The 144179-nt window shown below is 38.2% G+C and overlaps 1 protein-coding gene across 2 annotated transcripts; it reads left to right on the forward strand.

The window, feature by feature from the left end:
• The first annotated feature begins 37677 nt into the window (after positions 1-37677).
• On the forward strand, positions 37678-109977 carry ENPP1 (ectonucleotide pyrophosphatase/phosphodiesterase 1). 2 transcript variants are annotated; one of them, XM_029223577.1, is made up of 25 exons: positions 37678-37928; positions 70635-70707; positions 72905-73021; positions 73753-73878; positions 74784-74844; positions 76988-77085; positions 78963-79042; positions 79944-80063; positions 81355-81464; positions 82849-82914; positions 83222-83294; positions 84452-84560; positions 85542-85673; positions 87813-87844; positions 88602-88729; positions 89976-90045; positions 90910-90997; positions 92466-92635; positions 93472-93523; positions 94956-95110; positions 96655-96784; positions 97854-97934; positions 98764-98896; positions 100498-100660; positions 102252-106199. In XM_029223577.1, the coding sequence occupies exons 1-25, from the start codon at positions 37689-37691 to the stop codon at positions 102420-102422; spliced, it is 2778 nt and encodes a 925-aa protein (XP_029079410.1). In that variant the 5' UTR covers positions 37678-37688; the 3' UTR covers positions 102423-106199. The 2 variants fall into 2 exon arrangements, with proteins under 2 accessions (XP_029079410.1, XP_029079411.1); XM_029223578.1 differs by lacking the exon at positions 102252-106199 and adding an exon at positions 108186-109977 and having other exon boundaries at positions 37690-37928.
• Positions 109978-144179: the final 34202 nt, after the last annotated feature.

Consider the following 144179-nt stretch of genomic DNA (forward strand, 5'->3'; position numbering starts at 1 on the left):
ATCCATCAGTGTTTGATCATTTTAGAATAAGTACATGAAATTTCTCTCAGTCTATATTTATGCTTATAGATTTGACTGATCTTGATGCTATAAATCCCATCTGGTTTTGGCACTTGAATTTATTTCCAAATTACATTTGGGTTCTTTGAAAATCTTCTTGCCCTAGGGACATCTCTTTCCTTCCTCCACCTCCATCCCCACCCCTGCATCACCACTACCCTACCACTACTGCTTGTCATCTGTTTACTTTGAGAGGGCTGGGCCTGGGAATGGAGACAGGACATAAACTGAAACAGTTTTCAAAAACACAAACAAGGCTGTTGGAAGAAATAACTTCTTTTTTACACAGCACCCTTGGAAGACCACAATCACTCCCTCAATCACTGGACTCAACGTTTGAACAAACTTCAAGAAAGGAACAAACCTCAGCCTTCCAACGACAGAGGATTCATGCAATTCTGACTTGTCCCAAATCCATGTTGTAAACGTAGCTGAATAACAACTAGTAAATCATGACACCAGACTTAGACCTAGGCTGGTTCTGTTATTCTATGATATTATGTTTCTCAGTGTGTAAACTAAAGATGTATAGGTGTAGAAGAAATCTGGAGCGGCTAGCTAGTCCATCTCATATGGCTCACTCCACTAAAGTATAATGTTTTATATGTCTAAGGGATAAACAAAGACCTTAAACAATTTTTCCTATTTCTTGAAATTAAGGAATTTTGCCTAATGATTTGCATAGTGTCTTCTCTATTTAATGTGTTAGCTGTAAAGTTTGTTTATAATAGTCTCCCAAGGAATCATCTCTTCTCGGTTGTGTTATGAGGTGGTAGTGAATTGATAAGACCATGAATCCCTAAGTTACAGACACCGGGGTTTAAATCCTGGCTTCCTAGCTGTGTGACCTGGAGCAAGTTTCTTAAACCTACAACTTAGTTTTCTCATCTGTAAAAGGGGAATCATTTAGTACCTACCTCATAGAGTTGTTATGAGGATTCAATAAGTTACCAGATCTAGAATATGTGCAACAGAGGCTCTGCCATGGTAGCATTGCCCTCTCTCAATCACATAGAAAGCACTCTTTTTGAATGAACAAGGCAATTGTTTCTGCTTCACTTGGGTTTGGGCACAATTTCAGTGACTCAAATTTGTGGATTGTGTCAGGTTGATCTTTGCCCTGTGATTTGGAGGTTTGACTCCTATATTTCCTGCCAGGATGAGTTAGTCACATTAATAGCATCCTCCATTATGGTTTGTGGTTGCCCTGATCTTTCAATTTGGTCTGCCTCTATTACAGTCCTTATTCATTGGTTAGGTCCAAGAATATTTTTATCAGTTATGCACACATTAGCAATTTAAGGGGGAAGAAAAAGCAACCGTGGCATGCTTAATCTTGTTACTCTGGGATACTGAAAAAACCAGAAACAGATTGTCCACAGTGTCTCTGATCAACTGGCTTTGGCAGTAGATTCATATGTTTCCTCCCGATCTGTCTGGATGTCATCTCAGAAAATGGACTTATTCTGATGATTTTATCATCAGTTATCACCTCAGATTGTGACTTCAGTCTCTTACAGCATTTAAGCAGAGTGTTCCACAAATTAAAAACAGAAATTTAGAATCAAATATGTAATCAATTATTTTGATACAAAATATCGTCCTCTCTTGCTGTCCCTTTGAGACTGGAACCAACTACCTTTTCCTAGTCATTCAACAACATGTCTTTCCTGTTCAAGATCTTCTCATTAAATTTATTTATTCAACTAATGTTTACTGAGTTCCTACTATGTTCCAGACACTGTTCTAGGGGCTTTGGATAAACAGTGAACAAAATCAACAAAGATCCCTGCCCTTGAGAAGCTTATATGCTAGTGAGGAAGATAAACAATAAATAATAGGTACAACAAATAAGAAAATTAAATTATATATGTTAGAAAGAGATAAATGCCGTGGATAAAAAGGAAAAATAAGGCAGAATAAAAAAGGACCAGGACAATGGGTAGTGGAAATGTGGAGGACAGTTTGCTAAAAATAATATATAAGGTGGTCAGGGTAGGTCTCCTTGAGAAGGTGAGATCTGATAAAGAACTGGGGGACACGAGGTGTTAGCCAGGCAGATGCATGGGGGAAGCTATGAAGTAATGTCCCTGGTATGTTCAAGGAGCAGTAGGAAGCCAGAATGGCTATTAAGAAAAGTTTCTTGTCCCCTCAGACCTCTCATAACCATTTCCTGTGATACACAGTAAGAATAAAAAACTAGGGCTTCCCTGGTGGCGCAGTGGTTGAGAGTCCGCCTGCCGATGCAGGGGACACGGGTTTGTGCCCCGGTCCGGGAAAATCCCACATGGCGCGGAGCGGCTGGGCCTGTGAGCCATGGCCGCTGAGCCTGCACGTCCGGAGCCTGTGCTCCGCAACGGGAGAGGCCACAACAGTGAGAGGCCCGTGTACCGCCAAACAAAACAAAACAAAAAAAAAACAAACAAAAAAACTAGATAAAGGAGATTTTTTTAAAGTTGCCACCAAATCAAAAAAGTGATCAAATTTTTTTCTTTCAGCTCTTTTTGACACTCTGAGTCATTCTGTCCCAGAATAAGATCTTCTTGTAGGCAGAGACAATAATGAATAGGGCCTACCAAGTCCTAATTAGCAATAACAAGTCTGTTAGCTATAATAACCTCAAGTATAGCCCTGCATTTTACAACCTATTCGTATTAGGATAAACCAGATGAAATTGCCATTCTTGTAACTCAAAACCTGCTAAACATTGACAATTTCATATGGTTTGACCTATACCCCACTTTGGTAACATTAAAATGACATGTGTTTCATTTTTGGCTAAAAACCAAAATGAATAAATATTGATAACAGAAAAAAACAACATGAAGTGTATTGATTTTCAGAGATATACTTTGACATTGTCATGGAATTTTAATTGTTTGTTTTATGAAACATTTTAAAATTCGTAAGTGTGTGTACCAAACACTTTCACATATCTTCTCATTTAATTTGATATACTTATGATTACTCCCAGTCCACATGTAACAAACCTGATAAGAATAGAGATTGAATTATTTCCTTGAGACCACAAAGTTACTAGAATGTTAAGCCAGGATTGGACTCCATGTTTTTTGATTCTAAGTCCAGTGCTCATTCCATTTTATCATAATTACAGTCTTTTACTATCAATTAATCAAGATATTGAAGGATACAAGAACTTAAAAACCCAGGTCTTGCCTTTAAGGAGCTGATAATCCAGCCAGGGCAGTGTTTTCTAAGGTGATTTCTGTGGAATCCTAACGTACTGGTGTGACGGTTAATTTTACGCATTAGTTTGTCTGGGTCTATTCCGGGTATTTCTGTGAAGGTATTTTTGCCCCATTTAAATCTGTAGACTTTGAGAAAAGCAGATTGTTTTTCATAATGTGGTGGGCCTCATCCAATCAGTTGACCGACGGAATAGAGCAAAAGTCTGCCATCCTCAAGCAAGAGGGAATTCTCCAGAAGACTTCCTTAAGACTTCCTTTACAACATCAGCTCTTTGGACTTGAACTGTATATTGTCTCCTCCCTGGGTCCCTAGAGTGTTGGCCCACCCTGCAGACTTTGGACTCGCCAGCCTCCAAATTGTGTGAGCCAATCCTTAAAATCAATAGATCAATAAATATTATATATATTTAATATATATGTAATATATTATATATGTTATTTATATCTTATTAGTTCTGTTTCTCTAGAGAAACCTAATAGACCTGGAAAACTCCATTACAAAATAGTCTATATGTTTAGAAAGTACTAAGCACTATTATGTCCTTTGGAAATATACACAGTACACATTAATATATCAGAAGCTTCAAGGATTAGTTTTACTTAAAAAAAACTTTAATCAAAACAGAAAGTACCAGCAACCTATGCATGTAGTTCTAGTGTTCTAAAGAATACACTTTGGTAAATGTGGAGCAACAAAGCCAATTTGTATAAACTAGTACTACATGGAAAGACCTGCCAAGTACTTTAGGAAAAGCACAGGGAAGAGGAAGTGTGCACAGTGGTCAGAGGCGGACTCTTGCATCACGTTGCGTGAACTCCGTATGGTTCATTTTCATTGATAACATGGGATAATTTAATGCCCGTTGTAAGGATTAAGTGAAATAACACATGAAATATGCTTAGAAAAGTGAAAAGTGCTTCAATTATAGGTTGATACTTGCTCTGAAAATGTACAGCAAGCCTATAGGTCCCAATGTGATAGAATTTAGACTAGGCTTAAAAATTAGATTGCAGAAAAAAATGTATTTTAATGACCATGTAAAACAACCCATGAATTTTAAAATATAATTTTTAAACCACAGTAGAGGTACTATTAGACACATTATTGAGATTCAGTTACATTGTCAACTAGAGTCTTAGTGAAAGACTGGCTGATAGATCTTTGTTCTGTTCTGATGGACCTTAACTTCAGAACTTACGATGACATCACTGTCTCTTAAAGTAATTTTAGTGCATATATTGTATCACAATGATTTACTTAGATGCTTGTGAGCAATTTGAGAGTAAGAACCTTGTCTTACTCATCTTTGTACCAGTAACTACCAACGTGTCTGATTGAGAAGGGCTCAATAAACGCTAAGTTAAACTTATCTGGACCCGTTTAAGCTTATGTTAGAAAAACGCTAAGAGCGTCGGCTACACTAAACTATGCTTAGAGAGACTTTAGATGTAAGGATGTAATAACATGATTTGTCCTGCCATATGTTTAAACCTGAGTGAGAACAAATTCTGCTCAATTCTGATCTTTCTTCTTTTCTCTAGCCACCCAGGTACCCTGTAGATTGCCTGTAGTTTACAAGACACATGGACAGCAGACTAAAAAATTTATCTCATAATTAATTGCGTTATATTCAGGTATGCAGAGGAGTCACCATATGCTGGTTGACAGGGAAAAAATTTAACAAAATCCAGTCCTGTTTAAAGCCTAGTGTGACCTTATAATGTAAGTGATATTTTTGGGTAGTGTTCAGACACTCTAGGATGAAAATATTTAGTTCTCATATAGTGTCTCCCCTCTTCTTCTCTCTTGGTTGGAGTCCAGGTTTAAAAGAAGTGGAGTTTCTGACCTTGTGGGGCTGGGGGGAGAGATCCCTGGCCTCCTGTTGTCCATGAGCATGCGCTGGCTGGCATCTTCTGGCCTCAGAAGTAAGTTCCTTTCTGCCTTTCATGGAATTGCCCTATTCGTCTCCAGGCTTGAAATCTACAAGTGGTGATCTCAAGGTCCATCCATTTGGCCTGGCCACCTCAGTCTCTGAGTCTCTCACGACATCCTCCGTCTATCTGGCTGGCCCTGAAATCCAGTCTTATCCCCTATTGTGGGATTTCCTTTCTCACACTGCTGGCCCTGAGCTCAGGATCCAGGCCACAGGGAAACTGAGTAGCTCAGGAAAGCTAACTTCAGGGGCTCCATCTGTCTACCACTCTGCTCTGTGTCTATGACTGCACCTTACATTGGATCAGGATAGCTTCCTCCCCAAGTTCACAATGCAAGACCACCTCCCCTGTACCCCCATAAGTTATTGCCTCATGAACCTAACATGTTTTGGGCTGCCAGAGATATAAAAACTGCTACAAATATCTGATTGCTTCTTCTACTCGTTCTTTATTCTCCTCCTTTCTGCAGTTCACTGAGGCCCAAAAGGAGCAGTCTTTTCTCCTTCTGGAGCTTCCTCAATGGAAACTCTATGTTTTGGCAATCAAGTCAGTCCCTGAATATGTTAAAGGGGAGATGGAGGAATTTAGACAATTGTTTCCCCAAATAATAATCTGCCGTAAAGGTCTAGTTGTCTTTACGCAAAGTCCTATTTTTGAATATTAGAACATCAGCTTTTCTTTTGGTATTTGATAAAAGAATGCAAAACATTAATTTCTCCACTTCACCCGTATCCACATTTGGGCAAGTCAGGATGACGGCTTGTGCTCAAAATAGGCAAAAGAGAAAAATCACCTTAATGCTTTTCAAAATGAATTTTTTTGGAGAATTAAAGATGCTTCTTGCTTAATGAGTTTATGGGGGGTAGTTATTATTAGTTACTTAAAAATGTTGCACACAGTACTTAGGGACATAAAAGATACTCGAAATGAGGCAGGTAAAACTTTAGTATTTCTTTAATGCACTGTACCTTTCTAGGAAGACTTTAAAATCCTTTCTCACTTTTTTTCCACGCACACGCAAAAATTATTTTTGAAATCATTATAGACTCACAGGAAGTTCAGAAAATAGTACAAGAGTCCAGTATACTCTTCACCCAGCTTTCCCCAGCGGTAACATCTTACATGACTATAGTAAAATACCCAAACCAGGAAATGTCATTGTACGATATTGTTAACTAGCCCAGTGGCCTTATTCAGATTTCACATGCACTCATAAAATATTACTTGTTTATATTTACACAGTACCATTTTTCTACACAACCCTGAGAGTAGGTACAGATGCAGCAAGTGAGGTTCAGAGAATGTAGAGTGTTGTCCCTCGTCCAATATGATACCCCCCTCTGAAGAGTATATGGTGGCCAACAGGGTGAAACCAACTGGTATCAAGGGCCCTGCCCTGAGACAATTTCCTTCTGGAGTCTTAACTATGCCCATCAGAGATTTGCTAAATTCACCTGAAACCTTTGCGCCTTTTTTGAACTGCATATATTCCTAAGAGATTGACTCACTCAGTTCTTTATTTTTTTCTGGGATCTCAAGAAATGACAGATGCCTGAGATGTAGGTAACGTTTGGAGGATAAGATGCTGCTGATAATGGGGAAGGACTAGCAAAGGGGAGTCAGAGGCTACGCAGGGCTAACATGCTCTCCTCCTTCACAGATTTGCTGTGGGAAAGCTGTATTCATTAGGTACTTCTGGGACAACTGTGGAATGTGGCCGCCTCAGACAGAGTGGGTAACTTGGGTTTTCAGACGCAATGGCATATGAAGAAGTCTGCTATTAAGACCTAAAATTGTGATTGTCTTTATTTTAAAATAAGAATAACGTAGATAATATGTGAGCATAAAGTTGGAAACCCCCAAAACAGCAAGGATGAAAGTGGAAGAGTTACACTCATGTTTCAAAAAGCAATTAGGGAAAAACAGCACAACGCACCATAAGGCTGGAAACCAGTGGTCTGGAGGTTTGAGCAGTGCCAATGAGGAGGAAAAATTTCCATAGAATTTCAATAACCAAGCGGAGTCAGAGTGACTCAAGACACGTCTGGAGTTTAGACTTATTTGATGGAAACTTTGTAGGCTGGGTTTTCCTCTTTCCCACTCTGACTTTACAAGCCAGAGCCCACATACTTGGAAACAGTAACTGGGCAATTACTAAATGGTTGCTGAGTGATGGCGTAAATAGTTGGAAAAAAGCTTGAATTTGGATTCATGACAGCTATCAAGGTAAGTCTTCCTACCCTCACGTTATAGTTTATATACTAATAGGACACATGATTATCGAAGCAGAGTCAAATTTTGCTATGTATTTCCAGTTAAAATTCATCTTGATTTGTCAAGTGTTATACAAAAGTATAGAGGAAATTTTTTTTTAGATTTCTAGAAAAGTTTTCTTAAAAAAATACTTTGCATTGGGAGGCTCCACGTGTTCTCGGAAGCCACCTCAATGTGTTTTCTGAGAGGGCATACAGAAGGCTCCCACGTAGAGAGAACTTAAGTTAAGGAGTTAAGTTCTGTCACCAAGGGCTCCAGGAATGGCCAGCTCTTTCTTCTCAGGAGCCAAAGCTTGGGACAAGGACAGGCTGAGAGCAGAATTGAAAGAGTCCTTGTCACTTTCATATTGTATATTTATTCATATATGTTTATGGGTATACAATGACTTGGTGTATTTATCCATCTGGTGGAAATAATATTCTCTTAGCTACGAAATTTCACTTCCATCACCACCCCCACACACACATACCTGTTTTATTGGGTGAATATTTTGATAAACTGCCTGAGAAGGAACATAAAACACCCACGGGCCAGACTTAACCCGTGTTAAGTAGTTATTGGTCTGTGTTTTATTCCAATGGTGAGGGCTGTTGTTTGTGGAGGGTATTGCTGGCAACCAGCCCGAGGCTGGATTTCGGACAGTACCGAGGATTTTCTGATTGACACAGGAGAAGGGGGCAAACAGTGAAGATTAACTTTATTAAGTTTTGTTGGGCGATATGTGATGTAATTTCCTTTCTTCATCTCCCCTAGAAATCTTCAGTAAAATTGGCATTACTTATGAATGAATTTTAGTGTTGGATTTCTTTTTGGGATGTGGCAAAGAGCTGAGTTTAGTTTCAGAGTAGACACAGGGTGAGAACAGAAGCCTCCACAGAATTTCAGGCACACCTGGGTTACTTAGACTTTCAGGCAGTGATCCATCTCTCAATTGAAAATGTTGTTATGATTATCAGGTTATCTGCTATTAATACTTGTCTTCCAACCTAGAATGTTGAAGCAAAAAATGACTTCTTTCTGATGAGAAAGTATTTTCTTTCATGTATGCTTTATGGTTCTCTCTGTGCGTCACTAACAAAAATTTAAACACATGTTAAACTCGTAATGCTAATAGGACCCTTTTTGCAAATGGGTATTTTGGACTATCCACTTAACAGGGAAACTTCAGGTGTAAAGAGAGATGAATTAATAAACACTAGCACGGAATTTAAAATATTACCTTAAAAGCTAAAAATAACTTTTTAATTTTACTTGTTATAAACCTATAAATGTTTACTGTAAACAGAGAAATATAGAGAGGCAAAAGAAATAACACTCAAAATACTACCAAGCAGAGCAAATCACTGATAATATCTGAATGCATATCCTTCAAGTGCTGCTTGTATAAGGCCATATTCTGTGTATTATTCTTTGTCTCCTATATCCAAGTACTGAGCTAAGTGCTCTACATACAATATTTTATTAAACCTCTTTCTATACTATGAAATAAATGCAATCTTACATAAATGGAAGCACTTGGTTCTTCCAAGAGGTAGAAATTAACCCCTTTGGAAGTTTTCCAAAGAGCATTCTTATTTATTTATGGCCTATGGCACACGAAATAGGTAAGCTTTGTCGTCACTTATGTTGCAGTGCTCACCATAATTCTAGCTGTCCAGACACTGGTCTAAGTTGAAGAATTCCACAAGAAGATTTCAGGAATATAAAGAAATTCAGACCAAATCCAAATCTCCTAATCTACTGAGGAAAGAATTTGGGAATATCCAACATACAAAGAGTTCTCTCTTTGTTAACTGGAATTGGAATATAATATCCTTATACTTGACTCACTTTCAAATATGAAAGTGTTAGGATTGCCAAAGGAGGAGCTTAGCCATCCCAAATAATCAAGACAGTGTGTTTGAATCTTATATATTTTGGGATATTTGTTAAAACAGTTAGCATTCCCATAATTAATGCAATTACAATAATAGTTGTGGTTAAGAAATGAATATAGAGACAACATGGTGATGTGAAAATATCTTATGCTACAAAAAGTATATAACATAACACCTTTTAGTTTTAACAAGCTATGCATTCTTCTACCATGTTTCAATTTCTTAACAGACACACTGTACATTTGGGAAACATGAAAACTTCTTTCCAAATGAAATTGTTAAAGGCAAAATCTATGAAATATGAGTCACCTGCCAGACTTCCAGGAAACCAATACTGGGTTTACGTACACATGGTGATTCACTCTTCCAGGATGTTTAAGTGGATGTCCTAGAAGGTGGGTGGCAAAGAAGTGAAGCTAAGAGCAAGAACAAGAATTAAAGAGTATAATGTGTCTTATTTCACACATATGGGTTCTCACCTGAATGTATGTTCCTGGTATTTTCACCCATTTTAGGGAACTACTTGATCTTTTGCTTTTTCTCGTTTCTACTCTATGATCGGTGGTAATTTACTTTAAGATGGAAGTTATCAGGAAACAATGGGACCACTGAGGGGCTGAGCCTTTTTAAGTAGCTAAATTTTTCACGTGCCTGGAGGTTTACATTTAAGAAGCAATATTTAAAACCATGTAACCATACTTGAAGGATTGCTTTATAAAATGTACTACAGCCTTTCCTGCTCCATTGAATAAGCTACTCTACACATAACCAAATATTTTCCTAAAGACCCTGTGTGTTTTGACGAACAGCAGTGCATGCTGCCCTTTGGTCGGTATCCTTTTATTAATGTCTTGTGTTTGTTCTTCCTCCATCCCTTATGGTCCCCACATCCGCCATGTTCTCTCCCTTGGCTCCAGGTGGTTCGACATCACTTCTCTTTCTGCTGTTGTGTGACTGCTTAGACCAGACTTGCCTGCCATTTTTCTCATTAGCATAACAGAGATTGTTTTATAGGCTGAATTGTGTTTCCCCCAAATCCATATGTTGAAGCCCAAATCCCTGTTACTTCAGAATGTCATTTCATTTGGAAATAGGATCTTGGCGGGTATAATTAAGTCAAGATGAGGTCATTACGATGGGCCCCACTCCAATACGACTGGTGTCCTTATAAGCAAAGAAAATTTGGACACAGATACTTACAGAGGGAAGATGATGTGAAGTTAGAGAAAGAAGATGGCCATGTACAAGCCAAGGAGAGAGTTCTGGAACAGATCCTTCCCCCAGAGCCCTTAGAAGGAACCAACCCTGCTGACATCCTATCTAGGACTTCTGGTCTCCAGAACTGTGGGAAAGTACATTTCTGTTGTTTAAGCTACAGAGTCTGTGGTACTTTGTTACAGCAGCCCTAGCAAACTAATACAGGTTGACTTGGAAATCATTAATACCATGAAAACTAGCTATAAATAGACTATGAGGGAATGAAAGAATATATCTTCTGTGAGTAGCTCTTATGAGCTTTATGATATGAATATTGGCTACCCTGAGGCCTAGTCACATTATGTTGCCTTCTTAGAGGCTAATATTCATTCATCCAATTATGTATTTAATCAGTGAATGTTTATTGAACTCTTTCTGTGTACCAGACATGTCTGGCACAGTGAAGTGTTTGTACAACCTTCAGGGAGCTTATAAGTCTCAGAAAGGAAGATGGTCATGTATGAAACTAGTTACAGCAAAGCACTACAGGTGCATAGGACGTTGGCGAGATTCAAAGGAAGAAGTGATTTATTTTACTTGAAATCTGTCTATGGAAATGGTGATTCTTGAGCACACAGAAGAGAAAAGAGGCAATCACACTTGGGGCATGATTTGGACTGAATTGTGTCTCCCCAAAATGCATAAGTTGAAGCCCTCATCCCTAATGTGATGATATTTAGAGGTGGGGACTTTGGGAGATATTAGATTTGGATGAGTTCATAAAGGTGGGGCCATTATGTTGGGATTAGTGCCCTTATAAGAAGAGACACCAGAGAACTTGCTCACTCTCTCTCTCTCCGCCATGTGAGGATTCAGTGAGAAGGGTAACCATCTATAACCCAAGAAAAGAGCTCTTACCAAAACCTGACCATGCTGGTACATTGATGTTGGACTTCTAGCCTCTGTAATGTGATAAAATGAATTTCTATTGTTTAAACCTCCCAGTCTAAGGTATTTTGTTTTGGCAGCCTGAATTGACTAAGACAGGGCATGAAGCACAGGGCATAAGCAAAGAGTCAAAAGAAACTCATGGCTAGAGGGCTTAACTGTTCATTAATTTGTTCATTCATGCATGCATTTATTCATTTGTTCTATAAATATTTATTGAACACCAACTATGTGTCAGGAGCTGTATTAAGCCTTGGGAGTTCAGTGGTGAACTAGCAAAGTCTTTGCTCTTACAGAATTTGTATTCTAATGAATATATAATAAACTAGTAAGCAAATAAACAAGATACTTTGAGATTGTGAAATGCTATCAAAAAAAGAAACAAGAATGAGGTGAAGAGTAACCAGGGGCTACTATAGATAGAATGCCCAGAGAAAGTTTCTATGAATGAGTGACATTTAGCTAAGTTCTGAAAAATAAGGGTCAGGCAGCCATTCAAAGATCTGAGGGAGAGTGGTCCAGGTAGATGGACCTGCAAATTCCAAGGCAGAAAAGAGCTGCATGCATTCTAGGACCCAGAAGGAGGCCAGTGAGGCTGCAACACAGTGAATAAAGGGAGAGATAGGTGAGAAAAATTGGAGAGGTATAGAGTGGCGAGGTTATGGACAGTTTTGTGTGCCATGCCAAAGACAATCTTGTGGACAATGGGGAATGTTTGAGGATATTAAGCCAGGAATACCATAGTAAATTTTCTGCTCACTTTGATGACAATATCGAAGATGTGTTTGTAGGATTGCTGGATAAATAATAGTCTTCCCATCAATATTTGGAAAATATTTTCACTAAAAATATTGACTGTTTATCTGGAATTCAAACTTAATTGGGCATCTTGTATATTTATTTACTAGAATTGTCAGTCCTGGTTGGAAAGCATAGAGCAGAGGTGAGGCTGCTATTGTGTTTTCCCAGAGAGAGATGACAAAGGCCTGAAAAGGTAGACAAGTGGAGGATTGAATAAAAGAGAAGGGAAGGGCTTCTCTGGTGGCGCAGTGGTTGGGAGTCCACCTGCGGATGCATGCGACACGGGTTCGTGCTCCGGTCCGGGAGGATCCCACATGCCGCGGAGCGGCTGGGCCCGTGAGGCGTGGCCGCTGAGCCTGCGCGTCCGGAGCCTGTGCTCCGCAACGGGAGAGGCCGCGGCAGTGAGAGGCCCGCATACTGCAAAAAAGAGAAGGGAAATAGACCTAATTGGATATGGTAGTTGTTTATTCTGGTGGGAAACAGAAGTGGAAACTGAGGGAAAGGGAGGAGTGAAGAGTGACTTTAAGTTTTTTTGACTTGAGTAGATGACATTGCCTGTCTCTTAGAGATACAAGAAAAAGAAATTTGGGGGAAGGAGTGAGTTAGGTTTTAGAAATGCTGAATTTAAAGTTCCAGTGGCCTATTCATATGCAGGAGGTCATTGGATATAAAGGTCTGGAGGTCAAGAAGAGAATTCTGTGTTCCTGATTTGTGAGCCATCAGCACACTGTTTTCAGTTTTATCTATGAAAATGATCACACACGAAGTCCACATTAGAGTGATAAAGGGGCCAGGACAGATTTTATGATAATTCTGATATTTAAGGGGCAAGAAATGGGAAGAGAAACAAAGAAGAAGAGAAGCAATAAAATGTCGACACATCAAAGAAAAGGGAAGTTTAGAGAGAAAAACAATAACTTCCCTTTTCAGCCAGTAAGAAGGACCAGCTAACCAGAAACATCTTTGCTAAGTAACACCTAGGTATGTTGGATAAGATATGACAAATATGCTTTAAATGTGTAGCTAAATTTGCAAAAATTAGCTGCAACTAATAGGTGCGTGCGTGCACCTGTGGGCGTGTGTGTGTGTGTGTGTGTGTGCGCGTGTGTGTGCGTGTTTATGTCGAAAGAGACTGAGAATGTTTTGCTAAGTTGTGTAGAAGACACCAGGGCAGGTTTATAGAAGTGAACATATGAATAAATGAATGAAAAGTGGCCTTAACTTCCTCTGTCAACTGCAGAGAGAAAAGAATCCAGAAGACTTGCGATGTGTGAAATTTAAGAATAGTTCTGTGGGGCTTGGAAAAGAAAGATTATTGGTGAGCAGATTGATAGATAGATAGATAAATAGATAGATAGATGATGGATAGATAGACCAACCAGGTGGTTTTGAGTTCTGGAAGGTGAGTTCCCCAGATGGTTGAATTCAAAATACATGAACTATTACGATGTGTGTGTCTAGATATTTATCTATCTATATAACTACCTATATCTTTTAACCCAGTAGCACGCTGCCTCACATCTTTCCTTAGTTTCAACATCTACTGCAGGCTTATGGATGCCAGGACAGAGTGGGGAAGTAGTTAGAAGCCATGCATTATGTCCTGCCTCTGTTATTTATCTAGCTGAGTGACCACGAGCAAGTCACTTAGCCTTTCTAAGCCTCAATACCTTCCAAAGTGGTTGTTCTGGGGATTAAATGAGATGAAATATGTCACAGGGCTTTGCAAAGTATAAGACCTTACATAGTCCAGTTATGATTTATTAAAGAAAAACGAATCTTTCCAGACAAATAAATAGTTAAAATTAATAAGTGACAAATGAAACCAGGGCTAAATCAGGTACAGGGAACATGTTGCTATCTAAAATTATCTTAGTTATTTTAGGTATTAAGTGGTTTTTTGTGTACAAAGTTCGGTTGTTTTTACTGTGTTGTTGTTTTTACTGTGGCAATACCAGTTAAACGGTGCTTCCTGCTTGATTGGAAAATTGAATGCTTACCACCCCTGTATATGTGGAAGCAGTTGGAGATGCTCTTAGTGGGACTGGGGACATTCCCTGACGGGCAACATTACTTTGTAGTTAAGACTCACGGACTCGAAAACTACCCCCAACAATTTACTTAACCTCCTTGTAAAAATGAGGCTAAAAGTGGTATCTGCCTTATTATGGGATTGTTAGGGAATTACATGATGTGAGATTTATAAAGCACTTAGAGTGGCTGGCACATAATAAGTGCTGTATGGGTGTTTGATTAATAAATACTTTCTGCACCTCCAAACGGTCAGCTTTTATCAGCTGCTGTCCCCGAGCTTTTCACCGAATGCTGGCTTTTCCTCTGTTTTCTTAACAACGCTGCGCACTGAAGCAATGCCTTCTCAGAAGGCCCCCGGGACTCTCCATTGTTCTGGATAATAATCTAACTCTGCTGCTTTCTCATTTTACAAGCTTGGGATGGGGGCAACAGAGCGACAATCATTTATATTATCTCAGTGCATTGTCAGAGCCCCAGTGGAAGGGCTTCCTGGCAAAGCAGTGGATCTGCCTCTTCCCTCTCCTAGGATTGTTTTTGGGATCATTGGTTTGCTCTGCCCTTTGAAAAGGCTTTATGGCACTTTTCAAACATTGCTTGTGAACTGTTGGAGATCATCTTTCTGGAGGACAATGTCTCAGAAACCTCAGTAAATGTGCTGGTTTGAGTCTGGCAATGTATTTTGAATAATGGGCAAGTGCTCGAAAATGTATGAATGATGCTGTTGTGTTGTCGCTTAAAGTAATAGTGAAAAATGAGGAACTACCTAAATGTTCAACAATATTGAACAAATTAATAAATGATGGTATGCTCATCTGTATAGATAGCAGTAAAAAAAGAGAAATTTTAATTTGTATATGAAAAGATCTATTGCTAAGTAAAAAGCAAGTTACAAAACCATGTATAGAATTTGACACTTCTTAAAAGAGTTAACTTTTATATGTTTATATTTGAACAGAAAAGGCTTGGAAGAATTGGCACAAAATTATTAATGATAATTACCTCTGGGTAGTGGTATTTTGAGTGGTTTTAGTTTACTTATTTTCTTTTTGTTGATCTATATTTTCTAAACTTTCTTCAATGATCATGAATAGAATACACAAGGGCAAAAAAAGGAGAAAAATAGTTTAAAGAGGCATTTTATAACTTTGGCTAGTTTATGTCATCAAATTATTTGGGAAAAAAATTTCCATGCATCCCAAGAGGGCTATAGGGGACGAAAAACTTGCTTTTACCCGCCTAGGTTCTGTGGACTGAAATTGACAGAAGACAGAGTCGCAAGAGAAAAGCATACATATTTTTATGTGTATACGGGTGTCTTCTAAAGGAAAATTACAACCAGAAGAAGCCATTGGACCCCAAAGCTTATATGTCTTTTTAAGCAAAGAATGATAAATTGTAGGAATACAATAAGACAAAGGGGTTTGGGCTAGGGGGAGTAAATTGTCAGATAGCGATAGAAAATGTATGCAGGAACTAATGGAAGATAAGGGTTAATCTAGTAGGTTTGTTTGTACACCAGTCTCTGGTGATGAAGATGTTCTTCTCTTCCTGGTGGAGGTTGGGCACCTCCCTCATGGGAAATTTTATCATGTGCTTTTAGGTAGAAAAAGGGGGTCACAGAGCCCTTCCTGTACCTGCTATTTCCTGAGTGCTTTCAACTCAAAATAATCAGTATGTCAAAGCAGCATATTTTTGGGTGACATGTTCCGAACCCCTTCAGGGCCATCACTGGCCTTAGGATTGCCATGTTTTTCCCCTGACACTACTGGTGAGGGCCACATACCTGCGGGTTTAGTGAAGGCTGATGGGGTAAATGCAAGTGCCGAGAAGCAGTACAATGGACACGTACTTTTTCCTGCCTCCCTCCCCTTCCTCCCCACATTATTCTCAATGGGAAAGAAGATCTCTATTGCACAAGGTCAAAAGTGCTTTACTATCTAAGGTCTCAAGAGGGAAAAAAGGAGAGAACAATCTTTATCTCGACCTAGTAATCAATGGTGAGCTCTCCAAACCACAATGGCTCCCTTTTGCTAAACTAATTATCTTGGTTGAAAGAGTATCTTTGAGCTACTCCCAATGGACAAGTCTCGGTGACGAGGAGAGGATCTGGAAGCTTTTGGCTAACAACTCCTAGGGGTGCTGCCAACAGGTCTCCTAAGGCTGTTTGCAGGATTTGTGGGCAGATTCCCAAAGCCCAGAAGCCTAAAAAAAATAAAAATGAACAGAAAAAGACTAGATTCTTGGGCTTCCCTGGTGGCGCAGTGGTTGGGAGTCCGCCTGCCGATGCAGGGGACACGGGTTCGTGCCCCGGTCCGGGAAGATCCCACATGCCGCGGCGCGGCTGGGCCCGTGAGCCATGGCTGCTGGGCCTGCGCGTCCGGAGCCTGTGCTCCGAAGACTAGATTCTTTTCTCAGGGCTTAGGCAGCCAGCCTTGCGCTCTTCTCTCAAGCCAAGGCTGGGGGGGTGAACCTGCCAGAATAACTGATGTCACACGTGGTTTTCTCTGATACTCCTGCCAGGGGGTTCTTTTTGTTTCTAGTGGCCAGAGATTTCAGGTTCCACTAACTCATTGCCTAGCTGGGATTTTCCTTTTCATTAAAACACTTCTGATTAAATTCAGGCATCCGTGGACCCAGTGTATGCAGAAGGAACAAGGCGGAGAGACGCATTTTAGGGTAACAGTGAAGGACTAGAGCTCTGAGCCTGAGTCACTACTTACCAGCAATTTTTTAAGCAGAGTTTCTAAGCCTCAGTCTCTGTCTTTGTGAAATGGGGATAAAAACAGTACTCATTTCAAGAGGTCACTGTGAGGACTAAATTCAATTGTGTCCTTAAATGCCTGGCATATAATAAGTATTTAATAAAAGTCGACATTAGCAAAGAACAGCTGTGAGGGAGTTCAGGATTGGCCTGATTCTGTTTTGAGAGGTGGTGGAAGGACAGACTGGACTGAGTTGATGACCAGACTCCATCTCACTGGGGAATGTGACTGCCCTACTCCCCTCCAGTGGAGTCATCTAGGTACTTATGTCTTCAGTAACTGTACTTCTTTCTATTCCAAAACCCCAAACCATAGTATGTCAAACAGCACTACTGTTTCATGGAGGTTATGTTTGGATGTCTGTTTTCTTGAGTAATTCATAAAATTTATGCCTATAAATCTATGTTCTTTAATCACAGAGCTTCAGATGTGCAGAAATCTGCTGGGAACGTTACCAGGGAAAAAAGAATGCTTCTTCTCATGCTGTCAGTTTCCTGGTAAAGCGAATACCAGAAAGCTCAGAATATTTAGGTTATTTGAGAATAGTAGGAAAAAGTGAACTATGAAACACTAAAAATAAAGAAAAGCCGTTGAATCTACTTAAACTGATCACCGCAGCTGGCAGCAGCTCTTTGAAAGTCAGTTGCAAAATGTTATAGCTTTCAAAGAACCTTTTCATATATTTTCTGAGGTTTCCCTGAAAGGATTCCTCTTTTTGTGAACATTGCTATTTAGAAGGATTTCTATAAACCAAAATGAATTTGAAGGTAAGCATGGTTCTTAAAGGAACAGAAGCCTGATTCAGAAATGTTTATCGAACTGAAGAACTCCAACTGACTTTCCCATCCTAACACACCAATTTTTCTCATTTTCAAAGCAGACTCCATGTTTTAAAGTCCCATTTAGGAAATCTGCCAACAGCTCCTTGTACACAGGTTAGTGCTACGTGTCTACAGTTTTCTGTGAGATTGGGCTTCTACCTGTGACGTTTCAGGTGGCACACACAACCCGTGTCCTTTCAGATTCTGAAATCACTTTTGATGGCTGGAGTGGCTTCTCTACCTCTGCTTCTCAGTTAAATATTTGCCTCTCAGGCTAAAATACTTTTTTTCTTCCTCTTTGGAATCCTCACTGACTTTAACTGCGTGGAAATTGTACAAACAATGAGATTCTGTTAATACAGAAGCAGTAATTCAAAGCCTTGGAAGATGAGCCTGGATGTACAGAAGTGGTGACTTGCAGTGTTCCCGATGTACTTGGGGAGAGATGTCAGGTGCGTGTGTGCATCAGGGATCAGGCACTTTAATGCTAAATATGCGGATTAAATGAGATAATGTACCTGAGGAGTGCCTGACTCAGAGATGGGCCCCAAATGTTCTGCCTGGTCCTCAAATTCCAGCCCACCCTGGCAGCACTCTTTCTACAATAGAGGCAGCTATTATGTGTCCCCTGATCCTTCTTTTCTCTCAGGGCAAACACCTGGGGCTTTCTTCTTTTCAGTCACTCGCGATATGAGTCTCTGTACTTCCTCGGCATCTTTGTATTGTCCTCAGATTAACAATATTTCTTTCCATTTCAATTTTGGCACCTGGAACTGAACTCAGTACCCAAGGTGAGGTGACTTCCGCAGAAGGTGGCCTTTCTATCCTTTCTGAACAGGATTTCTCTAACAAAGCAGATCGAAATCACTCTCTTGGTTCACTCAGTGTGCTACTGATCTACACCAAGTCGCAGAGTCTACGTACACATTTCACCATTCATTGGTCAGGGACTCGTCCTTCAGTCTGCTGAGAAGATAACTACGTAATTAGTTTCCCATAAAAGGTGTTATCAAATGCTTTTTGGAGATCCAGCTCTGCTCTTATGGCATTGCCTTTATTTACCAGTCTCCAAAAAAAGAACAGGGTGTTATTTTCAATGAGGGTGGGAATTTTTTCTCATTCAAAAGACATTTATTGGGGCTTCCCTGGTGGCGCAGTGGTTGAGAGTCCGCCTGCCGATGCAGGGGACACGGGTTCGTGCCCTGGTCAGGGAAGATCCCACGTGCCGCGGAGCGGCTGGGCCCGTGAGCCATGGCGGCTGAGCCTGCGCATCCGGAGCCTGTGCTCCGCAACGGGAGAGACCATAACAGTGAGAGGCCTGCGTACCGCTAAAAAAAAAAAAAGAACTCAGGTTTGCTTTCTCAAGGCTTCTACTCATCCATTACATGACCCTGCCTACTGACTTCCGTTTATCTATTTGAAAAATATTTATTGAATGCACAGTAGGTGCCAGGCACTGTTTTTAGTGCTTAGGATATATCAGTGAATAAAGACAAAGTCTCCTCCCCTTATGAGTTTTAGATTCCAGTGGGAGGGACAGACAAAAGAAACAATATAATTTCATATGAAATTATATACACGTTAACAGGTGCTAAGTGCTGGGGCAAAAAGAAAAAGAAGAGCACGATCAGAGGAATCAGGAATGCTGGGCAGTGCGAGCCAGGGCCCGTTGCCATATTAGAGAGTGAGCCTCATTGGAAAGGTTGCATTTGAGCCAAGACTGGAAGGTGACAGAGTGAGAGAGCCAGGCAGATCTCTGAGGAAAGGATTTCCAGGCAGGGGGAACTGTGGGAGCAAACGCTCTGGAGAGGGATGTGCCTGTCCAGTCCGAGGACCAGCAAGGAGGTCAGGACGCTGAGTAGAGGGAGTGAAGGACAGAGGAGCCAGAGGCTAGGTCAGAGGGGAAATGAGGCTCCATGTTGGGCTGTGAATTTAATGGGTGGGTAGGAGGCACTGGAATGTTTCGAGCGGAAGCGTCATACACTCCACCTTAACTTTGAGCAGGGTCACTACATCATCCACATTGAGATCAGGCTGTTAACAGGGAGAATGTAGAAGGCAGGCCATTTAGGAGGTATTGCATAACCCAGGCAAGATTTAATATCACTTGTATTCTGATAACCCAGACGTCAGTGGGATCAGTGGAGGGAATAAGTGGTCAGATTCTGCATGTATTTTGAAAATAGAGCCACAGATCTGCTGAAAGATTAGATAAAAGGATTGAAGTAGAAAGAAAAGTCAAGATGACACCAAAGTATTTGTTCTACCTCAAAGGATAAAGTTGACATTAACTAAAACAGTAAAGGCTAGGGAGAAGACGAGGAGCTTAGTTTTGACACTTTGAGGTTCAGATATTGATCAGACATCAAAATGCAGTAGTTGAGTAAGCAGTTGGGTACATCTCAATCAATTTTATGCGTCCTAATACAGTTTATCAATAAGTCATTTACCATATATATGATTGGAATTGTTGGTAAGCCCTGAGTACCTTTCCCCCATAGTCCTTATTTGCTTATAATTATATTGTTGGTATGATTCATTTATTAGCACCTTCATTAGACTCTAAACTCCAGGAGGGCAGGGATCACCTTTGTTTGTGCTCATTTGGTCACTCAGTAGTGCCTGGCAGGTGGTAGGTTTCAAGGCACATATCAACCACCCAATAAGTATTTGTTGAATGAATTGATATTTGTTAAAAGAATGATTTTTTTTTTAATTTGGAAGAGGGATGTTGCTCTGTAAATATTTGGAGATAAGAACAAAATATTTTTTGAATTTTTCAAATCTCATTGCCACGCTATTTTACCAGAAGAATCCACCAACTTTAATTCAAGACTAAAAACACAATTTTATCAGAAATTATATTTGTCCTAGATGTGAGATTTCGACAAGTTTGAGGCATCAGGACATGTGACTATTAATATAGCTTGTAAATTAATATATGTATATTAAATATTTGCATATATAAATCAAAAAGATATATGTATACGTATAAATTGTCCTCTTCAAGTGAGATGGCATGTCTGAAATGACAGTGCATCCCAGGGAAAAACATTAATAAGATTTATAAAAATTGCAAATAAGCAAATCAGAACTTTTCTAGAATGCTACAAGCTTGTAAAGAAAGACTCACTTTACGTAAACGTTATGGATTTAAGTAGATGGTGCTGAAGTAAGTGAACAAGGAAATGGTGTGGGGTGAAGTGGGTGGAGGATCTTGATGCAGAAACCATGGGGAGATTGGATTCTGAGTTACTTGGCCTTTTGTGTGCTTCCTGAGGGACTCGACCACAAGGAAAGAAAACAGTGTGTCCTTGGATTCACCAGTGTCCCCACAGGGGAGTTTTCTGGAGTCTCAGAACCACTTCTCTGTCTGCTGAGGTTGAAGAAAGGAATGGCCAAGACCCAGGTGAAACAAGTACATCCTACTTGTTTCACTTCTTAGACATTTCTGAATTCCTCATCCTGAGATAAGGAAAGTGCAGCTAAATCCCAGAGGAGCAGTGTTGCGTGAGGCCCAGCAGGACAACAGTGTACCTCGACGTATCTCAGTTCATTTAGCTTATTTCCGTGATTTTTCCTGAAGCACACAATTCTGACCGTGGTTGAAACCGGACCCTGGTGTGGAAAAAGTGAGGTAATGTGTCTGTATCTATTTTTCCAAGGTTTTCAGGCCAATTCGTGGGCCTGTAAAACCTGAACAAGCCAAGATTTCCTACAGCTTTCCTGACCTACACCCAGCTCCTAAGGGAATGTCTCCCTCATCCATCAGAGAAATCCATCAGGGAATAAACTCTTGATAGATTAAATATCACAGACAGATCTAATGATATTGGTATCATTATCTAATGATAATGGTATTGCTTATTGAGATTTGAATATATTTTACCAGTTCTCCATGCCTCCCTCTGCAGAGTGAATGAAAATGTGTGCCTTTGGCAGTTACGCATAGCAACGCAGTGAAAATTTCTGTAACTTTCTAAGCATCGATTTTTTCATCTTTAAAATGGCATAATAGAATACATCAGACATTTTTATGGATTAATATATGTAAAAATATATGCTTATCAAAACATCTGGTACAGATTAAGTGTTCTAAATAGTTGCTTTTAATACAGAGAAGTTGTATGAAACATCTTTGTGACGCGATCTAGGCACCGGGGATCCCTAGCAACAGATGTAAGCCCATTGTGTTCCTTTTAGAACGCATCACCACATTTCCCATATTCTGTGGGTCACTATCTTACCTCAATATTCTTAGTGACGTGCCTGAAAAATGCATATATCTCTGGTTGTGAATCCTCCTGTATACTTCCTTTGACCTTGAATTAATTGACTGAAGAGTCAAGAACAAACAAATCTCCACAAATTTCTATCTTTGTGGCAACTGTGAGCAAAACAATTCCTGACAAAACCTATCAATGTAACTGCCATTGAAGGAACCAAGAAATGCATAAGTGTTTTGCCTTAAATTGGCAGAGGTTCCAAATGGAGGGCAGAATGTCTAGAAGTGAACAGCAAATCCTCTGGCTGCTCTCAGGTATAAAGGATATAAAGTCCCCGTGGAGGGCTCCCTAGAGGAATGCTCCACGTTTCTGGGATCTGGGGATGGTCAGAGTTGTTTCTCACCTCCAGGACCCATCATCTTTACCTCTTCCACCCCATCTGCTCTGATCTTCCCTCACTAACTCTGTTCCAGCCACACTGGCCTCCCCAGCATCCCTGGGACTGGCCAGGCAGGCTCCAGCCTCAGGGCTGTGCACTTCCTGCTTTCTGCAACACTCGTCCCCAGATGTCCCCCCTCTTCTCCTTCAGGTCTTTACTGAATTGTCAGTTTCTCTGTGAGGCCTTCCCTGGCCACCATGGTTAAAACTGCAGCCACCTCTCTCTCCCCACTTATTTATATCCACAGAATTGACCCCTTGCTAATATACCAGATGTCATATTTATTTATTTTCCTTGTTGTCTGCATTCCCTCCACTAAACTGTAAATGCCAGGAAGACAGGGATCTGTGTCTCTTTCAGTCGCTGCTACATTCCCAGTGCCAGCCATGTAGCAGGCTCCCAACATCTCTCTGTCTGATGCATGGATGATGCCCAATAAAAAATGGGTGTAAGGGCCTTGATGGTGGTGATGATGGTAATAGTAGAGATTCAAATAGGTAGCAAGGTGGGCAGATTGACCATGAGATGGGAAGACTGAGGGACTGAGAAGGTCTGATGGGCCTGCTGAGATTAAACATACTTCTGACCTAGTTCTACAATGGATGTAGATTAGACGTCTGGTGACAATTCCTGGGCCACCATGTCACTGATATTAAGTAAGAGCACAGTTTTCTGAAAACAGAACCCTGAGGAGGACAACCCAGGAATCCCAGGGTCATGGGGATGCAGGACATTATAAGCTGTCAGAGTGTAGATGTGACAGCCCTAGGAGGGTAGGAGAGCACTGAGGTGCAGTAGAAACTAGGGCAACCTGAATACTTTGGGAATATGGATCATCATTTCATGCCAAGGCTGTGCGTGTTCTTCGAGCGTTTCCACGTGTGCCCTCTGTAACACCTTCTCCAGGTGTGCCTGGCCACTTACCCTGGATTTTTTCATCCCTATTGACCAAGGGATGTTCCATTTTGTTCCACTTGCCTCATCAGATGGGGGATCCTGGTTCATCTAGCTCACTAGTTTCTGCTTTCTTTTATCCAGATAACGAATGTTATCGTGAAGGGGGAATGCTGTCAGGGATAGGTTCAATAAAATAAGGCTGCTGTATTTGTTTCCTAGGGCTGCTGTAACAAAAGTACCATAAACTGGGTGGCTTAAAGCAATAGGAATTTATTCTCTCACAGTTCTGGGAGGCTAGAAGTCTGGAATCAAAGTGCCAGTAGGTCCGTGCTCTCTCTGAAAGCTCTAGAGGAGGATGCTTCCTTGCCTCTTCTGAGCTTCTGGTGGCCCCCAGCAGTCACTAGTGTTCCTTGGCTTACGGTTGTGTAATCCCAACCTCCAGCTTTACATGATGGTCTCCCCTCTGTGTCTTCATATTGTCTTCTCTCTGTGTGTTCATGTAGGAAAAGCCTACACTCATCTTCCTAGGTTTCTCCTCTACACTCACACTACTACTGTCCTCACAACACTTCTGACACCAGATGTGTGTGGGGTTTTCCCACATCAAGCAATTCTGTGACACCCGCTGGGTCTCTTACGGTAAAACTCACTTCTGACACTGTCTCTTTGGAGACAGTATCAGGTCCCGCAGGTTACATGCTCAGTCCCAGAAGACTCAATCAACCCCACTTGAGATGGCAATTGCAAGTAATAGGTTCCCAGGTTACCCCAAAACTCTGTCCGACTTAGCTATGAATCGGAGGTTCCTGTGACCTCCTCCTCTGGTTAGATTAATTTGCTACATAGGCTCACAGAACTCAAGAAAACACTTACTTAGGTTTACCAGTTAATCAAAAATAGGATAAAGGATACAGATGACCAGCCAGATGAAGAGATACATAAAGTGAGGTCTGAGAGGGTCTTGAGCATAGAAGCTTCTGTCCTCGTGGAGGTGGGGTGCCATGTGATACATGGATGTGTTCACTAATCTGGAAGCTCCCTAAACCTTACACTCTTGGGATTTTTATGGCGGCTTCCTCACGTGGGCATGATCAATTATTAACTTCATTTCCAGCCCCTCTCCCCTCCTAGAGAAGTGAGGAGGGCAGGACTGAAAATTCTAAGCTTCTAGTCATGGCTTGGTCCTTCTGGTGACCAGCCCCCATCCAGGAGCCCAGCCAGAGTCAACTCATTAGAATAAGAGATACTCCTAGTGTTTCTACACTAGGAACTGGGGGCAGATATATATATATATATAATGTGGTTTTGACACCTCACTTCTAGAGGTGGATTCTGTGTTTCCTTTCCTTGAATCTGTTTTATTTTTCTTTTATTGTCCATTAGATTTTATTCTTCATTCTGCTTTTGAACACTAACACATTTTTACTATGTTCTGTTTTTGCCACTCCCTGTCTCATTTGGGGGTTATCTCCTCCAGGTATATTCCTTTTGTATTAGTCAAAGGGGTAAGTTTGTACTGACTTCTTAGGCAGTACATGGGGTGGGCTTCGTGCCTAATGTGGCAGTGACACTACATGACTTACCAGCTAGGTCATAAACTTCAGTAACTGCCCCCTGGCTCTCCTGGGAAGTTTGCTCTCAGAATTCAGCCACCATATTCTGAGGAAGCCCACGTAGACACATGAGAGAGCACAAAGAGGCATTTTGGCCAATAGCCCCAGCTGAGGTCCCAACCAAGAGCCAGTATCAACAGATGAGTGAGAGTACCTTCAGATGATTCCAGTCTCCAGCTGTCCAGTGACCCCAGCCCTCACTTCTTTACAACTGAGGCCCCAAACACTGTGGAGCAAAATAAGCTTTCTTCCTGTGACGTTTCTGAATTCCTGACCTAAAGAACCTGTGAGCACAATATAATGGTTTTTTATTTACACCACTAATTTTGGGGTGGTTTATCAAGCAGCAGTGGTGACTAGAACGGGTAGGGGAAAAGCAGAGTATTCATTAAATGGCTCTGGAAAAAAGATAGGTGACCATGTGAAAAATAAAACCCGTATCTCATACCAAAATAAATTTCAGATGGGTCAAAGAGTGAAATGCAAAAACGTAAACAAAAATGTTACTAGGATAACATTGGAGAATTAAAAAAAAAAAAAAAAGCTTAGAAGGAAGATTTTTCTAAGTGTGATATAAAACCCTGAAATTATAAAAGATCAATAAATATGACTACATACAAAAATCATATGTTGCTTGGGAAAAAATCATAAGCAAGAGTCATAAGTAAAGTCAAAAGATCTTGACTATATTATGGGTCAGTAAGAAAAAAACCGACAACCCAGCAGAAAAGGGGACTAACAAAAGGAGTAAACAGCCAACTCACAGAAAAAAGAACAGCAAATTCTTATATAAAGGATGTCAATCTTACTCATTATCTGAGAAATGCAAACACTACAGTGAGGTACCCCTTTTCAGCCGACAGACTGACAAAAATAAAACTTGAACCATAGAATGTGGGAATTCAAAGTATGGGCCCTGGAATCCAAAGCTGCCTGGCTGACCTTCGGCAAATTTGTTAATCTTTGCCTGCCTCAGTTTCCTCATCTGTAAAATGGCGATGATAACAATAGTATTTATCTCTTAGGGTTTTGTGAGGATTAAGTGACTTAATGTATGTAAGCCATTTAAAACAGCGTCCAGCATTATAATAGGCATCAATAAGGGACTGCAGTTATTACTGCTAAATTGAGAGGCTGGGGGTGGGGACTGGAACACATGCATTGCTTGTGGGAGAGTAAATTCATTTACTCCACGTAAGGGCCATGTGCCAGGATCTTTAGAAACGAAAAGAAGTGACAATCCAGCATTTCCATGTATTTAAGTATATTCTACAAATGTGGTCCACATTTGGGAAATAAGGTGTATGCAGAGGTATATTCATTGTAACATTGTTTGTAGTGGCGAGACTAGAAACAGCCTAATATCGCACTCCATCCACAGGGAATTGGTTTAAAAATGTGGTTCCTTGGTACAATAAAATCTTGTGAAACTACTGAAAACCTTTCAGTCTCCTCAGAGTAAACAGATAATGAGAACTGCCTCATGAGTAGGGAGGGAGGGCGAGGGCACAGCTCTCTAGCTGTCACTGTCTTGTAAACAGTGAAGGGAAGGGAGCAAAAGCAGTCTGCAAATTGCGCAGCTCAGTGCCTAGCGTATTGTAAAGGCCCCCAAAGTGGTAACTGGCATTGTTTTATTATTTGTCATCATTTATTTTCTCCATATAATAGAGCCACATTGCCACGGGCTCCACGGGCCACCTGGAGTTGTATCAATGTCTATTAGAGATATCATTGGCTTTAAGCCTTTGCTCAAAAAAAAAAAAAGCATCTCTCAGCTGCTTGCCAGACAGGTCTGTCACAAGCAGCTGTTTCCCAGCCAGTCCCAGTCATGGCTTACAGCCAGGGAGCTGGAGAGCATGCTTGAGTGAACCCTTAAAGTTCTTTTCATCTCTGCTTGGGATTGCTTCACTCTTGTTTACAGTACAGCAACTGCTAGAGAGCAGGGCTGCCCATTCTGCTCACGCGGCAACCTCTGCTCCCAGCTGGGAGGTCAATCGCTTCCCTGAGGACGAAGGCCTAACATTGTGACCTACAGAGTCCGCATCCCCCAACCCCGGTTGGAAAGACACATAATAATTTACGGAAATAAAATTTTGATACATTTTACAATCTGTGAGGAGGTTCAAATATTTCTAGTCTGAAGAAAGTGTAAAAATAACCAGGATGAATCTTTATGTTGTATTTTTTCATTTTGTCAAGCACGCGTTCCTCTGAAATGTTTTTGCAAGTTTAACTGTGTAAGATTGAGGAGAAAAGGCACAACTTTCAATTTCCTTATAACCTATTATAGATCACTTGTTACTTAGAGTGTCTTAGAACTCAAGTTAAAACAAGAAATATTTTTATTGATTTCCTTCCTCAACATCATTCGGTGATTTGCTTTCTTTTCAAATCTCCTTTCAGAGGTATAACACCTCATTTACTGGGATAAAACCTTATTTTCAAATAGATATTTGAATAGATTTTCTAATTTACTGTTTCCTATGTTCAAAATGTACATACCTGAATCACATTTCAAATGTATATTATTGTTATCATCCCTTTCAAGTTTTTTTTTTTTTTTTAACTTGTCAATTCCAGTGCTTCCCTGTTCTCTGAATTACCAAACTACTTCTGGCATTGTCGGGGTGGTGGGGGAGGATCTTGACTTATTCTCATTTAAAAAAGGGAACCCATAAAACTGGTGGATTAAGAATTGATGTCCAAATAGTTTCCAGTTTATGACTCATAGTCAATATATCTCATTTCTTCCTATACACAGATCTTACACAACTAGCAAAAGCCATATTTCAAAATCATCTAGGTCTGTGGTCTTATTTCTACTTTTTCCTTATTTTTCAAATCTCAGCGAAAGCATTCCATCCTCAAGGACCCCTTCACTGACCACACATCCTACTCCTACCACAGATTGGTTCAGACATTCCAGTTCTATATTCTGCCCTCTTATACTTTTTTACCATAGTGTTTATTACCATTTTTTATTATAGTTCTCAGCATTTATTTGATTATTATCAATCTCCCTTCACTAGACTCTTAAATTCCTTGAGGAGACTGATATTCTCTTACTCATGTATCCTGAGTCTAGAATAACGCTTGGCTCATAGTAGGGATTCAACAAATATTTAGTGAATAAATGAATAAATAGAGATGAAAAAAATGAATGAATGACTAAAGTCCCCAGAACTGTGACCAGTATATGGTGGCATTCAATAAAATGATAGCTGATATGATTATTGCTGGTCTCCATTCCAGATCAAATCAATTTGCTGAGTATTTTAGTTTGTTGAAGTCTTGACGGTGGCTTCAGAAACAAAGTTATGTGCTCTTTCAAATAACTTTCTTACAGTTGAATTCTTTTCTGTAGTTATGCAATAGACAAATATGTAGATAGAGATAGAAAGAGACACGTGTGTGTATGTGTACATGTGACTGTGTTAATAAGGAATAAATCAGGGTTTCCCTGGTGGCGCGGTGGTTGAGAGTCCGCCTGCTGATGCAGGGGACACGGGTTCGTGCCCCGGTCCGGGAAGATCCCACATGCCGCGGAGCGGTTGGGCCCGTGAGCCATGGCCGCCGAGCCTGCGCGTCCGGAGCCTGTGCTCCGCAACGGGAGAGGCCACAACAGTGAGAGGCCCGCGTACCACAAAAAAAAAAAAAAAAAAAAGGAATAAATCAATAATTTTTTAGATATAAAATTATGTGAAATAATTTTTCTATTTAGTAATCATGCATATTATAACATATATACACCTTGATTTAATTTCTTATTAAAACAGTTAAATTTTTAGTATAAGTTTTAGCAATTCTTATCAGGATTTCCAAAATCAAGAATATATGACCAGAAGTAAACAAGGTTAATTACTTATACATTTTTTTCATTTTTTGAAAAGTTTGATTTTATTCCTTTTAATTTGAACACTTTAATAAAATTTGCAAGTTCAAGACTTCATTTTTCTTTAGAATAAAATATGATAATCTCAATTATATGGGGATTTCTGGATAATTAGTTATTTTTCTGTTATAATAAAGTTAATTTTCATTTTGATTCTCAATTTAGTGATAGCAAGGACTCAGAATTACTTGGTATTAGATCCACATGGAAAGTTTGAGACTTGTGATTAATTACCATTCCACTATTACATTTGATTTCTTAAAATGAATTTACTTATAGCTCATAGACAGTGAAGATATTTTGAAAGCACTTTTTTCCCACTGAAATTATTTTCTAAACAGAACATTTACACACAGCAATACTTTTATTAATTTTTCTATTGGAACCAGAATGTCACAACTCATTCTGTCTTTTAATTGGCTTGTCAAACTTTCCAGTAAACTTATTTACCTTTTTTTCAGTTGTAGAAACAAATTTGTCATATATGGCTGGGCTCTTAGCTCACCCCATCATCTTTCTCATTCAGTGCCTAGATACCCGCTGTGCATCCCTGGTCTCTTTCCCGCTACGATGTGCTTCAGCTGTACTCAAGTGCTTTCATTGCAAGTACTCTTTCTTGTGCATGTGCGTTTTGTGTGGGCTGCTCCTTCATCCTCAAATACCATCCTTCTCATTCTTTGCCTGACTGTCACTGGTCCTTGGAAGTAACAGCCTAATAACAGGAAGTCTTCCATGACCCCTGTTCTATTCTTTTTGTATGAAAGGAAAGAAACCCTGGGCTTCCCTGGTGGCGCAGTGGTTGAGAGTCTGCCTGCCGATGCAGGGGACATGGGATCGTGCCCCGGTCCGGGAAGATCCCACATGCCGTGGAGCGGCTGGGCTCGTGAGCCATGGAGCTCCGTGCACGTCTGGAGTCTGTGCTCCGCAACGGGGGAGGCCACAACACTGAGAGGCCCGCGTACCGCCAAAAAAAAAAAGAAAAAAGAAAATAAACCCACTAAAATCAGATCATGGCCAAAAGGAGGGGCATTCTTTTGAGAATACAACAACAGGTAAGATCCAAAGACAGTAAGTAAGGTAGAGCTGAGCCACACCGGTAGTGGGTTAGGGTGTTGAAAATCAGGAGGTCACTTCACGTTTTCTCCTGACTCTGCTTCTCTCCAAGTGCCCACTCCATACTTCCCTTTCTGTATCTACCAGAATCCTCTGCTGACTCAGCTTGCACGGTGAGTTCAGCGTGGGCTCTGTCAGTTGCTCTTGCTACATTGTGACTTTCGGCTCTGTCTGATTGCAAAATTCTCAAGCCGCAGCAAACCTTAGAGCTCAAGCCAGAGAAAACCCCGGTCAGCAGAGTGAATGGATGGGCTGGATTTCTGTGAGGCATCTGATCAAATCATTCATGACCACAAGAGCAGGGCCATGTCCCAGGATAGGTAAGGCTGTCCTTTCTAGTGGCTCTCAGGAGAATAGGTTTTCTAAAGTAGACTACAGGAGGTATAAGCAATGATAGTCATAAGGACTATAGCCCTCCAGTTTGGGATTGGTACCTTTCTATGGGCTCCCAATACATTGTGCTACCCTTGCATAGTTCTCAACATACTGTATTACAATTAACTGTGACTATTTCTGGCTTCCACACTGGGCTAGGAGCTTCTCGTGAGGTTGGACCATTCTTGTTTTTCTTTCTTTATCCCATGTTTCTGGTACAGTCCTTGGTATACAGTAAGTAATCAATAAATGTGTGTTCCAGAGCGCAGGCGGATTAGCATTCAGTATGCATATTTGCAACCTATTTTTCACACTAAATATATATTTTGGGTAATTATATGGTAATTAGCCAAATACGTTGATATGGTAATTTCTCGCCTTTCAGTTCTAGAGCCCTAGAGTCCAAAGGCTCTGTTTTATTTTCTCCACAAAATAAACCTCCAGTTTTCTGCTGACAAGGGGGAAGAGATAGTCACCAGCTGCATGGAACTGGGGAGAAGATCTGGCCCTCTAACTGCTTCTTAAACAGACTTTGAACCAATTTGCCCGTTTTTTAGTCCTACCTTCACAGCCTGTAACAGAAGTACCTGGTGTAGCCCATTTTGCATATGTCTGGTTACATCTTGGTTTTCTTCACTTTTGGCTTAGGGTTAGGCTTTCTTTGGTCTGTTAAAGCATTTATCAAGTGTCCACCTGTTTTTCCATCCACTATTGTGTTATTCTCGTCATGTCTTGCCAATTCTCTTTGTCCCCGAGGATTTATGCCTTTAAAAAAGGCATTCTTTTGTCTTAGTATGGTCTGGGGAGAAAGTGAAAGCAAATGTACCCATTTGATCCATCATCTTTTTCCAGACGTCCCTGTTTGCATGATTTCCTTTTTTTAATTTTTTAAAAATCACTTTTATTGAGGTACATTTGATACATACTAAAATTCTTTGATTTTAGGTCTACGATTCAATGAGTTTTGACAGACATATGCAGTCGTATAACCACCAATATCATAATGTAGAGCATTTCTATCACTCCAAAAAGTCCCCTTGTGCCCATTTATAGTCAATTTCCTCCTCTCACCCTGATCCTAGCAAGCACAAGCCTGCTTTCTGTCACTACAGTTTTGTCCTTCTAGAATTTCACATAAAATTGTTTATAGTATTCCCTTATCCTCCTAATGTTTGTAGAATCTGTAGTGTTTGTGCCACCTGTTTCACAATATTAGGAATTTGTTTCTTTCCCAACAAATCTAATTAGAGGCTTATCAATTTTATTAAGCTTTGCAAATAAATATCTTTTGGTGTCATTGAGTTTCTCCATTTCTTTCTGGTTTTGATTTCATTAATTTCTATTCTTCACTATGTTTGTTTCTTTTATATAAAATATAACAGTCCTTAGCTGCCCATTATTAATATGATGAAAAGACATTTTTAATATGTTTTGTCTAATTTTATTTTATTGGTAATATAGTATTCCTTTGATTGGCAGTTCCCTATTATTAGTTAGGGCATTGCTTTGAATGTTTTCTTGGCCATATGCTTCTCTATTTCTGGTAAGTGCCTTTCTTTTTTAATAAAAAGAGTTGGGTTTTTGGTCATTTTTTTAAATACTTAAGTTTTTCAAAATATCATTAACTTTAAATGATTATAAAGTCCTTTGTATATTAAGAAAGATCATGCTTCATCTCTCTGATTTATTCATTCTTTTAAAAAATGTTTGTTTGAAAAACCAGGAGCTATGAGGTAATTTTTGATAATCACCTATATTTTTTTTCATATGCATTTGAGGGGTTTTTGTGCATGTGTTTATGTTCAAATTTTTATCTTTTAGAAGTTTATACTGGAATAAAATATGAGATATCTTTTTTTATACTGTTTTTCCAATATTTTGGCTTTAGGTGGCTTAAGGTATAAAGAAGTACAAAGCTTTTTCCCCCACTATTCTCCATATTATGAGAATGAACAAATCTGTCTTACACTGGGCCAGACTTAAGCTTCTGACGTTCTGGATGATGTCACCAGCGCAGTGAGGAAGAGGAAATTCTTACTCTTTGGGGTTCACAGCTGCAGTATTCCTCCTTGTCTCCCAAGATTTTAGACTATCCTGCAACTATGGCATCTTTGTAGCAAATGTTCTCTCAGATGAATGAGAAGGAAAGCCATGTGCTCGTCTCAGGCTTGGTCCTGTGTGTCCCATGATCATACCTAACCAGCTTTGATGACCACATCAACAGAAAAAATGGGATTCCCCATATTGATGAGTCAAAAAAATGTCAGGATCTTTCCTATATACGTGTTATATGTGATTATATACTTGTGGGGGTAAATATGGATAATAATTTTGAAGAGAATGGTGAGTTAAATTTTTTTTTTCTGTGTGAGGGATCTGATACCTGACCAACGAGAATTATCCACTTGCCTCAGAGCTGGGAGAGGAAGATAAGGTGGGCAGCCTTGGCTTTATTATGCCCAATATACAAAGATAAAGGAATTGCTACCAGTTTTCGACTGCAAAAATATAATTGTAATACCTACTTCAAGGATACGTAACACCTACTTCAAAGCCAGGTGTTGTTAAGAGACAAAACAATTTCTAAATTTTTTAAGCTCTCACAAACAAATTAAGTGTGAAGCCCGAAAGACTTGAATGTTCAGCGGACTATAAACCGTGGGAATACAGAACTCAGGAGATGATGCATGAAAAGTCCCTGCTACACTGCAATGAGAGAAAGTTGACTCTTGGTTTCTGTGGAGTGTGGAAAGGAGAAGGGTGAGAGGGAAGTGCTCAGTTAGACACCTTTCTGATGGCTTTACCTTTTGTGAGCTGAAATCCTGGATGGGAAGGTAAGTGTTAGGCAGGTTGAATAGAAAGCCTGAAGCAGAGATGCTTCTACCCTACTTCCTGATTGGGCCTCTGTGGGCAGAATGTTCCCCTCATCGATATGGAGGGCCTTCGTCCAAATGAAAAATGTTTACACCGTGTGGCTAGGCAGAATCTGATGTAGCGGATGAAAGTTGGCTCTACTGTAGGAAGGGAGCAATACTGAATTTCTCACATGCTTTTGGGGATGTGGAAGTTACCTGAGTTGAGAGCCAGTGGAGTTACCCAGTGGGCCTTATAGTCAAAGATAAGATGACCCTAACAATCATCTCAGGGTTCCGTAAACTGACCAAAGGCAGACAAGTTGAGAAAGCATTTGTTCTTGAAAAACTGCTAGGGTTGGATAAGAACAGTGGGAGTTTGTAGCCTTTAGCCATCAGAGGGGCAGACTTGATTTCGTGAGGTGATGGTGGAGTGTGAAAATGGCAAAATCTATAGAAAACAGCAGGAAGAATCTGAAGTTTTAAGTCCAGGAGAGTACTGAAAGAAAAAATTCTCAGAAAAATAATCAAAATCCAGAGTAGCTATAACATATTACCTACAAGTCCAGTTTTCAACCAAAAATTACAGTACTTGCAAGGAACCAAGAAAGTCTGACTCAGATTCATGAAAAAAAAAATCAGTATGTGTGTGTATGTGTGTGTGTGTGTGTGTGTGTGTCTGTATGCATACTCTGTTTTCTTAATTTCTTTAAAAAAACCTAAGGTTTAAAACAATGATTATAACACTGCATCATTGGCTTTATAACATATAGATTAATACATATGATAATAATGGCAGAAATGAGGAATCAGAACACGGAGATCTATTACAGAAAACAATGTTATATTTTACCAGAATGAAGTCAGTATTAATCTGAAGTAGATGGTAAATTAAAGATGCATATTATAACCTCTAGAGCAACTACTAAGAAAGTAACTCTTTAGAAAAGGTAAAATTCAACAGAGGAATTAACATGGTATAATAAAACATATTTGAAATACAATTTTAAAGAAGTGAAGGAGAAACAGAAGGACAAAAAAAAACACATGAGGCAAAGAGAAAACAAATAGCAAAATGGCAGGCATAAATTCAGATTACTTGGCAACCCCAGGTTTTGCTTGACCTGAGGTATAAAAGAGACAATGTGGGGTGGCAGAGGCCGTGGACAACCAAAAAGTGAAGACTGAACAGCAGTTCCCTTTAGATGGGGTCTGCATTTGCCATTTTTCCACAGTTTCTATGACTCAATTGCATTCACTTTCTGCGCTCACTTCACTGACTTTGTTACTTGACAACGAGGTGTGTTTTCTCCATCACAGAGGGGTCAATATCCCTTCCTGATCCCATGGGCTCTCCCTTTGCAGATGCATATATCCAATGGGAGCTCTTAAACCTTCCCAGAAGTTATATTTAAATCATTTATAGTTATATTTAAATCATGCATAATTTATGTAAAAATTAAATCATTTTATTCTCTTTCTTAGGGGTAGGGATTGAGTGATTTATCCCTACCGTTCCTATATGGAACGGATCTATTTAAATTTTTATGTAAAGTTGGGAAAATGTAAAACATTTTGTTGACATTTAGAGATACTAGTGTAATTTTATGTTATTATTTGTAACACCAGTTTATAAATGAGGCAACCAAGGCTCAGACAGTTCTTGAACTCTGTACATGGTCACATTGCAATCCAAGCTTCTTCCAGGGGAAGTATTTTTGCACTTACAAAAAAGAAAGAGAAATCAGGAAGTCAGGCAAAGTCTTAAAAATAAATTAATGCCATGGAAAAAAAATTTTTTTTCTAGATCTCATAAAAATGAAAGAAACTTGTTTTTTCATTTTAGACTGGGCTAGATGTCTTCCATGTGCCACTGGAGAATTGGAGGGATTTCAGCTGGAGAAGCTCTGGAGCCAGTGCTAAAATAATTACTCTATAGTATATTTCATTTTTTAAAAGCTGAGAAGAGAGTTGTTTCTCAATTTTGAGAAGTCATAGCTCAAACATAGATAACAAGTTGGTTGTGTTTGCTGTTTTGGCCTTACTCATATCCAAAGTTTCAGGCACCAAGGCGCAAGTGTTTACATATTTTGTACAGTACAACTTAAGGAATCATAAAATCTTACACCCTCATCTTTTCTGCTGTACTAGATTACAGTTCTCAATCACTGAATGACACATTCATTGTTCACCTTTACACTAACCGGAGAAGTTTTGTTGCAGTTTCTGTCTCTTGACCTTATTGTACTTTGGAGTGTGAAGCTGTCCCTCAGATCATTTTGAATATAAACAAGATGGAGACAAGACTTGTCTATAGCTCAGTGTATGGCTAAACAACATGAGTGGCCCACTTGATCCACTTTTATTCTAATTTTAGGGTTTCAACTGGATTTTTATAGTTACCCATAAAAGTCCCAGTTGGGCACTTCCCTGGTGGCGCAGCGGTTGAGAGTCCACCTGCCAATGCAGGGGACACGGGTTAGTGCCTCGGTCTGGGAAGATCCCACATGCAGCGGAGCGGCTGGGCCCGTGAGCCATGGCCGCTGAGCCTGCGCGTCCGGAGCCTGTGCTCGGCAACGGGAGAGGCCACAGCAGTGAGAGGCCCGCGTACCGAAAAAAAATGATTTTTTGACTTGGGATGCAGACAATACACTTATTTCATTTGTTTTCTCAAGTTCAAAGCCACTTTGGAATGACTCTGAGTTGCTTTTAGAAGTTTTTACACTCATTTGACCAGTCTCAGTAATTCTTTGTCCTTGACTCTGATTTTTGGAAACAGTCAAAGGAAAATTTAGAGCCACGTTTGGGGTAAAAAAATGTGTGACTATGTGGTAGTGAAAAGCTGTTTCTCTTGGGTGGTTTGGTTTGAAAGCTGACTCAAAGGTAATTTAAAAAAAAAAAAGAGCTCAATAGTGCTTTGAGGGAAGGCCTTTACTTCTTCCAGATGTCAGTTACCCTTTCCACTAAGTTCTCGTAATATCCTATGTGTGATTCTATTATGCATATATAATTTGGGTTTTTGTTTACTGCCTTCACCCTGTTTGATCAGACTGAGAGCCACTTGGGAATGATATACTTCTGTGCATCTTTGATATTGTTGGAGACCACTGACATTTTTGGAAGCCAAGAAATTGAACTGAAGGATTCATTATTAGAATGAATGAATCAATCAAGCAATATAAATGGAGAGCATCCCAAGTTAACTATTTTAAAGGGGACAACACACACCTTATATCTGTTAAGCATCCATTCTCATTTAAAAAAATCTGTATATATTCCTGAAATCAAAATGAATTGAAAATTAATTGATATTGGATGGTATAACTTTCGTTGGTCACTAAAGTCAGTTCCGGGTATGGAAAGTCATTGTTTTCCGCTTGACAACCAAGACTCAACGTCACTACACACTTGTGGTTTTTCTAATTGATGAGCAAGGAAATGTAAAAGTTGTAGAATCAAAGGTGAAGCAAAACCCACCAAGAATTATAGCCTACTGTTCGTGTCCTAGTTCAAAAACAAAGTATCAAAGTACTCCAGACTGTTGAAATTTTTGACGTTGCTAACAAGTATTGGCGGCAATCTCAGGAGAGCGCAGCGCCGACACTTTGAAGCTTTCGATGTATAAGGTCTAAAAGAACTAATAAACAAATAAAGCAAGAGCAGCCCTCGCCCCCAGCACAGAAACCACAGAAAATTATATCTCTTTTATGTGTGCATTTGTAAATTCAGGTATTTTAAGGTTGGATAGTCCTGAGTAGCGTAGGTAGTGGATAGCAGGGCTTTGAGCGAATTCTTGTCTGTTTCTACGTAGGAGACAAAGGTCGCTTCCCCCAACGCTTGACCCCATAGCGTCTCTGCTTGTCCATCCAGAAACACACAGGTCTGTCCTGACCGCACTCTCCCGCCTTTGAGAAGCTGCACTGGCCGGGAGGCCGGATCCTCCCTCTCCTACGCTCTATTTTGAGGCCCCATGATCTCATGCCCTCTGCAGACCACGCTCTGCAGTTCCAGTCCAGGCCGCGCCGCGAGACCACGCAGGGCGATTCCTGCAAGTGTTCGGCTGGTGGCCGGGGCGCGAGGCGGGTAAGGCTGGGGGGTGGGAGGTGGGGAGTTAAAGACGCGCCCACGTAAAGGACCCAAAATAACCCACACGCAGAGCGACCGCCATCAGACAGGAAGCCAAATAATCCGGGGCGTTGAGCTGCTTTCCCCTCATTCGCAGCGCCGGGCTGCGGGGGCCGAGCCAAGGGTCTGGCGGCGAGGGGCGGGCGCGGCGGTCGGGGCGGGGCGGGGTGAGGCGGGGCTCATGCGGAGCCTATTAAAGGCGCGGCGGGGCAGTGAGAGCCGAGTGCCCAGCGCCACGATGGAGCGCGACGGCTCCGTGGGGGTTGGGAACCGCGGCGGCGAGGGCGGGCGCGGCTCCCGGGAGGCCCCTGCGGGGAACGGCCGCCACCCGGGCCGTGGCTCTGCAGCCGAGGCGCCCGGGGAGCCGCAGGCGGCCTCGTCCCTGCTGGCCCCCATGGACCTGGGGGAGGAGCCGCTGGAGAAGGCGGCGCGCGCCCGCACGGCCAAGGACCCCAACACCTATAAAGTGCTCTCGCTGGTAGGTCCCGGCCGGCCCGGCGCGCGGGAGGGCGGGGAGGGCGGCACCCGCTCCTGCGCTCCGAGCGGGCGCGGTCAGCACCCGGGGCCCGGAGAGAGACAGCTTTTGTGCCGCTCCTCTTCGCCTTCTCGCTCTCCTCTACCGGCTTTATCGGTGCTCATCACCGCCGAGCCTTCTCTTCCCCCCGAGGGAATAGTTCACTCTCACTTGTATTACTGATGCTCAGAAGGGCCTGTTTATGAAACCAGGCTGTTAAAAATCGAGATCTTTAGAAATCCCACCTCTCCCCCGCCCCAAGAGAGCACAAGGTTTTTCGTGGGGAAAAATGACCAGCCCGAAAATTGTTGGTCTTAGGAAGGACCGACAAGGTGTTTTTGTTTCGTTTTGTTTTTTTAATTTTATTTTTTAATTTAATTTTTTACCTCTTTTGGGGGAATCTGGGTGCAGTATTGATGACTTTCCTTGCATTAACCGATTCCACTTGAAAAGATTTAACAGAGCTCTTTAAGTTGTATCAGGAACTCTAGAAAATACTCTTCCTCTTGGCTTTGTGTAGGAATTGCCATGCAGCTGTTCAGAAATTCCGTCAATATTCATGTTATGTGAATGTGAAGAAAAGTTAATGATTCTTCGTCTACTCTTTCAATCATAGGTTACACGGTTTTTGTTGCTAACAGAAGTACTCACTCTCCCTCTGCTATTTTGTCGTGACAGTTTCAGGATCCACAGTCAATTTGTGGGGTGGCTTTTCATTCTACATGTAGGGTAGGAAGTGCTGGGCTGAGAGTCGGAAGCCTGGGTTCTTGCTTTCATGGCCGTTATTAATTGCTGGGGCCTCCTATAACTCTCCCCAAACCTCAGTTTCTTCTATGTTAAAATGAGGACAACATCACTTCTATGTGCATCAGATAAGATTATTGTGAGGGTCACTGTGCAACATTGCATGTGGAGGAGTAAATTCGAAAACTACAAGGAGATATAATCATTTTACTGTATTATATGCAAGTGACAGTTCTATGTATAGTGTACCTTAAAGCATATAATCACTTACATATTATGATTAAACAGTGCAGTGTAGAGGATATCTTTTCTGATTTTTGAAATCTTTCCTTTCATAAGCATTTCCATTTTCACTATGTCTTGGGTATTGTGGAGATGATACAGTGCTCTGAGGAACCAATGTTCCTAGACTAAAGAGATGGTGTCATATAATTAGTACTTAAAAATAAGCCTAAGATTCAAAGGGTAAGTGTCCCAAAACACATACTGTTTGTATCTCAGGATACATTTCTGCATCATATATCACTGTTTAAGAACACCTGATATTGATGAGAACTTAGTTTTAGTCTTTTGAGTCACCTTTTTTGTTTTTGTCAATGGAAGACCTTAGCTTTTGCAACACTATCACTTAACTTAGTACTTTTCAGTGTTTGGCAGGCATTCAATAATCGTACGTCGAATCTGTAACTCCCGTGTGAAATCACTTCAACATGCCAATCTACAGTCTTGAAAGTTTGGTAAATTGCCAGTTGCTAAATTCCATTTTAAAATCTTTCCTATTCATTTACCCATAAATCCACAATAGGTATCAGCAGAGATCTGCCTTTGGAACATGCATTTCAGTCTTTGACACCTGCAGTCAGCTGGTCAAAAAGCATTTCTTTATGCTCTGATGATGCACCTCTGGGCTTTGACATGGAAGTGTCTTTAGTACTTTTACAAGTAGGACAATCATGAATATTTTTTATGCCATTAGGAGGGGTCTCTTGCTGTAACACACATTGAATTGGACAGAATTCTTACTTCATGACTTTTGATGAAATACAGTGGGCCATTAATGTACACCAAAACTCATTGCTGTATTTTTGAAACTCTTAATTAATGGTTTCAGGTGAAAGTGAAACCTCTTACCCATTCTTCTTTCCCTTCCCTACTTCAATACCCTTTTTCCCTCTAGACTTTCCCAAATGATGCACTTCTAAAGGGAAAAGTCTCCAAGAGGAGCTTGACAGTTGTCATCAAAGAGCTCTGGGACATGTCTTCTAGAGAGAAGCTGTAATTATGGGATTCCTTTTTCAGGTGAAACATCAGCACACTTTTCATAAACCTAAAGAAATGGGTTGACTAGTTGCATCTGGGATTGGGATTACAAGAGCCCAACCACTGAGGTGGTCCTCAGCCACACGGTTGTTATCTAGTAGGATAAACACAAGAGTTGCCTTCTGGAGAGATAGACAGTGGTGACATGACTGTTGCATTTTTCTGAAAGTGTTTCAGATAAACTTAAGTGCCGGAGGTATGTGAGAGTAGATGCAGAAGGGATGATCCCGCCCTACGCTGGCTTCTCCCCATTTGATCCCTAGGAAGACCACAGGCTCTGCTCTGGAGGCTTTGGCCCTGGGCTCTGGAAGTACTCATGCCTAGGCACTGAGCCAGACTGTGGAAAACCCCAGAAGGGCAAATAAGTACATGCTTTAGTAGATATGTTAGATCTGGATGCCTTCACTGGTTCCAAGTTAAGTTTTGAACTGAAATGTCAGCTTCCACTGAGGTTGGCCACGGACATTTATTTGAAATAACTTTCCTGTTCCCTGGCAGGTATTTTCAACCACGTTGCAGTACACTTCTCCACTGTACAGTAAGCTCTTCCACAGCACAATTTTGTGTTTGTGGCCTTCTGCTGTCCTTATGAATACATATACCTGTGTGTGTTCATAAGGGGCCTTGTGTGTGGGTGGCTGTGAGTGAAGACAACTTTCACCTTTTGATGAAAGAGTTCTTTGTAAGTGGCAGAAGTTGCCTTGTTTATTAGAAATTTGAGTGTGAAAGTTATTAATTCTGTTAGCTTTTCTCTCCCTTTTGCATCATATCATCTTATTTCTAGAATACAGCATGGAGAATATTCAAGACAGTCCTCTGCTCTTAATCTGACTCAGAATTGACATTGCTTTTTGGTTTGTAAAATGTTATATCTGTCCAGCTATAGTTGAGCATTTTATTTCAAAAATGACCAGAACATCTTAGGGGCCAGAGACATCTCCTGTTTTCCCCTTATGGTGTTTGTTGCACGTGTTCTAATAAAATGTACCCGAGGTTTCTAGGAACCCAGCAAGACTTGTGTTTACTTCTGGGCCTAAGATGGTACCTCGCACTCAGTGTCAGCTTTTGGTCGAATGAATGAAGTGCACTTTTACTTAGACTGAGCAACACTTTGACTTGGAAAAGGACAAGATGGGAAGACTAAATACACAACCACATACCCATATGGCCAGTTGAAAGTCAGGAATCCAAATATAGATGCATTAATAGAGATGACATTGGGTATCAATTCAGGGATAAGATCAAACTGGAATATCACTTGTTTAGCACATAGGGAGAAAGAAGAGGCAGTGAATGAATGATAAACAAAAGTTCCCAACTAAGGCCAGCATACCGAAGAGGCCAGCAGGGCCTCCATGACAACTTGGATTCAGAATCAAGATCTAGCTACTGGGCACACCCTCAGAAAGAAACAAGGCAAGTGCAGCCGTTTGGCAGGTACAAATAAGGCCATCCTTCAGGTACAAATGGGTCTCCCTTGCTTATACCAAGGCATCTTCTGTTTTGGTGACTTTGCTGTCACACCCCAAATGCAGTCCGTGTGGCTCTTGTAGGGAACTGTTTTCTTCAGCGTTGCGTTCTGTGACTCCCTTTCTTCTGCTTTGAGTCATATTCTGGTCTTTCTCTCTCTCACCATTTATATTTCCGCTGTTTCTACTTCATGCAGCCTCTTAGGAATACACAGGCACCCTTTCAACCCTTTTTTTTTTCCATTCTATTCCACTTTTTCAGTTACCTCTGGGCACTCAGTTTTGCCGTCTCCTGCCCCATCATATCCTAATCATGACTGTGAATCATGACTCTCGCTAGAGCCATGTTGAGAGACCTTATGCATTTTGTATAATAAAGATCTTGGGACCATTAGCCTTTTTAGAATATTTATAGGAATTTTTTTTATCAGCTTCTTATCTTCCTCCAGGCAACTCTTTTTCTCAGATATCAGTATTAAAGGCAAATGAAAATAGTTTTAAATTCAGTTTTGTTTTAGAGTTTGATCATTTCCATTGCAAAATATCTGTGTTACTCTTAAGACATAGCAAATGTATTTCATCTATATTATGGACATTTTAGACAAGCCAAAGAACTTAATCATGATTCATAACTTTTTGGGAGGGTAGGTAGGGGGAAAGCCACTTCAAGTTTCAAACAACATAGGAACAAAAACCTTTTGGAATACAACTTGTAATTAGAGATCTGCCTCTGGTTAAAATAAACATGCCTCCATCAACCATGAAATATCCCCCAAACAACAAAAATAAACAAGAAACCTTTTAGCAAATGAGCCCAAGGCAGAACATAGATTACTCTTCTAAGTTCTGTGCAACAAGAACTGATTGTCAGAGTGCTGACCCAATATGAAAACCCTTTGGCATCAAACGAGAGCTAAGTTATGTATTTACCAAGGAAAGAAAGTATAATAATATATTTCAAAGGGCTTCTCAAAAGAATGACCCGAATGTTCAGCTAAATATTAACTGGAACATTCTGTTTCCTGAGTGTTTTAATTGTATGAGGTTTGATTACAAGAATTAAGATATTATCGATATCATTATAGAAATCAAATAATGTGACATTTGTCTAAAATATGAAGTATACTAGAAGAAATAAATAACTTAATAGTTAGTGAAAGAATACCACTATTAAAATCTAACATTTCTCTTTTTTTAAATTTCATCTCATAAGGTGAGATACTAATTTTACCTTGATCTTGAGAAAATTCAGAGATGAGAAAAATATTATTATCAAGCTGAGCATCCATAGGTAGGGGAGCGTGGGAAGATGTAAACATCTCATTTTTAAGCAAGTATAAGGTCAGTGACGTAGAAATCAGTTCTGAAAATCCTTTCTAGTTCCATCTAAGTCAGTCTGTCTTGTGCTGGGCCCCCTCCCACCTCCCTGAGAGTCTTCATTAACAAACAAACAAAAATATATTATCGATAGTATTTTTCATTTTATCCTCCCACTTTTGGTTTTTAGAATAACGTTTGGTGGAAAAGTAGGCGGTAGAAGTTCAGATGATTATTACATAGCACTTTGCACTTTCAGAAGCATTTTCTCGTATAGTTTTAATTGATCTTTGGCATATCAGCAACTCTGAAATAGGAAAGTATGGTGACAGTCAATCCTAGTTTACAGATAAGGAAACTGAGGCTCGCAGAGGTGTTTCTTAAACGTCAGGGTGCATAGGAACCAGCTGGGAACTGTTAAAAGACCATAGATTCCAGGGCTCCAATCCCAGAGATTGTGATTTAGAAGACCTGAAATTGTTATGGACTGAAGGTTTGTGTCCCTCCCAAATTCATATGTTGAAGTCCCAACCCACCAATGTGATGATACATGGCAGTGGGGCCTTTCAGAGGTAATTAGATTTAGATGAGGTCATGAGGATGGAACTCTCATGATGGGATTTGTGGCCTTGTAAAAAGGGGAAGAGAGAGAGGAGATCTGAGCACACACACCCTCCCATAGAGGAAAGACCATGTGAAGACATAGTGAGAAGGCAGCCATCTGCCAGCCAGGGAAAGAGCCCTCACCAGGAAGCAAATTGGTCAATTCCTTCATCTTGGACTTCTGAGCCTCTAGAACTGTGAGAAATACATTTCTGTTATTTAAGCCACCCAGTCTATGGCGTTTTGTTATAGCAACTTGAGCAGACTAAGGTAGGAATGGATCTAAAGAATCTGTATTTTTTAAACAAGTACCTCAAGTTGTTCAGATGTAGTTGGTTCAGTTATTCCACTTCTAGGAACAGTGGGTTAAATTTATAGGCATATGTCACATCATTTGTAAGTAGTGAACTATGATAACTGAAAGGACTTTTAACTACAGATTTTTATTCTGGACTAATGGCTAACCCCCCCTCCCCCATTTATTTCCCTTTTATCAGTGTGAAGTCAATAATCATGTTATCGTGAGCTTCCAAAGTATACAGATTTGGGGAAAAGTGACTTCCTTCTTAATCTGAGTTTCCTTCTTAATATATCTTTAGATGTACTACAACAGGAAAACAGAGTCATGATAGTTGTTTTGGAGTGAGTGAATTTTCTCAAGCATATCTCATTTGTGGGTCAGTCATTTTCTCACCATACCTTAGGACTTTACACAGATTTAGGTGGCAAATATCCTATCACTGATGTGGTTTGAGACCCTTAAAGATCACTCTATCTTGGTTTTCAGGGAATAGTCCTGAGAAAGTATTGGGCTGGCCAAAAAGTTTGTTCGGTTAATGAATATGTTGTTCAATAAAGTTCTTGCTGAAAATGAAAAATGTCTTTTATGTTTACTTAAAACCGAAGGAACTTTTTGGCCAACTCAATAGTTTATTCCTAGAGCTGATTTCTTTCCCTTCATAAGTTTTTTGACATTAGCAAGCATCTGGAGCCTTTGGTCTCTCATGGAGAGAGAGAACTGAAAAACTCAGCAGTTTTTTTATGATGCTATTATACAATAAAATAAATTTAGCTATTATTATGTGATTTTTTTTTTCCAAATAGAGTTTCATATTACTCCAGAGTACCTGTAAGTGATTTTGGATAAATATGTTCAGAAGCAAAAGGCAAGACAGGTAGAACAAAGCTTCAGCCAGAGTATTTCAAGCAACAGTTCTCAAAGTGTGGTCTGTAAATCCCCGAGGGGTCCCCAAGGACCTAAGAGCCTTCCAAGGGGACTGTGAAGCCTAAACCATTTGAACATTGATAGACATTATTCACCCTTCTCACTGTGATGCCGTTTACACTGCCGGAAAACTGCTTCCTCAGCAGGAATCAGGGCAGTGGCACCAATTGTACAAGTCCTCATGCATCTGCAGTTAAAACCAAAAAAGCCAGTTTCACTTAATGAAGAAGTAAAAATGTCCTCAAGGAAGCAGATTTTATTAAATTTGAACCTAAATTACCTTCCTTTTTAATATTCTGTGCGACGACATTGGAAGTCTGCCTTTAGCACGTCTGCTGCAGCCTGAAGTACTGTTGTTTTCTGGAGGGAAAGCAGTCGAGCTGCTGTTTGAGTTGTGAGCTGAACTAGCTGCCTTTTTCATGGAACACCATTTTTATTGGAAAGAGCAACTGACAGACCAGTGATTCAGACTTGGGTATTCGACACATACTTTCGCAAAAATGAGAAGCATTAGCTTGTCACTTCCAGGAAAACAAAATGAGGTACCTGCTGCCTGTGATAAAATTCGATCTTTCAGGTAAAACTTGAAATTTTGGAGAACTTGTTTCTGCCACTGTAAGCTTGACAGCGTCCCAATCCTTAAAGATTTTTCGGACGAAATAGATGGAGATAGTAAGGAATGTGATTTTTTTTCATCTGGTACAATGACATGTGTCAACATTTGAAAGAAATACGTAGCTCAGTGAACCAATATTTTCCAAAGGACCAATGGATGATTTACAAAATTATGCATGGGTGTAAGTTCCAATCAAACTGCAAGATAGACTAATGAATTTTAATATAATGGTATGAAAAGTTCATTAATATTGTTTCAAGTTTCATGTTGCATTTCACCTTTAAGAAATTATAACTAAGAATTTTAGTCTAGTTTTAAATAAGAATGTACACAATTATCTGAAAAGGCTTCTTAGGGTCCTCAGTAATTTTTAAGAGTATAAAGCGATTTTGAAACCAACAGTTTTGAGAATATCTGCTGTAAGGAAAGGTGTGTTCATTCAATACTATTTTCAGTACTAGGGAGAGAGGGAAAGGAAATTAAGACATATAAAAAGAATCAGCTATTTACAACAGTTGCATCTTTATTTAGGTAAGGTCCTTTATGGATTTCAAAATACTTTTACATCTACCACCTGGTTTGGTCCAAACCACAGTTCTGCCATTATCTCCATGTTAGAGATGAAAAAATCATGCTCAGAGAAATTAAGGGGGCTTTCCAAGATTACAAGACTAGTATAATTATTCTCTTAATCTCATTGCCGTAGCTTATTGAGAAATGAAGTCAGACAGAATTGGATTTAAATCCTGGTACTGTTCTTTTTGAAGGTAGGCAAATAACTTAAATTTCCTGAATATCAGCTTCCACAACCATAAGATAGGCTTGATAAAACCCTGTTAGGTGTTGTTAGGAGAATTAAATTAGATGAAGTATACAAAGTGGCACATAGTGTGCCCCGAATAAGTGGTCATTTTTCTTGTTATTTTTGATAAGCTTCAGTGTTACTGAATTTTTACATTTTTCCTTATTCAGAAGACACTTTACATCTTTGCTACCCAAAGTGTGGTCTGTAGACTAGCATATCAGCATCATCTCCTTGGAACTTCTACAGAGTGCAGACTCTTGGGCCCCACCCCAGACCTACCGTACCAGAATCTATATTTTCACAATCCCCAGGGATGTGTCTGCACATTGAACTTTGAGGAACACTCCATAGGGCTATGAGGAGGCACAGAAGGCGCCCCAACCTGGATTTCTTTGGCTGGGGGTTCCAGTCAACCCTTATCCTGCCATTGACTTCATACATGTTGCTATGATTTAAAAAAAAAAAATTACTGAATGTTCCTTACTGACCTCAACTGTGTTAGCGTTGTGTGGAGGTGGTGCTGCGGCTGGTTGCATTTGCCCCTTTCCTACCTTGAACTTAAGAGGCACATTGATTAAGGTAGCCCCACCGCTTTTGTCATGTCTACAGGACATTTCATACACAGTCTGTTTGTTTCTTTAATTGCCTTTCCTTACCCTGCCTTGGCTTGTCCTTTAATTGCTCTTTATTGCTGTCCGCTGTGCCAGTCTTCTGCCTTTGCTGTGATCTGATAACACTCCAATGTTCTTTCCAATTCAACCATCCATCTATCAGAATATCAAGTAGATTTCACTTTACATTGCTCCATCAATAGAACTCTTCAATTCCAAGTTTCCACTTCAGTACATTCTCAACAATCTACAATATACTTGACATAATACCAAAACAAAGGAGTCTTAGACCAGGGCTTTTTCAAGTGGTGTTGAGGTATCGAGTCAGGTTTGATGTGTTTGGCACAGAGTTTACTCCATGATACTTCATCGTCCAAACACACTGGCTTCCTATAAAGTGCCACCCCGCACCATTTAGATTAGAAACTTCTGAGACCAGGAGAAATAGGTGAATGAAGTATATCAGGTGGGAAGGGTGTAGGTTAGGAGCGCTGTGAATAGACTGTTGATCTTATCTCCTTTTGGATTAACCAGAGAAACAGTACAAAACAGCTCTGCTTGTACACTATTTAAATACCTTACTGATCAGCTCACAGGAAGTAAATGTGAAGAATGTTGACATAGGTAAGTGTTTATGCCTTTGTCATTTCTTGGAAACTTTCAAAGGGAAAGAGAACATTGATTTTTCTGGGAAGCTTCAAAGATCTTGAGAGACGGGTCATGTGAAGGGTACTAAACCTGGAGTCACAAGAATTATTTGCTGTGTGACCTTTGAGCAGTTGTTTCACTTTCTGTGACCATAATATGAGAGTTTTGGATTAGGTGGATTTCTTCTAGGTTTTAAATCTTTGTATAGAGAGCTTATAATATTTCCCCCTTGTTATAAAGATACTACGTATTGCAGAAATTTCAGAAAGTATAAAAAAAGTATAAAGGAGAAAATAAAAGATTGTGTACTTGTTATTATCTGTTATTAATATTTTGGTTTTTTCTCTCGGGACTTTTCTCTGTGTATGTATCACTTTTTTTTTTTTTAACAAAAATGGGATCATGCTGCATATACTGTTCTATTTTCTTTTTTAACTTATATTTTCCATTATGAGATTTTCCCATTGCTAGATGGCTTTTTGTTTTTTTTAATTTTTGGCTGTGTCAGATCTTAGTTGTGGCACGCAGGATCTTCGTTGATGCACGTGGGATCTTTCATTGCAGCGTGCGTGCTCTTCCTTGCGGTGTGCAGGCTTCTCTAGTTGTGGCGTGCAGGTTTTCTCTTCTGTATTTGTGGCGCGTGGCTCCAGAGTGCCTGAGCTCTGTAGTTTGTGGCACGCAGTTTCTCTACTTGAGGTGCACAGGTTCAGTATTTGTGGCACTTGGGCTTAGTTGTCCTGTGGCATGGGGGATCTTAGTTCCCCGACCAGGGATTGAACCCGCGTCCCCTGCATTGGAAGGCGGATTCTTTACCACTGGACCACCAGGGAAGTCCTGCTAGACAGCTTTTTAATGCACCTTTCATGAATGGGATTTTGAGACTTTTATCAACGTTAGTTCATGGGGTAATCTTTGAAAGCATCTCTACTCATACCTCAGACATAATCATTCCCCAAGAATTTAAATATTTTTTAGGACACAGTTTTTGTTTTATTCATCCCTCAACTCCATCTCCATTGCCTATGTCTCTTCTTATGGTTCAATTATTAGTTTTCTGAAAATAATTACTTCCTTGCACTTTGTTTCCGCTCAGAATTTCTCAGAGACTGCCACAACACATGTGGGAAATTGTGTACTCCTAAATGCACTCTTCTTTTCAGCCTTATTTATCGTCACTCAGGTAACAGTGTTACCACTGAGGGCTTAACACTTACAGCTTCATCCATTCATAGCAACCCTGCAGGCCTGGGACATATATGTGTAGCCATTTATTAGTCCATATTTGTTAAGAACTCAGAGCAGACCCATCACATAGTAAGTGCTGTGTGTTTGTTGAATTCCCATATGCCTCTATTGAGTTTACTATATGTCAGACCCTGTGTTAAGCCCTTTATCTGCTTAATTGGCACAGTTGTGTGAGGCAGAAGGGAGCAAACGTGTTGGCTGGTGAGTGAGTCTGGTATGGAGCCCACACCTCAGGGGACTCTATGTCCCATATGTTATAGGGGACTCGCACATGTTATATGCATAACTTGGATTTAGAAGTTCAAAGGGTTCAGGTTATTTTTCAGCTTCTGGCCTGGTGGTACTTTCCAATTTAGAGGGTCAGAAAGGGTCTCAAGATGCCTATCTCACAAAAGTTCCAGCTGTGTTGAAACACACCTTCCATTACAGCTCAGATTTTTGCTGTTCGCCAGATACACTTTACAGGGACCATTTCTTTTCTCTACCCCAGAAGTGGTCTTTCACCTCCTTTTTTCTCACCCAACACCAGGTACCCGCTGGAATCCAACTGAATTTATCCTCCCAAAGGAAACGCTCCTTTACTGCTCTTTGGCTTGTATCCCCTGTCCCTGGATCACTTAACTGCAGTTGCCACTTAATCATATAAAGGCCGTAGAGCTTAGAGGTTAAGGGCCAGAGTGCTGGAGTTGAATCCTGTCTCTGCCCATAACTGTTGTGTGTCCTTGGGCAAGTCCCTTAACTTCTCTATGCCTCAGTCTCCTCACCTATAAAATGGAGATAATAATAGTAGCTACCTCACAGGTTTGTGGGTTTTTTTGTTTTTTTTTTGTGCGGTACGTGGGCCTCTCACTGTTGTGGCCTCTCCCGTTGCGGAGCACAGGCTCCGGACGTGCAGGCTCAGCGGCCATGGCTCACGGGCCCAGCCGCTCCGCGGCATGTGGGATCTTCCCGGACCGGGGCACGAACCTGGGTCCCCTGCATGAGCAGGCAGACTCTCAACCACTGCGCCACCAGGGAAGCCCTCACAGGTTTGTTTTGAGGGTTATATGAATTAATCTATGTAAACTAATTAGAAAAGTGCCTGAAAGATAGTAGAGGCTAGATTAGGGGTTATTGTTATTATTATGGTTATGGTTAGTAACTTTTTCAGCAAATATTTAGAGTTCCTATTGTGTGGGCAGTAATGGTTAAGAGGCTGGGGGCTAAATGGTGGTGAGGGGAGAGGAAAGACTTACTCCATGTTCTCATGGTCCATCCCCACAGGACTGGATGTTTATCAAAAAATCCTGCAAGAGTGTCTCTCACTGCAGCTGTGATTGGTGTTGCCTAGAAATTATACGCAGGGCTGTGAGAGAGGGTAGTGAGGGGGAGTTGGCTTAGTCAGAGAGGTCTACGAAGGTGTCCAGGAGGAAGTGACAGGCGAGCAGAAGAGGATTCTGAAGGGAGGCAGCAGCACATACAAAGGGCCTGGGGTAGCAGTTAGCATGGTGTGACCCAGAATTGGGAGATGACCAGGTAGCTGGTAGGCAGAGAGATGTGTGATGGGTGATGAGGCAGGAAAGGTAGTCAGGGGCCAGGTCCAGGCAGGGCCTTGCAGACCATCTTAGGGCTTTTGGGTTTTGTTTGAAGAGCAATCGAAAATCACTGACATATTTTTCTGTTTGCTTGGTTTTGTTTCCACTTTTGTTCATAGTGACAAAGTCTCATTTACATTTTGGAAAGGTCATTTTAGCTTTAGCGGCAAGAACAAATTAAAGAGAGCATGTGGGTGTAGAAAGAGCACCGTCTTATTTTTTTACTTGGCTATTTCATAACTACTTTCTCTTTTCTACTAGATTTTTAAGTTTCACATGTGACTATGTAAATTAAAATTTGCATGAATTAAAGTTCAAAAGCGTAAAAAGGAATTCAGTTCCTCATCATGCTGGCCACTTTTTAAGTGCTCAGCAGTGATGTGCTGGTACCACCCTGTAGGGCAGCACAGACAGAGGGAACATTTTATCATCTTAAAAACTTGAATTGAATCATGCCAAAGATGGTGATATCATAGGGTGTTTTATGTTTTTTTCCAGCAAGTAATAATGAAAATGTGCATAAAACAAATGTTGTTTGTTGAAGAAACATTTGTTAGAAGAAAAGAAGTTGCTTAAGAGAGCTAAGTTGTGAATGTTTTTACAAATATAATTTTAAGATTCCTTATCCAATTGGACGCATGTAATTTTGTTGACTTAAGCCTAAATATACACATTAAATGGTGACACATTTCTAAAATTATGGTTCCCTCCTAAATTATAAACCTCTGTATCCATTACCAGATTTTAAGTTCTGTCTTTAAGTTGCGACTGTAATTGTGATTGAGTGTAATTGTGATTGAGTACCTAACCACTGGATCTTTGAAGAAAGTAAATGGTCATTTTAATCTCCCTGTTAATCCCATTCTGTCCTCAGGGAGAATACCAAAAATCCTCTGGAAGTTTTTTGTTTTTTTTTTTTTAAAGTGAATCATGCTGTATGGACACAGCAGGGTTTTGTTTGTTTGTTTGTTTGTTTTTAAGAAGATGTTGGGGGTAGGAGTTTATTTATTTATTTATTTTTGCTGTGTTGGGTCTTCGATTCTGTGCGAGGGCTTTCTCTAGTTGTGGCAAATGGGGACCACTCTTCATCACGGTGCGTGGGCCTCTCACCATCGCGGCCTCTCTTGTTGCGGAGCACAGGCTCCAGACGCGCAGGCTCAGTAGTTGTGGCTCACGGACCCAGTTGCTCCGCGGCATGTGGGATCCTCCCAGACCAGGGCTCGAACCCGTGTCCCCTGCATCGGCAGGTGGACTCTCAACCACTGCGCCACCAGGGAAGCCCCTGGAAGTTATCTTTTTGTTGTCTATTTCCACTGAGCTCATTTCTCAAGAATAAATGCAAGGTGCTCTAGTCATTATGTTCCAAAAATTGTTTCAGAAAAAACTAGAAATCAATCACATAAACTTAACTGAATATGATGTTCTTTCTCTTTTTGTGTTTCTTCGTCTCTGACGTACCACCTGCATAGGCAGGAAACCTGCCTAGACAAGAAAAACAATGTCGTTTAGACAAAGCCCATGGCCCTTTACCTCTTAGTCCATCTGTTTCATCCTCCGCGTGAGGGTGGCAAGGGCTGTCCTGTACCATTAATAAACTGGTTTCCTCTCTTTCCTGTCTTATGAGCTAAAACAAAACTTAAAACATTTTTCCTAAAATGACTTAATACTCCTTTTATTTAGTGAGTCATGTCTTTCTTGATTGTAGCTTCTAATGAAACAAACTGTTTTCAGGATTATTTTGGCAGTGCTTTTGTTGTTTCCCCTTGAGATCCAACTGAAGTAAGATCTAATTAAAATATGTTTTGCATCTAGGAGACTGAGAATTAAAAACAAGTAAACTCTCAGAATGAAAAGTTCTTTGCCTATATTTAATTTAGCTTCGTTTATGCCTTGGGGTATGTGTATGTGTATATCTGATGTCTGATCATTTGCTGTACGGCCAATTAGAAAAAGAAAAGTCCATACCTGGTAATTTAATCAAGAGAATTTAATATAAGAAACCAGTTACAAAGGTGTTGGAAGAGCTGAAAGTCAAGTATTGGAAGAGCCGAAAGCCAAACGGGATGGTATGGCAATGTGGCAACCCAGGGAATAGTACCAGAAAGAAGCTTGTACTACCTTGAGGGCAGGAAAGGCAAAGGGAAAAGCTGATGAAACCCAGAGCTGGCAGCCAGGACTTCCCTGTAGGAGCTGGGACTCTGGAGAGATGCAGCCCCTGCCAGGGGTCCTGTCTGAGGCTAGAACAGGGAAGATGTATTCTGACTTCTCCTGTCCTCCCACCCTCTGATCTTCTGTCAGTGTTTCCCATTGGCTTATCCTGGTCTGATGCTGGAGCCAGGGAGCCTGGGCAATATACTGATATTTACTAAGAGGTCCTTTCTCTGAGATAGAAGCTCAGGAGAAAGACAGTGTCAGAGTTTGGGTTTCTCAGGAAACTGACTCTGAGATGGAGACTGGCATTCCAGGGGTTTTATCAGGTGTGCCCTTGAGATCAGCTCCTATGGAAGGAAAAGGACTGCGGGGAGGGTGAGGTGAGCTGTGAGGCAGTCTCTCAGTGGAGGCCTCCCTCGACTCCATGAACTCTTCCTCCTAGCATGACCATTTAGAGCTGTCCAGGAGGGAGCTGGCTTTCCTGGGAAGGGGTGTGGCATTGGGCAGGTGCTCTCTTCAGTTTGAGGCAGGCCCTGCCGGCTGGCACCCCCAGCAGCCAGGGGAGTAATTCCTTCCTTCCCGAAGGCAAATCCAGGCAGCTTATCACAGTCTCCATCACTGACGGCAGCAGATGTGAAAGCAGCGTCTGCACATTGTTTAGTTTTAAAAATCATATAGTACTGAAATATATAAAGCGGAGGTTCAGCTTTTTCACTTAACAATACCATGTATTGTTTAAATGGGTCCATATCCCAACCTATGGCTCTACCTAAATTTAATTATATATATATTTTAAAGAATTTATTGATAAAATAAGAAATGCTTATGAAATAGTATTACATGCAAAAAAGAAACAAAATTATGTATAGCATAATTTCTTGTTTAAAAAAATGTGTATAGAAAAACGTGTACATTTACGTGTGTGTGCATGCATTTTTTTAAAAATTAAAAGTAGCCAACGTTTTTAAACAGTGGAAATTTTGTGGTGGAATAATATGGATTCATGCCTATTTCTTTTTTTCCTTCCCTTTTTAAATAAACTTTTTATTTATAGAATGGTTTTATATTTACTGAAAAGTTGCAAAGCTAGTACAGTGTCGATATACCACACACCCAGTTTCCCTGTCACTAACATCTTATATTAGTATAGTACATTTGTCACAACTAATGAACCAGTGTTGGTACAGCCTTATTAACTAACGTCCAAACTTCATTCATATTTCCTTAATTTTTTCCTGAGGTCCTTTTTGTTTGTTGTTCTGGTATCCAACCCAGGAATACCATGTTACATTTCAATGTCACGTCTCGTTAGGTTCCTCTTGGCTGAGTTTCTCAGACATTCTCAGACTTTCCTTGTTTTTGGTGACCTGGACAGTTTTGAGGAGGCCTGGTCATGTATATTTGTGGAATGTCTGATGTTTTCCTCATGCTGAGACGAGTATCATATGCTTTTGGGAGACAGACTACAGAGGTAAAGTGTCGTTCTCAACATACCATATCAAGAGTCTATGCTATTAATGTGACTTAATCATCGATGATGTTAACTTTAATTACCTGGCTGAGGTAGTGTTTATCAGGATTCTCCACCTCAAAGATATTGTCTTTTGTGCCTTTCCATTCTGTACTCTTTGGCAGGAAGTCACTGTGTTCAGCCCACACTTAAAGAGGAGAGAGTTCTGTTTCACCTTGAGAGTGGGGTATCTACATAGATTGTTTGGAATTCTTCTGTACTGGAGATTTGTCTACTCTTATTAATTTATTCAATCATTTATTTATATCACTATTAACTCATTGATATTTATTTTACACTTTGGATTATAACCTAATAATATGTTGTTCATATTTTTGCTCAAAATTATTCCAGCTTTGGCCATTGGGAGTTGGCTCCTGTGTCCCTTTGACATACCCCCATCATTGTGTATATGTGTTTAGTACTCCCTTACTTTCTGGTGCTAGAAGATGAATCTGAAAGTCTAAAACGTCATCACACATGGTTACAGTTTTTTGTCTTGTGATGAGAAATTTTAAGTTGTACTCTCTTAGCAACTTTCAAATATACACTACAGTATTAGTAATTATAGTCACGATACTGTATATTACACCTCCAGCACTTTATCACTTATTTATTATATAACTGGGAGTTTATACCTTTTGACATACCCCATCATTGTGTGGGCGTGTGTGTGTGTCTGTATGTGAGTGTATGTGTGCCTCCCCTTATTTTCTGGGATAGGATTTTTAGGCTCCTCTTGTCCTATTTTTTTCCCCCTAAATGTTTACTAACATTCTTGGTGCTATAAAACTAGTGAGTGTAACCAAAAGTCCACTTTTCCACCTGAAAATTAGAAGTGGACTTATGTAAACATATATGCCTAAACTCTCTGTGCATTTACCAAAGGGAGAAAAGTACACATCACACCACTCACATCCCTTTATCGCTCTGTGGAATAGTTTCCAGACATTTCCCTTCTCTGTGAAGTGATGAAGAACCAGGTGGTTACCTCTGAATGAAGCTGGCCAGCTGTGCACTTTCAGTAGAATCAGCTATTAGATTCCTTCATTTACCATTTTGCTGTGGAAATGGTTTAGGCATAAAGTCTGGGAGAAAGAAAAGCAAGCATGTTCTCTCATGTGGTCAGGAAGCCATGTTGGTTAGTACTACCAGCTTGATAAATTCATCTCTGTTCAGCATCTGGTCATCAGCTCTGTAGACTCAAAAGCCCCTAGTGGTTTTTGATGGGTCAGGGATTCAGGAAAGGCTTGGCTGGGCAGGTGTGGCTCAGGGTCTGTCATGCAGTTGCAGTCAGATGGTGGCTGGAGTTGCAACAGGGAATGGAGCATCTAGATGCTGGCCAGGCATCTCTCTCCCACTTCATGTAGTTTCAGGACTTCCCCACTGGTCTCTGTGCCTGGGATAGTCTGGGCTTACTCACAACATGATGGCCTCAGAGTAGACTGCCAGCAAGGGGGCTGAAGGCTTTAAGAGTAAGTATTTCAGTGATGGATTTACATAATTTTAAAGTAATTGGATAGTATTTTATATTGTTTGGGTTTACCATAATGCATTATATCAACTCAGTTGTTTATTAACAGAAATTTAGGTTATTTGCATGCCTTTGGTATTACAAATAATGCTGCAATAAATAAATATCTCTGTGCATATCCTCATCTGCTTATGTGAACCTTTCTATCAGGTAAGTTAAGAGATTTGGAATTGCAAGAGTGGAGGATATGTACATTTTGAATTTAGATAGATTCATCTAAATGACCTTTGAGAAAGACACTTATGCTTCTATGAAGACAGTGTGAAAGTGCCTGTCTCTCCTTATATCCTTGCCAGCACTTGTAATTATCAACCTTTTTAACATTTGTCGATTTCATTGGGTAAAAAAAGGGACTCTTTGATTTATACTTCTTTGATTTTTAGTGAAGGCGTATGACATATTTTTATTAGCTGTTTTATTTCCTGAAATATCTGGTTTATTACTTTTGGTATTTTAAAATTGTGAGTTATCTTTTTCTACTTAACTTTTATACACTCATAACCTATCATGGAAATTAACTTTTTGTCGTATGTCGGAAAGTTTTACCTTAGTTTCTCCCACCCTGATTTTTCTTGTGGTAGGGATTCTTTTTCTTTCTTTTGGAATTTTTACAGAAATTCCTAATTTTTATGAAATCAAATATATCAGCTTTTCCATTATAATTTTTGGATTTTGTGCCATGCTTGTAAAGGTATTTATCACCCTAAAAATATAAAAATATTTGCCTATATTTTCTTCTAGTGATTTCATGTTAAACCTTTAAATATTTATTTCAGATGTTATTTTGTTGTAAGGCAAGAGATAGAAATCCAGTTTACTACATACTTCCCTCAAGATCTCTTTTCTCAATAGATTGCTTTTCTTAAAAAGCTAAGGTAATTCTGAAGATTAAAGAGAGGCCACAAAAATGTATTTTTCAATACTAACAGTCCTGTTGAAGACAGAAGACGGTCAAATAAGCCATCAGACTAAGAACAGTGTTGATATTTAATAATTCTGTGATCCCTTGTGGGCATTACCCATTGGTGGATGTAAATAGAAATTCTAGGGGCAGGAGGCTATATCTCAGGAGTTACCCACCAGCTTTTTAACAGGATCCTGCTTTGTGTTGAGGTGTTTGCTGTTACTGATCTTGTTGATTAGTTGCTTGCATCTCAAGATTCAGTGAGGGTGTGGGAATCATGGAAGGAAGCTCGCCATCAAAGCTGAATCTCTGCTGAGACCATTACGTTAAACTACCAAATGGACTTTTATCCTTTGACCTTTAACTTCAGAGGGAAACAGAGGGAAAAGTCTGTGAAGGAAAGTCTTCAGAGGGAAATGTCTGTGAAAGCAGTCACTGCGATCTGGGAGAAGTGATTTGCTCACTCAAGCAGAAGTTATAAGTACTGGATGTTTTTTCCTTTGAAAATGTTTGGTACTTTTGGAAACAAAAATAAATGATCATGTTTTTCTTTTTATTGTATCTGTATGAGATGATGAATGTTAGCTGAGCCTGTTGTGGTAATCATTTCACTATATATTTAAATCAAACCATCATACTGTGCGCCTGAAACTTATACAGTGATATATGTTAATTATTTCTTAATAAAACTGGGGGGAAAAATGAACACTATAGGAAAGGAGAATTACTGGCCTAGATAAAGCAGTTCTCTGGAGGCCTTGCAGGGTCCCAGGAAAAGTTCTGATACGGAGGATATGGCTCAGGTGAGTTTCTGACCCCCTTTCTGCTTCACCTGGGAAAGTAAGGCTTGCAGGCTAGTGTTTCAGGTACTTCTCATGACAGGCCTAATAGTTTATTCCAATGGCCTGTGTTCAACAAGAAATCTTAATACATGTATATATTTGGGGTAATATTCCTTAAGAGAGGAGGGTACAGGATGTGGGGTTAGGGGTGATCCAAATAAAGGTAAGATCAAATGTCAGGGGAAAGTAGATTCATAGATGTTTTAGATTTATTAGGGAGAAGAGAAAATACCCAGTCCAACCCAATAAAGAGGCCCCAATAAAGGGGCTATAGATAACGTGCTTTTCTCAATATCACAAGGCTCCAGAAGTAACTCACATCTTAATTTGGATATAAAGGCATGAGAGTTATTGGTCTCTTTGAGATTAGGGCTACAATTTTGCCAGACTTATATTTTTAACCAAAAATGGATAGAATTTAAATAATTTCCTTACAGTTTATGGTAAAGTTCTAACATTGTTTCTGTTTTCTTAAGCTAGAGTTCTAATTTGATATTCCATTTTAACCTGTTCTCCTAAAAAAATATTTTCCAATTATCATTACTAGCTCCCATGGGCCACTAATTTGAGCTTTCTTTGAGACTTTTCTTCAAATGCTTATTTTACCAGGATAATTCATTGAAAATTAGGGAAATGATGAAATGACTATTTGCTTGAATATTAAAAGTGCCAAAACCCTTCTCTGGGCTATTAGAGTTTAGACAAGACCCTCATAGTTTTATCTGCCCGGGAGACTGGTTCAACCAAGTGTGTACAGCACTGTGCTTATTCAAGATAATTGTTTTGAACTGCACTTTCTATTATCAGCGACTCCTAACAGATTTATATTTGATTGAGGGCATTATCTTCTCTATATTTCATGTACGTAGTGTCATATCTGAATGGTAAAAAAATATGTCTGCCATTATCTTTCTTTCTCACTTAGGAAAGGGTTAAAAGCTCAGAGCCACTGAGTGACAGATGGGGGGAGTCTTTAAGAGCCAGTATTAAAAAAATAATAATATAAATATTACATTAAATATTTAAATACTAATTTAATGATATTTTGTACCTCATAAAACTGCTCTACTGCCTTCTAAGTTTATTTCTCCTCTGTTCTTTTTTAAAAGGATATGAGAAAAAAGAATACCAAGGAAGGGTGTGTAGTTTCTCAATGTGAATATATTTCTTTTTACTCATGACTAGAATTCACTTTGGTAAAGTCTATTAAACTCAGCCTGCTACTGATTTCCCCCATTCACTAAATATGAGAAGTAGTTTGTATCTTAAGAAATGTGCCAGATTTCATGGCAATATTTCTGACCTAAATTGGAAGAAGTACTGTTGGAAATGATGGTATACATCCAGCAATTCTGTTGATCATTATTTTAAAAAATTGTGTCGATGATGAATTCTTAGAAAGTCAACCAAAATTTCTGTGATACGTCTTTGAAGCTTGTTTTTGTGGACATCTGTCTTAGCATCTCTCATTTTAAAGGTAATATTTTCCCTTTTATGTTTGTGGAAAATATAGTATCCTCAGAGCAGAGGTTCCTTCTATCCGTAGAAGTAAGAGTCTCTCTGAGGGGGAGTGCTATGGCTTGTGAGCTTAGCTTGCTTATAACTCATAGAGAGGTCCTAGAAGTGCTTTAGCAGCTGGGCTTGCGCAGGTAGTGATACGTTCTACCCCACATGTATGGATCTGTCCAGAGTCAAAGGAACCCACTGTGGTGTTCCTCTCTGTTATGTTGTCATTAGCCTCGTGACTGGTCCTTCTAGTTACTCTTATAAGCAGTGGTTTGATCAATGGCCTTGATCACCAAGACCCTGGATATTTTTGGGGTTTTGTTGTCATTCTTTGTGTGTGTGTGTGTGTGTGTGTGTGTGTGTGTATTATAGTTTAAGAAATTGCTAGTTATTGCTTGAAACTTCATAAAATGACTCCCCCATTACACTTTTATTTTAGCACCTCTTCTTCCCTCTGTCATTGTAATCTTCACCATGCTAGTCATAAGTTGGTATTGTGATAATGATTTCTGTGACTCCTAATTGAGACCTGTCAATAAGAGAATAAATATTATCATTATTTTCTTAATTGCCAATGCTGATGTAATTGTGAGGGTAAAGGACATTCAGCTTAATACAGTTGTCATATGAGATATTTCCTGGAATAGTACTGGCAGGGACTAATATTTCTTAAATTGAAATTGAAGAGGTTGAGCATGGGCCAGAGAGACAGAGATATAAAAGATATGTTTTTGGAAACTGTCAGAAATCAGAAATTGAGATATGGTTTTGAAGTCATAATTTCATTTTATGAAGAAATTGTGCATGCTTATATACCTTATAAGCTATGTATTATATTATAAGTGAATTATCTTATATATGTAATATGTTGTATGAAGTTGGAACATCCTGTGGAGGACATAGGTATTGTGTAATTTATGGCGTATCCTCCATATATAAAGATATATACAAGCTGATCTCACTTTACCTACCTCAAGTTGTGAAGGTGGTCTCAAACTTGAAATTTCCCCAATGTTTTTGGCAGAAGCAAAACATAAATCCTTTTTGGAGGAAAACGCCATCATCCTCAGCTTCAAAGAATCCTGAAAACTTTTAACATCAATGAACAGAACACAGTTAAATACAACTAAGCACACAAAGGAAAATGGCAACATGAGCAAAAACCAGCAGAAGTATCACACAGCAGAAGCAAACAGTGGCTTCAGATGGTAGCATTATCAGACACAGATTATAAAATTCTTGTCCTTTTTAAAGAAAATATGGAAGAAATAATAGTGAATTGAATTAGAAGGATAATTTCTTGTGACCTTTCTTTGTGATACATGCTAGATAATGTCTTCCGATCTATTTTTCAGCTCACAAATTCTGTCTTCCACTACATCTCTTCTGATGTGAAGCCTAATCCCTTAATTAATTTTGTTCATTTTATTTTTCATTTTATTTCTAAAAATTTTATTTGGTTCTTTAAAAAACTGTCTAGGTTTCCTGATTACTGATAGTATTATCCCTTTTTCCTTTTATTTTGGACAGTATTTGAAGAGATGACAATTTTCTAGAACTGACGAAAGACATCAGTCCTTAGGTTCAAGTAGCTCATTGAATCGTAAGCAGAATAAATAAAAGAAATATATGTCAAAAAACAACACAATAACATTGCAGAATACAAAGGTAAAAATAAAAATCATTGGAGGTATAGGAGAAAAATGACAAATTTTCTTCAAGTGTGACGGACTAACAGCTGAATTCTCATAGTATAATGAGATCTTCACTGTGCCGAAAGAAAACAATTGTCAGACTGGAATTGTATCCCCTGCAGAAATACCGTTCAAGAACGAGAATAAAATAAAGACATGTATATACTAACAAACACGGACAGAATCTGCCGTGAGGAAAACTTTTAAAGATTTCTTTATGCAGAAGGAAACTGATTCCAGATGTTTCCAGATGAAAAGTGTAAAGGAAAAAATGCGTTAAAATGCATAAACTTGTAAATATTTGGGTAAACCTAAATGTACTTATAAAACAACGTCTTAGGGGTTGAAAAGTTAGAATAAAAGTAATATTAAAAGAGAATAAAGTCTAAAAAAGCTAAAACCTAAGCGTCCATATCAACAACTTAATAAAAGAAAACCCAGAAAATTAGACCTGGGATATGGAAGGAAAGAAAAAAATAAAGATAAGACCAGAAATCAGTAAAATAAAAAAGAGACTGACAAAGTAAAAAGCAGATTCTTTGAAAAGGTATGATCCCCCATGGTGAGCCTGATTACCCCCCAAAAGAGAGAAGGCACAAATTACATCAGGAATGAAAAAAAGGAACACAAATTCAGTGCTACAGACACTGAAGAAATAAGTGATTATTGTAAATCACTTTATACCAATGTAGTTGAAACTGCAGATGAAGTGAAAAATTCCAAGAAAAACTGAGTCAAGAAAAATTAGAGAATCTAAGTAATTCTATAATCAATGAAGAGATTGAACCAGAAGTTAATAAACTTCTTGCACAGACCTTTCTAGGCCCAGTGAGCTTCCACAGTTAGTTCTATCCTTCAAGGAGAAACTAACTCTGATCTTATACTTCTTTACTGCTTATCGTGAAGTGAAGTTGGCATAGCCTTTCACTTGAAGATCTTTTTACTGTTAGCGTTCTGGTATTTTATAGTGATGTGAGTAAGTATGAGCCTTTGATTTATTATTCTGCTTACTTGATATTAGTAGTATGAGCCTTTTGATTTCAAGATTTGTATGTAACTTCTTGAATCCTATTGAGAATACTATTTAGATGGGTTTGTTTTAAATGTTTTTCTCTCTTCTCCTTCCTGTTTTTCCTTTGTGTTGATCTTAGGCCTTTTCTTTTTGTTGATCTCATATTGTAGGCTTACCTCAAATGACTGGTGAATCATGGTGATTCATTGATATTTAAGAATGAGGGATTAGGTAGGTTAAATGGAGGCAGAATTTGTTGATTAGAGTTTGCTTAGAGTAAGTGGGCAGGGAGGACTTCCTGTTATGCTGAAGATCACTAAAATGCCAGAATGAGGTAAACTTTACTCTGGGTCACTAGTATCCATGCTAGCCCCCTGGGTTCTCCAGTATACTGATTCTAAAAGTATATGGGTTCATTGTGGAAACTGGAAAATAAAGGTAAGTACCAAGAATCACTGTGAGCCCATCAGCCAGAGATAAGACTATTTGTAAACTATGTATTATGTATAACATAAAATTAGCACCATATTGCCTATTCTGTTCTATAGTTTGCAGTTCATACTCAATGGTGTCTTTCCCTAGGTCATTAAATATTCTTCTAAATCATAACTGTTAATGGCTGTATAATACTCATATACACAGTCCATATTTTCCTTAGCCATTTTCCTATTATTAGACATTGTACATATGTCTATTTTTTGTTATAAATAGTACTGCATGTATATATTTGTATCTAAATATTTGTACATAATTTTTTTGCCTTAGGATGAAGTGTAGGAAGTGTAGTTTTTGAGAAGTATATATATACAAACACTAAGGTGTTTGTTTCAGACTTTTTCTAGAGATTTTTATATGCACGGTGCTTGGATCAGTCCACAACTAATCTTTGTTAAGTGTGCAGATATGAATCTGGAGTAATCTCTAATACACAAATAGGTGTTTACATGGATCCCTTTTTCAGTGGCATGGGTTGGAGAGCTGCTGTATAGGTACAACTAAAGTTACCAGTACAGCCATTCCCTGCAAAATAATAATTTGCTTTTCTTCTCTATTACACCTTTTTGACATATTTTCTTTACCAGTGGATGGTCTTCAACCACTGTTAAACAGATTACTGCAGAATTAACCACCCCCCCCAAGAAAAAGGGAAATATTAGTATACTAGTTTATGGCATTTCTTTTAACAGCAAATAAGAAAGAATGCCCTGAAGTTTGATTAAACATTGATAAGGTTATATTGTTCCTGTGGAAGAATCTGTAATGTCTCAGTGCTCAAAGTGAGTTGGATATTCCTAGTAGGAACTGTCATTTATGGAGTACCTCAGTGCCCCAGTCACCAATCTGGGTACTTTCTGTAAATTATGTCCAAGGCTTGTGCCAATTTTTTGCGGTGTGTATTATCACCACTTCATAGATAAAAAATAATGTTTAGCAAGGATATGAAACATTTCTAAGTCACATAGTTGGTGGTTGTCTATAAGTCACAAGAAGGTAAGCTCCCTGAAAGCACTGAAATGTTTCCATTTCCTGGTGTATACCCAGCACGAGACTCTTCTTTTTTTTTTTTGCGGTACGTGGGCCTCTCACTGCTGTGGCCTCTCCCGTCGCGGAGCACAGGCTCCAGATGCGCAGGCCCAGCGGCCATGGCTCACGGGCCCAGCCGCTCCGCGGCATGTGGGATCTTCCCGGACCGGGGCACGAACCCGCGTCCCCTGCATCGGCAGGCAGACTCCCAACCACTGCGCCACCAGGGAAGCCCACGAGACTCTTCTTAACACGTGGTAGCCTCTCAGGAAATATTTGTTGAATGCTGAAAAAAAGGAATGAACAGAGGTGGGATTTGAACCCTCGCCATTTTGAAACAGAACCCCTTTCTGCCAGGTAGATGTCAACTTCTTCAGCGTGTTCAGGTTTCACTGAGAGGTTGAGTGTGAGGTTTGCCTCTAAGTGATGTGCTTGTCCAGGGCGTAGTATCTCCTTCCCCCTTTTCATTTGACCAGTTATACAAATTGCTTCACATAAAATTTCACTGCCATTTGGGAGAATCTTCAGTTAAGTCAAATGTAACTAAAACGATACTGAGTATATAAGAGGCCAAGCAAAAGTTAGAACCTTGTCTTTAAAAAACTTCTCAATACACTCAAGCAGTTGTTCTAACTTCTACACTGAACTTTGTAACACTTCAAAGTTCTTCAAAAACAAGACATTATCTTTGAGCGTGACATCCCTCTGAGCCGCTGGTGGGAGTTTCTTGGCACTGGGCTCGTTGCATTAGGATCTAATCCTTATCCTCTAGGAAAGGAAATCCCCCGAAGGCTCCAGCAACGCATAGGTCCGAGTTCCCACAGAGTCGTTTCCAGAAAGCATGCTGCTTGAGTAAAAGGTCAGAGGACTGACTGATAGGCAATGTGGTCAGCTAATTCATCTTCAAATTGGAGAGGCATCTGTCACATTTGAATACCAAATCCAGCAGTTGTCTATTTCCTAAAAAAATGCTTTTCCCCTATATTTATTATAGGCACCCTTTATATAAAGGCACTTAACAAACTGATTGACTTTGTCAACTCAGATGAAGAAAAGGGGGAGATTTATAGTTTTCCCCCAAATTGTTTAATTAAATCAGTTTACTGATTTTTCAGGCCAACAGTTATTTTGAATGTCTATGCGCTAGGCACTCTGCTAGACCTAGAAAATACAGAGATGAGTCAATAAATCCACGCCTCCCTGGAGCTCACAGTCCAGTCAAAGACAGACAGATAAACAAATCTCCCAGAGCATGGTCAGGGCTGCAGTAATTGGAAAGACCCAGAGGAGGACAGAGCATCTCCTGAGAGAAGACAGGCGGGTGAGTGGCTTATGGCACAGCCTTTCACAGTGTCACCAAAGGATCTTTCTAGAATTTATAAATCCAGTCATGTCACTTTCATGTTTAAATCTGCAGCAGCTCCACACTGACTGCCCCGAAGGCCACAGCCACCTTTCAGCCACTCCCGTGTCCCCACCTCCTGCCCCACTCCCTTTACAATCTGACTGCTTAAGTCCTAATCTTGCCCATGTCACTTATCAACTCTGTGATCCTTGGCAAGTTGCTAACCTCTCTGCGGCTAAGTTTCCTTAAACTGGGTAAATACAATAATCTGTGTCACAGTGTTATTGTGAGGATTAAATGGTTTGATAGAAAACTCTTAGAAAAGTGCCTAGCACATAGCAAGTACTACAGAAGGGATAGTTGCTATTGTTCTGTAGAAGTGATGGCTACTACTGTAATCACCGTTATTCTCTCTTTCCCAGACTGGTGTTATTTTCTATACTTCCCTGGCTTTGCACAAAGCACCATTGCATAGATTTGTTACTGAATTAGACACCAGGCCCCTCTCTTGGGGCCCCCTGGCTGGATCAGGGAGTTCTTTCCCGCGCTCAGGTTCACGCTGCCGATAACGAAACTGAGTTTGGTGCAAGCAAGACAGGCTTTTATTCAATGGCCAGAGAATGGAGAAGGGGAGCTCATGCTCTAAAGGTACCATCTCCTCTAAGGGAGGGAAGTGAGGGAATCTTAAGGGTCAGGAGGCAGACAGGTCATCAGGACACTAGGAAAGGGGTGGAGATTTCCAGGGGCAGCCCGGGCATGCGCAGTCTTCCACACTCCTTTGCACACGGCACCAGTTGTGCAAGCAGAGTACAAATCCCCCCACTGGGCAAAGATCTTAGCATAGGGATGAAGCAAAGGTAACTCTTCTCTTGGACTCCTCCAGGTTTCATCTGCACAGGTGTGGTCCTGTGGTCAAGTCAGGGCCAGGTTCTGAGCGGTTGACCACTGTGTATCACTCAAAGCATGTATCTCTCCCAGTAGAGCTGAAAACACCAACACCAGGTACTTTTGAAACAAACACAGAGATAAATCAGGGCAAGTGTCCTTCAGCTCTCAGGGGTTGATATGGAAACACAGAGATAAATCAAGTCAAGGAAAATAGTGACCATTAGCCTGCTTTGTCTGCCATCTTGGATCTAGCTGGTTCAGTCTGGTTTTGCCGCGGGCCTTTGTGGCATCTTGTTGATAAAACACAGCTAGCCTGTACAGTTAAAAAATAGTTTCTGTACCTATGCATGGGTGCATGGGTGACACATTGTCACTATGTAGTTTAATTCTTAGGTTACTTCTCACTGTCTCATGTCTTTATCATCAACAAATTCTAGAGTTGTTGCCCTGAGTAGATTATCAACTCAGATTAGGGATTTCACCACAAATTCTTTTTGTTTTAATTTTGTGCTTCTCCACAGAATGGAAGTCCAGTGCATATTGCAGGCACTCAAACATTTGTTTATTGATTGAAGGGGAAACTCCTTTTTTCCCCCCTTTCTCTTTGTGAAGGCTTTTGTAACCATTCTCTCCTTTTCTTCTCTCCACTGTGCTGGTAGCATGTTAACATTTTTTACATATTTCAACTGTAGCTCTTTTTCAGTTCCATTGTAATCATTCATTTTAATGTCCACATGCTTTCTCTGTCGGGAGGAATTGCTTTCATTTGCATCTCTGGCCTTTAGCAAAGGCCAGTAGACACATTTGTATGAATACTTGATAAAGAAAGAATAATACTCATTATGTGGATGCCACTGTGTTTGAGGGAATTTGTGAGAAAAAAAATTGAGTGATTTCTTTATATCTGTTTTGGTTCACTAAATGTCCAAGAAATGATTCAGGGACTCTAACTAAACAAGCAGGATACTCCAAATAAATATTGTTCTAACATAGAGGCAAAACATTCCAACAACTTTACTTTTGCTTGTATGTCTCCAAGCTTTATGTTTTCTAAGATAAAATATTTTGTCTATAGCTTCTAAGAAAATATCAAAACTTGAAAACTACCTAAATTGTTATAGAGGTATGAAAGGATGGTGGATTTTGACATTGTTGGATTAAACTACTTTGAGAAGAAAATTCAAATTGAATTAGATTTCACAGCTCTGATAATCGTTGGAGAGAAATTTCCTACTAAAAACTATTCTGATTGGGTGTTGTGTAACAAAGTAGTAGGTAATTTAAATTTCATCTTTTACAGAGGTGAAATGATTGTTTCTATGGTCATACTTTAGTTTCAGTTTCATGCTATGCATTATCTAAAAGGTAAATCTAAATAATATCTTTTAGTAACAAAGAGGTGATTAAAAAAATCAGCATGCCTCTTCTGTAGCTTAACAAGAGGGCAAAGATCTTCATATATCATGTATGCTTTAAACTCATGGTTGCAATTTAAATGCTTGCTTACCACTAAATCTTTTCATAGTTTTTTCAAGATGAGACTTATTTGTAGCAGAACTGTTCACAAGTTTTGTTTTATATTTAGTTAGAACAGTAAGGTTATTGGAATACATCTTCATGACTGAATTTCTTCAGCAGTGAGGGAATATGTATTGTAAGTCAATAAATTTGAGAATATAAATAACTTCTCTTATCATGATTTTCATTCATTGTCAAAAGGTTAACTCCGATGACTAGTAAAAGTAGTAGAACTTTTTCGTCTTCTTACTTCCAGCAAGTACCTTATGCCAATTTCAGGTTTCTACTTTTGGGTTCACCTCCACTCCAAACCGTCCCACTTCGGAGAACTCAGACTCTGAAATTCTCTTCAGAGTCCATAACTTCTGTTCTTCTTCCTTCCTCACTCCCTCCCTCATTCCCACTCCTTCATTCACTCGATCCTTCACTTCTCACGGTTCTGCATCCAAATACCCATGTTCACATGGTCCTAACCCTCCCTGTTCAGCTGTTGCAGTCACACCTTGACTCTCTTGTTCCCTTTTCTGTTTCCCCTCCCTTCCTATCTCCCCATGCCGTGTTATCTTTTTACCCCACTCCCCCACTCCCACTCCTGGAATTCCAGGCCTCTGGGTCTTATTACAAACAATTCATGATCTCAGTTAAGCTGGGCCCCCAGAGCTGGAGGGTCTGTTCACGCTTCCATTATTGACTCCATCTCTGTTGTCCCTACTGATTTGCTGCCATCCTTCACGTGGGGTCTCCTAAGCCCCCTTCATCACTTCAGAGCCCCACCTTGGCTTCTTCACTCCCCATAGATGCTTCTTACTTACAGAGAAGGATTGAAGGGCTGCTTCCAACTTCCTATGGCTACCCCTCAGCTTTTTTTGGTTTTTGTATCTTTAAGCCTTCTTCTCACCCACCTATCTCTGAGGCTAATCCCCTGAGAGTATTTTATTGTATGATTAACCTGACTGTTTAAAGCAGTTTCTTATAATGAGCTTAGGTTGTTTCTGTTTTGTTTTATTTTTTTTCAAATACAAACAGTTCTGAATTAAACATCCTTGGATATATATATTATTATGTTATATACTATATTACTGCCCACTTGTGAGAGTACAGGCAGTGCTAGCTTTGCATGGTTCTCTGACATGTACAATTTCAGTTCCCACAGTTTAATTAAATGACACCAGCCTCCCAACAACATGGTTCAAATTTCAGTAACTAAGATTTATTGACCATGAGTAATTGCAAAGTACAATCTTTGCTACTAGCTTTTTCAGTCCACAAAACACTATGCAAATAATAGATGCATATCATGGTCAGTGACCAGTGTCACTTCTTTTAAAGTGTGTCAGTGATTGGTTACTATGCATCTGTTGGTCAGTTCAGCACAGACAGAAAAACAAGTACTTGTGTTGCTTTTTTATCTGCCAGTGGTAGACCTACATCACATTTTATAGAAATGAATAATTGAGGGAGGGAATTGGCCGATAAAGTGCAGTTAAAAAAAGAAAAGTGATGGGCTTCCCTGGTGGCGCAGTGGTTGAGAGTCTGCCTGTCGATGCAGGGGACACGGGTTTGTGCCCCGGTCCGGGAAGATCCCACATGCCGCAGAGTGGCTGGGCCCGTGAGCCATCGCGGAGCCTGTGCTCCGCAACGGGAGAGGCCACAACAGAGAGGCCCACACACCGCAAAAAAAAAAAAAAAAAGTGATAATGCTGGAAATGAAATTCAGATCAAATGTAGATGGGGTTACGGAAGAGATAGCTGACTGTGGGTAGGCTAACACTGCCGCTGTTCAACAGACTCTACATATGCAGCCAAAGGAAATTAGTGACAGTGAATTTATTGACATGAGAAGCATGGTTGTGATGGAAAGGATGAAGATGTCCCAGAGGAAGTGACAGTGATACAAAGATTCATATTAATGGAATTTTTGGAGATATTTCATGATATTAAAAGTACAAAGGTTAAAACGTTGGAAACTTATCTAAACTTAGAAAGGAATGTGACAATTTGCCAAGGCATATAAAAGATTCTCACTGTGTATTGTGAGAAGTGGATAAAACGCTGTTCAAACTATTCTTGATAGGTTTATTACAAAGAAATAAAACTTTAATTTTGCATGGTTTAAATTACAGGATACTAAATACAGATTAGTTTTACTATTTTTTCATTTCCCTATATATTTATAATTGACAGTAAGAGAGTTTTTATTGATTTTGATAGATCCTTCAGAATTACTCTTCCATAAGTCTGTGTTAGTTTACACCACCATTAAAGGCTTAGGAGAATCCATTAGTACTCTTACGACATTGTTCTATTTGCCATTCTTTACTTATTTGTTCAAGCTCTTCTTCTGATGGCTCTTTATTTTAATGGAAATATATACATTTAGGTTTTTGATTTCCTAAAAAAAGAACCTGACCTAGACCCTGTTGTATTTTAGACCCACTGTACTTTCACTCTTTTTTCCTTTGCCTTCGTTTTCTTTTGAAATGAGTTAGACCTGCTTCCTCAGTTTATTTGCCATTCACTTCCTCTTTAGTTCTGCAGTCCCTTGACAGTAGGCATGCTGAGGACAGAGGTCATGTCTCTTTTATTACTGAGTACCCAGTACCTAAACTGCACATCAGCATACAGTCAATACTCAGTATGTTTTATTGGAGGGAATGAGTTCAGAAAACATAAAAAAGCCTCTACCCACCACCCACCCTGTGCCATTCACCCATCCCTCCTGTCTTTAGTATCTCTTCATCTTGGCTTTGGGGAAATGCCACGCCACCCTTCCATACTGTGTCCATTCCCCTTTTTCATATTCTGGGTTCCAGCCAAAGTAGGCTGCTCATCATTCATCTGCCACCTCCCATATGCCTTCCTTCCTGCAAGCCTTTCCTTATACTGGCTTTTCTCTGCTCTGCCCTCTCTTCCTTTCCATCAGCTCTGCCTGGCAATATCATGCCATCATTTCCCCTCTTCAGAGTCCAGCCCAGAGGCTTCCTCTATGAAGTCTTTTCTGATTTCTTTCTCACCGGCCACCCCAGCCTTTCTTCTTTAAACAGCTATAGAACTCTGCAACTAGAGTCTACCAAATATGAACCATTTGTGCTGTTGCTTTTGCCTTTTCCCAAAGAGTAGAAGCTCCCTGGGGGGTCTCTTATTCTTTCCTTCGATGCATAATATAGTCTTTACACATAGTTGGTGCTCAATGAATATTTTATTGAATTGTCCTGAAATGTGACATTCCAGAGAGCTGCCAAGGGAACTCCATTCCACTGAAAAATATTGAGGACTATTTTGTAGATTATTCTGCTTTTTTTTTTTTTCTAACTCACAAATAAACTTCTGTCATTGTTCTTGGGAGTTATATGGTGTAATCGCTTACACCATATTCACCAAATGATCTAGTTAAAGTCAAATGTCAAAGTCCAGAATAGTGGAGAATGAGAAAGTTGCAGAATGTTAGAGCTGGAAAGATTTTTAGGGATCCAAGGAGTCCAGCCCTTTAATTTTATAAGCGAGTAAATTGATGTGTGGAATGTTAAAGTGACCTGCTCCAAATCTCTACACAACCAGTTTGTGGTAACATTTGGGTCCGGGATGTCGTCGTCCAACCCTGTCTGTTGCTCATTCCCACAAGCTGTCACAGTGAATATGAGAATAGTGTTTAGGTTTGTGTAATTAAACTGTTAAAAGGGGCATCTGATATTCTCATATTGCCTTTTATGGATTAACAAGTAGAAAATTGTTAGGTTTCTTTTCTCCCTACCTTAATTATTATAAGTTTTTGGACTGGATTCATTTACATCCACTGGGAAATTTCTGGCAGCATTAACCTAGGAAGGCATAGATTTGTTTGCTAATATTTAAGTAAACTTGTTGTTGAAGTATGACGTACATACAGAAAAGTACCTGAAGCAAAAATGTGCAGTTTGAATTTTTCCAAGGTGCACACATCACGTGACCAGCACCAGATCAGGAAACAGAGCAGCACCAACAAGTTTAGAAGTATTTAAAGAAATAAAACATTTGAAGAAATAAAAGGGCTTGGAAACTACATCTATTTTTTTTTTCTCTCCACAGGTATTGTCAGTCTGTGTGTTAACGACAATCCTTGGTTGTATATTTGGGTTGAAACCAAGCTGTGCCAAAGAAGGTAATTAGTACAGTAATTAGTGTGTGTGTGTGTGTGTGTGTGTGTGTGTGTGTAGGGGTACTAGTCAGCCTTTTTCAGAATGTGATTGAGATAAGCGTTATGTCCTAATCCCTTGAGTACTCCATAGAAAGTGCAAATTTCATGCTGGTTTGAGCCTTTTTCTTGAAGCTCTTTTTTTATTTTAGCCATATACTATTTTATTTACTTGCAGAACTTCATCCCATAATGATGAAGAGGGGCTATGACCAAAAAACCAACCCACCAATCAAACAAACAGAAAAACCTCAAAACAGCAAAAAATAAAGAACAAAGACACAAACAAGCAGCTGGCTGACAGGTTCTGGTGCTGTGCTCCTGGAGCCTGTCTCCCTGACTTCCTCCAGTGACTCCCAAACACTTTTTCTCCCTAAGGAGTTAGCCCTGGAGGTTACTAGGTAACCAATTTGCATCCCTGGGCAACCAGAAACTTATCCTTACATGCTTTTAAGTCTTTTAAAATTGCAGACATTTCAAAGCAACAGTGATAGTTTTAAGCTAATATATATATATATAGCTGAGTGCAGAAATCTAGCCAACACTGACAAGATTACTGTGAATAAAACTATGACTCACAGTACACTGTAGCAGTCATTATTTCGGCTCTGAGGTAGTTTTTATTTTTTCCCCGTTAAAATCACTGATGGTCTTCCTAGGGAATTTGGTTTTGAAAATTGAACAAATCCTTCTGTTCCACTCTTCTGTAATTGTGATATTAGTCATTTAAAAATTTTTAGTGATTGTTAAGCTGTCATTTATTGTTGAAATGAATGAAATGTAATTTTATATATTTAGTCAGCAACTATTCAGAGCAAACTGTCAATGTTTAATACAATTAAAAAGCTATAGACTTTAGTGTTCACCCGTGTAGCCTTTAGACCCAAAGTAATTCCCCTTGAGTTCAGTTTGGCATGTAAAAATAAAACCGAATGATTGAAAACAGTCATTTTAATCTGAACTCAACATGGAATGCATATTATTTTTTAAATGACTAGGAACGTATTAGTGAGCTCCAAGTAATAGCTATTATTATAATAGCTTTTCCCCCTTGGGTCAGGAAAGGTAATATTTTTGACCCTAGAAATTATTATTGTCATTTCATGTCCTTGAAATTGCCTAGTTTCCCGGTGTTAAATGAGAGTTAAACTCTGTGGCAGTGCCTTCTTGGGTCAGGAGACCATTGCAGTCAAGAGCTAGGATTATTCATTTTTTTCTTTTGGACTTCCATTATTTTATAAGTGGATTTTTTTTTCTTACCACCCTGATTTTTTAGTAATCCAATAAAAACCTAGCTTATTCTAGGTAACTAGTAAAGAGTTACAATGTAAAATTGTTTTTAATGAAAAGTATTTTCCTTCCATATCTGCCATTTATCCATTTAACAAAAACTTATTAGTACCAGCTATAGTCAAGGCTCTTGCTAGGCACCAGGGATACAGTGTACTGGGTAACTTCCAGATGTGGTCTTTGTTCTTAAGTAGTTTGTGCTCTAGGGTGAGACTGGGATATTAACCAAATGATCTAGTTACAAATGGAAGTGAGTGACTGAGATGAAGGGTAAGGTTTTATACAAACTTAAGAAAAGGAAAAAGGACCTCGACTGGGAGTTTGGGAAAGTTTCTCAAAGGGAGCAGGCTGGATCTGAAGGTGCAATGGATGTTCTAGGTGATGGTGGGAGATGGGTCCCGCAGAACATGTTCTGTACAAACACATTACTTCTCCTTTACACCAGACTGAGAATGATGTAAGTCAGGTATTCTCTGTCTTTCTGAAATATTCATAGATTATCACTTTTTAGAGAACTCTGCATAAAATCTTCAGAACAAGCTCTTCTTATTTTTCTTTTCTTTATTATTCAAAAGTATTTAAGTTTTATTGCCCCCAGTAGGGTTTATAACATATAAAAGAAAAAGTCATCTTTTTTTCCTACGGCAAGAGATAAAATTGCAAACTCTATAAGGTTACTGCCTTATATACTGCCTTACTGTGTCACTTTCTACATGTATTTGTGAAAAGATTCTTGGTTAACTTTTTGCCCACCCCATCTGTGTTTTCTAAAACAATATTTGAACCTAACTATAACTAACTTAGGTGTATTAATTGATGTTTGCTTTGTAATTATATAATGATTAGAAACATCTAACTCCTTCAATATTTTCAGTTAAAAGTTGCAAAGGTCGCTGTTTTGAGAGAACATTTGGGAACTGTCGCTGTGATGTTGCCTGCGTTGATCTTGGAAACTGCTGTCTAGATTACCAGGAGACGTGTATAGAACCAGGTAAAAATATGCAGGGGAAAAGATGGAGTCATGGGCCTTGGTAAAAGAGCAAAGAAAAGTTCTGCATCTTTTAGGTATGTGATTTACCTAACCCATTTGAGATTTTTAAAAATTTGGCCTTTATATTTTCTGAGAGAAAAAATTTACATGTTTTGCCTTGTTAAAAGTTTTATGGATAGCAAAACTGCCTGTTTTTAATGTATGCTGACAGCCTATGTAGTCTAATTTGCATTTCACCTAAGTTCAAAAAGGCTGCTTAAAATGTATGAATATTTCTATGGGCTTATTAAAGCAAGAGTTCTTAAGATGTCCACTTAAACTTCAAAGTAAAACCATCAGACTATGGAAATTTTCTGTTTGATTTGGTCTTCTCTACGTATGACATGGAATAACATTTAAATGGGAGCGAGCCAGGTTTAGATTAAATTTTGAGAACTCTGACAATGACTGGTGGAAGAAGCCAAGATGGACATGGGAGTTGTATAATAAGAATTATGTTTGTTTACATTTTAAAATGATGAGATTCTGGCTTTTTAGTGAATAATAATTACTGCCTGAATATTTTCTCTCAGTTCAGATTGACCACTGTGGTGGCAGGTTCTGTGACTGACTAAGGGTTAGAAAATGGTCCATTGTCTCTTCATGGATCATGTTCCAGAGACATTTCTATATTCACTTTGGACATGTTGAATTTGGACCATGAAATGTATTATGTTGATATTTGTTTCTAGAACGGATATGGACTTGCAGCAAATTCAGGTGTGGTGAGAAAAGGTTGTCCCGAAGCCTCTGCTCCTGTTCGGATGACTGCAAGGACAAGGGCGACTGCTGCATCAACCATGGCTCCGTGTGCCGAGGTCAGGAGGTCATGCCCTCGCCGGGTTCAGAGGCAGGCTTACATCTTCCTAGGTCCTAGCGGGGTTTAGCACAGATGTATTTTTTACATTAGAAGTCATAGTTATTGACCCACCATATTAGCTGAAAAAATATTTAAAAAACATTGTATTAAGGAAAATTTCAAACATATATACCTGAATAGAGAGAATATGTGATGAAGCTTGCATCACCCAGCTTAATAATTACCATTATCTAACATGGCCAGTGTTGTTTTATCTGTAGTCACTCACTCTTCTGCTACAACCCCCTCATGTTATTTTGATATTAGCTGCATATTTAACGCTGTACTTGTGGAAAGATCACTTTTGCGGTCCTGGCTGACTATATAACAGGTTCCTTTATAGTAAGTGAGGACAATGTCTACTGTGCATTGAGAGAGTGGATGTGAAGTTAGGGCATGAGATTCTGTGTAAACTGATGTTATGATGATGTCTCATCTAGGTGTTACAGGGTTCCTTGAAATTCTTTGACAGAACCTGGCTCTATATGAGAGGAACTAAGACATCAAGGATTTAATACCAGAAGATTTTGTTGGGTGGATAGAAGGAGGGTTGTAAATTTTGGCTGAAAATATTAACAATTTGAAAATGGAAAAGGTGGCTTCAAGTTCTCCCAAATACAGTAGTATGTTTTAGTCTTGCAATTATACATTCATTTTTTAATTCCTGATATCAGCTAACTTTTATTTTGAAACAGAATAACTCCCTTTATTTGTTTTGTTTCCCTAGAATCACGTCCCATATTATCTATGTATCTGTTTAACATATTTTGTTTTTGGAATCTGTCCTAATGTGTCTCACAGGCATCACAATCATTGTTTCTATTGAGTGTGTTTAACTCATTGTACTTCTTGAAAATGTTTTAGGTGAGAAAAGTTGGGCAGAAGAAACATGTGAGAGCATTAATGATCCACAGTGTCCAGCAGGGTAAGATTATATTCTGAGATACTAATTTTTTTTAGGCGTACCATTTTTTTCTCTTTCCAAATAAAAAAAATAATTATTCATTGGTTCAGTAAATATTATTTTTAGTTAAGCCTTCTTTTGGCACTGGTGGTATAGAGATGATTATGGCGTGACTCCCCACTCTGGAAGCTAGTGGAAAAAAGAGAGGTCATAAATATTTAGTATTCATGAGTGTTGGGAGAAAGTATTTGTGTTTTCCTTCTTAGGAAGGAAGGATGTTTACATTCATTTGAAGTTTTTCAAGTTGAACTTATAGCAAATTACAGCTTCTTTTTATTTTTTTTGTGTGTTTTGGTTCATTTATATATTTTGGGGATAACATGTCTGTGAGAAGATGTTACATAATTTTTATAATTTATACTTGTTATTTTTGTATTTAGAGTATTTTTACAATACCTTATGTTTACAAGGTCATCAAAAAAAATTTGTGTGGAATTCAGAAGGTGGAAATTTGGTGACAGTATTAAACATAATCATCTTTGCTCCACTTGAACAAAGATATATGAATTCAAATTCATATAATTTGAATTATTAATCTTCAGAAATATATTTTTATGTCTTTAAAATAATGATTTTTCCAGACTGTTAAACATTTTAAAGCTGTATTTTAGCTTACTTATGTATATAATTTATTTTTGTTTTTTAAATATGTATTTTTGTTTTCTGTTGGATGGAAGAGTTCTTTTCTGTTTAAAACAACAGTAATAGCAGCAAAAACTAAACCCAAAAAATTCCAACAGAAGAGACTTTTTGCAAAGAGGACTTCTCATATATCCTAAGATGTCTGTTAACTCCAAGATATATTGGAAATTTTACACTTAATGAATTTTGAATGTTCCTTTTCCTTCTAAACATTGACTATTATTTTCCAATTGTAATGTTGACTCTGTTAGTGGAAAATATAAGTCCTTCTTTCTTTACAAGAAGACCATAATTTAGGACACATTTTATTATACGGGAAATTATTATACCCGTATATTTACCTGGAGGCCCAGCAAACTGTTTTTATGTTTTCTGTTGATTGAACAGAAATAATTTTATACAGACATGGACCATTGAGACTATTTGCAGCTGATTCTGCAGAGTCTCCCAGCAGAACTCTGGTACAAATACTCGTTAGTGGAAATTATACACAAATTTCCTCCTTTTTCCATTTGTGTTTGGGTATGAGAGTAAGCTGGGGAGGCAGTAGAGTTGGAAAAGGTAAGGTAAGGTAAATCTTTGTGCTCAGATTTTTAAATTACTGAGTAAACTTTCAGTGGAAAGTTTTTTCATGGTTATCCAATGATATACGACTTTCCTACTGTCTATCAGATGTCATTAGAAGCTGCAAAATTTCTGAACCATGCCTGTTTTGGTGTAGCCATGGAATGGTTGTCCATAGTTATTCTCTTTTGTTGGGAATATCATTATACATTTTTTTTTTTGCTTCCCTCTTTGGATTTCCATACCACACATGTAAATCTGTGTGTGTGTGTGTGTGTGTGTGTGTGTGTGTGTGTGTGTGTGTACCTTTATTGTTTGTTCATTTCTAGCTTTGGATCATTTCTTTGTTGTTTATATATTGAAATGTAGTAAATACCTCACCAACTTCTCTATTAAATATTAATATCTTTTAAATATGGTAAACTTAAAAGCTAAATATTGTATATAATTTATGTGATATGAGATACTATCTATTAGTTTCAAGTAGAGACAATATCAGAAAATGCTTTTACAGAAAAAAAATAGTGGAAACAAGAAACATAATTTAGAACATGCTATTTGTTAACATTTATTCTCTTGCAAATTGGGAAAATATTATTACATTTTAGTTGCTTTTGGTCTAGCTTTTGGAATAGCAGGAATCATAAATGATGGTCTCTGTATGGTGGCTCAAAATGGTATGAGTGCTTAATCAGTACTAGTTGATGATATATATGATAAAATATAAAAGCATATATGTGAATATAGATGCTTACAAAATATTCTTTATGAGGATGTGTGTTGAGCTTGTTAGTTTGCCTAAGATTACATACCAACCTCAGTGGAAAATCTTCACTGGATCTGTGTCTTCTTTCTTCTTCTTTAAACAATTTTTTTTTCTTTCTTTCTCATTATCCAGGTTTGAAATGCCTCCTACCCTCTTATTTTCTTTGGATGGTTTCAGGGCAGAATATTTACACACTTGGGGCGGACTTCTTCCTGTTATTAGCAAGCTGAGTGAGTAACTTCAGAGTTTACTATTGGAGTGCCACAGTGTCAGTGAGATAGACTAAGGAAGGAGTCTTTTTTTCGAAAAATACTGGCAGAATCTGTTTTACTAAACTCCTCTATTGCAAAAGAGTTAAACCTAATGATAAGGAACTAGTGTTTAATATTGTAATTGTTCTGAAACTGCCTTTTAAGTAATTCTGCGATAATAGTAGTTATTTTAGGATTTTTATCCCTTGGTGATAGTTGTAGTTATAAGGATGAGATAAGATATACTTTTTTTTCTTAGACTTTTGGATTCCTTTTATGGACAAATTATTTATATATTTATCTAATATGTATTACATCTTAAAATAGCATTTCAAAAACTGAAGGTATTTCTGCTATGTTTCTAGTAGGGTAGATATAGAATATTTGTTATTTATCTTATAGTATCATGTAGCATCTTTCCAACTTCTTTATCTCAATAAAGCCTTAATTGAATGATTATTGTATAAGTTACTAACGCAATAGTAGAATTGTCTTTTCTTAGTATTAATGCCAAAGTTTTAAATCACATTAACCACCAGTAATATGGGCATCACTTGTATCATCATTGTTACTGAAAAAAAATTAAATATGGGTATAAAAACTGTAGAACATTGCTTGTTATCAGTGATCAGTATTTAAGTAGCCACAGTGTAATGCTGGACTGAACTAGAAGTAAGTAAATACACTGTTTTGGTGTTCTTCTGGAGTTCTGAAACATTATTTACTAGACTTGAGTATATGAGGTTGGTTTAAACATCAAAGTCACTCTCAGTAAATACATAGGTACGTTTATTGTACTTCTTTTGTGACAAGCCAAAATCATATTTGGAAAACTTTTAAAAACTTCAGTTTCTAATTTCTCCTGGGAAGAAAATAGTTTTTATAAATAATCATTTGACATAAAAAAGTCTTTAGCAGAGAGCTTGCATGGACAAGGAAGGCTCTGTTCTTACCAGCCAGGCTCATGAGCTTTGAGGTTTGAATATGGCCCTTTGTTATCATCAGGAGGAAAGTTTGTTTCCATAGCACCAAATATGAGTTCAGAACCTGAGTTCAGAATTAAGGAGCTGTAGGTACCTATACATGAAGTTGAAAGGAAATCAATACACAGTTAGACTAAGTCCTCTCTTTGTGTAGCTGGGGAATGTAGCTTGTAATTCTGAACTATTTGGAAGGCAGTGAGATAGACAGACACATGCCAATCTGAGGAGTATTTTCAGGCAATGGGGTATTGATATGCTAGAATCATTAGTTATGTATTCCCTCTTCAGTGGTAGAGGCAGAAGACAAATGTGACACTAGGGCTAAATCAGCAGCAATTTGACTTGTGTCCTTTCTTGTACTTGAAGCCAGAAGATGCTTTTTATCTTTAGAGCAGTGTTGAACTTGTCTAGAGTTAGCTAGATTGGATTTTTGGGGTGGGACACTGTCATCCCAGCTACTGCTTCATTCTTGTTTTAATTTTGCAGATTTAGCTACTAGTGCAGTTTTTTGTTGTTAAAATATAACTACATCCTATAATTTAGTATGTTACCACCAAGTAGTAGCAGACAAAGATCTAGCAAGAATCATTATGGTCCATCTGGAACTTAATGTTATTGATAAGTATGGGATAATTATTTCATTGGCTTAACTATTTTGTTTAGTGATTTTCTAAGTAAGAGAAACACTAACTCTTAACATTGAATTCGAATCCAAAATGTTGCTTTGTAATTCACCCTGAATTTTTATATGGTTGTAAATCCCTTCTGGGTTCACTTTTTAGAACTATTTAGAAGTCTGTGGTACCAAAGCTAAATGAGGGAAACAGATTGTTAGTTGTATTTAATAACAATATTTAATTTTTTTCCTTGTAGAAACCTGTGGAACATATGCTAAAAACATGAGACCAGTATATCCAACAAAAACTTTCCCCAATCACTACAGCATTGTCACAGTAAGCTCTGCATTTCAACTTTTATATGTTCACAGAAGTGAGATGTAAATGTAACATTTTTCAAGAGAATAAGTAGATTTCAGATCAGAAAAAAATAACTTCTTTTTCATTGTGTAGTTAAGCAAGGAAACCTAGGTTCTGGTCTTAGCTTTTCTACTAACTAGTTGTGGCCTTGGGCAGGTCACTTTACTTTCTGGGTCTCCATTTCCCATCTGTGAAAAGAGGTGACTAAAGACTCCAAGAAATGATTTCTTGGTTCCCTTTCAATTTAAGAGTCTCTGATTCTTGGGTCCTGTTTTTTCTGATTAGTTTTTATCTTACTTTATTTGAGCCCCAGGCTGTCTGCACTCCCATGTTCTCAGCTGTCTTTCCAGTCACCTTGATATATGAGTTCTAAGCAAGCCACTTTGCCTGACTTTAGGTAGGATTACAGCTCTATTTTTGTTTCACTCAAAGTTTGGAGATTTAATTTGAATCCAGAAAAAAAAAGTAGAATTCATTAGGCCTTAGGGTTGAAGCCAGAGAATTAATACTTTAGCTTGTGTTGGTACAAGCTATTCTTGGACCCAACCAAAAAAGGAGTTTGTTCTGAAGAAATGTTTCACTGAGCAATGCAAAAGGACAACACAGTACTTTTTTCAAAATTAGGCTGCTTCTTTATGTAGAACTTCATCCATATCATTCCTAATTTATTTTCTCCTATTACATAAATTAAAACACAAATACTCCATAAAATCTCGAGTGGTTGGGTGTGTTTTAACAATACCCATTGTTTTGTTCTTCTCTCCTTAAGCTGGGTTAAGTTCTGTGTAGCTTAAGTTGTCTATTTCTCTTTGATGATTTTGTTCTGTAACTTTAAAAACTTAAAACGTGCATAAAACTTCTATTTTGTATTTTTTAGGGACTTTATCCAGAATCCCATGGCCTCATTGACAATAAAATGTATGATCCCCAAAGGAATGCTTACTTTGCACTTAAAAGTAAAGAGAAATTTAATCCTGAGTGGTACAAAGGAGAACCAGTGAGTTGTTTGTTTTATCTATTAAAATTATTTTTATTATTCTCATCTGTTTCTAGCAGAGTAAAATACCAGATTCCCTGGAGCTTTTAATAACTCATTTCATTTACTATGTTTTATGCCATCCTTATGCAAACAGAGATGAATTCAGGTAACTCTAAATATAGCTTGTATCATTATGTAGTTTATTCCAGAGTGGGGTTTGGGTTATGCTGAGCCAGTTCTCTTTTCTGCTTGATTTTACCTTTTTGTTCTAGTAGCGAAGAGCAGTAGTCTGGGGGTAATATTTTGATCTACACAAATCTGACTGTTTCTACAGGTGTAAACTTTGACTTTGTTTGCATTTGCTAACTTAGAAGATTCTCTCTGATTGTGACTTAGATGTGCTCTCCTTTTGAGTTTTTATAAATTGCCATGACAATTCTATAAGGTCTATTTGGATAGTCTTGGTATTCCTCTTGGAAGGAGAAGAGCATTTGCAAGTTATAAATTCAGATTTTAGATCTGACATTTGAAGATGTGTGACTTTGGGTAAATTATTCTTTCTGTGCCTCAATCTTCTCCTATCTGTACTGTAAATAATACTGTAAATACTGTTAACTACCTCATAGAGTTATTGTGATGATTAGTTGAATTGATAATCTAGAATACTATTTAGAACTGTAATTGGCAATAATAAGTGCTCAATAAATGTTAGTTACATAAGCAAAAATGTCAATAAGTTAAAGATATGTATATTTGTAAATTTTTCTTTTCTTTTTCCTTTCATGAATTTTTCTTCTTTTAAGAAGGAACCTATTCTAGTGGGAAGCAGCCACATAGCACAGGGATATCAGCTCGGTGCTTTGCGACTGCCTGGAGGGGTGGGATAGGGAGGGTGGGAGGGAGGGAGATGCAAGAGGGAAGAGATATGGGAACACATGTATATGTTTAACTTATTCACTATGTTATAAAGCAGAAACTAACACACCATTGTAAAGCAATTATACCCCAATAAAGATGTTAAAAAAAAAAAAAGAAGGAACCTATTAAGTAGAAGTATGACTATAAAAGTTGCAGGAGTTATCAACTGTTCATATTTTTTAGGTTAATTTAATTTCTGATTATTTAATTTCGCTTTGCTGCTGTTCAAAGTCATATTACATTGTTATTTTGTAGTCTAACTGCTGGAGCTTATTAACGTCAAAAACATTCTAGCATTTGGGAGGAAAGCATTGGGGTTGCGTGAACAGATGTTTTCCTAAGAAATGAATGCTTGCATAATTTCCTAACTTTCCTTCACTGGCTTCCCCAGATTTGGCTTACAGCTAAATATCAAGGCCTGAAGACGGGCACATTTTTTTGGCCAGGATCAGATGTCAAAATTAATGGAATTTTCCCAGACATCTATAAGATGTATAATGGGTATGTATAGCTGTACTTTTTCTAGGACCTATAACATAGAATTGTTTATTTTCTTATCATAGCCTTAGTTCTCGCATTTGAATGATATGTTGTTTGAAAAATGAGACCTGTCAGAATAAGAACTCTGTCTCAAAGAGTTTTAGATGGATGATAGATAGACAGTAAAACCATGACAAGTTTTTTCCTGGAGGTTTTCTAGAAAGCACTGGTAACATGTTAGAGTTTGCATTCAGATCTTTGGGCAGGAATAAGATGGAAGTCCTGGTGAAAGTAGAGGTCCTGCACATTTTCACTCTAGGGAGAAAGAACGAGGAGAAGGAGGTGAAAGTATTAAAGGGACACAGGTAAGAGTGACTCTCTGGTATCTGGAAATATTATTTAAAAGAAGATATTAATGGCACCCCTGGATTTGCATTTTCAAATTCCTTTGTTAAACGTTCCATTTAATGTGAGAACTGATTGGAGTAACCTCCCTGTGATATTCAAAATCCATGAGGTACCACGAAAAAAACAGAAACTTTTTTTCTGGAAAACTCTCTTTGGATCATTTTAGGGAGACTAGCAAAATAGTTTCGTCTTTCACTTGGGAAATTTATGTCATAAAATCAATACGATAATGTATTTGAGGGACGAAAGGAAAAGTTCATAAATTCCAAACAAGAAATGCATAATGATTTTCTATGGTGACCTTATGCTGTTGTTTATTCCTTAGGGTACACACGGGCACCTTGTTATTTGCTGTTAGTTTCATTCCATAGATGGTTATTGAGATTCTATGTGACAGGCACTGTCCTAGGCCTGGGGGATTTGAAGAGTGGTGATATATGTTCTCTGGCTTCTCAAGGTCTGATAGAGACCTTCTCAAGGTACAACTAAGTGTACTTGAGGTTGGGCAAGCACTCTGCTGGAGACGTGTAAGCAAAATCCTGTGCCCACAGGAAGGTGTCGTTAATTCTGCCCAGAAATTGTTGCCTGGAGAACTGTCTGCTCATTAGGTGTCCGCTTCCCAATTTTACTAAGAGTCGTCAATGAGTGAGTTCTTCATGAGGTCCTCTTTGAAGAGTGTATTGACACATGGGTTATTCATGCCAAGAATAGCAATTGCTATTCTCAGGTCCAGGAGTAAGATCCTCAGGTAGAGTATAGGAAGCAAATCTTTTAAACCCGGTTACAACTTCCATATGTGTAAAATTTAATGTTCGTTTCTTTGTCGAGAAAACAATTTTAAGTTTTCAGATGAAACTCTTACATTGCTTGGAACATATTTGATGCCTTGAATTGTTTTAGTCTCTCTGAATGCAATTTTCAGTGAGACACACATTTATATCTTAAACCCAAACAGTTGTCACAGATTTGTTTTCATTTTGTTTATCTTTCATATTAGTTCAGTACCATTTGAAGAAAGAATTTTAGCTGTTCTTAAGTGGCTGCAGCTTCCTAAAGATGAAAGGTATGTAGACGATTAATTTCTGTCATAAAATACTCCTTTGTTTTATAAAAACGTCAGAATATTTTAAATAGATGACAGGAAAACTTTGCTATTGGCTATGATGTTTTATATCCAAGTTAACTCTTTAGTGTCCTATTACAGCCACATTTTGAAGAACTCTAAACATGTAAATTATTTCTCAGCAATTTTAGAAATGTTACCCCAGTGTTGTATTAACTTTTATTCACTATCAGTTGTTGAATTATTCTTTCTATTCTGTTTTACAATGTGTTCGTAAAATATTACATTTTGATACTGTTTGATTTAGACCACACTTTTACACTCTGTATTTAGAAGAACCAGATTCTTCAGGTCACTCTTATGGGCCAGTCAGCAGTGAAGTAAGTACATTTTTATCAGTGATTACTTCATTAAACCTGGTAATATCTCACTGAACTTTGCTTTGAAGCAGGTTTCTAGACCATTCTATAAGAATCCATGATTTCTGGAAAGAGTGAGTGTTAAGCACATTTTTATTAAACCAAGAGATGCACTTTAATCAAAAAGAGTTGGGAGCATTGTTTTGTTTTACGCTATCTACAGTGCTGAATTGAACCAGTGATGAGTTAAATTCTATATTTTCAATTTCAAATGAGACCTGTCACACTCCACCCTCTGTACTCTTTCCATCAAAACCTATCTCCAGTAACTTCAGTGTAGTTAACAACCCACATGGCCTTGCTTTGATTCTGTCCTTCAGCTAAGCAGAAATGCTCCTTCTTAGAGGTGGGAGATGTGTGGCCGTCAATGCAGCCATGTCATAATTAGACAAATGGAAGTTTCCTGTAGTTCTTATCTTGGTTCGAACAATTGGCCAGATGCTAGTATAATTTTTATTCTTTCACTATTAAGACCCGTGTCTAGGTCAGCTTGGCTACAAGTCAGTCTAAGGATCATTTTGTAATTGATTATCAGATCACATAAGTTTTAAGACCAGTGCTATTTTTTCTATTCACTAAAGATTTCCCAAAGTACCTGCTTTTCTGTTTCATCTTCAGTCAAGGTCGAGCCCATCGCTTTTCAAATCATATTCATCAATTTATAAACTCAGTTAAACGCTAGTATTATTGGCTCATCGAAACCCACTTTATCTTCATACTTAAAAATTCCAATCCATGTTGCTTGGATATCTTTGAGTGAAAGAAAGACCATGCTGAAAGAGCTTGTTTCATAGTACAGTGAAATACACAGACTATAGATAAAGGTTAGACTGTTTTGATACAGTACCGAAGACACAGGCAAAACTGCACAAGAATTTGCCTCCCGTGGTTTTGCCCGGAGAGAGGAGGAAAGAAGAGCCAGAGGTAATTTGCCAAAATCATATACCATTCTGTGTCCTTGTGATATTCATATACAGAATAATACAGTTTGTATGGAAACAATGGGCTGTATTCCTAGAATTTTAATTTTAATTAAAAAAAATTAAGTACATAGAACTATAAGAAGCATTTCATGAATACTTTTAACTGCATGACATGAGGTTGTTTTCCTTTCTTAGGTCATCAGAGCTTTGCAGAGGGTTGACAACATGGTTGGCATGCTGATGGATGGTCTAAAAGAGTTGAACTTGCATAGATGTTTGAACCTCATCCTTATCTCAGATCATGGTAACCTGAATTTGCATCATTTTTCCTTCAGGTTAAATGGTGCCCCCAGAAGTTTACTTGATTGATTATTGTTTTATTATTTCCTCTGACTTTTGTAGTTAATTCTTTCTTTTAAATGTAATTTCTTGTAGAAAGCCTTTAGAAAACACTACATTAAATATAAATCACAAGTGAAACGTAGAATTCACAGAAACCTAAGAGCCTGTTAACCACAATGCACTCATCTCCTGATTTGGGGTGGGCTTACACCAGGAACTTGGAGAGTTAAAACAAATTTTTTAATATTAAATTTTGGTAAATCTACTCTAAAAATTTTAGGTGTAATTTGAATAGATTATTATGTGCTGCTTCTGTTTTCTCTAGCATGAGAAAGCTGACTTTTAAAAGCAGTATGTATTAATTTTGGCAATATTTTAAGTTAACTTTTACTTACTGTGACCTTTAGAACATGTATGTGTATAGCCTTGGGACTGTAAAAGCAATGTATATACAAGAAAATAGGAAAGAGGTTCTTTTTGTTTGTTTTTTGTTGTTGTTATTATTGTTTGCTTCAGAAATAATTACTGAAAACTATTTCTAGAAACAGTCCTAAGAAGCTGTATCCTAAAGAAGCCCCCAGTCCTGGAATGAGGTTGAGAGTTTTGTACTCATAGTTAATATGCTAGGTGATTCTGAGAAAGTAACTACGCTTTCATATTCAGTCTAAAACTGTGATATTCCTCATCACTCACATAAAGTTACTGTAATATATAAATAAGAAGAAACACTAATTTTGGATGAAGGGAAGGGAAAAGATTTTTTTTTAAGTGACGTGGTAGATATACATGAAATTCTGTGTCTTACCTATTAGATGTTCAGCTGTCATGAGTGCTGACCTCATGTTTATTGATTTAAATTCTGGAAGGGAAAGAAATTCTGTCCTACATTGTTAAATGTTTTTTATTAAAGTTGTAACACGTTTGGGGATTTTTTTTCTCCTAGGCATGGAACAAGGCAGTTGTAAGAAATATGTGTATCTGAGTAAATATCTGGGGGATATTAAAAATGTTAAAGTTATATATGGACCTGCAGCTCGATTGAGACCCTCTGATGTACCAGATAAATACTATTCATGTAAGTATATCTCTATGCTAATTTTGAATATGATTATATTCACAACACATCCCTCAGAATCATTATGTCTCTAAATTAAAGAGGATCAGTTAATTTCCTTTTCATGATTAAATCTCCAGGGCTGATCTTCTGCACCCAAAGGGATTTTATGGAACTAGATGTGAGGGCACAAGTCTAACCGCTTATCTGTTATTCATGGCTAAGAATATTATTTGATGAACTTGGTACAATTTTATGTTATCGTTGTGTCCTTTGCTTGTGTTGGGTTCAAGATTACTTGTACTAGAAAAATAAAAACTTAAGAGAAAAGTTCGACTACATTTATTGAACTTTAATTAATGTCATTTCATTAAAATAATTTACAGATGTTATAGGATAATATTCCATTATGAGGAGGAATGCTGGCAGAGATGATTAATTCTATAAGCAACTAATTTCTATTCTCAGAAATGACTTTCTTAAACTATTCCAAAAAACAATGAGAATGTGTTTTTTGAATAGAGAAGAAGAAATTTCACATTCTCTCTTGACCCCATGTTGTACTCAAACTAAACTACCAAGAAATTTTAAATATTCATTCTTTTGAAAGTCAAGCCTATTTCAGAACTGAGTGCACCTCTATTATACCCCTCTTTTTGATTACCATCCTTGGTAATTCGCAAATACTAAGGGCAGTTTTGTTTATCTTTTTGTTACAATTACCTTTGAAATGGAAAGAGAAAAGAGCTTTTCTGGCAGTCGTCAGCATTGGATTAGGTTTGGGTATATGCAGTGCTATATGTTTCAGTAGATGCTGTTGAATATTCATGAGAAGAAGTAGATTTCCCTGCAGGAAAATAGTTATGCAAATATATTAGCATAGTAACCCAAAGCACAGACACTAACTTGTACAATAACAAGTTTTAATTAGTGTTTAAAAAATTTATTAAAGTAGTACATGATTGTTATAAAACCTGTTATAAAACTATACAGGCAATGGCAGTCCCCAGAGATGTTTAGGATAAAATGGCTAAGCTTAGCCACACCCTTATCTCAATTAGGCCCCTAAGTTTCCCAATTTCAAGTAAAAATTACGTATCTCTGTATCTACATTCACACGTTAAAATATATAGAGAGTACATATTCTTTGATCTGGATAATTTTCTCAGACTTATGTGAAGTGTAGCTAAAAGAATCGTAGGGAGCTAGGCAGCTACTGTTTACGTCACAGAGTACACTGAGTACGTACACTGTGGGCTTGCTGTGAAAATTCAGTTTCAGAACTCTTCTACCTGCCCTCACTTCTAAATCCCCCTATGTCCTTATTTGGAAATTCTGAAATTATCCTTGAATATCAAAGTATGTAAAAAGTAACAGTTTTCCACCCTAAATCCCCCTAATTCACAGCTCAGTTCCTCTCTCTAGAGATAAATACTTAGATTTGGGATGTGTCTTCCCAGGTATTTGCTATGTATATGTAAAACACATTCATTTTTATTTTTACAAAGTGACATTATACAGGATCTAGATGTGTGGATGGCAGGATGGATAGATATTTGGATGCATGGACAGATAGACGGATGGATGGATGGATAGGCAGATGGACAGGCAGATGGATGAATGGACACACATATGAATGACAGATGGATAAACTGATGTTCTATAACTTGCCTTTTCACTTAACAATAGGACGTAATTTCACAGGCATGGTGGTAGTGGAGGTTGGGTGGTTCCTAAAGATCTGTCTTATTCCTGTCAATGGCTAGTATATAATAATTGAAATCAGTGGTCCCCAACCTTTTTGGCACCAGGGACTGGTTTCGTGGAAGACAATTTTTCCACGGATGGGGAGGGGGGATAGTTCAGGCAGTAATGCGAGCAGTGGGGAGCGATGGGGAGCGGCAGGGAGCGGCAGATGAAGCTTTGTTCGCTAGCCCGCTGCTCACCTCTTGCTGTGTGGCCCAGTTCCTAACAGGCCGCAGACCGGTACCGGTACGTGGCCTGGGGGTTGGGGACCCCTGATTTAAATGATCTGTTTGAAACCAGCTTTGGTATTTAAATATAGGGTTTGAGTCTGACATTATATATTTTTTGTATTATTTTTATTTCTAATGGTAGCATACCATTCAACTATTAATTCTTATCTTTGCCCCCCTTCAGTTAATTATGAAGGCATTGCCAAAAATCTTTCTGTGAGTATCTTTTTTCCCCCATTACTTTGTTATTACTAGTTTTGTATAAAATATATTTAGAAGAAAGTTTCAGTATTTGTTCTTGGGATTGTAGAATTTAATCTGATTTTTTGAGTATCTGGGCCAGCATTTAAATGCTCTGTAGTTTTTAAAGATCTTTAAGGACACACCCCAATAATGTAGGTTTTTACAATTTTAAGAATTTATTTATTGATATTGTTAAATTTATATGACAGTACAAGAAATAACTGAAAACAATAGAAGGGAAAGCCCTATAGCTGTACTACCATAAACACTGTTAGCATTATGATGTATTTTCTACCAGTCTTTCTTATGCCTATTTTTTAAAATAAGCTTTTGTCCTAGTGCTGATTTATCTATACTACATGTTTTTACTTGATAGAAAATTCTTACAATTTTAAAGAAAATTCTTAAAATTGTTGTAAGAGCGTTTGAAAATATGATCATCAGTAGTAACACAAAGGTAAACGAGTGACTCAATCTAAGCATCCTGGGACTCTTATGTAATAATTATGATTTTTCTAGAAAAATAAGAATATTCAATAGTTGGGAATATTCAACTTGTACCTTATATAGGTAGTAAGAACTCAGTTTATTTGCATCTGTGACTTCTTGGGCATACTGATTAAATGTTTGTGAGAAAAAATTCATATGGAGTTAGAAAGCAATTTCAAGGGAAGTTTACACTTAAGAAAATATGGAAATAATGGTTTTTCTTTGCCTTCTACAATTTCAGTGCCAGGAACCAAACCAGCACTTCAAACCTTACCTGAAACATTTCTTACCCAAGCGTTTGCACTTTGCCAAAAGTGACAGGATTGAACCCTTGACATTCTATTTGGACCCTCAGTGGCAACTTGCATTGTAAGTTCTGACAATCTCCCAGGTAAACTTAGCTTGATCTTATAGTAATTCAAGGTAACCATTGGGCCCTTTCCAATGATGTCGTTATATGAAAACTACAAATATGATTCTCTTCACTCTATCCCAGGGTCTCTCAACCTTGGCCTATTGACATTTTGGATCAGATAATTCTTTGTGGTTGGGGAGTTGTCCTGTCTGTTGTGGGATATTTGAAAACATCCCTGGCTTCTACTCACTAGATGAAAAAACACCTTTTCTGTAGTTGTGACAACCAAAAATATCTGCAGACATTGCCTGAAGTCCCCTGGGGAGGGGAGTCACCTCCAGCTGAGAACCACTGCTCTGTCCCCTCACATCCGTCTTGATTATTTCTTATGCTCCACATTTGTGTAACCACTTGCCGTTGTATCTCTTCTGCATGTTACAGTTATGCCTAATAATACCTTCAGAGTCTAACAAATAATTGGCAAAACTCTTTATTATAATGAGCCATTACCTTCTTCATTAGACAGAGCTGTTTTTTCATTCTTGTTATACTAGTCCATTAATAAACCTCAGTTTATTGGTGTGTTCAGCAAATTATTTGGATGGTTTGTATTGTTAATATCTCAAAACTTGATCATTAATTCTGTATGGTTGCCAGGAAGCCAGGGATGATAAATACCCCTGTCCAGCAAAACCTAAGCAGGGAACCAGAATTCAGTCAACAGAATTGCACTGTCTCTGCTTTATTAGAGAGCTGTGCTTTCAGTGTTTAGAAAAAGAATATGAAAGAAGAGGAGGTCCTTACCTTCATGGGAGAACTAATATTAGTGAGCATCTACTGTGTTCTAAGCACTTCTTTAGTACAAACCATTTAATTTTTATAAACCCAGCATGACAAATTGAAACCATGAGAAGAAAACTAAATCGCCAGAGTCACAGCTGAGTAAATAGTATGGTTAGGGTTCAAAACCATGCTAATGGTTTTCTCCTTTATACCATATTGCTTATAATCGATTTGTCTACAAAATGAAAGGTAAAGGTGGCTGTCCCTTTTCAAAGACAAGTGGTTTTATTTACTTTTTTTTGATTTGCTTAACAATAGTTACTTATTTTTTATCAAAGAATATTAAAAAATGTACAAAAATATTAAAGAAAAATATTAAAGAATAGTTACTCCTTATTAATGGAAATAATGTCATGATTGTCAGTTTTGCTTTATGAATGGACTTTACATTGTTAATTTATATTATGTGAAAATTAGGAATCCTTCAGAAAGGAAATATTGTGGAGGTGGATTTCACGGCTCTGACAATGCATTTTCAAATATGCAAGTGAGTAAACCTATTATACAGTAAAAATTATAGTTTACATCTGAAGAAAAAAACTGATATATAAAGTTTTAGACTTAAAATCATAGACTGTCATTATATGTCTTGAATGAGAATTAATGAAGCTTATAATTTCATGTAGCTGTTTTACTTTGGACATTAAGTAAATAGAATTTTGTTAAATATTTATATTCATGTTTTATGAATGTGACTTATGCCTCATACTAAATTTCTAGTAATTATTTTGTATGTATTTGTGCTTCATTAAGAATGTTGCTCCACAGTAAATGAAAGCCAGTAATTTAATAGGTGAAAAGATATCATAGTTATGTTTTAAATAAAGATAATGCCGGGAATTCCCTGGTGGTCCAGTGGTCAGGACTCCGTGCTCTCACTGTTGAGGGCCTGGGTTCAATCTCTGGTCAGGGAAGTAAAATCCCACAAGCTATGCAGTGCGGCCGCCCCAAAAATAATAATGCCTTCCATTTACCTAGCACTTTAAAAATTTCAAAATATACTCATAATAATTTTCTGATTTGATCCCTGTGGCACTGTGTGTGGTGGGAAGAATGAGATTTAGATCCCATTTCACAGTTGAAAAAAGATTTCATCATCATTCTGTTCTGATTGTCACGTTAGGAATTATAATGCAGTTAAGAAAAAGAGCCTAGATGTCCTTGGATTAAAAGTGCAACAGGGGTTAAAATAATATCCTAGAAAGTCCACTGGGCACAGTATTTTTCCACTTACCTTAATATAACCAGTTTATATATGTACAATGGGGAAGATATAAAATACCTCTTTGGTGACCAACTCCATACATAACTGAAATGAGTAGATAAACTGTTCCTTTTCTGGCCAACGTAGGCCCTCTTTATTGGCTACGGACCTGGATTCAAGCACGGCATTGAAGTTGACTCCTTTGAAAATATTGAAGTCTATAACTTAATGTGTGGTAAGTGTGAACAGGCATCTTTTCTCCCTTCTGAACACAGAGCTGGAATAGGATTATCAAAAGTAGGTCACATGTTGGGCACCTTTCTGGAAGTGATGATACGGCAAGACAGACCCTTATATTTCCACCTTTCTTCTTCCTGGCCTAGAGTCATTGAAAACATGTGCCGAACTTCATCATCTGATGACTGACCTGTTCCTTCCACTAGACTGCACGGTGGTAGAGTACACACTCAGAGTAGGGAGGACTGTACATCCCAAGCGCCCAGTACTTTGCCAGGCCCTGGACTTCATTAAATGACAGTTGAACCAGATCAGGGTGGAAGCCAGAGAAAAGAGTTTGGGGTTGTGAAAGGTAGACAAAACAGGTGAATCCTCTGGTAGCAATAATAGTTGAATGGATGGCAATGTCAAGGTTATAGAAGTGGAGGAGGACATACTGAATATGTTCTTAGTTGACTCTGTACCTTCCAAATTAGTACTTTTATGGTTGAGTATTGCATTTTCAATATTACTTCCTTTTTCTGATGACAATACTGGGCATTTGTAAAACCTTAAATATGTTCTAAGTATAATTATTTTAGTGAGAGCCTGTATACTTAAATGAGTTAGTATATCCTAAAGCACTTAAACAGTGCCTGGCATATAATAAGCGCTTTAGTGTATAAGTGTTTGCCATCATTATTATCAAGAGCGTGAGTCTTAGACTTGGACAGAGCTGGTTTTGAATCCTAGGTCTACTACATTAGTAGCTTGAAATCTTGAGCTAAGCACTCTGGTTACAGGCATACCTTAGAGAAATCGCGGGTTCAGTTCTACACCACCGCAATAAAGTGAATACTGTAATAAAGCAAGTCACATGATTTTTTTGGATTCCCAGTGCTTATAAAAGTTACATTTATATTATACCGTAGCCTATTAAGTGTGCGATAGCTTCTGTCTAAAGAAACAATGTACATACCTTAATTAAAAAGTACTTTATTATTAAAACATGCTAACCATCATCTGACAATGTGGGGTTGCCACAAACCAATTTGTAAAAAATGCAGTGTCTCTGAAGTGCAGTAAAATGAAGTACAGTGAAACGACTCTGCCTGTACTCATCTACCAGGTATTGACAATAACTTATTAAATTGTTTTGAGGATTAGGTAAGAAAAATATATTAGCATACTGATCGGCATATAATAAGCATTCAACAGGAGATAACTGTATTTATTGTATACATTAAAATTTAGAAATTTTTATAGAGAAGTACAGCATGCGTATCAGTATTTCCATTGAGAATAGCATGGTCATAAATACTCTACAACCTAAGAGAGAGAGAGTTATAGTTTTATTTTAGGTAAAGAGTTAAGGACTCTTAAATAGATTTGGCTTTAAAAGATAAAATTCGTAGTGCAAGTCTACTATTTATTTAGTTTTGAAATTTCTAAGTAAATCTTTATTTACCATTCTTGAAATTATGCAGATTTACTGAATTTGACACCAGCTCCTAATAATGGAACTCATGGAAGCCTTAACCACCTTCTAAAGAATCCTGTTTATACCCCAAAGCATCCCAAAGAATTCCGCTCCTTGGTCCAGTGCCCCTTCACAAGAGCCCCCAGGGAGAGCCTTGATTGCTCGTGTGATCCCTCGGTAAGTAGTCCCAAGAAGTTTAGCCCAGTGGGTATGATTTTTTAACACCCTCTGCATAGCATATGTTGTAGAAATACATAATGATTAAATTAAAATTTATGAGTGGGAGTAAACATATATTTATTTTCAATTCCAGTGACACGTGCCGACCTTCTTATTATTTATTTTTCCTGCTCCGGGTGTTTGCACTCTCGCTCTATTTTTATCCCCCTGTGTCGAGACTTGAATTGGCTGCAGGCTGGGAGAGGTCTAGCTGAGTCCTGAAATGTCCTGAATCCCAGAATCCGTGCTGATATCCTGGCAGTGAGGTCTTTTATGAACCAATCACAATATTCCTTTTCTAAAATACATCCCAACCTATTTTAAATTTAGAGGGAAAATATCAGTTTTTGGCATGAAATGGATTTATGACACTTTTCCTTTTTTACTCCTATCATAATATACAGTTGTTGTAAGGAGATGAAAATATATGACAAGTTATGAACAAAATTGATAGTGTCCATAAAAATAGACATTTGAGTAGTTCATCTTATGCTTTCCATTTTGTTTTAGGTTTAATTTAGACTTGTATAAAGACTGTTAGAGTAGAGATAAGAATTATAAAGCAGCAAGTACATTCTTGTTTTCGATGACTTGTGTTATGCTATGCTAACAATTTTGTCTTTTTGCAACTGTTATCCCTATTCTTTTATCTCTTCTTCAAAAAAAATAACTTTCACTTGCACAAAATGACTTTAAATTTATCTTTGTTCTATGGTGGAATACTGTAAAATTCATTTATTACAAAATGAAAGCATGTTTCTCAGTCCTTAAAAATTGTATCATTAATTTTTTAGATTTTGCCAGTTGTGGATTTTCAGACACAGTTGAATCTGACAATGGCAGAAGGTAAGGCATGCTTAGTCTTGAGCCTGGGATGTGGAAGCAAGCTTTTTCTCAACAATGTGAACCCCGGAATTAGTTTTGGGTCATTGTTTGGGAATAACCAACAAAATAAGGTGGTAATGGAGGACCGCCTGATGAACCGGAGAGATTTCTTTGCTTGATAGTCTGGACTATTAATCATAGGGAAAGAAGGCGTGTTTACAGTGGAAACAGCATGTAGTATAATTAGTGGAAGCTGAATCACTCTTTATGAACTTAGTGGAGTGTTTTGAGATTTTGAAGATATTTATAGGTTTATACACTGTTATAATAATAGATCCTCAGATTTCCATTTAAAATACCCATTAGCTTTCTATCTTACCTAATTCTTAGTTAATTTTAAGGGAGTATAAATTGATGTATTTATCTAAAGTTATTTCTTCATAACTTTTGAATGAAAATTAAGAATATGCAGGCAGCTGATGAAATGTGGATATTTAGTATCACTTTGACACAGTCTCTGACCCTTAAGTTACTTGGCTCACGGCTTTTTCTTGCTGGAATAAAAAGGTGAATTATGCATTCATATATGCAGAATGAATGAAGTTCTGCATTCATTTATATGAATGAAGTTCTATTCATATAGAACTTCTCTCTATAAAATCTCTGTAAATGTTCAGATTAGAGAAATCTCTGATGGCCCCATGGTGGCAAAGTTCTGTGGTGAAAAGTGACACCTTGGAACTGAGCAGATACGGGTTTGAATACGAGCTTAGGAACCGTATGTCCGTTGAAAAAGCATTTACTCCCTATAAATTGCTGTTTTCTCATCTATAAAATGGGCATATAACCTTAATTCTTAGGGCTCTATAAGAATTAAATTCAGTGATGTATACAGAGAACTCTAAACAAGCATCTGATGCTTGGAAAAAGGGGCAGTAAACGGTGTACATACTATGGTTGTTTCATTCAGTGTCGTCTCATCATTTCAGTTTTGAACTTTTGCTCAGGTACACACATCATCCAGAAAATTTTCCTTCTGTAGTGTATCCTGGAAAATAAGTAATAAAGACAATGTTAAAGTATTTTAGTAATATAATTTAAGTCCTAATTGCTGAAATTCCTAGCAATTTCATGTAGTGTCTTGTGATATCTTAGTATTACATTGATCTTTCAGAATCTTTGTAGGCAAAAACTGCAGTGATCTCCTTTTATTGTAAATTGTTTATAGTTCTGCTCTTTGTAATTAGTTTATACATTAGTTTATATTATTATATATATTATATATTATATATATATTATATTTATATATTTATATATTAGTTTATAGTTACAAATAATTTTTCAATAGGGTTAACTAGAGGAAAGAATTAGATCAGTGTATCATTATGTATTATCATATCATGCACACTAAGTATATTTGAATGGTGGTTTCATTTTCCCCCTATGACCCAAGAGAAGGCCATTAAGCATGGCACTCTACCTTATGGAAGACCCAGAGTTCTCTGGAAGAACAGCACTGTCTGTCTGCTTTACCAGCACCAGTTTGTGAGTGGTTACAGCCATGACATCCTGATGCCCCTTTGGACAGCCTACACCGTCGACAGAAATGCAAGTATTTGTCACCTCTTTATCTCTGTGTGGTTATTTTATATTATCATTAAGCAAAACATTGAAAGCATAGTTTCTCACTGTCAATCTTGGCTCCGTAATCAGTTCCCAAATTAGAAGATCACTGAACTGAGAGTCAGAAAAATTAGATTCTGGTTCTAGCTCTGCTGCTGACTAGCTACGTGACTTTGACACTCAGAGCAAACTTCTTTTGTGAAATGGGGGTGTGCAGTGAAGATTTCTCCCTTGCTTTTGTTTTTTCTCAGTTTTAATATTTGATGATTCTAATTTCTAATTTAATGAACTCAGTTTTACAATCAGTTTATCTCAAAATACATATCTGTGTAAGTACAAGGATCTCCCTTGGCTGCCCAAATCGTAGGGGGGTCCTCAGTGATGGAGAAGGCCGTTAAAGTTCACTTACCTCACTGTGTATACCACCTATAGGAAGACACCCACACCAAACCAGGGAAAGGTCAGGGATCCTGTCTACCACCCAGACTAGAAGAGTTTGGCTTTGAAAGAAGTAGGGGAAAATATCCCAGAATAAGACCACCATTCCGCCTCACTCTCATCCCTTGGGTGCAGTGGTAGAAAGATAAATGATGAAGGAAATAGGCCTTGAGAAAGAGAATGGGGGGAGGAGATGAGATTTAGATCTCATCTGGAAGTGAAGTTTTAAACTAGGCTGACCAGATTTTCAAAAACTGAAAATGTCTGGCAAGCTATAGGATGCCCTTAAGGGATGGAAAGGGGATTTGAGAGAGCTTAGTTGACTGTAGCAGTTAGATTTTAAAAACAGAGCTTTTGTTACTACTCACTAGGACTGCTAAATAAAAAGATAGGGAGACGTGTATATATATGTAATTTCGGTATATTGAATACACACAGACATTTCACATATTAACATGTTTTTACCTTAATTTGATTTTTAATTTTTAAAGAGCATCTTCAAACACTTTAAACACATTTTACTTGACTTTGTAGTATATAGCAGTTTATCCAGTGTTTTGTAGGTCCCCATCCTATTTATTGTTGTTTAATACCTTAATTATGGTGTTCTTGGACTCTGAATTTTCAGTCTTCTTATATAATGAAAGCTGCAAAAATTCAGAGTCATCACTACTCCTGAGATTTTCATATCGAATTGCTGTTCAGTGGCTTTTCTCCACCCCCTAAGCCCCACTACTTTTGTTGTTGTGGCTGTGTTGGATATGAAAGAGTCTGATCTCTAAAAATCAGCAATTCACTACACAAAAGTTTGAAACTGAGTAGACAAAAACATTATAAACAAAATTAGCGCAACATAGTAGGAAAATATTTGCACATATTTGATTAATACCCTAATATTTTAAAGAGTTCTTACACTTCGGTTAGAAGCAAGATGAATACTCTCGCAGAAAAATGGAAAATGGTGAAGGACATGAACCGACAGCCAGAACTCCATGATTTTATGTTGTGGTTCACCTTTAACTATTTATAAAACTCTCTCTTTTTCTTCCGTATGGCTGATCCCTGATGGTCCTTTTCATTTTGTTCTTCAGGATAGTTTCTCTACAGAAGACTTTTCCAATTGTCTTTACCAGGATCTCCGAATTCCTCTTAGACCTGTCCATAAATGTTCGTTTTATAAAAATAACACTAAACTGAGTTATGGGTTCCTTTCCCCACCACGTAAGTCTCTTCCTCTTTGACCTTCCCTTTCCCTTATCTTCTCTCTCTCTTGCATTTCCTTTTCTTTCTTATGGGGCAGTGTACGTCTTGTTTATTTATTGCTGAAAACTGTGAATGGGAGATAGAACTATTAGGGAAAATTGTCAAGTGTCTAAAACTTGAGTTTTGGAAACCTTTTTACTTTTGTTTGGAGGGTGATGGATTTAGTGCAGGCACTGTAGGTAGAACATTCTTCACTTTTCTGCATTTCTTTGCAACAGAATTTGGGAAAACTCAGGTCAGAAGGATGCATCAGGGTTCTTAGGAAGGAGATATCATTTTGTTGTTTGAAAAGAAGAATGTGACTTGTCAAAGAATTAGGTAAAGGGAGAGCCTAAGTGTGCTTGTTCTTTCACTGATACAAGGCCCCCAGGGAATGGCTTTTTTGGAAGTTAAGTGTTCTGTGTTTTCAAGTGGCAGACTTGTATGTGAATGAGAAGACAATTTGAACCTGTCCTAAAAAGGCAAAACTCAGAAGCCTCCAGGTGCTCGAATACACTCAATATCCAATCGAGTCCCCAGAGCAAGCTTCTGAAGTCAGAACTTGGCTATTGCATTATAAAAATAGACAGGTCTAAGCCAGAAGTCCATACAAAGAAGCCTTGTGCAGCATTTTGGGGCAGACATCCTGTGATGTTTTTTCTAGTTAGTAGGTGTTGTTCTGAAGCCAGATATTCTCTTTTTTTCTTTTCACTCTGAGAGAGTTTAAGGAAAGAAGATTAACACTATATACTTTAGTTGAAATAAGGCAAATGAGGTAAAATTTGAATATGTTTAATTTGGGAGCTTCATATTAAAGATTCTGTTTCATTGATAAATTCATCTTGAAGAAGAAAAGATCCAAATATTTTGTTTTTTTTAAGGGACTTGACCAAACACATTGCATTTCCCCTTGACCCAGTACCTGGGAAAGTTTTACAAGTTTAAGATGATACTCAGCTGATGTTTTTAAATGCCTCCCATGAGAAAGTATAATTCCTGGTGTTATTTGTGAAGAATGAAATAGTTGACCTTGTTATTTTCTTTGTAGAATTAAATAAAGGTTCAAGTCAAGTATATTCTGAAGCATTGCTTACTACTAATATAGTGCCCATGTACCAGAGTTTTCAAGGTAAAAAATTTTAATCTTATATCTCATAATTTCAATGAATTTCCCTAAATTATAGGTATGATTTATATGTACTAAGACTGATGCTCTAAATTAAATGACTAAACATCAGATGTGTTCTTACAGGTTTGTTTAACTTTGAGAATACCAGTACATAAAAAATTCCTATAGTTTTTATGGATATATTCCTATAGTTATTATTATGCTTTGTACTTAAGTGTTTACAAGCATTTCTGGTGGAAAAAGTATGTAATGTTCTTCCTAAGTTATATAGCTAATACGGTCTACTAGTATATATTAAATTTCAGTCTATTGTACTATTTAACTATTTGGAAGTTCTTGATAATTGTTTTTTATTTTAAAATGAATAGATTTTACATCATTATTAGTTATTGCAATACTTGACTCTTATAAGAATACACATTTATACTTTGTGACATATAGAATTTCAAAATATAGAGCATACAAGGAAATTTTTACTCTAATTTACATCTAGAAGGCTTTTGAGTATTTCAAAAAAATTCAGATATTAACAATGAATTTGAATAACCTGCCTTGTTTGTGTTCATGATTTCTTTTTATGCTTAATGATGATGTGTGATCACAGCTTCATGATAATGCACATGTTTAAGGATGCCTGAAATAGAGTTGAATTCAGCATTTGCTGGTTAGTCCTTCCAAGGGCCAAAGCTGAACAGTGTATTTTTGGCCAAACTTGACTTTATCCCTAATTATGACAAATGCTAATTTGGAATCATGGTGTTGATTTATTTCACATGACAACATGGCACCTTGTTCTTTTGAAACTATACTGTCTTCCTTCTTGTTTCAGTTATATGGCACTACCTTCATGGCACCCTACTGCAAAGGTATGCTGAAGAAAGAAATGGTCTCAATGTTGTCAGTGGTCCCGTCTTTGATTTTGATTATGACGGACATTATGATTCCTTGGAGACTCTGAAACAGTAAGAACGTATTTCATTTACTCTTAAAAACAGCTCTCAAGTGAGATTACCATCCAGCTGAGTCAGCAGAACCTTTTCTATCTGATACTGTTCATATTTATGTACATGACATTTCTGATTACGCTGGAAGCCCCTTGAAATATCTGATTAATTTTGATGTTTTGCTCAGTGTTAAATGTTTTTTAGACGAAAGTAGTGTTTATCGCCCACTCAGCTCTGATGAATAATTCTGTAGTTCATATTAAATACTGAACTCTGCCTTTGTTAAGAAGATAACATCCGTGTTGAAAATCTCTCTGTGTGGCTGTTGTTAAGATACTGTCTTAACTTGCATACTGCCAATTAGAAGATGAAGAATGATATAGTGTGGCTGGAGGCACCCTGAGTCAAGGAAGCAGAAGGCTTATAAAGCGGTAGTGCCCCAGGGTTGCCCCTGGTCTAATGTCACAGCTTTTACCCAACTCTGCCGGGAGGGGAATGATACGGTGACCTTCTTGAGAAACCATCAGTGGTGCTGTTTTTATAAAGGAGAGGGGAAGAACATTTTAGAGACTAGTTAATCTTTATTAAAACAATAATTAACAAGATTTTTGGGAGCAATTTTGTTGCTATTCAGACTGTAAGAAAAAGAGAGTGAAACATCCACTGAGATTCAGCCCCTTTCTGAGAACCACTCTCTCAGGCAGATTTAGGGATTGCTGTTTACACACGTACACCTGTGACCACTTTAGTTTGTAAAATTACATTTTTCTTTTTGTTGTTTTTACTATATCCCTTGAGGCGTAAGGGTCCCATGTAAATGCCTCAGAGATGACAGCAGTAGAACAGGTAAAGAAGAGAACTTATACCTTTCCCATTCACAGCTTCAACCAGAGCGCTGTTTCCATCTATTTTATGTATCAGGGTTCCACATACGATTATGGTTAAAAACAATGATACCACTACCTTAAATTTTGAAAGATGCTAAAATACCACCCAAACAAATCTAGGTGGTCTTTTTTTAAAATTTCAAACAAATCTAGTTTTGAGACCAAAGGAAATGGCAGAATTAAGATGAGGTAAAAGTGTCACTTGGGACATCTTTGAGAATATGCTTCAATTTAAAAAAAAAAAAAGTTATGGGATAGGAAAGAAGATCCAGGTAAAACATAGGAGAATTCATAGGTTCTCTGAAGGATCTAGAATAAAAAAGTCCCAGACCAGTTCTCTTTCACTCTCTGTTCATAACTGCCTAGAATATAAAAGACTATCAGTAATGCTTTAGAGTCTTGGTTGTACATATTCAAAATTGATATTTTTCTCTTTAGTGTCTCAATTTCAGTTTGTTAATGTAGAATTACCCCCCAAAATCCAAAGTTTGATAAATTTCTATAGAAAATCACATTATTTGGATTGTGTTTAGCTGTCTTCTAATTCTTTTTCTTTCTCCATCTGGCAGAAAATGTTGAGGTATTATGATAACTAGCTTCTTACAGTATGTTTAATTATTTGACTGAATTTTATTTTGGGATGTATTGTATTAACAACATACTTGAGTGAAATATTCAATAAGAGGAAGATAGTTATTTCTTTCTTAAAGTGAATATTACCATATTTTACAGAAACAGCAGAATCGTCCGTAATCAAGAAATGCTGATTCCAACTCACTTCTTCATTGTGCTAACAAGTTGTAAAGATACATCTCAGACTCCCTCACAGTGTGAAAATCTAGATACCTTGGCTTTCATTTTGCCTCACAGGACTGATAACAGTGAGAGCTGTGCTGTAAGTAACCTTTTTTAATTTACCTTAAACACTGATACATAAATATGTTTGTGTGTGTCATATCTAACATAACTGGTACATACATGTACTTCGACATTATAGGGTGGTTTTAAATTTGATCCTCTAAGATGACATATCTTCAGAGAAGATCATTCTTGTCTGTTAAAAGCACTGACAGTAAGATCAAAACGTCGAAACGTAGTGACTTCGTATGGCTTAGCCATTAAATCCATGTATGAATTCTGGGCCCTCCCCTGCAAGAAAAGGCAGCAATAGACTTACGCTTACATTTCACTGACCACAGTGATGTTAAGTGCCATGAATTAGGCATTGAGTTCCTTTTCCATCTGTACCGTTCCAAAAGCTATTGTACCGATATCTTAAATACAAGCGTTTAACAAATTCTATAATGGCAGTGTAATTAGAAGACACTAGATATTGAACGTGATCCAGAAAGAGGATTATTTGAAGGTGTATCACACATACTTACAGAAATAGTGACTAAGGATTAGCTGGATATTGGCCTGAGAGAACAGATCCCTTGTGTGTACTTTTTATTTATTCCTGTAAATATTGGAACAGATGGCAGATATCTACTGGCCAAGCAGTCTATTGAGTGAGAGAGTGAGGGCTGCTGCAGAGGAGGAGACGGAGTGGAGCAGCAGTTGTGGGTAGTGGATGATTGGAGGCTAATGGGAAAGTGGAAATTATTGGTCTGTTCCTTTTTACGTGAAACGTCTATATTTGCCATTTCCAACTAACAGTATCTTAAGGGTACATGAACCTTTATTGAAGTATGCCTTTAAAGTATAATCATAGCACACCAGCCAGTGGGTATATTCTTCATCTGACTTTCTCCAGTAGCCATTTTCAGAAAAATGTATACCAACACAGGGATGTATGATTTCCATCCCTATTACCTGCCTTAGCTACCATCTCTGCTTTCATGTGCCAGAGCATAAGGCTTTAATTCTTTCTTGATCTCGTATTAGCTAAAACTTCACTGCCTCACCACAAATGAAAGTGCGTTTTACCACTTCCCCTAATCCTTTCTTCATCGCAACCACATAGATAACTGATTCGGATAGGAACTAGTGTTTGTACAGTGCGTTTGCACACATCATTACATTTGATCTTCAGAGTAACCCAGTAAGGAGGGTGCAGGTAAGAGAATTAGGATTCAGATGTTAAATAACTTGCCTCAGTTTCCCTGGTAGGATAATGGTAGAAACAGGACTTGAATCTAAGTTTCTTTATGCTAATTTCCATATTCTTACTACATGGCATGTTGCTTCTGTTTTCTAACATTTTTTAACCCCATACTGTTGACGTTTCTTGCACCAAAGTAATAGAGGAACATCTGTTCCACATATACTTTTCCCAGATTTGATACATCTATTAAACAAGCATGCATGGTACGTATTAGATAGCGAGCTACTCAAGAGCAGGGATTATGCCTAACAACTCTCGTGGTATATGCCATTTAAAAGCCAAGGTGTCACGGCTGATTAAAATGGGGGAGATGGAAAGTTCATAGGGAAGGTTAATTGACTGCTCTCCAGTGACTTTTCTTCCTTTCCCACGCTCATAGCATGGGAAGCATGAATCCTCATGGGTTGAAGAGTTGTTGAGGCGACACAGAGCTCGAATCACAGATGTTGAACACATCACTGGACTCAGCTTCTATCAAGAAAGAAAAGAGCCAATTTCAGACATTTTAAAGTTGAAAACACATTTGCCAACCTTTAACCAAGAAGGCTGATGTTTTTTATTCCAAAACCACGCCGTAAATCTTTTTGAAAGAACCTTCTATTTTATACATCCTCTATTTACACTATTGCATTGTTTGGAGACTGTTGACCAGAGTTAGAACTGGGAATCCTCTTGTGATACACAACCATCTCAGGGAAACTTGTGGCCTCCGCATAACAGTAGGAAAGTGTTCCTATTGAGTCACGCATGTGTCTGAATGTGTAAGAATTGTTCAGATTTGGGAATAAAGACAGACCATACCTAAAACTGCTCTTCTACTTCTCTTAAGGGCAGAAGTAGCTGTGAACATTCTCTGGACACCAGATGTTTGAATCTTACTATCATTAATAAACTTCTGTGTTGCTGGCAAACACTACACTAATGAGTAGGATTGGAATAGGCCATGTTTCATTCATTTCTTCATAAGAATTTAAAAGTGATTCTGGATTCTTTTTAAATTGGAGTTTATTTTAATTTTAATCATAAAAGTTAATGGAAGCAAAAATATTTGAGGCCCTATTTCTATCTTTTCTGTACAGCCCCTCAAAAGCCAAAGTATGTAATCCTGTGTTATTTTTTAACTGTGAGTGGGCTTCTTCAGATTTAATGATTCTTTCAAGTTAAACTTTGAGGGAAGACCTGTATTGAGTACATCCTTTTATAAAATTTTACTCAACATTTGTACCAAAGAAGAAAAATATTCCCATCCTTCTCACTGGTATTTAACATAGGTTGGAAATAACTCCCCAAATGGTGATTTTAGACTGTTAAAAGTGTGTCTTGTCTTAGTGAAGCTTCACAGAGCTTGTCAACTCATGCAAGGTGGCATTTTTCTTCCAGATAGTAGGAATGTTTTCCTCTGTGCACAAAAAATGATGCTACCAGCAGCAGAGCTATACTGTTCTGAGCTGTTCATTTTGAAGTTCCATTGATTTGAAGAGAATGTATTACCATCATTTTATATCTTCTCGGTAGTCATGATAAATGAACTTGATTTCTCTGTTTCATAGACTATACCCTTTAGTACCAACCTGTGGACTTTCAAAAGCTACATTCACTTTTAGGCTACTTGGGTCTGATATAACTGCTATATTAATACAACAAAGATCTATATTTGTCCTTCATATGATACTTGTTCTTCAAAAGCATAGGGGCCACAAAGACCTAATTTAGGTAATACAATTTGCATCTGAAAATTATTTACTAATTTAGAAAGTCTCATTGGTTTTGTTTTAGTCCCACCGATCCCTGAGGTTCTGTACATTTTTTTCCCCCCACTCTGTTTTTTTCTCTGTTGTTCAGATTGGGTAATTTCTATTGTTCTATCTGTCTTCAAGTTCACGGATTCTTTCCTCTGTCTAATCCATTCTGCTGTTGAGCCCACGCACTGATTTTTATATTTCAGCTGTTGTTTTTTTATTTCTAAAATTTCCATTTGATTCTTCTTTGTAGCTTTTATTTCTTTGCTGAGAAATTTTATCTCTTTGCTGAGACTTTCCATTTTTGCATTTGTTTCAAACATGTTCATAATTGCTTATTGAAGATTTTTATGATGGCTGTTGTAAAATCCTTGTCAGATAATTCCTACGTGTGTCATCTTTGTGTTCGCATCTATTGTCTTTTTTCATTCAAAAAGATTTTTCTGGTTCTTGTTGTAGTGAATGATTTTCAGCTGAAACCTGGATATTTTAGGGATTATGTACGAAACTATGGATCTTATTTAAACCTTCTGTTTTAGCTGACTTTCTCTGTCACCACCCTAGCAGGGGGCACTGTCTCATTATTGCCAGGTTCCTTACTCAGCCTCTATTGACATGGGGTAAGAGGGGACCCTTGTTACGAGGCAGGGTGAGAATTCAGCTTCCCACTGGGTCTCCATTGATGCTTCCCTGGCTGAGATGTGCAGGGCACCTTGTTACTGCCCCCATGTGGTCTCCACTGATGTTGTGGACAGGGGTGGCAGGGAAAACTTTATTATCACTAAGTGGGAATGAAATTACCAGTTTCCTACTGAGTCTTCTCTGATGCTATCCTGGCAGAGGACTTCAGGCATCTTTTCACAACCTGGCAAACCACTGTCTTTGCTGGCATGGGTGGGATCATGGTCTTTTATGTGGTGTGTAGTTGGAGTGGAGCAGTTATTGTTTTCTCCCTTGCTAGGCCACTCCTCTTCTGGTCCTTTGGCTGGTGAGGTAGCAGGCCTTTCTTGGGACTTCTTTTTGTCTGTACTCGTTGACATTTCCAGGTTGCTGATTTCTTCAGCAACAAGCCTGGCATATATGAACTAAAAGAGAACCCAGCAGAGCCCATTACAGTGTTGTCTGCCTTCTCCTCTCCACCTTTCAGAATCTTCCTATGTTTTTTTTATATATAATAACGAAGATTTTTATCTGCACTTAGCAGAAGGATATCTACTTCTTTATAGAAGTGTCTCATTGATTTTTATATATTTTTTCAAAACACATGCAGACACAGCTGCCTCTACATAGAGCATCTTAGCAGATCTTAATTAAATGGAAAGATGCCTTTCTCCTTTGCCAGACAGCAAGAATACAGAGAAAAGCAAGTTACAATCCTTCCAGTCCTGGTGAGAGAGAGGAGGCAGCAGAAGTGTAAATGATCCCTAAAAGATGGTAAATGTTATAATAGAGCCATGGGCAGGGTGCCAGGGAGCACAAAGCAGGCACTGGGTGCTGCTTGGCAGTATCAGCAGTGGCCTCCCAGAGGTGGTAATGACTGGGCTAGGACGTGAAGGATGAATTGGAGCTCTGCAGGTGAATAGGTGAAAAAACGGCATTCTAGCCTCCCTTGGGTGCATACATTTGGGGCATTTTTCCCTTTACTGCCACTTCCGATACTTTCAACAAGTGTCACTGTGACCAACTTACAATATACAGCTATTTCATTTTTCTTACTTTGTTAATCTCCCGTTCTTAAAGGAAATGTCAGACTATAAATTCTAGGCTGATTCTTTAAAGGAAAAGGCATCCACATCTGTTCCTACTTAGCTTTCGGTTGCTCTTATACAATATGCTTTTTTTTTTCTCTTGTCTTGAAAGAGACCCTTTCTTGCACTCTTTCATCTACTTAAGACATGTGACTAGTCCCCAGTTTGAATGGTAAATTCACATGATCATATATGGAAATGTATGTATCCTACTTTTTTCAATAAAGGCTATTCTTTCCTTTTCAAATGCACAGCAAAACCTTTATTTATCCCTAATTTTGCTGCCATGCCTCCAGTCAGTACTTCTTAAATGAGGTAAGTAACTCTCATACATAATTTTCTAGCTGGTTAGTTTATTCATGGCAGAGCAAAAAATCAGGTGAAACCTAAAGATATTTCCAAGAATCAGAGAAAAGAGGGCAAACCTTAGGGGGAAGAAGGCGAATGTTCAGGTTCTAGCAGGGTAAGGAGGTATGCAGAGCATGGTTAGGCCAGTTGGCCTGGTTGGTCCTGTTTAAGGAGATAAGACCCACTGGGTTAGAGCTGAACCACTGAGTCCTCCAGGATAGACTACAGCCACCCCCCCCTTGACTATTTTCTGCCATTAGCTGCAATAACTGTCCAGCCCGGATCTGTGGGTACGTGTTTATCTGTAATTTAAACTGTTGTTTGAACTTCGAAACTAAATGTGATTATACTTCACACTGAAGCCTGTCACAGGAATTTGGTGTGTGGGTGCTTTCATAAGCACCAAGTTAAATTTTATCATGGCTGTAGTCCAAGGGCGTTTTCCCTGATTTTTTGGCCAGTCTAAATATTGTAAGGTAGGGAAAAAAAAAACAAAAAACAAAAACTTCTATAGAATAAGTGTCTCTAAGCTAAGAAATGTGAATTTACAAATAAAAGTTGTATATACAGAATCTTGGCTGCTTTCCTGCCTGGATGTGGGTGTGTGTTTGGAGGGTGGGGTCAGGAAGGGCGGGTGGTGGTGTTTCTCCAGGGATTGGTGCTGAGTACAAGGGTTGTAGACAAATAACTCCAGCTGTGTTGTTAGGAGGAGGAAAAAGGATCTGAAGTTCATTTCAGGTTCACAAAGTTAACCATTTCTGATTTGTGACCTATATCCTTGTTTGTGTTATTTTAATTACATTTAGTCGTACTTCTGGGTAACAGCGAGTGACAGGCATATATAAATATCTTTCCAGTATTTCAAATGGTCTGAAACCAGGAGGAAAGTCTCCAACTTGTAACTTCCATAGATTTTTTGTCAACATAAAATTTTTGCATTTATCCTTTCTGTGATAGATAAATAATGAGTGAAAGAAAAGATATTTGCTAGAAACCATATCTGTACCAGAAACCGTAGAGGTATGAAATACGTTTTAGTGTACTAGAAATGAAAGAATCTCTGGAATAGGTATTATACCCATGGGATGGCAAAAGGAAGCAATGTAATCCTACCCCAACGTGGTTGTTTTAAATTTAACTTCATACTTTCACTCAAATCCTCAATTCAAGGGGCTATTTGAGGATTTTAATAAAAATATCTAACACATTACTTTAAAAGCTCATATCCAATTTCATTATATATCAGAAATTCAGAACTCAGAATCGACTTTGGCTTTCACAGAATAGAGATACAAAACAATTCAATAAACATCCAGGAAATGAGATTTTTACATCTCTTGATAATCTTGTCCCATGATGTCCAGGTATTTTTCACTATCAAAAATCGTTTATGCCTACACTTAGATGGCATTGCGCTGGGTTTAAATAAAGGAAGCAAAACAGGCCTCAGAACTGAACGTTTATAAGCTAATAAAAACTTGAAACAATTTTAAATAAATGAGAACAAAACTTTCTCAGTCCAATGAGTAGATCTCATTGCTCAGATTTTCACAATTTAAAAAATCTCAAAATTCTCAATCATAAACTATTCTATACCTTGACACAATTTCACTCTTTTGAAGAGTTACTCACTTTTATTAAGGTCAAAACAAACAGGCCGGTAGATCTATGGGGCTTTTATTTGTGGACTTGTTTGTTTTTAAGATAACGCCACTTTTTAACTTAATAGCACTCTTTAAGACACTGCAACTAGATTAGATTCAATTAGATCAAGATTGACAATAAATTTCAAAGCTGTGCTTACTCTGTGTCAAGGAATTAGGCATTAGAGATAAATTGGGGAATAGGACAGATGGGATGCCTCACCCTTGGTACTTACTTATCAACCTCTTAAGTTCTAGCCCAATGCACATGTCCTTTTGAAACCTCGTCTCTATCCCCCTAAGGGATCAATCATGGGATCATACCCTCCTAGACTTTGGAGATTATAAATAGCACATGCCCTCAAGGCTAGACATTCTTAGGTAGTTGCACCCAACTGCCCATGTTCCACTGGGCACAGTGTTGCAAGATGGCATTGAGACCTACTAAGAGATTGTCCCCAACCCCTCTCTTCCCCCACCGCCCCGCCCCCCCACCCCATGCTAGGTCTAAATACATGGCTTGCTAAAGGCAACCTGCAACCATAAAAGGAAATAAAATGATTTTAAGGTGATGTGATTATAGGTATAAGAGGATTGTTGGCTTCTACTTGGGGCTTCCAGGGAGGGACCTGGCAGGATTGTCTCCTAAAGAGAACACATTACCACAAACCATATAAGGAAAATGAGAAGTCCCAAGAAGCTGCATCATCTATACTTTTCCCAGCCTGTGATCTTCTGTTAAATTTGCCAAGACTGTATCCTTTGAGCTTATCTCCAAAAGCTATAACTTTGATGAGATATATGTTGAGTGATGTTGAATGTGCTCTTTTGCCAGGAGTGCAACTCTATACTGTGGGATTTCTTTCCTCCCAGTGGTTGTAACCATCAAAGAAAATTAATCTGTCAATCTAAGGAAGAATTGGAAAATTTTATTGGAGCCAAATTTGAGGATTATAACCCGGGAAGAGCATCTCAGAAAGCTATGAGAACTGTTCTGCCTGTTAAAAGTCAAGACACAGTTTATATAAGTTTTTTGAGACAGATGGCTGTACATGAAATGATGTATTATTGACAGTTTACGTAATCCAGATTTAAGTGCCATGATGGTGGGTCATGTGATCCTTTACAAGATTAAGAAGGAATGTTATCTTCTAAGGACTTGTCTTGTTGATGCTAGGAGAATGTTGCTGTTTATGGTTGAGCAGGTATTCCTGCTGAAGGGGAAGGTTTGGTAAATGCATAATGCAGATACACAATGCACAGTGGGGGGAGAGGGGAGGACAAAGGGCAGAAAAGAATTTTTATGTTAAAATTTTTCCTGTCTTGCCATAAATATGAATTTTATTTCACATAACTCTCATTTGGTATTTAGCATGTTTCTTAAATTGATATATTCCTTTCATGTATCTGTTGTCTTGTCTGCAAAGTCATCTGTCACTGAGAACAGAAATAATCTTTATATCCTCTGTTTCTAGCACAATGCCTGGCACATAGTAGTTGCTCAATTTAAAAAATGCCCAGGTGAATAAAAACCAATGAGACGATCCTAGCAAAATATCCATTTACGATAGCCAAGGAATCACAGGTTACAGAAATGCAGCTGGAGGACAGTCACACTGAAATTAATTATTCTTTGCATCCCTAGTTTTTAAGCACCAGATGGAATTTTCAATGGGATAGTTTTTAAAAAGAGTTCATCTATAGATATGTTTCTAGTGCACAACGCAGAATTTTTAAAAAAATAATAAAAGATCAAGAATGCCTTTCAAGGGTCGTTCACAGTTGTTTCATTGACTACATCCTGTGGAAAGTATGATGTCTGGTGAACTGAAAACAAAACAAGGAACTCTTCAGAGTTTTGACATGTCAAAAGAAAACCTCTCCATAAAGCACACAGCATTTCTCCAGTAACAAGCTGCTGTCATAAACATTCAATGGCAAAGGTGAAGGTGCATGGGAGTGTCATCCATGCTATGTAGCCCAGGCCCCAGGAGCAAAAACTGTTTTTTTAACCATACAGGCTAGTTGCGTTTTATCAACAGGCTGCCACAAAGGCCTGGGGCAAACCAGACTGAACTGGCTTGATCCAAGATGGTGGACAAAGTAGGCGAAATGTCACCACATTCCTTGCCTTGATTTATCTCTGTGTTTCCATACCAACACTTGAAAGCTGAAAGACACTTCCCCTGACTCATCTCTGCTTGTTTCAAAAGTACCTGGTGTTGGGCAGAGGTGCTTTGCAGCTGTACTAGGAGAGATACATGCTTTGAGAGATACACAGCAGTCAGCTGCTCCAAACCCAGCCCAGACTTGACCACAGGACCACACCTGTGCAGATGAAACCTGGAGGAGTCTAAGAGTTACCTTTGCTTCATCCCCATGCTAAGATCTTCGCCCAACGGGGGGATTTGTACTCTGCTTGCACAATTGGTGCCGTGTGCAAAGGAGTGTGGAAGACCGTGCACGCCTGGGGTTCCCCTGGAAATCTCCACCCCTTTCCTAGTGCCTTGATGACCTGTCTGACCCTTAAAATTCCCTTACTCCCCTCCCTTAGAGGAGATGGTGCCTTTAGAGCATGAGCTCTCCTTCTCCATTCTTTGTCCATTGAATAAAAGCCTGTCTTGCTTGCACCAAACTCAGTTCCATTATTGGCAGCGCGAACCTGAGTGGGAAAGAAGCCGCTGACCGAGCTCGGGGGTGGCGGTGGTGGTGGGGGGGGCGCTTGGTTCAGCTAGGGCCCCAAGAGGGAACCTCACATCTCATACAGGAGAATATCTTAGTTCTCATGTTCATCAACTCCAGGTAACACCTTCTGCTGTGGGGGAAAGCAAATCAGCCTGGAAGAAATAGGTAGGTGGTAGCAACCACACCGGAGCTTCTGGAACAGACAGACTTCAGGCAATGTCCCTTTACCAAAGAGGAGAGATTTTCCTCTTTCCCACACCTTCCTTCTATCTTTGAAATCTAGGGCAATGGAATCTAGCATTGGCTAAGATAGTAGTGAACCAAGAAGTGTTAGAGGCGGGTGAAATCATCCCATCCATCTCTGATGGAAGGTTGACAAATGATTAAACTTAAATTCTCAAATAACCAATGAATCAGTAATATTATTACGATAACAAAGATCTTGAGATCAATCAAATATGATGTTAATTATAATAAATACCCATTACTGGGTACTTATTTTGTTCCAGACATTGTGCTAAATGATTTACATATATATTCTCAACAATCCTGTAATGTGAAAATACTCATCTAACCACAGCTAGTGGGTTATCCCTGGCAGGGATTTGAGCCCAGGTCCTGGCAAAGTTCATACATTTAAGGAGTATGTCATATTGACTTCTTAATAAACACATTGAAAATGTTCATCAAGTTGTACTCCATCAGTAACTGAACTCTGAAACAGTTCTTGAAATAAATTTATTAATAGTGTATTAATAGTATGACATATCACCAATTTAAAAAAAAAAAGCACTTAAAATAAAACAAAGATACGTTAACCCTCAATTGAAAAATGGGCAAAAGTCTGGATTAAGACATGCACAGGAAAGAAATGAAAAGGGCAAACATAAATGCATGAAATGTTTTAATTCATTAATTAATGTATTTTTGTGCTTACCACGTGGGAAAAAGATTTAAAAGATGCAGATCTCCAGTGTTTCAAAGTTATAGGCAGTCAGACCTTGAGGAGAGCAGCACAACATAAGATGCTATGACATCTCTGACGGCAATTTGATAACTGTGTTCTGAAAGTCCAAAAATTGTCCACAAACACTTCAGCCTTCTGTATGAAGAACTTTTAGTTCTTCAAATTTGTTCTGAAGAAGCCATGATTCAACTGCTGGAAGATACAAAGTAATGCTCAGTCTAAATGGTTGACTATTACCAGAGAAACAGTAATGGTGTAGTATATTCATATAGTAGAATAAACTCTTAAAAAGTGATGCTTATCTAAATTTACTGAAGTGGAAAACTTCACACCATAGGAATTCAAAATGACAGCTTCTAAAATAGCATATGATAATTTATCGATTCTGGTGAAAGGAAAAATAAAATCCCTTTTTCTCCTCTTTCCCCTTCTTCTTTCTTCTCTTCCTTTTCTTCTCTTTCTCTCCTCTTCAGTGTCACCCCTCTCATCGTTCCCTCTGGAAGTTAATGCCCTAAAATATTAACAATATTTGTATCCGAGTGGTGGGATTTGGGGTGATCCTCAGTTTCTTGTTCCCCTATAATGCATTAATTTTATAATCTGGAAAAAAACAGTAAAATTCATTTAGGCAAAAAATATTTTGAAAATTCATAAAGTATTTGAAGTGTCTTTACCCATGTCTATATAGGTGGTAATAAATGTCTGAACAGCAGAAAGGATCCAGTACCAAAGGATATTGACTAGGTACAGATTAATAGTGCGTATGTGCCATTCCCTCATTACATTGCTGTCTGCCATGGCGATGCTAACACAATTCCAAAAGGCCCATTCTGACTTGAATTCTGCCATACTGCACAAGACATGTGTCTTTTATCATCTTCCTTCCTGTTTTCTGTGTGCACACCTGGTCCAACTTCCTTCTAATCCATCATAGAAGAAGTGTGATTCTTTTTTTTTTTCCCCAGACCTGACTCCTCTCTTCCTCCAGGGCTTTGTTTTCTTAATGATTAATGCTTCTTTCTCACACACACATCTGTGATTCCTGCCTCTGAACTGATTCCACATCTCTGCTTTGACTATGCACGTGTCCTTCTTCTATTTTTCTAAAGTATTTACCCTGTGGCATCTGTTCCCTCTGGCTCCCTCAGTCTTCTCCTCTCACTGTAGGAAAGGACAGATAAGTGATTGGTTTTTATTTCCTGATGTTATTTCTTCACCAACCTCTCCCCTTTTTTGGAAACTCCAATAAATTGGTTTCAGACCACCTCTCCAAACTTCACTACTTCTTATAACCTCTCTTAAAAAAAATAACAATTTCCTAATTGACAGATTTTATTTTTATTTTGGCAATTTAGAAAATATATTGTAAAATATAAGGAGGAAAATAACAAATCATCCGATGCAGCCACCCACTGTTAACATCCTTTCTAGTTTATTAACTTATTGATAATTGCATTAATCTTTTTGTTTTATATTTTCAAACACTATGATTATCTTAAGCCTCCTTACATGGCCCAGATTCCATTTTTCAGTAATGTTTATTTTCTTCTTTCTTATTTGTAATTTATTATTTCTATATTATTACTTCTTTGAGCCTACTATCCCCTCTTTTAAAATCTCCTCCTATTGTTTTATTATACCTTCCTTAAGTTTATTTTTATTTTTTGGATTCACATTTCTGTTAACCTGTTCTGTAATGGGAAACATTTCTTTTGACCTATGTGTTTTTCTTCTAGATGGGATTGATGTAATGAGCTCTTCCTTTCTTCCCTCCTTCCTTCCTTTGTTCCTTCCTTCCTCCCTCCCTCCCTTCTTTCCTTCTTCTCTCCCGCCCTTCCTTCCAGCCTTCCACCTTTTATATCCTGTAGTAATTTGCTGAGCTTAATGCCATTTCTTTTTATATTACTCATCCTATTTTGTTCTGAGATGAAGCAATCATCTTCCAGTGGTATCTGAGAGTTGTTTGTGTTTTCCTTTAAACCGTGTCAGGGAGGAATATTTTATGTCCTATCCAATTTTCTGAAGTCCAAGGGGAGTGTAGGGATGGGAGGAAAGATGGACTGAGGTTGTCTTAGACTTTCTAGGATATTTGAGATCTTTCCTTCTTCAGAGATTGTGTCTCAGAGAAAGGTACAATTCACCTTAGGTTAAAAAATCCTATGTTGGATAATTTTTGACTTATTTCTCCAATTTAGTGCATACCAAAGAGATTTCACATATCTGTCAACCGTATTTTCTCTTTCTCTGTTTCACTGGTTTTCCTCCCATTATGTCCCTATTTAACCATTATAATAGATGGTTGGCTCTTTCCATTCCGAATGCCTCTTTGCTATGTGACTTTGCTGCTCCATCCCTTGAATGTGGGTTAGCCTTGTGACTTACTTTGACCAACAGAATGTGGCAGAAGTGACACTTCTCCACTGATGAGGTTGTCCACCAGTGAGGTCACCTTGCCACTTATGCTTCTGGCTCTGAAAATGCTCCTACTACCATGTAAGGAAGTCGGTGCTTAACTACTGAATGATGAGGAACTATGTAGGAGAGAGGCTCAGCTCACAGCCTGTTCCAAGGGCCCAAATGAGAGGATGGCCTCTAGCCCCAATGGAGCTGCCAGATGACTGCAGCTGTATGAGTGGCCCCAAAGGAAACCATCAGAAGAACCACCCAGCTGATCACAGTCACAGAATCATGAGAAATATTAAATCATTATTTTAAGCTACTATGTCTTAGGGAGGTTTTTATGCAAAAATATATAATTGATACCTGAACATGGATGGTATCATAAGGCCAACTTGAGATATGTGACATTGGCTTTGGGACCAGGCAGTGGGCAGAGGCTGGAAATGGTAGAGACTGTTGAAGGTAGAAGAAAGGACTACTTGTGTTACACGATGTTGCTGTTCTTCAAAATCTGTCTCCAGTTGTTTGTGAAACACTCTGAAGAGGACAAGGCTGAGCTGAAAATTGAGACATAAGGCATTTGTGCGCGAGTGTTGATTCCATATTTGAAAGGACACATTGCTGTACATCAGGGTTCACTGAAGCATTATTCACGATAGCTGAGAGCAACCCCAATGTCCATGGATAGATGAATAGATAAGCAAAATGTTGTCGATACATACAATAAAATATTACTCAGCCTTAAAAGGAAAGAAAATCTGTTACATGCTCCAACATATGTGAACCTGGAGGACATAGGCGAATAAGTCAGTCAACAAAAGACAGTATTGTATGGTTCCACTTATATGGGAATATAAGTGTCAAATTCACAGAAACAGAAAGTAGAATGGTGGTTACCAGTGGTGTGTAGGTGGGGGAAATAGGGAAATGTTAAATGGGCATCTGTTTTGCAAGACAAAAAAGTTCTGGAGATCTGTTGCACAACAGTGCAAATATATTCACCACTACTGAACTGTACACTTAAAAATGGTTAACACGGTATTTTTTTTTTTTTTTTTTTTTTTGTGGTACGCGGGCCTCTCACTGTTGTGGCCTCTCCCGTTGCGGAGCACAGGCTCCAGATGCGCAGGCTCAGCGGCCGTGGCTCACGGGCCCAGCCGCTCCGCGGCATGTGGGATCTTTCCGGACCGGGGCACGAACCCGTATCCCCTGCATCGGCAGGCAGACTCTCAACCACTGCGCCACCAGGGAAGCCCAGCACAGTGTATTTTAAGTAAGGTGGTTTTTGTTTGTTTGACCACATTTTTTTTTTTTTTCAATCCAGGGGTGGGGAAGGACATGGTGACAAGATAGATGGTAAATCCTGATTGTAGGTGGGGAATTTGCAAGTTTACAGTTATGCTTCACAGCAAAAATAAATATAGCAGGAGCAAAAATAACAAAAAAATTTGTCATTTTAGAAACATTGTTAGTTCTGTAAATGTAAACATGGGATAAAACTGAATATAGGAAACTCCTGTAGCCACGGTACTTGGTAGATTTCAGCACTAAACTAAGGAGCAGTTCGCCTCCTGCTGGCCATCTTGGAATTGTTCCATTTTAGGAAATAACCAGGACTGATGGAATAAGCATGCTCCCTGTAAGATTAGGTGCTTTCGTTTACCAAAATATTTCCTGTAGAGACTCTAAACTCCCATAGCTGTTATCTGCAATTATTCACTCATTCATTCTTCCATTTTTTTTTAAATGAACTTACAGTTCATTTGGATATAGCTCACTCATTCACCAACCTTTATTTAACCCCTAATAGGTGCCAGGAGCTGTGGTAAACACAGGTTTCAAAGATGACACTGGTGTAGAACTGAATTTGGCATCTAACAGAGTGACATTGACACGTAAATCATTAAATTCAGTAAAGAGTTATAAATGTGATAGAATTTGTCTGTGTACTAGAGAATAAAAATTGGGGCATAAAGAGACTCAGCAGAAGTATAATTAGTAAATGGGATCCCTGCCCTTAGAATTCACTAAGAAGAAGTAATCTGATCATACAAATATTAATTGTACATTAATACATTCTCTTTTTTCTCTAGTTGGATTTTTCAAGAATGGCTCTTTATTTTGAAATAATTATAGATTCACAGGAAATTGCATCCTTTTTTCCCAGTGATTGCATCTTTTCCCAGTGATTGCATCTTCAAAACAGAAAGTTGATAATGGTATAAAGTGTGTGCATAGTTCTGTGTCATTTTATCAGATGTTTAGATTTCATAAGTGCCACTGCAATCAAGATTCGGAAGTATTCCATCACCACAGACTTCCCACAGCTAACCCTGGAGAGTCACGCTCACCTCCTCCCTCCATCATCCCTAACTCCTAACAACAGTTCATCTGTAAAAGATGACATTGGCCCCCAGAGATAACAACTAATAGAAAGATATAGACAGGTAAATCATGTAAATCAAATTCAGGAGCTATATACATATATTAAGGTAGTTTGTCATTTCAGGAATGTTATATAAATGGAATCATATAGTATGTGGCTTCTTGATATTGGCTTTTATCGCTACACAGTACAATGTCCTTGAGATCCATCCTAGTTGTTACATATATCACTAGTTCTTTTTTTGTTTTTAAATTTCAGAGTAGCATACTTTTTATGGATGCACATGGTCTGTTTAAACATTCATCTATTTTGGTTATTTCCAGTTTTTATCTCATGTAAAACTGCTATGAACAATCACGTGCAGGTTTTTGTTTAGACGTAAGTCTTCATTTCTCTGGGGTAGATGCCCAGCAGGACAATTGCTGGGTTGTATAGTGAGTGTGTGTTTAGTTTTTCTGAGAAACTGCCAACCTATTTTCCAGAACGACTGTACCATTTTACATCGCCACGTGTCATGTATGAAAGATCCAGTTTTCCCTCATCCTTGCCAACAATCTGGGTGTCAGTATTTCATTTTTGCCATTTTGATAGGTGTGCAATATCTCATAGAGATTTTAATGTGCTCTTCTTTATTTGCTAATGATGTTGAATGTTTTCATGTCCTATTTGCCATCTGTATATCCTCTAGTGCGATATCTCTTCCTGTCTTTTGCCCATTTTTTAATTGGATGGTTTATTTAATTAAATTTTTTACTGTTGTGTTTTGAGAATTCTTTTAAAAGTCTGTATATGAATTCTTTATCAGATATGTGGCTTGGAAATAGTTTTCTCTTGGTCTGTAGATTGTCTTTTCAACCTCTTAACAGGGCCTTGTGAGGAACTGTTGATGCACTTACTTAGCAAAATTAAAATGCTTTTAATTTTGATGAAGTCTAATTTATCCTTTTTTTTTTTTTTTAAATGAATCATGATTTTGGTGTCAGGTCTAAGAACACTTCACCAAGCCTTAGGTCCTGAAGATTCTCTCCTGTGATTTCTTCTAAAGCATTATCATTTTATGTTTTACATATAAATCTATGATCCAAAACCTTGAATTAATTTTTGTACAAAATGTGTGTTTAGTTTATATTTTTGCCTGTGAGTATTCAATTTCTCTAACACTGTATGCTGAAAAATCTATCCTTCTTCCATTGCATTGCTTTTGTACCTTTGTCAAAAACTAATTAGGCATATTTTTGTGGGTCTATTTCTGGGTTCTCTATTTTTTTCCATTGATCTATGTTGTTTACTGAACCTATATAGTAAATGTTGAAATCAGGTAGAGTGAGTCTTCCCATGTGATTCTTTTTTTTTTCTTCTTCAAAATTGTTTTAACTATTCTAGCTACTTTACCTTTCCATATATATTTTAAAATAATCTTGTCCTTACCAACAAAATATCTTCTGGAATTTTGACAGAAGTTGCAATAAACCTGTATATCAATTTGAAGAGAATGGACATCTTTTCTATGTTGAGTTTTCCAGTCCATGACAGCAGTATGGCTCTTCATTTATTTAGGTCTTTGATTTCTTTCATTTATATTTTACAGTTTTCATCATGTTTTTATTAGATTTACACCTAAGCATTTTTCTTTTCTTAGAAATTGTAGATAGTATTGTATTTAAGATTTTGATCTCCAAGTGTTCATTGCTAGTGTATAGAAATACAGTTAGTTTTTGTATATTGATCTTGTATCATGCAATTTTGCTGAACTCTTTTACTAGCTCTAGGATTTTTTTGAATAGATTTCTTGGAATTTTTTATGTAGATAATCATATCATCTGCAAATGAGGACAGTTATATTTCTTCCTTTCCAATCTGTGTTCCTTTTATTTCCTTTTTTGCTTTATATCACTGGCTAGAACATACAGTATTATGTTGAATAGCAGTGGTGAATGGGCATCCTTACCTTGTTCCCAGTCCTAGCAAGCAAACGTTATTTTTCACCCTTAACAATAATGTTAAGTGGAGGTTTTTTGACAAATGTTGGTTGATAGAAATGCCATTTTATTTAATTTTTCTCAATCAGATTAAATCTGAACATTAGTTGCTATGTTTCTGATGAGCATCCATTTTTTATGTTTATAAAAACAGTAGGTTTATATAAAACAATTAGAAAAAATCATAGATAATACTGTTGTGGAGAAAGAATTTTCCTCTACTCTTCAAAGTTTCTTTCAGCTCGTCTAATAATCAAATTGATGTGAAACAGATAAACAGGAGAAAAACAAAGTTTAATTTTGAACATATGAGAACTCCACATACATGAGAGGTTCAAAGACAGAAAGGTAAAATGAAGTCTATATGCCATTCTGAGCTAAGGAATGGCTTAGGGGCCTGAGCCTTCCAAGGTTAGGGGGGTCATTCACAGGACAATAAGAAGAAAAGCAGATGTTGGGTAATTAGATGTTTGCCCTGCCACACAGATGGGCCACTCAAATAAAACTGATCTCTGGCAATAACTCTAATTCTGGGAAAAACTCCTAATTTAAATTCTTCCAGGTACTCACAGGAGGGGCAAAAGTTTCTCTTGAATCTACAAGTTCTCCATCGCCTTTAGTGCAAAATAATCCACACACCACAGTGACACATTTTGGGGAGACTTGTTCTGAACCCCTTCAATACAAAGAAAACTCATACTCCTGGTAGAATTTTTCACCTTGCAGTGATTATATGAAAAGCAGTGATCACATTAATAATTATCTGACCAATTACTTTAAGATATCTTTTGTATTTTCTCTTGGTTATTGTTTTTCTTCTCATAACAAAATCCTCATTATTATGAATTAGATTAAAGTAAGAAAAGAAAAAGTCAGCAGCTATAGTTGGCCCTTGCTATTATGTTTATGTAGAATTGATAAACCGTAATCACTTTGCCAAAAAATTGAGGTGACTTTCATTTTATTGATAGGATAAAGTGGATAATCAAAACATTTAAAATATTTAAAATATTATTAGATCACAGTGAAATATCACCATAGGATCCCTTCAGGTTGGGAAATATTAAGGGCATATGATGCTCATGAACTAAATATACAGATGCCATGGGAATTCCTTGGGAAGCACTGCCTATCATTTTGAGTATCCGTTAGAGCACTGACCACTGAGAGGAACTGTTTGCAAGAGTATCATGTAGGAGAAGTACCTCCCCTTGTATCTCACAAGTCACCGAAGTCTGGGCCAATCAGCAGAGACCTTCAGCAGGCATGTAGAAGCTCTCAGAACAGCCAACGATGGCTGCAGATGTCCGTGGAAGATGCCATTTCTCTGAACTGTCTGTACTATCTTTTATCAACTGGCTTTTGCTTTAACAACAACAGTGACAGAGGACAAACAGCCCAGAAGCTATAGCTACTTAAGAGTTCAGTTTGTCCTTGAGATACAATTTGTCCTTGAGCGCTGCTTCTCTTCATCCAGCAGGTGGCGATAAGTGATTATGGGAAATAGTGTAACAAGCATCAGCGTGAAGGACCTAGTTTACTTAGGCTGCTTAGAAATGGTAATTCTGAGGGCATGTGGGACATAATGCTAATCTGAAGGTATCTTTTAACTTGAATATCACCTGAAACACTCTTTTATTTGGTGTCTCTAAACTAGTGAAGTGGTACCTACTGCTTAAGCATAAAACAGATTTAGAGCTGAGCTACTTTAGTTGAAGAGGGGCATGAAGCCACTCTCCCCCAATACAGCAGACCTGTGGGACTTTGAAGACCCTGCTTTGGCTTAGCTTCTCATTGGAACAGTTGACCTGTAATTCTTACGACTAGGTGACTAACCTCTATCTAGATTTCTGACAGTCACCTCAAATTCAACATGTTCAAACCAGGCTGTTTTGTGTTGTGTCCAGCCTCAGTAGGCTCATAAAAGCTGATTGATAATTTGTCAGAGATTTTGCAAGTGGGTTGACTTTACATTGGTAGCTTGAAATTGTCTATCACAGAAGCATTTACAATAGACATTTTCTGTTGTTACAAACAAGTACCTTCCATCTCTTCCAGCTAGTTGTTAAATATTTACCAATATTCTGCTGATCCAAACACACTTGCTTTGTCCCTTAACAATACCTCTTGTCTTGCTCACACATCCTATCAATTCCCAGACCTCTGATTATCTCACTCTCCAAAGCCCAATTTAAATTCACTTCCTCCCATGGTCAACTAGTATTTGACAAGGGAGCCGAAAAGACAGTCTCTTCAATATGGTGCTTGGAAAATTGGATATTCACATGCAAAAGAATGAAACTGGGCCCCTATCTTACACTACTCACAAAAATTAACTCGATATGGATTAAAGACTTAAATATAAGACCTGAAACCATAAAACTCCTAGAAGAAAATATAGGGAAAGAGCTTCTTGACATTGGTCTTCACAATGATTTTTTTTTTTTTGGATATGATACCTAAAGCAAAGCACAAAGCAACAAAAGCAAAAATAAGCAAGTGGGACTATATAAAACTAAAAAGCTTCTGCACAGCAAGAGAAATGATCAACAAAATAAAAAGATAACCTACAGAATGGGAGAAAATATTTGCAAACCACATATATGATAAGAGGTAAATACTCAAAATATATAAGGAAAGCACACAACTCAATAGCAATAATAATTAATAATAATAATAATAGTAAATCCAATTTTAAAGTGGGCAAAGGACCTGAAGAGATATTTTCCAATGACCAACAGGTACATGAGAAGGTGCTCAAAATCACTAATCATCAGGGAAACGCAAATCAAAAGCACGATGAGAATGACTCTCATCAAAAAGGCGAGAGATAACAACGTACAGCCACCGTGGAAAACAGTATGGAGGTTCCTCAAAAAATTAAAAATAAAGCTACCGCATGATCCAGATATTCCACTTCTGGGTATATATGCAAAGGAAATGAATTCACTATCTGGAAGAGATATCTGCACCCTCATGTTTATTGCAGCATTATCTATAATAGTCAAAACACTGAAACAACCTTAAGTGTTCCAGTGGATAAAGAAAGAAATTGTGGTGTAAATGTAGAATGTTATTTGACCAAAAAAAAGGGAATCTTACCATTTACAACAACATGGATGGATATTGTTAAGTGAAATAAGTCAGAGAAAGACAAACACTGTATGTTCTCACTAATATGTTGAATCTAAAAAAACTGAACTTACAGAAGCAGAGAACAGATAGGTGGTTGCCAGAGTTGGAGACTAGGGGAAATAGGCGAACAGGGTCAAAAGCTAAAAACAGAAAAAACGAATTCACCTCCTCCTGCAGTAATATTGAACTTGCTTCTCTGACCCCTGCACTTCCCCCCATGCCTCTGGCTTCCTAAGACACTTGGTTTATGCCACAGGGTAAAATACCCTTATTTTATAATGTGTGTTTCTCAAAAGTCTAGTGAGTAGATACTAGACTGTGGGTTCGTAGAGGGGACTTTGAGCCCATACCTGAGACCTCATGGTGACCTCAGTGGCTATGGTAGAACTTGGCACATAGTAGCTACTCAAATGGTTGTGGTTTTGGTTGTTGCCACAGAATAACTTTGCAATTCTTTTACGTTGATCATCTGACCCCAACCAGATTATTAACATCACTTTTTACTTCTCATTTTCATTTATCCTGTTATATTTGTTACATTTTACTCAAACCATGACCCTTGATGTACCCCATGGCCACCTCCGATCGTCTCCATCTTTGTGTGTGCTCTGCCCTGTCCCCATGGAGTATCTTTATCCATTTCCCTCAAGGTCTTGCTCAAATGCCTTATCTTCTGTGGAGCTTTTTTTTCCTCCTTATTCTTTCGACTCTGCCACTCTAAGTAATCTGATCTCTCAACAGCACGTCTCCAAATTTGTCCACTAACTCCTAAAATTCCGTGAAAAGGGGAAACTGAACTAATCCACTGTGGTTGACTGGACCGCAAAGGGGAATGCCAGAGTTCATGAATATTCTGCGAGCCTTGCCAAAGTCACTCCCTTGTCCAGACCAAACAGGAGTGTGAGTGATAGATAGAGATTTTGGATGTGGGGTATAATGAAGGGAAGGAGGGAAGGGCTTGAGTTCTATCTCTTTAAACTGGTTGCCTGTTTGGCAGCCCTCCCTGGAGGTGAGAGGGGCATTTGTGCTCTCACCCGTATCAAGGGTACCGTTAACACCCTCCAGGCCAGGACTGTTAGCCTTCCTCATAAAACCATGTTTGGAGAGATATCTCTGGGGAGGGAATTTGGGGTTGAAACTGGAAAAGAAAAAGAAAGCCTGAAACTTAATTGGGAAGTAAGAGATATATCAAGGGGAAAAAGGCAACAATTTTGATGTGGAAAATATCTTAGAGGAATAAAAATAGTAGCTTTTAGGTGGCACATGAGGCAGTTGGGCTGCTAACCCTTCCATTAGCTGACTTCCTGTGTCCCTCGGGGACTGTCCTCTGAAGGCTGATTGCTGCCTTTGATGTATCTAACCATTTGGTGTCACTACCATGGCCATAGAATCTGGGATTCCAGAAAGACAGGTAGATTAGCAAAGAGTTAAAGAGCTTTGTTTTGAAAAAGCTGATCTATCAATCACTTATCAAGAGTTTGTTAGAGGGAGATATACAAAAATAAATATGTGATTCAAATTTTGTTTGTTTGTTTTTTCCTCTTTGGTACTTTGGACAAAGTGAATGGTTTTCGTTTGTCTGGCAAGACAGCATAAAGAATGAAGTGGCTGCTTATGCCCCATCGCTCACTCCTCTCCCTCAGTTCAATTCAGCACACTTTTAGTAAACCCATGCTCTGTGCTAATAAGTACTTTGATAGGCCTTAGGTATACATATTTGAATGAAACATCATCTATTTTTCCTTTAAGGAGCTCACTGCCTAGTACAGGAGGCAGATCTGTACACTTCTAATATTAGTTCCTGATAAATTATAATTAATGGATATACAAAGTGCAATGGAGACTTGTAGGAGGGAGTAAGTTGGGGGAGGCATTATGGAGGACTGAGAATGCTTCACTGCTATTTTTGTCTCTTTTAGTTACATACTTTATTATCTCAAACTACTTGTTAGGCCCTGGAATCCCTGATCCAGAGAGATAAAATAGACAAACAAACTTTTCCAATAAGAAGAGAACACTACATACGACAATCAGGCTTTTCCACTGAGCCTGGACGCGGCCTCAGAATCCTCTCAACTCAAGAGCTCAGGGGAGCCATTCATAGCCATTGCCATTTGCACAGAGTAGAGACCTATTTCTCACCCCAAAACCCCTCCCAAACTGATATGCTACTCCCCCATTACATTAATTTTTAGGGGTCTAAAATCCCTGTTTTTGTGCCCTAACATTCCCTCATGAAAGATTATTTAATCAAGGTTTTATAATTTTGAATTGTGAACACATATTTATCCACAGCCTGACTTGGGAATATGCCGCTCCAAAATGGTTTCCAGTTTGCTTTAGTCAGGCACACTGAAGATATTAGCATTTTGGGACTAACCTTTATATTAATCTCCTAGCTTGAGGGTTCCCAGACTATATAAGTAGTGCTCCTTCAAACCTCAAACTACTTATGGGAAAGCCCACAACTATTAATGCCAGAAGAGACTTTTTTTTCCTATCCAGTCAGACAAAACTGTTTCTCTTGTGCTAGTAGTTTGATTTTTTTTTTTTTTTCTAGACCACCCTTTCAAATGTTCTGGCTTTACTGGGAGAAGAGCTTGGGGTGGTGGTCTTATTTTCATCTCCACCTCCTGGCATCAGAGCTTCATATGCTGTGTTCATGTGAGTGCTAAGACCCCAGACTTACGGTTCCCGGGGCTGGAACCCTCTTCCCTCCCAGGATAACCTCAGTGTTATTTTGCACTCATAGCTTTAGTTTTTAATATCTTATTATTTGAAGGCCCTATAGAATTCCTTCTTTTCTTGAGAGCTCAACCATGCATTTTAAAGATTGGTGGCTGTATTTTACCCAGAATTTCTAGGTTTAGACATGGTTGGAGAATGTTCAAGTTGTCTGCTGCTCAGAAACAGAAATCCATCTGGCAAACACTTAAAACCTAACATCATTCAAGCCGTCCTTAGCATCCATAGACATACATGAAAACAGAATGGGACCTGTGACAATGTCTTCCTATCTGATTATTTGGACCTCTATAGGCTTAGATATAGAAGACTGAGTCCTGCCTTCTACTCCTCGTGGCAGAAACAATATAGTTCAGACATGAACCAAATCACCAATTTTTAGCGTACAAATACAGTCACATTTCTTTATTTTTCTGTGGAATCACTTTAAATCCAACTGCCTTTATTGAAAAAGTCCAATGTCTCTCTTTTGAGGCCTCACCCTCTCAGCAAATTATTCAAGAACTCCTAGGGATTATTTAATACAAAGGGAGTCAGTCCTCTTCCAGCCCCAGGCGGAGAGAGCTGCCCTGCACCTCAACACAGCTATTGTCAGTCATTGCCACATGGTGTCGCTGTTGAGCGTGAGTTCTGCCGGGTCCAGGGACGGTTGTTTACCGCTACAAATTTCTTCCTTGCTGGTAGCCTCATTTAGACGGCAAGGTTACAGCTCTTTTAGTTCACTCTCAGATTTTCAGCAATTGTTTTCTAAAGCTGTGACAGAGTAGCAGGTCCTTGGGGCCTTTTCGCCTCAGCCAACCACTGTGCCAACCAGCTTATTCTCACTCAGATTCTTGCCCTCCTGTTTTGCAGTAGTGTTTAGACTGTGTATATTTTTCTCAAGGATATTAAGCTCCCATTCTTTTCACTTCTCACTTATACTAAAAAAGAAAAAAAACTTTTTAATATAGTGATTACTATTTAGTAATTTACTGATACTCAAAACCCACTCTATGCAGGCAGCACCGGGACCCAGAAAGAAGTGACTTTCCCAAGAGAATTCTACCAATTACTGTTAAAACTGAAACTCCACTGTTCTCTGTACCAATGTCACGTCTTTCAGACACTAACTCTTGCCACGCAGTAAGCTGTTTGAGTACAAATCAAACATCTCCTGTATATCTTCACACATCTTTGCTTATTTAAGTGCAGTACCCTCACTAACGGTCTGCTCTAGATTGTCTACATTGTAGTAGTTACAAACACAACACTAATGATTCTCAAAGCGTGGTCGCTACACTAATAGTATCAACATCACCAGGAAACTTGTTGGAAATGCAAATTCTCATATTCTACCCAGATGGGCTGAGTCAAAAACTCTAGGTGCGGGGACCAACAGTCTGTTTCCACTAACTTATGAGAAACCCCGCCTCACAACACATACAGTCTTTTATCTGTTAGATACTCTGATACAGTGCTTGCCCAGGTACATAAGATTGTGAAGGCCTACAAAAACGTTTGTAATTTGAAAAACAAAGTTTCATCTACAAGTCACAAAAAGAAAATGCCAAACTGTAAATCAAAATTCATAAATAGGTCACTATCTACAACACAAAACAATATGTCAGTCAACCAAACCTCAATTCTTATAATTATCTATATGTTTAATTAGGAATGTGGGTGCATTTTAATACATTTGATATGATGTGCACCGTCAAAATAAGTGTATACTTTGGTCTTGTTTCGTTATTTACTTCTTGAACATAGAGACTCAACTCCTCGTATGGCATCCCTGCAGATGAAGGTTAAATATGCAGACGGACAATCGTCAATTTCCAGACATGTGTTCAGATGACCACAAATATTGGTGTAATTAAAGGAAAGAACAAATGACTATGCTGCAGTAGACTCCCACTAAAATGCCTTTCAAAATTAAATTATTATAGGCAAATGAAACAAGAAAAAAACCCAGACTATATAGCCCTATTAGTCTGTTTTGGCAGGGTATCATGCTTGATTTCTGTTTTCTTCTTATCTCTGCTCTTTTTCCTGTGCGTTCTCTAATGTAATGACATTAGATGTTTAAGTAACGTAAGATGAAAAAGAAAGAATATTTACTGATTTCTTACTTTATATCAGCTACTATGGGCCTGCTACCTAATAGACGATTGAGAGAATTCATTGAATGCAATACTAAATTTGATATTCACATTGACGAAGGAGGCATTTACTATTGTTACTTTTTAAGAATGGGAAAACTGAAGTTTAGAAAGGTTAAATTACATTCTAAGGCCACACAACCGTAAATGTCGATCCAGGAGTTAAATGTCTTAGACACTAGAAACTCATGATTTTTCCACAGTACCATGCTACTTCTCTGAGAAGTAGCATTAACAGTGAATGTTGTCTCTGGACAATTTTTACCGTGCAAGGCATATTGGTGCCATTTACTATTGCTTTGGGATCTGGAAACTTGTGAAGTAACTAAGCCTTTCTATGCCAGTATATGTAGGCATATGTACAAAATAATTATTCTTTATGTATGAGAAGTCCAGATTTGCTATATTTGAGTTGAACTTCAAAAGTTGACATTTAAGGGGAAAGTTTCTTATAGGAAAATCTATTTTGAGACTTTATTATTCCCCATTCTCTTATAAGACTTTAAATGCAGCACGTCCCATCAATCTGTTTTATACTGGTTGCTTAGAGGCAGTCTGTAGCTCCTTTATGCTTTGTCAACTCTACAGAGTCATCTCCTAAAAATAGTATTATTGCTTGATGATAAGCCTGTACGAGAGAATAGCCCACAGCTACTACTGACAGACAATAGTCTGTTATTGTTACTGCAACTAGGGCAAGTGTAATATGAAAGGTTTAGCTTACAAACACTCCTTTCATCCAAGTCTCTACTCTGTTTCCTAAAAACACATCTCACTGAATGGTCCAGGGCTCCCCCACCTGCTAGCTCTCTGCCATCAATATTTTAGGAAAAAGTCTAATTAAGGAATGGAGATTCAACTCATAATGTGCTCCGCAATAAGTTCACCCAGCAAACAAGGATCTCATTTATTTTAGTCCTGATGAGGTTGTAGATGAATATCTATTCATATGACAAAATGTTCTTAACGTCGAGAAGTGGAAAAGACGTTATTAAAAAGTTTGCATAGTACTTGACCATTAAAAATTATGTTTATTTAACAATCTAGAGGATATACATGAATACATAATACAGCAGCACTGTTCAATAGAAATATGAGTCGCATATATAATTTTAAAGTTTCTAGAAGTCACATTTAAAAAGCAAAAAGAAATAGGTGAAATTAGTCAGAATGATATATTAAATGTTCTAAACTATATTAATTTTACAGGTATATATTTATGTAATTATATATTTTACACAATATATAAATGTTATATTTATATTTAAATATGTTAATTTATTCTATTAATAATATATTTTAACAATATATTGATTTATATAATAAAATGTATTAATGATATATTGACTGATTTTATTTATATGTGAAATCAATATAAAATTATATAGATATGCTTTACATTTTTTTCATACTTAGTCTTTGAAATCGGGTGTATATTTACATTTACAACCCATCTCAATTTGGACACTAAATTTGATGTGTTTAGATTTCATAAAATTTATAGCTAAAAATAGGTTCATATACTGAGTTATTCCATTTCATAAGTCATACATAAAAGTTTTCCAATAACTGAATTGGATGTCAATTTTAAAGTTAAATTAATTAAAGTTAAATTTTAGGGCTTCCCTGGTGGCGCAGTGGTTGAGAGTCCGCCTGCCGATGCAGGGGACACGGGTTCGTGCCCCGGTCCGGGAAGATCCCACATGCCGCGGAGCGGCTGGGCCCGTGAGCCGTGGCCGCTGAGCCTGCGCGTCCGGAGCCTGTGCTCCGCAACGGGAGAGGCCACAACAGTGAGAGGCCCGTGTACCGCAAAAAAAAAAAAAAAAAAAAAAAAATTAAATTTTAAGAATCGGTTCTTCAGTTACACTAGACACACTTCAAGTGCTCAAAGGCTACATGTGGCTAGTGGCTGCCTTTCTGGATGGTGCGGTAATAACATTATTTTCATGAAATCTCTGACTGCATAATCACTTCCAGACCGCAGAGGATGGTCTTCCTGTTCTGAAGCCCAGGACAGCTGAGGCTCTGCCCTCTGCTAGCTTGGCCTGCTCCCAATGCCATTTCTCTCTTAGTAGACACAGTTCCCTTTGTCAGGCCCACAGTATACAGTTACACAGATGGCATGTAGCATAATTCCAGGGGATACCACTCGCCCTGCTAGTGGACTTTGATGCTGCTGCAGGTCAGTCTCACCTAAAGACTGTCCTGGTGGGCGGGCCATCCAGAGCACCCTCAGGTCCAGGTTTTCCCTCCATCAAATCTCTCTTGTGATGTGCTCTGCTCCAGCTCCTCAACTTTCCTCCAAGTCTGCCCAGAATCCAGGCAGGCAGCCACGTCTCCTCTGAAGATCTCTTTAACATGAACGGACACCTCCATAATAGCTCTGTGATTAGAAATTGATTGAGACAATGTCCTTATGTTCCATGATGAAGAAGGGATGAGATTAGACCTGGGAGTCAGACTCATAATCTTGGTCCTCATCAATCAAGGTACTGAAGGTGAAAAAATATTTTTATAAAAATATGAAACAGTAATTAGATTCCAGAAGTTCTCTTGCTGGAATTAGGTGAAGAGTCACCCGATTTTATCATTAAAGAGAAGCTATGGAAACAGTTTTACTAATGGTATATCAATCACCTCTGCTTCAAAATCAAGAGGAAACCTAGTGGTATCTTCTTCAGACTGGAAACATGAATTCAATGGGAAATGGAAAAAACCAGAGGGCTGAGATGCTCCATCACAGTAAGAGAAACCCATTAATTATTGAGGTCCCATGACTCTAAAAGTAATAGAGTTATTTCTGTAGAGTAATAAAGTGAGAGTGGGATGTAGAAATCACTTTGAATCTTGGGAGCAGAAATGCAGCTTTACTTACAGAAGGAATCTGCCTCAACAACTGAACAGTTTCCATTGGACAAGTTAAATCAGGAAGAGGAACTAGGCTTTCCTGGGATCAGAGTCAGTGACCCTTCATTGAAAGTTCAGGACAGCCAAATGCCTGAGGGAGAAACCCTTGGGGCCACTCAGGAAAAGAAGTGCCTCCTGCAAGGAGCCCAGAAGGGGAGCTACAGAGATCTCTTGGAAAGATGGAGAGAGTGAGAATGGTATCAGTGCAGGAGCTCTGGAGTCTGGGGGAGCAGTCATTTGGGGCCAGAAAGTTCAAGGCACATTTTTGCCCTGGGTCAACCACAAAAATGTGCTGGACTTAAAAGCCAGCTTTTCAGCAGCTCCCACCTCCCCAGAGGCCACGGAGCTACCAGTGTCTGCAGGCATCTCACTGCATAAGCATCTCTTTCCACGCTTCTCCCATTCACCCATATTCCTCAGGTTTAATCTCAAATTTCTCACTTTAGTCCTGCTGTCTCACACATAGATTCTACTCTTTGATCTTTGGATGATATCTTTTAATTTCTTCTCGAAGCTCTGTCTCTGGGCTCCACGTTTTGAGGATGTGTTTTTCCTCACCCAGAATAGTTCTAGGATAAAGCCTTTAACCCACCGGGCAGCATATGCACAAATCCTGGAGCCTATAAGCATTTTAGAGACCCCTCCCCCACCCCCCGCAAAATATTTGAGTCCTGAAAAAAACACGTATGGCTCCAAATAATATAAGAAGACTGGAAAATTGAAAGTAATAAGTGTTTAACTAAAATCTACAAATATAGCACCATGTCAACTGTATTAATTGTCAAATTTAGTATTTATACCAATTTCATTGCCTTTGAATATAATTTTGGTATTTGGAATTTCTTACTTTGAAATACTTCCTAAGTATACATGGTGATAGCTGACAAATCATAGTCAACCATCAATCAAATGCTATTTGTAGCCAAATAGCTTCAAAGGTAAAATTATAAGCATCCTTTTAAAAAAATTTACAGCTGAAAATTATATTTAGTGTGGGATGCAGATTTGTTTTGATATGTTTTATGTGATGCAGTGTGAAGCCTCCATAATAAAAGAACTCAGGGCCTACCAAGGCCTTAAAATGACCCTGAAAACCCCTCTCCACCCAGCCCATACCCGGCCTTTCCTGTTCCTGGATAAGACAAGTCCACATAGCAGACAGCATGATGTGTTAGAAAGTCCATGAAATTCACATCCTGGACAAATCAATTTCTAGCAGTGAGAAAGTTGGCAACTTCATAAGCCTCTCAGACCTTTCATTTATTTGAATATTCAGAGATTCCCGGGAGGATTACAGAAGATGACAATTGAGTTCAGTATCTAGCAGGTTGGTAGGACAGTCTAGAAAGAGAGAAGATGGGTTAAATCCTTGTATCCCATGGCAGAACAGAAACAGAGGAATAAAACTGAACTCGTCATCAAGGACTTAACTAAGGAGTTAAAAACTGCAGGAGGTTTCAGAACCACAAACTTTACAAAATTCAGCATCATTTACTGCAAGAAAGATACACTTAAGATACCTACGTTAATTGACTCTCATGGTAGTTACATCACTGTACCCACGACTCAGTCCCCTTCCCTGTAGGATAATTATGCATTCTCACCCATTGCCACAGGACTTGTAGAGCCACCCTATGGGCTGAATACACTTGGCCACCGTGTCAACTTGGCCATGTGGCTTGTTTCAGCCAATGGAAATGCAAATGCCACATCCAAGTAATAGCTTTAAGGGCAGTTGGGTGGTTTGGGTCTGCGTCTTGCCCTTTCCCCTCGGACTCAATAATGATGTAGTGTCCCAAAGAGGGGCTGCTCTTTTAGCCCTGTTCCTGGCATGATAAGGCACATGGGGCAAAGCCACAGCAGCCAAGGCAAAGCTACTAACATGGAACTGTGCGAGAAATAAACATTTGTTGTTACAAGTCACTGAGATTTGGGACTTGTTTGTCACCACAGGAAAGCTGATTAATATAGGCGTTAAGGAGGTAGACACTTCCAAGTAAGAGGATTATTCGCCTTGTTCTTTTATTGATCTAATTTGAAAAAGACGATTTTTGCATTAATAAGCAGTAAAGAACACCAGCATGTTTCACTCTCCCCAGAATAGGGTTGTGCATAATTTACAGTAATTAACACTTTAACAGAATGAGTAAATTAACATTAAAGGTATAATCCCTGTGCCACCTGTCACATGCCACAAGGGTCCATGTCAGGATGGAGTCATAGAGATATCTGAACTCTAATAAAATTACTTATTTGTCCCTAATGACATCTTCTGGGATTTACTGACGTAGGCATTTTATGTTTTTCAGTTATAAGTGTGAAGTATTTTTGTTGCCAATTTTGCTAGTGTTAGGAATTCTTTGCAAGGTTCTTTCTGTACTTAGAAAATCAGCATTAATTAAATCACCTCATTTCCCAAAGGCTTAATTTAGCACACTACTTATTTCTTTTTGGTGAAAATCTGTTGTTTCTTCTCTGAGCTCTAGATAAAGTACCTTGACTCAGAAGAACGTAACCTTTCATTAATTAAAGTAGCAACTACTAAGATTATTTTTTTTGTGGTTGTTGTTTCTGGTTTACTTTTATTTATGGAGTGAATGCTACTTTTAATTTTTCTTAGTGTAGTTCTCGGACCAGACAGTAAAACTTTATACAGAGGGATGGTCTGTCTTCTTGTGGAACCTTGGAATTGCACTAATCTGAACATTTCTGCGTTATCCCATTGTCTCTGTGTCTGCCCTTATTTTTCCCGCCACATTTGCCTCATTCATTCATTCAGAAGATATTTATTGACTACATGTCAAGTACTGTTGTATACCCTACCGATATACAAGAGAAACAATACCTTATTCCATTGGACTTAACACTGTTAGAAAATTTGTAGGAAAAGATCTGCCTCAGTAGAGGGAATAGAAAGTCAAAAAGCCATGAGGCATGGTTGAGCTTAGACCATTTAAGGCATAGCCAGAAGATAATGTTGCTGAAATAGAGCTAAAAAGGGGAGAGTGTTAGGAGATGAGGCTGGGAAAGTTGACAAACTCTAGATCATGGGAGCCTTGTGAACTATGTTAAGAAATCCAGATTTTTTCCAAGTGTAATGGGAAGCCATGGGAGGATTTATATTTTCCAAAGATCACCCCACTGCTGAATAGAGAAAGGAGAGTAGAAGGGCAAGAGGACATAGGGAGACCTCTGGGAAGGTGGTTAGAGAAATCCAGGAGCGGGACCGTGATGATGTGATGTGGACTGGAGTTGTGGCAGTGACAGTAGGAAGAAGGGGTCAGATTCAGAATGTATTTTGGATGTAGATCTTGCTGACTGGCTGACTGTGGGGCGTGAGCAGAAAAATATTCAAGGACGACACCTCAGCTTTAGGTCTGGATGATTGGCTAAAAGGCAGTAGCGTTACCTGGCATGGAAAAGACTGGGGAAGAAGTGAATTATTTGGGTGTGGAGCAGTGGGGAGAGATTATATATCTTAGCACATGAAAGTGTTGTATCCAGAGGCATATTATCTGTTGCTGGAACTGGTACTTGTTATCATGAAGGCTGTCACCTTTCTTCCTGGGTTCCAAGTATTTGTAAGAGCCACCTGGACACTCAGTAGACTATTTTAATATGAAGCCAGGTGGACTTAAGGGAAAAGCAGCCTCCTGAAAGTCATCTGTTAAGATTCTCACTATAAAGAGGGGGCAGGGCTGAAGACTCAGAGAAGCAGGTGTACCTATATTGTACTATGCGTGTCGTAGATACCTACTGTTTGTTTTTTTGTTGCCTGACTTCCATCCTGATAATTGTATTCAATTTCTCTCTAGTACAGGGCCTGCCTCCTGATTTTGTAAATACAGTTTTATTGGTTATGAGGCCATCCCCATTTGTTGACATAATGTCCATGGCTGCTTCTGAGCTACAAATGACAAAGTTGAATAGACAGAGACTATATGTTGCTCAAAGGCTAAAATGTTTATTATGGGGCTTTTTACAGAAAAAGTTTGCTGATCCCTGCACTGGTGGAATCATCCTCCTCCAGCTTTCAACCCAGGTGCCTTGGGTAAAGCTGATTCCACTCAGACTCCAAGGTCTGCCTGAGTTAAACCACTCTCCACATTCCCTTCTGCTGGCATGAGTGACCAGTTCAGGAGTGAGCGCTGACCTCAGCTGGTCTAATTTATGAGAACTCAGAATTTTGCCTGGAATTCTGGGTCAAAGACTACAGCTTTTTGTGAATCCAGAAGGCTGTAGGTCTAGAAGTGCTGGTACCTCTTTTTTTGGCGACAAAAGAATACAAGATGGAAAAAAGAGTTCTGGAGAGAGAGATGGAGAGAGAGAGGAAGAGGGGGTGCAGAAGGAGGGGGGTGGGGGGAGAGAGAGAGAGGGAGAGAGAACCAAACCCTGGTCATGTACTTTGAGTTCTTTCATCCAGTCCTGTCTCAAACCAGTGTACCTAGGACTTTTCTGTTAAACTCCCTTTTTTTTCAATAAATCCCCTTTTTGCTTAAGCCAGGGTAGACTGAGTTTTTGGTCATTTGCCACTGAAAGAAACCTAATAGACGTAAATGGTTATCATGCTGGGTCACAATATATGTGATTTGTCTGATATTGAGATGACATTAAGAAATGTATGCCTTAGACATTTTATCTTTCCTAGAAAACCCAACTCAAATGGTTCCTTTGTCATAAAGTCTCAGCAGAAAGTGAATTTTCATTCCTTTCCTCTCCTATAGGATTTTTTTCCAGTGCAACACTTGGGAAATTTAACATGTTCTACCTTACTTTGTGATTATTTGAGAAATATTTCTACTCTATACATAGGTTTTAAGGTCTGTGAGAGCAGAAACCACATCTTACTCACCTATGCATCTCCCCTAGAACCTAACACAACGCATAGCACTACCATAGTAAGGACTTAAAAGATGGTAAGCAAATCACTGAGTGCGCCTTGGTAGCAGTTTAATTTGAAGCTACAAATTAAAGATGAGGCAAAATGAAGTAGAACAAGTTGAGTGAAAGAGAAAACAAGTGCCACCTCCCTCCCCACCACCCCTGCAAACTTTGCTCCCTACTTGGAAGGAGAAGATATTTAAATTAGATGCAGATTATAGTTTTCATTTAGATTGGAATAGATTTTTTTAAAATACCTGAATATAAAAATTGTATAATAGCTAAAAATAAACCAAATCTCTGGGATCTACCTAAAATATAAAGAAATAGGATCAGGATACTTATAAAAAATGTGTAATGGCTAGGGGTTAGGGGATGGGTGAGAAATTAAACTATTTCCTAAGTGTACTCTACTGAATTCAATCCATTCAATAAGCTATTTACATATATTATGCCTGATTTGTCTTGCATTTCTAGCTTTGGAATTTAAATGCAAATGATCAACTCTTTAAAAAGATATTTAAATTTTTAAAATTATTCACAAATAAACATGAGACCTGATTAATTTAAAGGTATGACCCATACATTTATGTACTCGCATAATTAAATAATCCATTTAATTTAACCCATGTTTATTGAGAATCTTCCATGTCGAAGCTGAGTTTCTGAGCTCAAGAACTTTGGAGTTGATAGAGAAAGTAAATCTATGAACAACTAGAATGGTGCTTTCAAGTATAACTTTCTATGATAATGAAGATGTTTGCGATATCTGCGTTGTCTGATCTGGAAGCCACTGGCTTCTGAGCATTTGAAATAATGCTAATGTGAGAGAGAAGCTGAATTTTACACTTTATTTAATTTTAATTCATTTAAGTTTAATAGCCACATTTGTCTATTGGACGGCAAAGAACTAGAATGTGGGTAAAATTGACATAAGTGACATAGTACAGATATAAACAGAATGTTTGCTAGATAGTTTTAAAGAAAAGATGGCTGCTGATAGGTCAAGGGAACCAGGAAAGGATTTGTGCAAGTGACTTCTGGGAAGGGTTTTAAAAGATATGTAGGGTTGACATATATAAATGTATTTATGCATTTACACACATACACATTATGGAAGAATCAGGGGAAGAATTTTCCAGGCAGAGGGACTAGACTGAATGAAGGCAAAATGTGGAAACTATTTGGAAAATATGGTAAGCCCAGTTTGGTTTTGGCATAAAAAGTATGTACAAGAGTAATATGAACTTGGACTTCCCTGGTGGCACAGTGGTTAAGAATCCGCCTGCCAATGCAGGGGACATGGGTTCGAGCCCCGGTCCGGGAAGATCCCACATGCCGCAGAGCAACTAAGCCCACGTGCCACAACTACTAAGCCTGAGCTCTAGAGCCCGCGAGCCACAACTACTGAGCCCACATGCCACAACTACTGAAGCCCACGTGCCTAGTGCCCGTGCTCTGCAATAAGAGAAGCCACTGCAACGAGAAACCTGTGTACCACAACAAGGAGTAGCCCACGCTCGCCGCAACTAGAGAAAGCCCTCATGCAGCAAGGAAGACCCAATGCAATCAAAAAAAAAAAAAGCAAAAAACAAAGTAATATGAACTTATTCTGAGTAGATGCTTTGATGTTATTTTGTAGATCTTGAATACCATCCTGCAAAGATGGTATTTACCTTGATAATAACTTTTGCATCTTTTTCAGAGCACAAAACTTATGTGACCAGAGATGATAATCTGATGGCAGTAATTAAGAAGAATTGTGGAGGAACAGGAAAACTAGTTAGCAGACTCATACAAATATTGCTGGCAAAAGTAGTGAAATCTGTAATAAGAATGACAGAAATGGAAAGTTGGAGATGGTTTAGAATTTTCTGAGTTTGGAGTCATGTGAATAGAAATTGGTACCTACCATTTGTCTATAGAGATTTGTGAAGGTAGGCATGCAGTAATAGCTGTCACCATTAAGGTGAGAAGGGATTTTGACACCTGGGAATAAGATGGAGGGAACTGCAACCCAATTAACAGTTTTATGAAGATTTCAGAGAGAAGGAAAAGAGGACTTAGTAGTTTCCACTGTTCACTGAAGCATCTGAGAGGTTAGAGAAGCGGAAGACATAGTAGAACTACCCAGTGACTGCTTGGGCCCCATTAGGAAGCCCTACTGAGAGAATCATTTAATTCAAAATATTTTAAAATTTCTCTTGAGAGTCCTTCTTTGACCCATGTGTTATTGGAAATCTTTCTGTTCTTGATTTCTAGTTTAATTCCATTGTAGTCTGAGAGCAGACATGATATGATTTCAATTCTTTTAAACGTTAAAGAATACTTTATGGCCCTGAATATGGTCTATACTGGTGGGTGTTCCATGTGAGCTTGAGAAGAATGTGTAATATGCTGTCGTTGGATGAAGTAGCCTATAGATGTCAATTATATCCAGTTGATTGATGGTGCTTTGGAGTTCAACTATGTCCTTACTGATCTTCTGCTTGCTGGATCTGTCCATTTCTGATAAAGAGGTATCAAAAGTCTCCAAGTATAATAGTGGATTCATCTATTGCTTTTCATAGTTCTATTAAGTTTTTGCCTCACATATGTCAATGCTCTATTGTTAGGTGCATACACATTAAAGATTTTTATGTCTTTTTGGACTACTGACCTCTTTATCATTACGTAATGCCTCTCTGTATTCCTTATTTTCCTAGTTCTAAAGTCTGCTCTGTCTGAAATTAATATACCTACTCCTGCTTTCGTTTGATTACTGTTAGCATGGCTTATCTTTCTCCACCTCTTTACTTTTAAGTTACATATATGTTTACAGTTAAAATGGGTTAATTGTAGACAACTTATAGTTGGGTCTTGTGTTTTGATTCATTCTAATAATCTGTGTCTTTTAATAGGTTGGAACACTGACTTTTAACGTGATTATCTATATGATTCCATTTTCACTCCTTTCTTAGCACATCAGTTATACTTCTTTTTAAACTTTTTTTAGTAATTGCCCTAGAGTACACTATACATTTAAAATAATCCAAGTGCATTTTCAAATAACACCATATTACTTCATGGGTAGTACTTTATAATAAAATAATCCTAACTCCTCCCTCCAGTCTCTTGTATCATTGATGTTATTTAGTTCATAAACATAAGCATACATAAGTATATTGTTGACAAATTATTATTTTTAGATCAACTAAAGAAAAGCAAAAGTTTTAATTTTACTTTACTTACTTCTTCTTTGATGCTCTTTCTTATAGATAGCTTCACAAAGTATAGAATTCTAGGTTTGTGGGCTTTTTGCTGGAAACACATCAATTGTTTCACTCTACTCTCTTCTTGCTTGCATGGTTTCTGGAGAGAAATCAGATGTAATTCTTATCCCTGCTCCTTTATAGGTAAGGTATTTTTTTCCTCTGGCTTCTCCTGAGAATTTTTCTTTATCTTTTATTGTCTGAAGTTTGAATATTATATGCCTAGGTATAGTTTTTGGATTTTTGTTTGTTTGTTTGTTTGTTTCTGGTATTTATCCTGCTTGGTATTCTCTGAGCTTCCTGGGTCTGTGGTTTAATGTCTGACATTAATTTATGGGAAATTCTCAGTCATTATTGCTTCAAATATCAATTCTGTCCCTTTCTCTCTTTATTCTCTTCTGGTATTCCCATTATGGGTATGCTACATCTTTTGTAGTTGTCCTACAATCCTTGGATATTCTGGGTTTTTTTCCAGTCTCTTTTCTCTTTGCCTTTCAGTTTTGGATGTATCTATTTCATATCAAGCTCAGAAACTCTTTCCTCAGCTGTGTCAAGTTTACTGATGAGCATTCTTCATTTCTGTTACAGTGTTTTTTGATCTCTAACATTTAATCTTGATTCTTTATTAGAATTTCCATCTCTCTGCTTACATTGTCCATCTGTTTTTGCATGTTGTCTACTTTTTTCATTAAATTCTTCAGCATATTAATTATAGTTTAAAAACATTTCCTAGTCTGATAATTCCAATATTTCTACCATATCTGACTCTGGTTCTGATGTTTGTTCAGTCTCTTCAAACTGTTTTTTCTTGTTTGTTTGTGTTTTTTTTTTTTTTGTCTTTCAGTAAGTTTTGTAATTTTTTATTGAAAGGTAGACATGATGTACTGAGTGAAAGGAACTTCAGTAAATAGGCCTTTAGTAATGTAGTAGTAAGGTGTTGGGGGAGGGGAAGCATTTTATAGTCCTATGATTGGGCCTCAGTCTTTTGGTGAGCTTGTGCCTCTGTAAACATCAACAGTACTTTCAGTCCCCCCTGTCTTTGGTGTGATCACATAGCTAGAGGGAGCTGAAGTTAAGTATTTTCCTTCCTCCATGTAGGTTAGACTCGAACAAAATCCCAATAGGTAAGGCTCTAGTAAAATAATTTCTCCTTGGGCCTGGCCTTGTTAAGAAGAACAGAGTGCTCTGGTGTATTTTTAAATGGTTACTTTTCCCTTTCCCCTGCATGAAGCAAGAGGGGATTTTCCTCCAATATTCATAGAGCTCCTGGAGGTAAGATTCACAAAAGCATGGGCCTGCCCTTATGACTGGGTCTGGGACTACTTTCTCTATAAATAAATTTCTAAATTGAAGTTAAAATATTTGAGTATGAGTAAAAGGAAAGTGGAGGATTCTATGATAATGGAGTGTTCCCACCTGGGTAACAAGTAGATTAATAGTGCTATTAATAGAAATGCAGAGTCACATGGAGAAGTTGATTTTGAGAGAAATTATGATGTTCTTTTAGTGAGGATCGTAATAAGACCAATAGTATTTCTCTTTTTTCCCTAACATCAAGGATGATTCACCTAAGCATATTTACACAAAACGAACAACATCCTCCCTCAAAAAGCTCTTCAAGCAGATGATCCCTGGACCCAGCTCTCTATTAAAAACACCCAAGGGTGCTTCCAGTCAACATCTCCCAGGAGAGCCTCTTGGCTGTTGCTCTTGGCAATGACCACTTCTTGGCCACTACTTCCAACAGTGGTCAGCCAGAATTTCCATAGCAGCAGCTTCCAGTGGCCACCCATATTGTCACAGATCCTAACCAGCAGCAACACATCCCAGCAGGTCTTCCTTCCTTTCTTCCTTCCTTCCTCCAAGAGATTGCCAACAGCTCTTGACAGCTTATCCTTGGAATCCCATTAAATTCTAAAGGATTTAATTGTAAAGGACCTCAATCCCATACATCTTCTCAAAAGTCTTCTGGTTTCCCTCAGTGACTAATGGGAGCATTAGACTTCCAGCATCACTCCTCAAGCCCATATCTCAATAGGCTCTCTAGTAAGCCCTTTAGGGGCAGTTAAGATGTCACACTGTTCTTTCAAAGTCCTTTATATCTCCATTGGTTACTCTACATACCTGGTAGAAAATTCCCATAGACAGAGATGCTGGGCTTCTGGCTTGAAGGACTGATGGGTGTTTACTCATTGTGGGGTCCTCTATGTACTCCAGTTAGCCGAGCAATCTCTGGGTGTAGGAGGTCACTAGACTATCATGTTTGGAGCAGAGAAACAGAAAGACTACCTGGAAAAGATAGTTAGAAAATTGACAAAGACTCAATCCCAAAAGGATGAAAACCACCAGAAACCAGAAATGAGAGAACTGAGAATATGTATACTATTCTGTATACAGGACACCATTTTCAGTTGTCTTTCCCACTTTCTTTTGCTGTTCACCAAGGCAGAACACATGAACTGACTTCCCCAGACTTCCAGCCAAGCTCCCGTCTTCCTTAAAATGTATCTTCTAATGGTCACATTATAAATCCCATAACTCCCTCCTCAAATCTAGGCAATTTTAGTGTTTGGCTCATGCCCCACACACGTCCCGTCTCTCACCACATCCCTATTTCAAGGTGTTTATGCAAATGGAGTTCTGGGAATTTCTCAGACTTCTCAGAGCTCCTTAATATAAACATGGAAACTTGCCTAGAGTTACAAATTATCAGTGACATGAAATAGTTTTCATATTGAGATTCATCAGCCCAAATTATGGGTAAAGTTTAAAAACCAGCAAATAAGCAAAATGCAAAAACAAACAAACAAACAAAAAACAGTCATGTAGAAAATATTTCCTAAGCCCTTGGATTTAATGTCATTTTCAGTATTTCATAATAACTCACTAGAGAGGATACAACAAATACTGACCACAGATCAGAAAGAATCCAGGAAGAGAAGAATTGGGGAGAAAAATAAAGAGTTGAGCCTATGCTTAGTTAAAAAAAAAATTCCTCTGGAATGATATAAAAGAACATTTGAAAAAAGAATAAAATAATAATAGTTTGTCTTTTTTTTAATGCTAAGGGTTTCAATTTTAAAGGACTTCAATCTCAAACATAGAATAAGTCAATATACATTGGATTGAAAAACGGAGAATATAAACATTGTTAGCAGTTAATGTAGAAGTATAAATTTAAATTTTGATCTCAGTTTCCCAATTTGAATTAACCCAATTGTGTTAACTGTGCTGACAAAAACTGTATTAGAATTTGTTGACCTAATGCAAATCTTACATATGTTTTATATTCTTGAGACATAAATTTGAATTAATCAGTGACATTCTACATTTCTTACTATTCTTTGTCTTTTAAATATCTAATATGGAAGAGGGTCTCCATGTCTACTGTTTTGGATCCTATATTTAGATTTGGAATGTGACAGTATTTTAAGAATACATTTTACATTGCTTACTTTATTCTTAGTCCTAGCAACAGTCTAAATATAATCAGTATGATTCATGAGATAAAGAATAGCTATTGTAAATTTACAGAAGAAAATCTTCCATGAATTTATTTATGGAATTGGAAAATGAGGTGAGAGAATACACTTAATATACATGAATACATGTAGCCTGGAGGTTATATGTGTGTTGCACATGCTCCTGGGCATCTGGCACATTAAGGAATAGTGACTTGAATGGCTTAGCCATCTGTTTATGTATCGTGAGCTGTTTATCTAAATCTGAAATCATGAAAAACTCTAACACTTTTGGACATATTCTTGCTATTTTTTTAATGAGGAGTTAAAAGATTTATTTTTTAAAACTTTTTCTGATTATAAAATAATGCATGTTCATTTTGGAAAATTATAGAAAATTATTTTTAAAGAATATAAAATTACTTTAAATTGAATATCATGAGATGAATACTACTAAGAGATTTATTTCTCTTAAAAGTCATCTCTGGATTATGTCTGGAGTTGGTACAGATTAAACCAATCTCTTCTGAAGCACCATGAGCTGTGTAGAATAACAAAGATGTGAACAAAGATATGAAACCAAAGTCATCATGGAAGTATTACATTTACTGTATAATGAATAGGTTTCCTAATATTCTCAGGTGGTCAATTAGGCTTTTTCTTTAGCTATCATAATGAGCCAATCAATTTAAGGATAGATGATAGGCTTAATACACTGCAATTCTTATTCTCATAGAAGCTCAAATTGCCCCATCTTTAGTAGGAGTCTCTTCAATTTGCCTCCTGAATCCTTTCAGTATGATCTTAATGGTCCTTGTTAGCTTCATTATTATCCAATATATAAAGGTGTTCCCTGCATAAAAGTATTTATCTTACACATTTACTGCCCCAGTCCTGGAGTCAGCCATTCTCCAAGAAGCCTTAGGTTCTTTTAGTGGAAAATAACAAGAGCACAATCTGGACTTAGGGATGCTCATTGCTTTTTAGTTGTCATTGTAGCTAAGCTTTTTCAGTGAGCAGACGTAGGAAGAAATGTACATACATGTGTGTGTTTTAAAAGATAAAATACATCATAAGTTTACGCTGATATTTCTAATTCAAAGTCAGGACTACAGAATCTAACTTAATCACTTTTATATTACATCTGTATTTTCTGACTTCCTCACTAAGAATCCTAGGAACTCACCACCACTTGGGATAGTGTTAGAATATCCATAATAGCTAATTTGCTTGATCTCACCTTACACACCCCACAGTCTAAGAATAACAATACCACCACCACCACCACCAATAAAAGGAGTTAAATGTGTGTGTGTGTGGCATATGCTACTTTCATTCTCTCCCCAAACATTTTATGGTTGCACTCCACACTATCAGAGTATATAGCCACTGTATACTATACTTTTTCCTCTTTAGCCTTTATTTAGTCTTAGTTCTAAAGATAAGCTATATTTAATGCTCACCACCAGTCCTTACATTAACATCTCTCAGACATTTTTGTTTTTTGAGCTTCTTCTCGGGTAGGCTCCTCAGAAAGTGTTCATAGGAACAATATGCCCTGAGGTCTTACATGGTTTTGATGATTTGTCTGTGTCCTTTATTCTAGAATATCAGTTTTGAAGGGTAAAAATTCATTGGCTCACATTTTCTTTCCTTCAGTATCTTAAACATGTTATTGTAATTTTTCTGATTTGAAGTGTTGCTGTCATTATCAGAATAATGAATTAATTTTCTTTTACTTATAATGTTCATGTTCTTTTTGCCTAGATGTCCCAAAAGTTTTTCCTTTTTCTTTATAGCGAAGCAATTTTACTAGAATATGTCTTAGTGTTGGCTGATTTTATTAGGTATATGGCATGCTTTTTCAGTATCACTTTCTTTCTTTCTTTCTCTCTTTCTTTCTTTTCAGTATCACTTTCAAATCACTTTTTATTTCAGTTTTCTTGATTTATAGTTTTTGGGTTTGTTCTTCTTCAGGAACTCCTACTATTCATATGTTGGACCTTCTTTGCCTATCAGTAATATTTACCACTTTTTCTTGAAACCATTTAATTCTTTTTTTATTTAAAAAAATTTCTCTCCTCGTTATCTCTTCTTCTTAAGGAATTAACTGTTGTCTTTGTTCACTCTTGTGTTCCTTCTATTTTTCTAACATTTCTTTAATTTCTAATTCCTTCTTGAGTTTTTATCATCATATTTCCAGGTTTTACTAACTCATTTATGTTGTTATTTTATGTCATTAGTCATTACCTTTTAATCATTTATGTCCAGTATTATTTTCTTAATGTTCTTTTGAAATAGTAGGTTATAGTTTTGACATGTTTTCTGGGCATGTATTTCTGGCATGCTTTTACTATCTGTAGATATGTTATTCTGTCCTTTATTATTTTTTTCATATAAAGCTTTGTATGCATTTGGCTTTTTTTTTTAAACATCTTTATTGGAGTATAATTGCTTTACAATGGTGTGTTACTTTCTGCTGTATAACAAAGTGAATCAGCTATACATATACATATATTCCCATATCTCCTCCCTCTTGCATCTCCCTCACACCCTCCCTATCCCACCCCTCTAGATGGTCACAAAGCACCAAGCTGATCTCCCTGTGCTATGTGGCTGCTTCCCACTAGCTATCTATTTTACATTTGGTAGTGTATATATGTTCATGCCACTCTCTCACTTCGTCCCACCTTACCCTTCCCACTCCCCGTGTCCTCAAGTCCATTCTCTACAAATGTGTCTTTATTCCTGTCCTACCCCTAGGTTCTTCAGAACCTTTTTTTTTTTTTTTTTAGATTCCATATATATGTGTTAGCATATTGTATTTGTTTTTCTCTTTCTGACTCACTTCACTCTGTATGACAAACTCTAGGTCCAACCACCTCACTACAAATAACTCAATTTCGTTTCTTTTTATGGCTGAGTAATATTCCATTGTATACATGTGCCACATCTTCTTTATCCATTCATCTGTCAATGGACACTTAGGTTGCCTCCATGTCCTGGCTATTGTAAATAGAGCTGCAATGAACATTGTGTTACATGACTCTTTTTGAATTCTGGTTTTCTCAGGGTATATGCCCAGTAGTGGGATTGCTGTGTCGTATGGTAGTTCTATTTGCAGTTTTTGAAGGAACCTCCATATTGTTCTCCATAGTGGCTGTATCACTTTACATTCCCACCAACAGTGCAAGAGGGTTCCCTTTTCTCCACACCCTCTCCAGCACTTATTGTTTCTAGATTTTTTGGTGATGGCCATTCTGACCGGTGTGAGGTGATACCTCATTGTAGTTTTGATTTGCATTTCTCTAATGATTAGTGATGTTGAGCATCCTTTCATGTGTTTGTTGGCAATCTGTATATCTTCTTTGGAGAAATGTCTATTTAGGTCTTCTGCCCATTTTTGGATTCGGTTGTTTGTTTTTTTGTTATTGAGCTGCATGAGCTGCTTGTAAATTTTGGAAATTAATCCTTTGTCCGTTGCTTCATTTGCAAATATTTTCTCCCATTCTGAGGGTTGTCTTTTGGTCTTGTTTATGGTTTCCTTTGCTGTGCAAAGGCTTTTAAGTTTCATTAGGTCCCATTTGTTTATTTTTGTTTTTATTTCCATTTCTCTAGGAGGTGGGTCAAAAAGGATCTTGCTGTGATTTATGTCATAGAGTGTCCTGCCTATGTTTTCCTCTAAGAGTTTGATAGTGTCTGGCCTTACATTTAGGTCTTTAATACATTTTGAGTTTATTTTTCTGTATGGTGTTAGGGAGTGTTCTAATTTCATTCTTTTACATGTACCTGTCCAGTTTTCCCAGCACCACTTATTGAAGAGGCTGTCTTTTCTCCACTGTATATTCTTGCCTCCTTTATCAAAAATAAGGTAACCATATGTGCATGGGTTTA

This window comes from Monodon monoceros, unplaced genomic scaffold (genome assembly GCF_005190385.1).
Source record: "Monodon monoceros isolate NGI ecotype Baffin Bay Population unplaced genomic scaffold, NGI_Narwhal_1 Super_Scaffold_15, whole genome shotgun sequence".
NCBI classification, from domain to species: Eukaryota; Metazoa; Chordata; class Mammalia; order Artiodactyla; family Monodontidae; genus Monodon; species Monodon monoceros.

What these genes read in the sequence shown, in the direction of transcription:
- ENPP1 (XM_029223577.1), top strand. Translation starts at nt 37,689, where the DNA reads ATGGAGCGCGACGGCTCCGTGGGGGTTGGGAACCGCGGCGGCGAGGGC. An exon ending in TGGGTTCCTTTCCCCACCAC is followed by an intron (nt 96,785 to 97,853) that starts GTAAGTCTCTTC and finishes TTTTCTTTGTAG; the next exon opens with AATTAAATAAAGGTTCAAGT. An exon ending in CATGTACCAGAGTTTTCAAG is followed by an intron (nt 97,935 to 98,763) that starts GTAAAAAATTTT and finishes TTCTTGTTTCAG; the next exon opens with TTATATGGCACTACCTTCAT.